The sequence below is a fragment of the Lathamus discolor genome, chromosome 3 (genome assembly GCF_037157495.1).
Source record: "Lathamus discolor isolate bLatDis1 chromosome 3, bLatDis1.hap1, whole genome shotgun sequence".
Taxonomy (NCBI): domain Eukaryota; kingdom Metazoa; phylum Chordata; class Aves; order Psittaciformes; family Psittacidae; genus Lathamus; species Lathamus discolor.
The window spans coordinates 46,351,904-46,496,082 of record NC_088886.1 but is presented as its reverse complement, the minus strand read 5'-3'; the positions used below and the strand labels follow the sequence as shown (position 1 = coordinate 46,496,082).

Below are 144,179 nucleotides of genomic sequence, written 5' to 3'. Positions count from 1 at the left end.
TGGATGGCAGCCCTGTCTGTTCAAGCTGACCAGCAATGGACCTGTTTCTATCCTGGACTGTTGTGGATCCTTTGCAGTAGCCCACAGCCCTCCAGATGCTATTTCCTAATTGACAGCAGGGCCAGATGGGTGGTGGAGTGGCTAATGTAGGTGGGATACACTGTAAGCCCATGCAGAAAGGGGGCAGCAGCACTTGGGGGTGCCAAGTTGAAGGTAAGAAGACCTTGTGTTCCTGGGGACACAGGGAGCATGACCAGGAAAGCTCCTGTGTTGTTGCAGGAAGCCAACCCAGTGGGTTTGGTTTCAGCTCAGGTGTCACCAGGAAAATAATGGAACAGAACCCTCCAGATTTTTCTGGGAAGCCTCCAGCAATCTCTCCTTAAAGATAACACAGATTTGTGTTTAATAGACTTGGCTTTCTAAAGGCAGGCAGGAAAGTAGCTACCATTAACTGGACGAGTGTGATAGGGTAGGAACAGATGGATAATGATAATTGGAGTACATTCCTAGATCAGGGTCCCTCTGGTAATGTTGGTACACTTGGCATTTGCCTCACTAAACTGTTGTGTTGCCTGCCCCAGTGAGATGGGATCCCCCTCTGGGCTTGGAGGAGCTGCTGAAGTGCCTAGGAAGGGCTGAACTCACCAAAAGGGATCTCCGGCACTCACAAGGAAGAGCAGAGAAAGGTAGGAATGTGTACCCCTTTGGTGGACCCAAAGCTCTAGCTGCCCATGTGAGCAGCCCTCCGGCTCTGTGAGCAGGGAGAATGCGTCACCAAAAAGCATCTTGGGAATTGCTTCATCTGACAGAGAGATATGCACAAACATAGATCTGCAAGTGCTGTAGCATCAGGTTAGGCTTAAGAACATAACATTCTTTGCAGACTCAGTAATCTGGCTGTGATTCATTTACCCTATGACTCGGTGCTAGCATCAGAGCTACTGCAATTTCGGGTCTAAGGATATACAATATAAATAAAAGAATAATTGCTATGAAAGTAGCTAATCGGCATCTCAACACTTTGATATATCCACTTACAATCGCATTTTGTGTTACAGCAGATTATGTGGGGTCACTAATGCCACTGTCTGTCTTCCTCTTTGTGCTTTCTGCAATGGACAGAAAAACATGCTACAATCAGAGAGATAGTCTCTGCAAATTACTTGCTAAATTGAAGTCTACTCTGGAAACGAACTTTAAAAGTCAGCTGAACTGTACTGTCAGCATTGCAAAATAGAAAATTATATCGAATTTCAAATCATGGGCAAAGAAAGCAAGCTGGTTTGTTCTGGGGAACAGAACTAAAGCTGCTATATGCTGTAATCATTGATGATCCCTGTCAGGCTTGTCTGTAATCACAATACTTTCCTGGAGGGAAGGACACTTTATTTCTGATGTGGAATATGTTGCAGTGGGCTTTAGTGCTGTCTCGACACATTTATATGATATGTAATTCTTCAGTAATTCCCTTACAAGGATTGCAAAAAGCATGTTACAGATGCTGTCGGTGACAGAAGCACCTAGAAAGAAGACTTCGTTTTCTGCTTCCTAGGTTAAAAGCGGTGCATGATCTTTTCTTTTCTTGAAACAAGATACTGGTTTTCCTAATAAATGGAAGTCCACAATAAGTAAAGCAGTCTGCAGATTCCTGGAAAGGGAAAAAACCCTCAGAAGCTGAACTGAAAACGAATTTTCAGAAGAGAATATACTTCATTTCATCTTGAGCTGGTTCTTATCTTCACCTTGTACTACATTTTTATACAAGATCTGTGTAAAAATCTGTGTTGTATGAAATGAAGGGTTTGGGTTTTTTCAATTGGAGAGGTAAGATTCCAGGTGTGTCCTGAGGTAGCTCCCAAGGGGTTCAATGGGAATGGCACAGGGCCCACAGGAGACTGGCGAGTTGGGCTGTACCTGTTTAGGCAAGGTGTATAAGCAATGGAGTACATTACTGGGTTTAAAGGAGGAACAGCAGAACAGTGCTGCACCTGAAGAGACTTCAGGCCTTTTCCCCTTCAACTCTTCTCTTTCTTGGGTCCAGGGAGGTGGTCCTGTCATAGCTGTGTCCCTGTGCCATGTCAGTCATCTACTGCCTGCTGCTCACTAGGGCACAGGGAGGAAGTGAGCTGTCCTGAGCGAGGACTGATGCTTCCCCTAGGTGCTGGGTACACGTACATTTGTCACACAGTGAAACATGAATAGACCTGTGGGATAATTTGGCTTTATGTAAATATTAGTCAAGATGGCCAAACCGTCTGTTCTCAATGAAGGCAGCAGAACTGCAGTAAGTTACCTCAGCAAGCAAGGCATCTATTTATAAGGAAAAGCAAAGCCCAAACTTTTCAGCATTTTCTTAGATTAACAAAGGCATAACAGCTTTGAAAGATGTGCTCTTTTAATGTAGATGCCCAGTTTTAGACAGCCAAATTATTTTTAGGTGAATAGCATCTCTGGCCGTAGTTTCTGTCACCAGAAAACTGCATAAGTAGTGGAAGCCCTGATTAGCTGGGGGTACTGCCTTCCTTGTGAGAAAGTCAAGCTGAAAACCCAACACCCAAGTCAGATCTAGTGGCAGAACAGGTCCCCTCACACCTCATTCTTAACCTATGAATGCCAAGCAGGGGCTTGCTTGCTCCCTTTCCCTTTTTTCTTTCCCCTCTCTGCAGCAACAGCTTAACTGAAACACCCGCTGTTTTGCACATTCCAATTGCCTCCTTTATAAGATGTGTGTGTATATATATATACAGATATATATATGCAATACAATTCCTGTGCTTACCCACCAAAAATTGGTAAAGCAATGCACTCCTCATTCTTTGGGTTTTGAAAGATGTAAAGTAAAAGGGCAAACCACAAATCCAACCTAGGATATGCAGGAGCACAAATAATCACATCTTGTCAGGCAAATGACTGTTTAAATTATTTTTGCATCTCAACAGATAGGAAGCCACAGCTACCGAAATGTACAGCTCAATAGGTAAAATACGCATCTAGTCTAGAAATAAAGTACATCTATTTCCAGATACCACAAAACACATGTTCATCAAGAAGACCATTAAAAATTTAATTTCTTAAGAACGTCAGCATTAGACTATTGAGAAGATTGAGCACTGGATAATGAAATGCACAGGCAGAAAAGTGCGCTATGTAAAATGTGAGCTACAAGGCAAAGTAATTTCCTTAGGAAAATGCAAATGTCCCAGCAGTCTTGCTGTAGGATAACTAAATTCTATGTTATCTTTGCAGTTCGATATGTAAAGTATGCATTTTTTAAAGGTCACATAATTTATATATTTGTAAACAGTCTGATGCTGCTTTTGCCTGCTTCTTTGGAAAGGTGCTGTAGCACAGGAGTTAATTTGAACACTCGCAATCCAAGGGTGAAGTCCCACTTTTTTATTTCCATTCTGGAAATTTTAGTTGTAGGAGCTGGTCACCAACAGCTTTATCTGCAATGAAATAGGCTCAGAATTTATAATGAAGGTGATTAAGCTAGGCTTACTGAGTCATGCACTGAGCTGCGCCAGGAGGATGGTAACTGGAAGGAAAAGAAATCACACAACCTGATTAATAAATGAGTCAGCCGAGAAAGTAACCACAGAGGTGTCAGCTCAAAGATAGAAGGCTTCCCAAAGCCTGAGTTTGCCCAGGGGGACTGGGCTCCTCGGTATTCCTTTTGAGCTGTAGTTGGACATCAGTACAGTTTCCCCCAGACAGCCCAGTCTGTAGCACAACCAGGCTGCCACTTACCATTTTTCTTCTCTGTGGCAGGCAGTGGTAACCAAGTGATAGGAATGGGAGGGCTCCCCGGCCTCATTCATCACCTGGCTTTGGAGAGCACTTCAGTGAGCATCCTGTATTAAGTTATAAATGTAAATGTTGCCTTTAGCAGGGTCAATGAAATAAAGTTAATGTGATTTTCTGGCAGTCTACCTGTAGATCAGATAGATGGAAAAAGGTGTTTGAGCATAGTATTGATTATATTGATTGCACTTCAGAATTTTCTTGGACGTTTGTTGTCAAAACTTTGTTCCTTGGGGACTCGATCTGCCTGCCACAATTTGTCTTAGCATATTTTTAACACCCGCACTACTTAGCATTCCCTCTATTCCCTCTGTTTTCTTCCCTCTGTTGTCTTCCTTGTGCTTGAACAGAGTTTTGTATTTTTGGAGTTGATATTTCAGCCTTTTTGGAAAGCAGGTGGGGAGGGCTAAGGGGGATCTATAAATAGCATCTTAGTTTGGAGCCAGGAGATTTGGAGTCTGATGTGGCCATCTATGCGTGAAGCAGCGATCAGCTCCACAGAGGGTGTATTACGCTAACCTTAAAGGAACTTCATGGCCAAAACAATGCTGAAGAAAATCAGACTTGCTCCGCAGCTCTCCATGCAAAGTGTTCTTTTTAACTACGTATTAAATTATGGCAGCATCGAACATTGGTCCATGGTAGATGCTGCTTTTCCAGTTCCTGCCCCTGCATCTTCCCTAGGCTGAGGATGATTTTCAACTTAAATATGGCCTTATTATGTGGGATATCAAGAAATTTACTGGCATGGAAACAAATAGTGCTATACAGTACAGAATTATGTGAAGTTCTTACATTCACCTGTATTGTGTCAGATATAAACAAGATTGATGTAAAAGGTGTTGCCAAACTGGGAAGCTGCCCACATCTTTGAACTCTTGTTTAGGATCAGCATCGCACAATAAGCTGACTCTAAAAGAGGCAAAGGAGAAACAGCATAAAATTAAGCCAAAAACAGTGTTTTTGTAACAGGTAATAAAGACGTTAAGTTTGAGGATTTGATAAATATTTTTAATTGCTCATAGTTGTGGTATTTTCAACAGGGTTTTGGGTTTTTTTTCCAGAATAAAATATCCATGAGCTTTTCCCAGCAGTTGAAGATCCCTTGAATGGAACAACTCCTTTGCTGTGAAGGGAAGGCTCAGGAATGCAGAAGACAGAACCTTATTAAAGCTACCACTGTGCCCCAGCCATCCCTAGCGGTGTGCGTGGCTGTGGTGATTTCAGACAATGAATTCCGGTGAGGAAATGGCCGGAGGGGCTGGCAGTTTTTAACTAGAAATTAGAAAGCTAGTAATATGCGTAAACAAAGTTCAACCTGACTATTGCTTTAGTAAAGCAAAGTCCAGGGCTGGTGGTGAGAGTAAAGGACTGGTGAGTCTGTACAGTAACAACATTCCTGTTGTCTAAATTAGCTGGTGGAATATGGTGAGAGCTGCAGACTTTCATACAGGAGAAGATTTATTTTTCTCTGAGTCTCCCTTAGCATGGTAGTCACCAATGCGAAGTTTCCACCTTGTTACACTCATGTTTGTAAGAAGAAAATCAATTGATCATATACTGGATCTGAGTAAATTTAACTTTGCAGAAAACAGTTTTTCTACAAGGTTACATTTGCATCCCAAAACTTACTTGCAGGATTCCATACCTTTCCCCTGGTTATGCCACACGAATGAAAAGCAACAAATGCTGAGTTTATCCCCTTTAATGATCTATCTTTATTTTTATCTTTTCTGTGTCTGTACATAGCGTAGCTTGCCTGGCTCTTACGTACTTAATATGGGAGTACAAGTACTGGTTGTGTCGAAGTGGTTTGTTGCTCTGCTATAACGTTTATTAGTGGCAAAACATACATCCAAAACACGTAGCTATGGTAGAAAATGTATTCCTTGAAGAAATTGTATGTTGCATCTCATCCAATCTGACACATTCTCTTAGGTTAAAAAGGAGAGAGAAAAGTGGGTGTGGGAGGGAGTTCTTCCATTTAGGAGCAACAGATTTACAAAGTGAATATAAATGGGATTTAAAATTGGAGCTGAAGATCCAATGAAAGGAAGTGTGGTTTTTGAAAGTGGAACGACCACTTGTTTCACCTGGAAATCTCAACAGACTCAAGTTTGGTGACATAATCAGGGAGCCACAAAGGTGGTATAAAGCTCATTATTCCCTTTAAAGCCTGTCCTGGATCCTGCCCCTCTGATCCAAAGGACTTGGCTGCATTGTGGCACTCTCACCAAGTCACCCTGCGAGAGGCTGGCTTTTCTGCCAAGGTAAAGCCAGGGCTCTATTTTTAGGCAGCCACCAGAAGGGTTTTTGGGAAGCATATCACAGAGCAGCAATTGTAGGAGCTGGGGAGCTGCCAAACAACCATTTTCTAGCTCTCCTCCCTTAGGCGTATAGGACCTGCATGGACTCATTGTCTGCAGGTGTTTGCCTTAGCAGAGGAAGGCAGAGCTCTGACTTGGACTGCTAGTCATTACATAGCAGAGCTGCTGAATGGCTGCAGTGAATTTAAAATCATTGTACTGTAGTTATCCACCAGTGTACATTACATTTGGAATCAGAGGTCAGGTTTTCTTTCTTTACAAGGGGAAAACATTGTAACTGAACCCTTAATTTTGAGTACGCTAATTCCAAGACATTTGCAGATACTGAGTGGTTTCCTGAGTGGTTCCTCTCTCAAGAGAAATGTCAAATACATTTAATCAGCCACATTTAGAGTTCTACAACATCTGCAAATGAATTATTAACAATCTCAAATGTTCTTGAATGATCCAAAAGTCAGGAATAGCGTGGTTCTTCAGATAATCAGCTCTGATTCAGGGCTTCTGCTTTTCACTTTACATACTAGAAGCTCTGCACCTGCCTGCTGCTACTAACTGAAGTTCCTTGTAGCTTGGATAAACCTCTCTGTATGCACTTAGGTAGCTGAACAAATGTAAGTGCAGGTGGCATCCAGCTGTCTGTATAAATCTATACATCATGTAGTAAATAGCCACCAATCGGTATGCATCTTGGAGGGAGGTGAAGGATGCTCCAGGGAATGTGGACCCCATGTAGCAGTCATCAGTGCACGCAACTGTTATCCACTGAGGACCTCCACTCCCATAATGCTACTTTTGACATGAAGCCGTGGAAGACTGGTCTGGGTAAGTTTTGCCTTTGGGAAACAAGTTTGAGTATCAGTCTTCTTAGTAACAGCAAGAATGGAAGGATAACGCTGTGAAGCAGAGCATGATTCAGGATGCCCAGGTTCCAGCCTCAGCTTGCCCTTTGCCACGTTCAGAAAATCACAGGTGGCTTACACTGAAAAACATCTTATCTTGTAAGGTGCTTCGAGAAATGTTAATGACTGTCACATTATATGCAATGCAGACCCCTTCCATTGTAATGTGGAAATGCCCCTTTAGAAAAAAATAATTGCAGCAGTCTAATTTCTTCAGGTGAGGTAATGTGGTGACATTAATTTCTGAATCAACAAATGTTCTCCTTTACGAGCCCCAGCTGACAAAATGATGGAGCCATCAAGATCAAGATGCAAACAAAACACTCACTGTAGCATGTGAATTAATGAAAAAATAGCAGCCCCAAAATGTTAACTCTTATGGATACCAATACAATGAATTCTGGTGGGTGTAGAAAGAAGAAATCCCTCGGGTCTTGAGGAAGGCGTTCAGCAGCCTGTTACATTCAGACCAAATTTGTGTTAAATCTGCTTGTTGGGGAAGACCTTAAGTATGAGGACACTATGAAGCTTACTGCAGGTTTTAAGAGGAAGATGTGAGCAGAAACATTTTCCTTTGCTGGAAAAAAGCCACTGGTAAACAGAGTACAAACCAGCTGCATCTGGGATGCTGTCAAATGGTGGCACAGTAGAGGAATTAAAATCTGCTCCTTACTTTGCCTGGGTAAAAATTGCAGGGTGGTCACTTTATTCTGCATATAATTATAATAATAAGCTTGATAGTGTATCTGTTGTGGATTATGTATTCTGTGTGCATTATTAACAACATGACTGTTTGTCCCACTATACTCATAAGGAAAACATAAAACACAGACAAATGATAGCAGAAGCGTCTGTGGCTATTAAGAGCAATTAAGCACCACACAGCCTCTCTGCAGGGAGCCGCTCTGGTGTGGTTTAATGGAGCAGATCTCATGTTATAGTGTGCATTTTGATAATGCTGTCTTGCATATTCAGGTATAACTATCTGCTCTACTGCAACAGCTTTGATTACGTAGCAAGAAGCAGCTATACCCACCAAGAGGGTGCTGCCTATTTAATATATGCTGGTTTAATTTAATTTTGAAATTGAGTTTGAGATTCATTTATTAGAAATAAAGAACTTCACAGGGAAATTTGCTGCCCACTTTCTGTAGTTAGGCGAGGAAAAGGTATTGATGTCTCTTTTTAGCTTGAAATCAGCCCAAAACTTCCATGTTGTTCTGTTATACAATGTGGTGGGCACAGAGGTAAGACTGTCCTGTAGTTCCCCAGGCCTTCCTTTTCTCCCTTTTTAAAAATGGGGGCTATGTTTCCCCTTTTCCAGTCAGTGGGAATGTCACCAGACTGCCATGATTTCTCAGATACAATGGACAGTGGCTTAGCTACTTTGTCTGCTAGTTGCCTCAGGACCCGTAGATTCATCTTGTCAGGTCCCATGGATTTGTGCACCTCCAGGTTCCTTAGATGATCCCAAACCTGACCTTCTCCTACAGCAAGTGGTTCTTCATTCTTCCAGTCCCTGCCTTTGTCTTTGTGTGGGCAGTGTGGCTGGAGCTCTTGCTGGTGAAGACTGAGACAAAAAAGCCGCTGACCACCTTAGCCTTCTCCATGTCCCAGGTAACCTGGTCTCCCATTTCCTTCTGGAGAGGACCCACATTTTCCCAATGTACCTATAGAAGCTTTTCTTATTGCTCTTGATGTCTCTGGTTGGATTTAATTCTATTATATAGGAGAACTTTAGCTTTTCTAACCTGATCCCTGGCTGCTCAGATAACTTCTCTGTATTCCTCCCAGGCTACCTGTTCTTGCTTCCACTCTCTGTAAGCTTCCTTCTTGTGTTTGAGTTTTTCCAGGAGCTCCTTGTCCATTGGTGCAGACCTCTGGTGTTTTCGACTGACTTCCTCTTTGCTGGGATGCATCCCTCCTGAGCATGGAGGAGTAGATCCTTGAATATTAACCAGCTTTCTCAGGCCCTTCTTCCTTCTAGGGCTTTATCCCATGGAACTTTACCAAGAAGATCCCTCAAGAGGCCTAAGTCTGCCCTCCTGAAGTCCAGGGTAGCAAGCTTGCTGTATGCCCTCCTCACTGCCCTAAGGATCTTGAATTCCACCACACCATGGTCACTGCAGCCAAGGCTGCTCTTGAGCTTTACGTTCCCCATCAGCTCCTGCTTGTTGGTGAGAACAAGGAAGAATAATAGCAAGCTACATTCACATACCTGCTGTAAAACATTGCTTTGACATAAACAATATTTTACATTAACTTTTGAAAAAAACAGGACCCTTTAAACTGTAAATCCTACTGCCTGATGGTTTTATTTTCCACTTGAAGAGGACAACAAATACACTCAGAGCCAAGTCCCTTAGGAAGGCCCTCACATCTGGGGACTTTTGGTGGCATTAGGGAAATGATGTTGCCACCAGTATTGGCTCATGGGAAAGAAGAGCATCACAGAGCAGTGCAATGACCCATGCCGGGGCTGGCTGGGTTGTGCTGAGAGCCATCTGAGCATAATTTTAGGACAAACCAGAACTGAAGGGTGGCGCTTCAAAGCATATTCATCTCCATTTCCTCAGCACTGTGGTGCGCTGCTGGGAGGAGGTATGGCTGTCTCCCAGCTGCCATAGCAACATGTTGCTCAGCCCTGCATCACTGGGGAGAGGGTGATGCTCCTCCGAGCCTGCAGCTCAGCAGCTCCTGTGAGGGGGACATGGAAAAGCTCCTTTTTAAAACACCACTGTATGTCACCATTGAAAGAAAGGAGGGCAGTAAAAGGGAAAAAAATGCGATTTTAATTTTCACTGTGAAAAAAAACAGTAGGCAAATTTGTATCTGTTTTAGCCATGAGGCATGAGCTTTGGTGTGTAGTTTGACTATCCACCCAGACTTGGGCCAGAGAGCACACGTACATACATGTGCTTTAAGGATACTAATACAAAAAGGAAATGCAAGAGGAGCACATTGAGAACCACCTTGGTATCTTGCTCATGCTTTGAGCTGTCTGAGGCAGGAGAAATGTGCTGTTTCAGGGTCTGTGCAAGAATCAGGGAGAGACTGTTGTCTGCAGTCCTGCTCTAGTCCTGCTAAAGATACTTTAAATTATTTAGTCTTGTATCATGTTATTGTTTAGTAAGTGTTTTGCACAGCATGTTTGTAACCGCTGTTTGCATCCATCGAAACTCGGGGGGGTGTGTATGCGAATAAGGGCAGAAGGAAAGTCTCCTGTAAATTAAGACCTTGGAAAGCAAATATGGAATTGCAAAGCTGTTCACTGAGAACCAAAAACATTCATTTATGTCTCAGTATTCTTTTTTTATTATTATTTTTCCATACTTCTATGTATTACATAATTAACTATTAAATGTTACTGTTTTGTCCAAAAGAAAATTTTCTGGACTATGAGGGTTGAAAGAGCAGTATTAAGATCAAGGAGAATAACAGTATTAGGAATCAAGGTGCTGAAATATGTTATTTGTTTAAAGCGTAGTTTGGTTTTGAATAAAATGCAGTGATTCCAAGTTTGCAGTGTCACAGGCAAGCGCATCTCGAATGACAACAGATTTGTCCTTCGTTAGAGTACATAAGTGAATTTCACTACGGTATCTTTTCAGTATCATGTTAAATGTTTTGACTCATCCAAATAACAGGAAACTGAAGCTCTGACTGAACTCTTCTCGTCTGCAATTGCTCAGGGTTATGGTGACACTGAAGATGAAATCTTATTTATGCAGCCTTTGTACTTCGCTTCATCAGACATTGCCTCACCAAAAATCATCCCCACCTCACTTAGCAGAGATGAGCTGCTGAAGAATACCACAGGGAAAACCACTTTTAAACTATAATCCTGGAAATCCTTATGCCTCAGCTGTCCTAGTGAAAACCATGTCTGACTCACAGAGTTACACAAGCACATTTCCTTCTGTAAAAGAGCCAGAGCTTTTCCAGAACATCCACTGCAGCATCTCAAGAGACATTTCAAGTGTCCAGGTAATGTAGTGAATAATAATGGTTTTTTGTATACTTATTTATAGGTGTAAAATTAATTTAATGGAAATAATATTTCATTGGGAATAATATTTCATTTCATGGGAAATAATAGTTTCATTAGACAAAAAACATGATGTTACCTACAGGGTGAGTTCTCTGCTCGCCTTGCATTGGAGCTTGTCTCTTTCTTTGTGGTGGCCATAATGAGAGATAGCGAAGAACCTGCCTGCAGAGCTTCCCGGGGTTGCTGCTACACACATACAAAGGTTCAATTTTGTATTTATTTGGAGCTTCGTCATAAAGTCTGTCTCAGCTTGACAGATCATCTTCCTCCCAATGCCAGGAGATATTATCAATTATGTGGGTCCAGTTTTCTGGAAAGGTAATGTGGTTACTGCCCTGGTTGACTTCAGCAAGCTTTTCAGGTACACACTGCCCTGAAAGACAATGCCAGTCAGCCTTCTCACAGCCCAGAAAAGCAGACGTGTGCTATCAACTTATTTTATCATAAAATACTAAACTCCAGAAGAGCTGTCTGTAGAAGTAAAAATATATGTTTCCGTTTCAAATTAGTATGACTTCATCAACTGCCACAAAGAAAACACAGCCTATTGTCCAGAAATAATTTATTCATCAACAATAAAACACTGAATAGAAAAAGCCTTGTAAATAAAACTATATATATAATGCTTTATTTTTTTTATTTGATACTCCACAAAAACCACTACAGACAGTAACAAAATAATCCAATTAATCTTAAAAATTTCAAATTATAATTGTCATTCTTCATTTATCATGTTTTATTAACAATGTAAAGGTCATTTGTTTACATATTATAGATTTACTTGATTTCATTAAATTATTTCTTAAAACACTTCAAGCAATTTGTTGGTTGCCTCATCATTTATAACATATAGAAGTATATCAATAAACAATATAACAGCTCTGAGAAAGATATGCAGACTGTTCAATGGTAATTAGTCTACCATTGGTTGTTTAGTGGGAGAGCAGGAATAAATTACAACTGAATTGGGATAGAAGTCAACACATTGCAGAGAAATAAAGTTTGGGGAACAATTACATGTTTTCCATTGCCCGTTTAGTAATGTGATCACTTTCAAGCTCTGATTTCTCCTGGTTTAGATACTCTAACACCTTTGTTAGCATATCCTCATCAAGATACTGCCTGTTTTGGGTGTCATCATTTTCTCCAGCCATGGAAAGCCTTTTGCTGAGTGAAGCCAACTTCGCAGCCTCCTGTGGTCCCAGCTGACTTAGGTGCTCCCTGATGGCCTGGTCCAGCTGGTCATCTTTCTGCAGGTTGCTCTCAGAAGCTGGAACTGGGACTCGTTTCATCTGGTTCATATTGATAACTTCAGGATATTTTGCCAACACCTTTGCCAAGTAATCGGCCAGCTCTTCATCCTTCTCATTCAGTTTCTCGTACTCCAGTTGTTGCCTTTCCAAATCGTTCAACCAGGCAGCCTTAGGAAATGGGTGCCCTTTCAATCTTCTGGGAATGTAAGACAGTCTTGGCAAATCATTTTCTTGATTAAGACGATTTAGGAAGTAGGAGGGATTCTGATTAGCTAAATTGTCAGTTCCCAGAAGACTGACTATATCTTCAACATTGAGGTCTTCAGGTAGATTTTCTGGAATAAGATTAAGAGGTTGCTTAATGTACCCATTTTTAGAGTTTACATTATGTTTAAATATATCTCTCTGTCCTAGATTAGTTTCAGTGATCTCGTCGAGGTCTTCTGGGAATTCTGCTTCCTGCTCAGCTTCCAACCTTTCACTCTGAAGCTGCTTTTTTTCTCCAGATTTCAACATGTCTATTAAATCCTCGGGAGGAATTTGTAAATTCCTTGAGATTTCTATCAGCTGAGCTATAGACTGAGGATCGAGTTGCTTATCCAAAAATGTGGGTGCTCTTTTTTCCTCAAGTTCTCCTCCAGTCCTTAATTTCCTATTCCCAGCACCAGCCATCAGCCTCTTCAGGTAATAATTCATTAGCTTTGAAACATCCTCTGACATTTGATCTTTATTGTCTCTTCTTATTTCATCCTCAAGGAAGTTGAGTTTCCCTGACCTTTTCATTTCATCGTCAATCTCCTCTTCATGTTTATCAATTTCCTCTTTGCTATCTTTTATCTCTTCCTGAGTTTGACTTTCCACTTTTTCTTCTATGGGATTCCAATCTTCCCCTCCAACCACATCTTCATAGGCAATGTTATTCACTTTATATACATCATCTTCATCATCTGTATACAATTTCTGGTCCTCATCCAACCTTTCTTTCTTATGGTTACTAGGTCCTGCCATCTTCCCCAACTCCTGAAACACAGACTCCAATGTAGCAAGGCTTTGGGGTGTGTATTGCTCTTCCACTATTTCATTAGTACGCTTGAAAGGACTGTCTCTTGAGCTGTCTTCATAGTGACCAAGTGGCATTTTGAGATATTTTTGCCATCTCTCAGGCCACTTGTAAGCCTCGTAATCATCAGTTCCTCCAGCTGGAAGATTGCTGTCGGAACTCAGACCATAAAGTTTATTCTCCTTTGGGCCAACTTTCGACTCTTTCTCAGCTTGCCTCAAGGCTTCCAACATTACCTTAACCCATTGGGACTCATCTTCAGTCAAAGAATCCCTTAAATTGTCTGGTAGGTGAACCTGATCTTTGCTTTCTTTCTGTTGCAGGAGGTATGGGATGCTCTGATAAGAGTTGTAATCAGGGCTGCTTTCTCCCTTGTTAGCTTGCTTGCGAAGATCTTCTATGTATTCCAAAGCCTTGATCATATCAGGATTTGGAAACCTTTGTAAGTTTTTCATTACATAGTCTGGATCTTTCTGAAGCAGCTGATGCTGCTGGAAGGAAGCTGCATCAACCCAGCAGATCAGCACAAAGAAAAACGTGAGAGCTTCTCCAAGCTGGAAGGTTTTAGTTTCTGCCATGTTTAAAATGTTTCCTTGAAATAAAGAGGAAGAAGAAGAAAAAAAAAAAAAAAAGAAAAAGAAAAAAGAAGCAGTTAACATATGGAGACAGTCTTAGGAAACTGAGAAGTAAAATAGAAATTGATATTTTAAACTCATTATGAAGAATACCACAAGTGCTGCACATGTTTTTATTAATTATTGAACCCTAATGTAACTTGCACATGGAAGCCATATATTTTGGTGGAAATATGAGCTTTTCTGAGTCTTTTCTATGACTCCTCATTTTACTGGCAACTATCAGTTTCCTATGCTAGAAATTTCTTATCTCTATACTCAATGTACTTTATGAACATTGATTTCCCAGTGGCAGCACCAGAGAATAAAATATAAATCCTATATAGCTCATGAAATGCCGATAGAGGAACCTAGATGTCATTTTGATTATCAAAATGAAGACCTCAAATGGTAAAATCAGTATATCCATATATTTAAATGTCATTTTTAATATTTAAAATATTAAAGCTGCATATAGAAATACTTCATGAGATTATTCCATAGGGTGTGTAGTTTCATGCCAGGGTAATACAGCTGAATGATTTTATACTGCAATAAAATTAATGTAATGAAGTGGAAAACATGGCATATAAAATGACTTGCGAGTTTGTTTCTCTCATTACTGTCTGTGTTATTACTTTTTTGTATAGATCATAAAAAAATATTATTTGGATTATAGTTGAATTTTAGTTACGAGGCTCTGTGGGTGAACAATTTTCCTACAGGTAATGATCCCTTATATGAAGGACACACTATAATTTACCCTAAAGGTACAATATAATTTTACTGAATCCTTTAAAACCCATCTTGGAAATGAGCTCGGGTAGGTAGGTTCTGAGTGGTGATTTCATTCATTCATTGATTTCAGCAGAAATTGAATCAGGTCCCAGGACAGGCAGAAACGTCACCATTGGCAGAAGTGGGTTAAATTCAGTTAGAATAGATCAGTAGAAGCCCAAGTTTAGTCAGTCTGTCCAGCTTAAGTCAGCCAACAGTAAAGTCTGAAACAGAAGTGGGAAAAATATGCTTCTGACTAAGAAGATTACAGCAATGCTACGTATGAGGATAGAGCTGCACAAGCCTATCCTTGCAGGGAGCTTAGCACCCTTCACCCAGTGTAGCGAAACACTGCCATCACTCATTCCCTGGGAGATGCTCAAACACTGATACACCGGGGCTGTGGGACTGATAGTTAGATACTTTTCTGATCCAGTTACATTAATATGGTAGAATGATGAGAAAGAAATGATAAAGACAGAAACCACTTTGATTAATTGACCTATTTTGGTTCCTTTGGTTTTTGGCTTGGTAAAAGCACCTTGCTGAGACGCTGGTGGTTCGGTTTATCATGAAAGAGCTACACGTACCGCTATTTACCCACTGCTGCAAGTAGAATGTGTGTGAATACGCTCATTGCAGCTCACTTGTAGATTTTTCCACTCAGTTTTTGTTCCTAACATAATATGACTTAACTAAAGTTAACTAAATATCCTAACTAAATATGACTAAATAGTTAAAGCAGTACCAGTTCAGACAGCTGCTTTTTGGTTGTGTTTTTTCATTTTTTTTTTCCTGGGCAAGTAACAGCTGTAATAGCAAACAATTTCCCTGAACATTTCTGACTTCAAACCTGGGTACATTTGTGCATTGATTTTACAAAGGCTTAGCTCCAAACAACTGATTAGAAGGTCCCCCCCTCCAGATCCGAGTTTTCCCTGAAACAAAGCCAAGGCATCGCTTCCTTTTCTGTCACAGAAAAGGCAGTAGTCCTATACATGAATTTCTATCTCCCTGAAGAAAGAAAACACTTCACTACTACTTGCAGCAGGTAAATGAAATTAAGACTTTCTTTTCCACCAGAGAGACTGGTTATGAGCAGAGTTAGTTTGACTAGTGTATGAGAAACTGTCCTTTCCAAAGGGTGGGGGAAGGGAGAGTTGTTCCATAATTATCTGTCAGGCACCTCCCACTTACAGACACCAGGAACTCAACCTCCTTCCCTGCACAGAATCATGCATTGTTACAGCCTTTGTAAGAGTCACCAGCATCCCATTAGAATCAAAATGTGCATAGCAGGGCAAAGTTCAGTTTAGTGTTCCACACGAAACTGATGTTGCTCAATGAGACATTTCTGCAGCAGGAATAAAAGGGCATTGGCTCCCCTCTGCATATTTTGGGTGCATTTGTCTCTAAATCAATTTTCACATCTATTTTATTGGTAGATGATACTTGAAAGCCTTGTCAAATGGATCTGGGAATGATTCGTTTTAAAAGCTTTGAGTTCATGTCATAAAACCTTGTCATTAAATATACCGCGTTATCTAGGGTCGGAGGACTCCTCCCCAGTCTTTCAGACTTTAATCCCATTTAAACAAAACAGATAATATTTTTTACTATCCTTAGGATTTATACTAAACATTTTCCTCTGTGCCTCTCAAAGGACAATATATTAAAATGGCTGTTTTGTCTGCAGATGGATGATTGTGAAGCCAGCCTAGACGGGGAGCCTGGTAGCTAATAGCTGTTCTATTAGCACCTAACAAACAGGAAAATCATCTTTTGGTCAACAAATATAGAAGTTGCTATTTACTAGTTAGGCAATCGAGTTCACAATCTGACACGTACAAAGGCAATGCGGACTGGCAGAACTTCCCTCAAAACAGACTGAAAAATAAATCTCCTTTCTGGGATGTTTCCATGGTAGCACTAATTTTTTCTCACGATCCCTCTCAGCAGTCGTCTCCGATGTAAATGCAATGTTTCCAATGGAAAATTAGGATGAAAACTCATAACTTTTCCTACGGATGGTTCCCTACCCTGAGAGTCTAAGGGGGAATCTGATAGCAGTTTTCCATAAGGAAAATAAAGAAGTATATCACACATTCTTCCTTCCACTCACTTTTGCAATAAGTAACAAACACAACTGCAGTAAATTTCCCTTGTTTTTAATGCTATCCAACCCTTTAACATCTGCAAGGGACTCAAAACATGAACAAAAATAGCAATATAGTCAGAAGGGGAAAAAACCCAACTCCCAAGCAGTTCTGAATGTATATACTGCCTGTCTGTGAATGCATACATCTGGAAAGTTGGTCAGATGTGTTTGCATCCAGAGAACCAATTAGTCTGTATTTTGACGTGACTGAAAAGCCTTGTTGGCAAGCTGGCACTCCTGAACACAATCACAAACAGAAACACAATACTTTCTGCCTTTGGCCACGATAGATGGATGATATATTGATGTAGATGTAGATCTAGACAGAGATAAAGACAGAGATACAGATGTAGATAGATATAGATGGATATAGATATATAGATATAGATAGACAGAGATGGGTGTAGATGCAGAATGTATCTCGCACTGTAGGTCTATATTTTGCAGACATATGTTTCATCACCAGCGCCAGCTACAGCCCACCACCTCTCTGCTGTAGCTCGCGTTTTAGCTGAGGCTCTCTCTTTGCCGTGGGTCCCTCCCGGGTGGCAGCCTGCTCCGCGGTGCCCGGCCGCCCCCCGGCGCAGCCCCTACCTGCCAGCGCCGCTCCCGCCGCTCCCGCCGCCGCCGCCGCCGTCGCTTTCAGCACTGGACAGCGCCCGCTTATACTGCCCTCGCCGTCCGTGACGTCAGCCGTGCGCTCACGCTCCGCCGCCCGGGCGGTGGAGCCTCGGCAGGGCCGAGCCGCGCCCGTGGGGAGCCGGTCGTGGCCAGCGGGAGCCTCCCCGCAGCCCCCCACTGCCGTCAAGGGTAGAGAGAACACGGGAAGGGGAGGGAGATAAAGGGGAGATAAAGGGGGGGGATGGGGGTGGGAAGGAAAAAGACGAAGAAAGGGAAAAAAGAGGAAAACAGAAAAAGGAAAAAAAGGGGGGAAAAGAAATAAAAGAAAATAGAAAGTAAGAAAAAGAAAAGGGGGAGAAATAGGGGAGAAGGAAAAAAGATTAAAGATGCAAAGAAAAGGAAAAAAAGAAGAAAAAAAGGAAAAAGGGGGGAAAAGGGAAAAGGAAGGAAGGAAGGAAAAAAGAGAAAAGAGGGAAAGGAAAAATAGGGGGAGAGAAAAAAAGGAGAGAGAAAAAAAAGGAGAGAGAAAAATAATGAAATGAAATGAAATGAAATGAAATGAAATGAAATGAAATGAAATGAAATGAAATGAAATAAATGAAATGAAATGAAATGAGGAAAGGAAAGGAAAGGAAGGAAAGGAAAGGAAGGAAAGGAAAAGAAAGGAAAGGAAAGGAAAAATAGGGGGAGAGAAAAAAAGGAGAGAGAAAAATAATGAAATGAAATGAAATGAAATGAAATGAAATGAAATGAAATAAATGAAATGAAATGAAATGAGGAAAGGAAAGGAAGGAAAGGAAAGGAAGGAAAGGAAAGGAAAGGAAAGGAAAGGAAAGGAAAGGAAAGGGAAAGGGAAAGGGAAAGGGAAAGGGAAAGGGAAAGGGAAAGGGAAAGGGAAAGGGAAAGGGAAAGGGAAAGGGAAAGGGAAAGGGAAAGGGAAAGGAGAAGGAAAGGGAAAGGGAAGGAAAGGAAAGGAAAAGGAAAAGGAAAAGGAAAGGGAAAGGGAAAGGGAAAGGGAAAGGGAAAGGGAAGGAAAGGAAAGGAAAGGAAAAGGAAAAGGGAAAGGAAAGGAAATGGAAAAGGGAAAGGAAAGGAAAGGGAAAGGGAAAGGGAAAGGGAAAGGGAAAGGGAAGGGAAGGGAAGGGAAGGGAAGGGAAGGGAAGGGAAGGGAAGGGAAGGGAAGGAAAGGAAAGGAAAGGAAAGGAAAGGAAAGGAAAGGAAAGGAAAGGAAAGGAAAGGAAAGGAAAGGAAAGGAAAGGAAAGGAAAGGAAAGGAAAGGAAAGGAAAGGAAAGGAAAGGAAAGGAAAGGAAAGGAAAGGAAAGGAAAGGAAAGAAAAAAAAGAAAAGAAAAGAAAAGAAAAGAAAAGAAAAGAAAAGAAAAGAAAAGAAAAGAAAAGAAAAGAAAAGAAAAGAAAAGAAAAGAAAAGAAAAGAAAAGAAAAGAAAAGAAAAGAAAAGAAAAGAAAAGAAAAGAAAAGAAAAGAAAAGAAAAGAAAAAAGAAAGGAGAGGAAAGAAAGAAAAGGAGAATGAAAAAGAGAGAAAGAAAAAAGAAAAAAAGAAAAAAGAGTAGAGGAGGGGGGAAGGGAAAGATTAAGCAGGCAGGCAGAGCACAGTCAGGGCCTTCTGCTTTTCAGCTCCCATAGCCCAGGGGTGTTGAGGAGCACTGGGAGAGAAGTTTATTAAGCTGAGCAACATCTCGGGTTTTAGGTGGTGACCAAGCCAGGGGCAGGTTGACACGCTGGGGCTGTGGGGCAGGAGCAAGGCCAGGGGCACGCAGGGGCTGGGAATGATGGTGAGACAAACCGTGAGGAAGCCCATGCGCTGCAGCAGCACAGTGCACGTGTGCACATGTGTGTATCTGTGTGCATGCCTCGCGCAGCTGGCCTTCCAACAGCTACAGTCAGCATGGCGGTCTGCGATCTTTTTAATCCACTGAATGAGCCATAGGAGCACAGTTCTGGCTTCCTGACAGGGTGCAAAGAATCCACAGCATCCGTGGCCTCTTCGTCAAGCATGGGAGGCCCAGGAGCTCTGGACCAACTGCAGCATTCTGATGAGGGCTATTTGCTTTTGGGATAGGAGGGAGCTAAGGGAGGGAATGACACACCACCACTGTATGTCTGACATAGATGGAAAAACTGAAGGTCAACAAGGAAAGATAAGGCAGAAGGGTTTCTCCTCCCCAGTAGCTCCAGTGCAGAAGCAGCTGGAGAGAGATTACCCATCCATGGCACTGCCTGCAATGCCCTTGCAGTTTTAACTCCTTCCTGAGCATTCCCTATGCAGAAAGGCCAGCGCTTGCACTGATCACTAGGATGAGTAAATACCACCCTTCCATAAATCAGAAAGCATGAAATGTAACACATTGCTTCAGCTGCTGCTCTGGGTTTTAGCTCATTCCTTCTGCTTCCTTTCTATTCCAGAAGGGTTGTTTTACTTTGGCTTTTAAATAAGGGCTCCTTTTCCCACAAAATAAATCTTTTCTGACAATTCTGACCTTTTACAGCACAAAATGCAAAAAACCTAGGATGAATGTACCTTCCAAACCAATAAATGTTGCAAAATTAAATTGTTGTAAGAACAGCAAGGTAGAAATAATTGCAGCCATGAACACAGACAAAAGGACTACCTTTGCTGTGTTTGTTGTAATTTGAATGATCTCCATTGTTGAAATGGAGATTTGGAAGCCTCTTGTTTCATCTTACATAGAGCTGTTTGTTAGTGAAATATAGGACCAGTTTTTGTGTTGAAACTCTTCAGCAGCAGCTGAAGATACCATCCAAAATGCTCCCTTTCATCAGTGGGCCCAGAAAGAAAAGAGACAAAAGAAAGGTTACCTTAGGACCCATGACAGCATCTCTGAAAAAGGGAAACACAAAGGCATCTGCTGCAGTAAGCAGAAAGCAAGGACCAAGTTTCCCCTGAGCAGCTGGTAGCGGTATTGCTGAACACCGCATTCCCCTTCAGCAAGGCTCTGAATGCCCACAAGACATAGAGCTGCAGACATTGTTACTACTAATGCACCTTAGCCCATGGAGAAGACAGTCATCGCGAACAAAGCAAAATGAAAAAAATACAGCAAAACAAACCCAAGAAGAAAAATGTTCAATTCAGATTTTTGGGAATTTTCTCGTGCCCCTGCAGGTATTTCCAACAGACTCGCGTTTTGTACATTCTGCCACCAAAGTCCTAACATTTATCTAGCAAATTCTTTCCAGTGAAATCACCCTGCTGCCCCCCATCCATCTACCCCTGATCATCAGGACCAGTGCCTATCTCAGACAACCCCGATTAATTGGCACATCAGCACGATTCCTTCCTCTGCTCCGTAAATACGCACTTGAGATTTACGGTGTGTGAAGTCAGGCAGACGCTTGGCTTAGGTCTGCCATGGCTATTTTGGGTTCAGTGGATAAGATTTACCGAAGGGTATACACAATTCAGCTGTCAATTTTAGTCCACGTCAAGAAGTGTTGTGTGGACTTTGTGCTTGTGATTGATTGTGTCCACAAAGTCCTATAAGGAAGTACTTAGTGAATGTACTTTTGTTGTATTGAGTGTATGGCATTCTTTTCCTCAGAGTGAGTCATGCAACAGAAAATTTGATCTGTTCTGTCATTAGAGGTTCCATGGCATTTTATGCAAGAGTAAGATCACATCACAGCATCTCTGAATGTTAGGAAATTGCATTAGAAGTAGCTCAATATCAACTGTTTAACCAGAGGAGCTTGGTAATCTTGTTTTTCTGAGCGCATTTTGACCATGCTGCATCTTTTTGTGGATCCTGGGAACAGACCGGCAGTAAGCACAATGGGTTTTGTGAACAGCTTGCCCTGTCACATGCTCTACCTTACATAGCTATGCATCATGAGCAGCTAAAAGTTAAGCTATCAACTCGGTATCTTGCATGTTAACTGAGGAGTAAAGTTTCAAAGACATTTTGTTTCATTTCATTTAAGACAGAGGTCATGGGGTTTGAGGGTGTATTTTGCTGCAGCAGTCAGGGGCAAGAGGACTCCAGCCCACTGTGTTGTGTCATACCCAGCTAGAAGATCATCATCCCTAAAGTTAATGGAAAAGGAAAAGTCAGGACAACTTGACGCCAAGAGGTAGCAAGGTCTGACATAGGGCTTGGTGTTGTTGCCCTTGTGCCCATTCACCAAACAGCACCAGCACTGGTGGGGCCAGTGGCAAGAACCACCACTGTTCATGGACCACAGTCTCCCAATAAGACCTGCCTCCCACCACACATGCCCAGCTCACATGAGAGGGTGAAACAATGATCTCTCTGGTATGACCATCCCGAAGGTAATGCACAGCAGCAGGCAGCACACTTGTGGCTCTTTTCTAAACACCAAAATAGTGTTCAGTTTGTGCAGTTCACTTCAGCTCTAGCTCTCTCCTCCTCTAATTGGTGTCACCAAAGACAAGTACTGCTTAAAGATACAGCGGGGTTGTGTCAATATTGATTATTTCACCCTCCCCTTCCTCTGTTTCCAGTGGCAACTAAAAATAATTTACAATTCACTACAGACATGGCATTTCTTGCAGAGTAAGTGCCATTGTCACATTGAAATTCAGTCCATATCTGACTGGCATATCTGCATTTATTTGGTATATAGTAAGGGGGGGAGAGGTCTTTTCTCAGAAAAAGCTCATCTGGCATCACAGATATAGATGCTTTCAAATTATCCTAGTTTTAAAATACTTGAACTCTGCTTGTGTCCAACATCAGACTTGTTATTTTGTGCTCATTCTGTATGCTTGAAAGAGCAAACGTATTTGTATGCAAATATTTTTGGCCTCCCTAAATTTAGCACATAATAAATGGCTCAAATTTCATTACCAAAGCTGTAAGGCGAGGGAAAAATACAGCATTGTAAGGAAAAGCAAAAGCTTTGCAGTTTGTAACCACAGTCCTTTAAAAGCGTGGATGTCAAGGCAAGCGCCTGGTGCCTGTAGATCACTGGGTTTTATTCCATGCTGCAATGGGATTAAGTAGCCTGACCCACATGCCTCCCTGAAGGTTTACTCCTCACTCCATAGGGACATTTCAAGAACAGCTTTTGCAAAGAACAGAAAATAACCTCAAAATAGATCCTGACTTTTACCCAGCATTTACCTGGTCAGGTTTCAGGCTGCCTGCAAGTAAAAACAACTAGGAAGAGAAACCTTAGGGCAAGACTTGACTGCTGCCTCTGAGACATGGCTTTGCACTGTGGACACACCAACAACTATTTGTTGGTGTTGCTTTTTCAGCAGAAGCCTCCCATGCCCCAGGTGGGAGGTTTCCCCTTATCCACCCTGGGATGTCTGAGATCCAGGCACTCCGTATGTGCGAGGCTTCCTTGATGCTGGAACGAACGGTCCCTCTGCAGGAGCCTGTGCAGGTGCCTGTCCCAAGGAGGTACCATGGCAGCCTTGCTAAGGGCACCTCACAGGCTCTCCCTCCATGCATGCACACCAGCCTGCCCACAGGAGCCATCCTGGCCCAGCTCCTCATCAAGCAGCACAACCGCTTATGGCAAACTAAACCTGGTGGTGGTTTGTAATAGAAAACAGTGCTCTGTGCATACAGCAGTTTGGCCTTCCTGTACCAGGGTTAGGGTCATCCAAGGCTCAGCTGTGTCCTGCCTCCTTGTGAGTCCTATCCCAGGACTATGACATCCCTAAAAGATCCTCTCATGACTGCTGGGGGAGCATGACCTGCTGCCTCACTGTTCCTCCCTGCCCGATGAGCAACACTTACTATAGGATGCTTCAGGCTTGGGATACTTGTGTTCTACCACATCGCACAGACTGCTCATGGCAGGACACAACAGCTCACCTGGGACTAGAGGAAGAAAGAAGCCTCTGCTGGAAGGACGATGTAAAAGCAGAGGATGAATCAACCGGGATGGAGTTTACTGCTATACTTGTTCCAGTGCAGCCTTCAGTTTGAGTACCATGATCAGGAATAGCAAAATACCAACAGAATAAGGAATATACGTCTTCTCATATAACCACCAAAGTATTTTTATCTCCAGGCCTCCCCCACATATGTACTCACATATTTTCTTTCGTGGAGTTTCAAGGCTCTTTACAAGCCTGTGGCATCTGCTTACCAACATTTGGTGTAAAAATATCAATATCTGCTCTGCATAGCTGTTCTGAGAGCTACATTTATCAGCCAGTAAAGATCAAGAGCCTCCTGGGAGCTGGCTGGATCAAACTGTCATGATTTCAGCACTGCTTTGCGTCAGACAGCAGAATTTAAAGTCAAAACACAGATAGTTTAGGGAGGAAGACAATGCGAAGCCCTGAGTCATACCCTGCTGAGGGTGAGGAGAACAGATTAATAGACAGCAAACATGAATGAAACTGAACAGCTCATTTTAGTCATGAGGCTGCTTCTGAAACCCAAAATAGGATTTATTTTTAGTTGTTGAGCATGAAAAGAGGGTTTTGTTTGCACCTTGCCAAGGAGAAGATGAGAAAAAGAGTTTTAATTAGCATGAGGCAGGCTCCCCTTTCCTTGACACCCAGAGGAGCTCAGCAGTGGGAAGCGATCAGGGAAGTTTTGCTGCTCACAAGCAGCTTTAAGGATGCACCACCCACAAGACTTTGCACAACCTGACAACTTTTAGCATCATTCAGACATAGAAGATGCAGCCCATGCTCCTGCCCCAGCCAAACCCCCTTTGCCACAGCTGAGTCAACCCCCCCCCCCCCCCCGATGATTGCTTATAATCAGGTCTTATGTTTTTGAGGAGCTGCACTGCTCCCCATTGCTGGCTCATGGGGGAAGGAAACAAAGCAACCATGGCTTGGCAGCTGGAAGACCTGCACAGGCTCACCTAAAAGCATTGGAGATTACTTAACCATAACCTCCAGCAGCTGTGGCAACAACCAGCAGCAGCAGACAGCAAACCCATTTTGGCTCTGCTTTTCTGAGTGAGTGCTGTCTGCCCATGACAATCTCCTTGGCTGGTGTGAGGATCCTGCCAAGGGGTACTTGGGTCAGCCAAGGTTGACCTTCAGTGATGCGTCTTCATGAGAGAACACAAAGGTCTTACATGGGGGTGAAAAAAAGGTGGCACAGAAGTGATTTGTGCACCCATTGATGTAATTTTTCATTTTAAATAAACAGATAGAAGTGATTTCACAGCTGTGCATAGCTTTAGTTGCATTATTTAGACCTCTGCTAAATCATTTCAGCAAATCTGCTTTGCAGAAACTTCATGATCTTGGGGCTAACCCATCTCTATCCCTTACTTACATTAAGGATTCATTAATTTTCACATTAATCACTCATAAACATGAAAAACCTCAGTGATTTTTGATCTTCCTGTGTCTGGCAGAAAACATGCTGGTTTTTATCTGCTGCCTTGTCTTGCAACACAGCATAGGCTGCAGAGTAGAAAAACTGCCACTCCAAAATTAACAAGTTAACACTCCTGTTCTGACTCTTCTTTCCTTTTTTTTTTTTTGGGGGGGGGGGGTTGGTTTTTTGGTTTGTTTCTTTTGTTTTGTTGTTTTTTTGTTTGTTTTTTTTTTTTGAGAATCCGATCATTTTCAAAGCTTGAGCTGTGTGCTTGCCTTACTTCACATAGGCAAATGTCCTTCTATTCCCAAGTCATAATGGCAACTGCTGCTTCAGCATGCAAGAATCTATCTATGTATCTGATGAAGCTAGGAGGGCAAGAAGCCATGTTCTGTTTCCTGGACCAAAACGTCATCACGTTTTTCTCTTGCGTTGTCTTTGATAGTGCCATTAGTTTCACCAGTGCCATTACAGCCTTTTTGTGGTCATAGGTTTGTCCTTATTTGCTTAGTAAGTATATGCCCGCATAGGTTCCAACCCTGTTGCTACAGTAAGTTATATAGATCTGGGTCAAAACCAAATTTAGCATTTGGTCAGGAATGTGACAAAAGCAGAAAAAAGAGACTCAGTGCGAGGCACAGCACAGAGCCAATGTTATAGAATTTCTTCCTGGAGACAACTTCTCCCACGAAGAGGGCAAACAGATCGATTTGGTAGCTCACATGCACAAGCAGAACCACTTCACGTCATGCCCTTTTTTAAAAATACATAACAATTTTAAACTTAATTCAACACAGACATGAGTGATTTCATCAAAACGAGAGCACAAATTCGTATCATCCCATGTGGTTATAGCTATTAACATTTGCCTCATCAGTATCAAAGCAGAGAGCTTGTATTTTTAGGGCTGAACTGTACTAACTTTGAATTTCAGGCTACACAGACAGGGAGAGTTGGCTGGCTCCAGCGATAGCTTCACTAGTTTAGTGATTATAGGATCAAGGCAAGTCCACAACCTCAGTGAAAAAAGCAGAAGAGATACAGGGGTGATCTTTGCACCAGCTTTGCACCAGTCTCCTGCCTGGCCAGCCTCGCTGCTTCAAGTAGGTGGGCTGCGGTAAGGCATGCCCCATGGCTCATACAGCAGGACCTCCAGCCCAGCCCATTTATCAACTGGCAGAGGCACCCCCTGGACAGTGAGGGTTTAATGCCATCACCCAGCTGTGCAGGAGGCATATTCCTAACAGCAAGAGACAGAGAAATCAGTGTGGTCTGGGAGCAGTGAGCTGCCACCGTGCCTAAATGCACGTGGACAAGACACGATGCTCCATCCAATACAGGATGGGGTGGGAGTCACAGGATGGGTACATGTGGGGACATGGCACAACACATCCATCCACTGAAAAGATTAAGAGCTCTCTTAACACCTCTCATTTCCTTATAACTCAATCCTGTAAAGGTCTCTGGGGTTAGGAAAAAATTCCCAGGCAGGCTGCTTCCTTCCCTAGCAAAAGTTAAAACATAACTGGTGACATTATTTCCCAATCAGACTACAATGACACCTAGTAACACCTCTATAAACTGGGAAGAACACTTGTTTGAACCTCCAAACTGTTTTAGATAGCAGTCTTGCATCTCTCCCAGCTAGCGGAGCCTTGACTGGCAAGTAAAATCCTTACAATCAGGGGAAAATGCTGTGATTTTCCCCTACAGTAAATACTTTGTGTCTGATACACCTTACTGGGAAGCACCTGACAAGGGCTGTGTGCCCTTCCCAGCCCTGAGGCTCCTGCTTGGCATGATGTTTTCCTCCAGACTTGTAGCTCTTAGCTGTGTTTTGAAGCAGTCCTGCTGCTGCACTGCCATTGTGCTGCAGATCAGCACCTCGGATCCATCCCACCAGCAGCAGGTCTGTACACACAGGAAAACAGCACAGCCCAGGAACTGCTCACAGTGCAAGCTGCATCCGCCAAGGAATCAGTGGCCATCTTCCAAAAGAATGACAGGTGTCATCAATATCTACTGCATTTGAAGTGACACTGGATCCCATAGAAGTGTTCCAGTTCACCCAAAATAAATTGTTTGAAATACATGACAAAAGCAACTTATTGCAGCTGTTTAACATCAGGTCACAAATCACTGCAATGAATTACTGCCAGCCTTACCTAGAGCGTGGCTTGCATAGATGTGAGGTCAACTGGGAGTTGTTTGGCTGGTTGTGGTTTTCCACTAGTGTATCTGAAATCTGATTCAAAAGGCCAGACACTACATCTGGCACTGGAGATCTTGTCTGAGGAACTAAATGGATTACTTGTCCATGCAGAGAGGTTTTCACCATCTGTTGCAGATGTGATATTGATGAGGTACTCAATTTTACATGACTGTTTCATTATATTATTGTATACAAAACAAGCAATCAAAACCAAACACAACCCTTCTTGTTTTTAATCAGGAAGTCATGACCATATATGTTTGCTGAAGTGGTATCTTCTCAGCTTCTCCTGAGGTGCTGTTGCCTGTAGCAGCAGATGTATGTTTGCTCCAGACAACATCACGCTGCTGCTTGATGTTCTTTTCAGATGATGGCTGCAGGAGTTGTCCCAAATCAGTGGCTGTTTGTACATGCCTGCATTGGCTGGGGCACAAAGCTCCATTTCTCATTCCTCATCCTTCCTTCTGGAAGGACCTGGCCGTGGCTGGTAGGTACAGATTCGGTCCTGTGTAGCAGTTCAGCCTGATCTCCTGCAGAAGGAATTCCTTTCTCAGTGCTATGCTTTGTGAAGGATGTCAGTTCCAGTCCTGCTGTTTGTTGAACGGAGGTATTCTGTACAGAACAAGAAGAAATGGGAAGGAAGAACTGTAAGTTGTGAGGAGACACAGCAGAAACTCTTAAGCAAAAGAAACAGTTCGGTTGTCAGTGATGTAGCTGCAATACGCGATCCAGCCCAGCCAAGAAGATGTATGCTCCTCGGGAGATCACAGCCAGAGACTCTGAACTGGAAAGGCCAGATGGTGTGGGAGCTGAGGCAGGAATATTGAGTCTCTGTTTCAGCATCTGGGTCGAGGAGGTGGGACCAAAAGGTAAATAGGCTGCTGGACAGTGATACTAAATGTATGAAATGGGACTTAAATACAAGAGAAATCTTAGGGAGAATAAGGTGAAGTGAGAAGCATAACAGAGCAGATCCCAGCACAACTAACCTGCAGGGAAGCAAAAATAAAGCAGAACATGCTCCCAAAAGTAAATCCATACATATAGCTGCAGTTATGGTCCCTGATTTTTACCCACCAACTGCATACATGAATTACAGCCATTTATTTGCCTTAGAAAAACAATAAAACAATAGAATTCCAAGTATATGCTTCAGTTGTAATAAGATCAAATAAATTTGTAAGATTCAGAAATTAAAAGCATACCTAAGTGCTTTGAGCAGCAGGGAGTGTTTGTTGAATGAGAGCCCTTAATCATGATTTTTATTTATTGTTTACAATTCTTAGTTCTAAGTTTTTGTTGTTCTTTCCCACAGCTGCTCAGATAGCCAGGCATCTAATGGCAGTCAGCATCACCCAGAGAGTGTTAACTTGGAAACTAAAAAGAACTGCAGAGGCTTTTCCATGCCAGGGGCATCAGACAAAACAAAACTAAACCTTTCTTTTATAATCATTACAACCAAATCCAACCACTCCTTTTACTAAATAGCAACACTTCAAGAGAAAAGATCCCAAGAAACTAACAATCAAACGATGATTTTCAGTCAAACAGATCATAAACCAAGGCTACAAATTTGATTGGTATACTGACCATCAAAAGTGACATCTACAGATTCCCACAATCCACTGATAAATGGGGTATCTTCCCTTGGATATATCGCCTTTTATCTGAAGACTATTCTGACCTACAGAGTACCTGTTGAATTTATACTTTTCGTAGTGCTGATGTAAGTCCTATATTCATAAAACCACATGAATTTTAATAGTGCTGAGCAAGTCTTGCCTGACATATCAGCTGCATTAGCTCAAAAAGGATGGATCCTCAAACACCATCGAATATACCCACATGTGCATAAACTTATACACATCCCAAAGGGGTTGTTTTATCAGGGTTTTTTCAGACAGAAATGCGATTCAGCTATGTTGTTTTCCAGGTCCCTGAATCCTTGGACACTGCAGACAAAAGTTCTGACATGACCCTGTCTCTCAATGAGGTCTCAAAATACTTGTCGTGTTGTACATCATGCCTCTCCAAAACTTATTTTCAAGTGTCTTGTCAATGTAGAGCTGTCTTGGAAAGTAGTTGTCACTCCTACACATTGCTTTCTGCTTTATTTAGAGACTATCAACAACCTTTAAAAAATATGGAACAGCTGTGATATAAAAACAGATCCAGCTCTAAAATAGCATCCTAGAAAGAATCAGGAGTCCTTGTTTTGCTTGGTTATAGCAAGTCTATCCACTCTATTGTACAGAGAGACCAGGTAGACGTGACTGTAATTAAGAACAAGCGTAGCACTTACATTAGGAGAGAGGGTTTAAATTAACATTTCACAGATGATGGACACTTCCTAACATATGTTTTATCTGCAATAGAACTGTCCTGGGTTCAGCAGCAGCAGTCATTTTTTCCCCTTCTTAGAAGCTAGTGCAATGCTGTGTTTTGATCTTTTGGCCTGGGAACAGTGCTGATAATGCCAATGTTTTCAGTTGCTGCTCGAATGTTTGGTCTGGCCAAGGACCTTCTGAGCCTCGTGCTCTGCCAGGGAGGAGGGGAGGCTGGGAGGAAGCAGAGACAGGACACCTGACCCAAACTGACCAAAGAGGTATTCCATACCACAGCACGTCATGCCCAGGATGTAACTGGGAGTTACCCGGCAGGGCTGGTTCACTGCAGGGTTGGACGAGGTATCGGTCGGTGCTCGGCTGGGGGGAGTGGGGCGAGTTATTGGTCAGCTGGTGTTGAGGTGTTGTATTCTTTCCTCTTGTTATTTCCTTTATCATTATTATTATTGGTGGTTGCAGTAGTGATTTGTGTTATACCTTAGTTACTAAACTGTTCTTATCTCAACCCGTGGGAGTTGCATTCTTTTCGATTCTCCTCTCCGTCCCTCCAGGAGCAGGGGAAGGGCAAGAAGGGGGGGGAGTGAGTGAACGAGGTTTGTGGTTGGGTTTAAACCACGACAAGAACTCTCCATCATATTTTTGTACTATTCTCTACTGTGTCTAACAGACTGAAACCTTGGTTGGAACCAGCAAAATCTACTGTGAATTATTTATATTCCAGTATTGCACATAGATTAAGCCATTATACTAGTCTGTGGGAACATACATCATCTTTTAGTCTCATTTTCTTCTGGTCTGATATGGTTCAGATTAAAGAATAAACCCTGTATGTGTAAATAAGAATGTGTCCCGCTATTCCTTTCACCCTGATTTGCAACACTTTACAACATCCTGCTACAATATAAGTCTTCCTATAGGACCACTTGCAGAGAAGAAAGGAGAAGAGTAGCGCTCATCGCATTTTTCTTACCAACCTCCCCATGACCTTCCCATAGACGTTTTTGTGAGCAGTACAGGACATAAGTCAAAGTCTTGGTGGCCTAGCTGCTGATTAACAGTAACTCAGGGACCATCCTATTAATCTTATGAGAACCAAAGTTATGTAAGATATTTGCCAGTATATTTTATCTCGAGACGTTCTGAATAGCTACCTTCACAGAAAAATTGTATCACAGATACAAGGAACATCTCCTTGATAGATTGTTTGCTATTCTCTCCAGTGCAATTCTGAAATATTTTAAGGAGGTTTACTTATGACCCAGGAAAGGGAAAATAAGTAAATAATAAGAAAAAAGAAAAGATCAGAATCAAAGATTTCGCAGTTGATGCAGCCGGCTGATATTCGTGACCTCCTGCACTATTTTAAAACCTAGATCAAAGGTGCACAAGACAAAGGCAGAAAGACAGTTAACTTGCAGTACTGAAGAGTGAAGCAGAAGTTTCTAAAACTGAAGTGTTCACTTTTATACTGACATATTGGCAGCAGAGCATTAGTCAGCCAGCCAGAGAGTTTTCATCTAATATAGGTATATTAGCATGCAGTGCCTGACTACACTTTGATTTGAAGCAAAGCAAGGCAGGCTCATTCTCTCCAGCAAGTCAGACTGATGCATTCTCCCAAGAATCATGCCTTACAGAAAAATAATAATGAAATATTAATCACTTCCTATTTAGAGCTACAACTGTCACAAATGATGCAGCACTCTCATGTACTACCTCTTGCTGAAAAATTGCATGAGGAATACAGTGAACATTGGCTGCTTCCCTGGCAGAGGCAAAGCTTGGGCTGTACAAGCACAGTGGCCAGGCCATAGCTGCCTGCACGAGCAGGGACAGTGCCTGAACACCACAAGCATGGGTCAGCTCAACCCGCCTGTGGTGGCATCAGGAAACCCACAGCAGCTCACCCATTAACCACTAGCATACTGCTTGTCAATTCAACCCTGTCTTCCTGCACCAGTGTGGCCCATGCTTACAATCAAGAAAATGCTGTCAAAGAGTACCCACAAAGCTTTGTCTAAATACAAGCCCTACAGACTAGGCAGCTCTCCCATTCCTTGCTGGCAATAAACAAACTTCATCAAGAATGCAGTAGAGAAGAGGAAAGCGCAGCAAATGTGTTCGTGTGAGGGTTTATGCTCGGAGCGTGCACACAGCCCTATTGAGAGATCATCTTGAAGGCTCCATGTGAGTCTGGAAGCTGTTCATTTAGGAATCCAGCTCAATGCCCCATGACTTGCAAGGGCTGTCATTCAGCTGAAATAGCAAATAATGAGAAATAATTTCTCTGAATAGCTGATAGACAAACCAGAGCATGAAACTTATTTGCATAAAACAATCATTGTCATTTCACACACGCAAATCTCTGGCAGTCAAAACCTCACAGTAGATCATTCAGGGACTGAAGGCAAGAAATTAAATCAGATGTTTGCAAGAAATAACTCATCCACTTGTATCTGGCATAGCACTGCCTCATTACTGGATATTGTCAATGCTTCAAGCTGTGACCTATTGCCAGAATCCCAGGACATAAAACCCGTGTGACATCTTAAGATACACACTTTGCTATTACATGCTGCTGTAAATGGGCTAGGAAAATCAAATTGTTCATATGGGACAGAAGGGGAAAAGCACTCCCAAACTAGAGGTAATGTTTATCAGACAGAATGAGGTGATCCGGATCACAAGAGGTGCGCTGAATGCCTGTAACTGGGACACTTTTGTTTTCAGTGACTGCCTACTAATCAAATAACTCTCAGTCATATATAGAATCATAGAATCATAGAATGGTTAGGGTTGGAAGGGACCTCAAGATCATCTAGTTCCAACCCCCCTGCCATGGACAGGGACACCTCTCACTAAACCATCCAACACAAGGCTTCATCCAACCTGGCCTTGAACACTGCCAGGGATGGAGCACTCACAACCTCCCTGGGCAACCGATATTTCTTGGACTTCCGCTGATCTTTGTCAATAAACATCTTTTATCTCTTTGTCAATAAACACCTTTTATATTTTTGTCAATAAATATCTTTTCTCTGCGAACAGAGCCCCTTCTCACAATATAACATTTGTTGTATATGCACTTTCCTGGAACTATGTCATTCCATAGCATTTTCTCCCTTTTGATACTACAGAAATTAGTTTTTAGACAGAACAAAAATATTCAATTATTATCTCTGTTACCACCACCAAGAACTTCGAGTCAGAGGAGGAAGCCTTTTCACTAGAGCTGGCTTTAATGAAAACGTACCTAACTTTCAGTTTGAGTAATGGTTGTAAAACAAAACCATGAACAATGCAATTCGGCCATTGCACTGCAACACCACCCAAGTTTATTGGGCTGGAAAACCTTCGAATTCAGCTAGCACAACTAGCAGCTGCTGTCTAATGTTTGAATGAAAAGCACAGAGTTGCTCCCCTTCAGCACCCACCCATGTCCCAGCCAAGGGATTCAGACTGGATGGAGTCTTTGAAGAAACTAAGCAGTGATTGTAGCCTTTCTGCCTGTACATAGCATCTGTGAGTGTAAGGTCCAACAGTCTTGAATACCTACAACCATCATTCCCCAGTTTTCTCCATCTTTGTGGAGAGAAACACTGGGAAGAGTTACTTTTGCTAGGTCTCTGCTAACACTTGACAGTCTACAAGAGGAAGAGCCTAGACAGAAAGCAGGTTCTCCTTTCTAACTACAGCAATATGTTTACCCAGTCACTAAAAATAAAACAAATGAAGTTTTCCACGCACAATGAGCATTTCTGCTGTTTCCAAAGTGAGATGACGACAGAGCTCCAGGTTCTGCTCCTGTTTTTGCTGTCTTGTGGGAGTGCAGCAGCAGTTTGCCATGTTACCATGCTGGCTGTAGAGGTTACATGGGCACCCCGAGATATCTCTAAGTGGGTGGAAAACAGGGCCCTCTGTCACTATTGCACTGTATCTGGAGGCACATCCACCCAGACTCATGGGGTTTCTCTTTCCAGAATTTGTTGCACTTTCCTTGGCATGGGGCCTGGTCCTTGTAAGAGAGAGCCATGCTTTCAGCATAAGGGATGTTTACCACACAGGTCCAAATAGCAAGTCTGAGAGCATGTGGGTTAGTTTGGCCATCTGGGTTAGCAGGGCAACCAAGAGCCTATCTTCCCTGATCTGTCCTGGATTTCCTGCAGGGACTTCAACAGCTCACTTAGCCTCTGTGTTCCCAGTTTCTCTCTGCAGAACAGAGAAGTTTCCCTGCCCACCACAGCAATAAGCATCCAAGAATGGGAGGCCTCTTTAGTATGAAAAATGTCATAAAAGTTTCAATAGGTTTTGAGGTTGGTAGAAAACTCATAGGATAGAAAACTGCTCAAAATAAACCATGGAAAATGTGACAGGTACCCCATACCATGCTTGAAAAGTTTCCTATGGTTTTGTACAGAAGTTAGCTGCAAAAACTTCTGTGTTGTATAGCATCGTGGCATTAAAGTTCATTCTACCTCTGAAGCATAACGAATTTAAAGCGATACAAAATACAGCAGTTTACAGTCTAACTGAAGAACTTCTGATCATCTTCTCTCACGGGCCTTAAGCGACACCATCAAACTCAAATGGTGAGAACAAAATGGCCAGGTTCAGCTACTCAGAGCAGCGGATCTTCTTCTCCTGATGTGCCATACAGTTAAAGGCATCAACACTATAACGAATATTAAGAAATCTGTCACTAGCTGTCATCCGGCTGGAAAGAAAAAACTCCCCAGGGCTCTCTGTTGACAGCACTGGAAAAAACAGCTTCCCCTGGAATCATGTATTAATTAATCCTGGTGAATGCTTCAGCGTGCAGCCCTTCCATTTCAGATGTGGTCGACGGGCTACTTTATGCACTAATTAAGGGATGTTAAAATGAGACCAGCCATTCCTTATCGCCTGTCCCACAGTTTGTGTTTGCAGCTGTGCTCAAGCACAGCCAGAGGTGGCTGAATATTAACCTAGAACAAGTAAAAAAAAAAATAAATCAATAATCTCTAGATTAGTTGTCTTTTATTTCCCCATTCTAGTGACTGGGATTTCATGTGCCATGATTTTATTCACAGTTCACACAGCTGAAGCATCCCTGGACCCAGTGAATATCTGCACTTTCAGATTTTCCCCCTAAATAAAAGAATTCATGGGAAACGGAGAACTTGATCCCTGTGGGCAGGTATAGTTGTGTATCTGCCGAGCAGCAGATCCAGCCTGGTGCTAATGCAGCTCTGTGGATGCTGGATCACATCTGACTTAGGTCCACACCACCTGAGCACAGAGACAGGTCGGGGCAGGTCCAGCATGCTCTCAGGTGCTAATATTCCCCTCACTCATCGCCAGAGTATGTGAACTTTCTCTCCTTCATGGTACTCCTTCCCTGGTGCAGCAGGGAAGGTGTGGAGGGGACAGGACAGTACTTCACATATAGCTGTGGCTTCACAGAAAGTCTAAGCCCCATGTCCCTGGTGTGCTCACATGGGATGGCTGCAGGGGCCCAGAACTGATCCCAATCTGCCCTAGCTCACAGAAGCATCTTACCCCCTGGACCACCCTTCACACTGAAACTCACACACCCCTCAGGATGCGCCTTGTGCTGTTATATTTCAGTATCAAAATAGATTGCAACCTTTCCAATGTGCAGATTCTGCTACTGAGATAAAACCACACAGCTCCTCAGAATCACAAGGCCTTCAGCTACACATGAAATCTGAATCAGAAAGGTACAAAAAATCCCAAGCATTTCCCTGATGGCAACCACATTCATCCACACATATTACTTTGCTATGGCCCACAAAAATCCTGGCTTAAGTTTGTTTCTCTTTAAAGTGTATTGCCACTCTCCTGCATCTTAACTCTATGAAAATCCCCTAGAAACACACATAAGAGAACACAGGAATTTAGACTGTAGCCAAGTCAGAGCCCATGGTGTAAACATGTGCTGCATCCCTGCATGTGTGCGTCCATCAGTGTGGAGCAATGCCAGTGATCTGATCTCCAACCTCAGAGAGTGGGCAAGGAGAAATAAGCAGAGGATACACATTGCCCTCTATCACCATGGCTCATCAGAGAGCTTGGGGCGCTGGTGCTACAGCCCTGTCCCTCCTCAGCCCCAGGAGCAGCACTGAACAACTTCTTCCTCCTCTGGAGCACACAGTGGCCTGCTGGACAATTTTGTACATGAGCACTTATGTTAGGGTTTCCTAGGCTGGTCTCTGCCCAGAAATGAAACTTCAAGCACAGGCACGGGTTTACTTTCTCGTAAGCAACCACCACAACTCGCATGATTAACGCGTGCCAGGAGAGGTACAAAGCTGGGCAAATAATACACACTGTCCCCATTGTGTGACACACTAACTAGCACAGCACAAGATAAATGGGTATTTCCTCTGATAGGTGCCAACAGAAATCATATATCATCAGACAGATCAAATCCATCCATTCTAGTTAAATGCCAAAACAGCCTGTTTGTAAGCTCCATCTCCTTACTGACAGCAGTGAAAGAAAACAGCTCAGATATCAATGGCACAAGTTTCTATTTTTTTGCTGCTGGTGGGTTAAGAAAGCATGTTCAAAACAGCAGTAAATAATCTGCCTAACAATGCAGAAGTATCTGCCTTGGTTTGTGCCTCCGTTACAGTATTAGTCTCCCTTGAGATCTCTCAGTGACATGAAGACTCACATGAAAAGCAGTAGTGCAAAACACCACGCGGCAAACAGTCAGCTTATTTATCACAGGGGCTGCCGTCTGGAGCCAAAAGTCTTAAATGCATCAAGGAGAAAACATCTGGTAAACAAGATCTCCAGCAGTTTCTGTATTTGCCTGATAGGAACACACATAGTACTGCTGAGTAAGGACAAATTAACAAATGCAGGGACTGCATTCAGGTATGTCATAGGAAAGGTTGTGTTCACAGGTTGTCATCTGGATTGATTCTAACGCCTTGCAAGTTTCTGTTAAGGTCACAGAATTAACCCGCTTGCAAACAAGAGAACACCATCTCAACGCTACCAAATACAAAATATTTCTAGCTCAGATAGCTTTCTCAGTGACAGCAGAGATACAGCGATGCTGCTGCACACAGTCATGTGTAGGCAGCAGCTGTTCTCTGCAGTCCACATCCCAGCCTCCTCTCAAGCTACCACAATTGAGGACGAATAGTTACAGAAACTAATTGCTGCTGCTGGAACACTGTGAGAGGGAGAGGTGAAACCCATTGTGTTTCTTGCTCCAGGGGAATTCTTGCCTTTATTACCAGCTAATTTCACAAAGAGAGGCTACTGCAATTTAAAATCCTCTATCGAAGCCTTAACCTCTGTTCTCATGTGAGACTTTTTCCAAGGCTGCAATTGAAAATCTCTGCTCTGTCACTGTTATTAAGCAGCACACTGAACACTAGAAAGCCATCCTTGTGGAAACATGCTGCACAAGACACCACTAAAACCAAGGGCTGGGCTCATCTCCCCCAGCACTCACTGTAGGCTGGAGTTGCAATGGTCTTTCCAAGGTGCTTTCAACAGATGGCAAAACAGCATGGTTGAGCCCACCCAAGGGTATGTTTGAAAGAGATGAAATGAATGACCCATCAGAATTGCTCCTCTTGCTCTGACTGTAGTGAGGTAAACAGCATCCAAAATGATCACATTTGGAAATCATCTCAACCCAGGTGCTGGAACATACTAGTATGGAAGATTTCTGCACCACAGTATCTGCAAAAGGGCAACACCAGGTAAACCCAAACACACCCACCGCACCCCACATTCCTGCTCATTAACTCTTGCTGAATCTCAGGGACCTTTCAAAGAAGATTTAAATTTTGCAGCCCATCAACCTCAGAAATTAATTCAATTTTTAATTAAAAGGAACATATTTGGATTGAAATGGCCTTTAAAATTTCCCTCTTGGACTGGCAAGAGGTGAGAGGTGCAGAACTTCCCTGTCTACCGTTGCTACCAAACTCTGCTCTAAGGCACCCTGTGCAAGAGCAGTGTCAATACATGGGCACAGTCTGCAAACCTAGTAGAAGTTTTAGAAATACTTGAGTTCATATGAAGAAATAGCAGCAGCAGCATGAACCACCATCACCCCAAACCATTTTTAACCACTTCTTACCCCATCTTTACTGAAATTGTGTGATCCTTCCTTTCCAAGAATTGCATATCATGTTATGGAAGAACAACTTCTGGTTAAGAGATCTCCTTTGGTAACTAATGGTAAGATTAAGATGGTCCTTCATTTAACATTAATGATTAAGAAATCAGTACATCCAGTAGCTAAAGATATTCGTTTCTTCATATTCAATTATTATCCACAAAGATGCCTCAGGAGGGCGGTGCTGGGAAAGGGTTAATGATCTTTCACGAGTTGCTAAGCAACAGCATTCTGCTCTTACGGCATGCTTTACCAGCCAGAGCTGTGGCAATGATGCAACTTTTCTGCCTCTGAAAACTAGCTTTCTGAAAACTTTGCAAGAACAGCAAACCCCTAGGCTGCTCACAGACTTACATTTAGCTCCTCATAACTATTAGTTTTCAAATTGCTTTGGTACATTTAATTTTCTGTTCCAAAAACATACAAAGTGTTTTAATATGAATTAAATGATGGAAAAGAGGACTAACTAAAATGCAGCTATAAGACTAAAACCGAACAAAGAAGCCCTAATATTAAGCGGTATTAAATGCCCACTAATAAGTCCCTCCATGAGGCGTTTGAAATACGAGTGAAAGCAAGCTTAAAAGACTGCAGAAATTCATAAGCCAGGTTCAGACTTCAGGGATGATCCTTTCTCTCTCTCAGAGAGGAAGGAGAGCTGCAAGGAGGGTACAATCAACTCCAAAAGGCTGCACTAGAGATACAACCCAAACCACACCAATACCGCATCAATCATTAGGGCTGGTAACTCATAAATCCATCTCAGTTATTTGTGGTTATCTGATGGCACATGTCTCATAAACATCTTAATGAGGAGAAAAGGATGCATCCTATAATGAGCAAAGCCAAACAACAGGTATTAAAATATCCATGGGCTCTGGGGGAATACATTTCCGAGCTTTCATGGTTAATTTTCAGAGACTTGCTTCTGCAAAGACTTTGGGAACATTTAAACTTGCACGTGATTATCAAGATTGTTTTGGACAGAGCACATGTAAATTAAGCGTACACATCAATCCTTGCTCAGCTTCAGTTATTTAGTCTCAGCCAATTTTCATGAAATGCAAAATCATTGTGTTGCCAGCAATTTTGAGCAAAAACTGCTAATCAGATCTTATGGAGCCAGTTTTTGTTTTGTTTCCCCTAATTTTTTAGCTGACTCACATAATGGCTCTACTTATAGCAATAGCCTGGTCTGCATGTTCATTACAGGGGGGATATATAAACTTACTCGGGTAAATGAAGGTCTCAGCCCATGCTCCTGGTTGCTGGCACTGTAGCAGTGCAGTGGGTTAGACACAAACCCAGGAGCACAGGACCAGGAAGGAGCTCTACAGCTTAACAGTGGTTCCAGCCTCCTTTTGGTCACTTCGAATGTTCACCAGAACTTAACAAAATGAAAACTAAACCCAAGTATTCTGGACTAACAGTTGGGTTAGTGAAAGCTGCCAAGTATACGGAGGGGGTCAACAGCTCTCACGCTAGGACAGCTTTTACTTGGGAGCACAGAGGATATCTCCATGAAGCAGGTCTATGAATTTTTCTACGACTTTTTTTGCCTTCTGGCAGGTTATTCCAAGAAGGTTTGAAGGTCTCCTTTGGAACTACTGGAGCTAAGTACAAGGTCAGCATGAAGGAATATTACATATTATGTCACTACATAATTATTACCTTAGGTAAGCAAATCGCAAGAAAAAGGATGGAAACTTACGAATTTGGGGGGTTGGCCAGCCTAAATTTAATGAAAAATAAATGAGCTTCCTTTCAGTCTGATAACGCTCATGCTGGTATTTGTTCCCTGGGATTTGTAAAGAGATTTAATAAGTGAACAATTTTTATCAGAATACTGGGAATTACTGTGTTAAATTAGTTTCCATGTCAGAAGAGAAAAACCTGAATGTCTTAAAGCAGGATGACTTTAATATTGATTAAAAAAAACCAAACAAAACCCCACAAAAACAAAAACCCCAAAGCACATCCCCTCCAAAAACAAAAAAATAAAAACAACAATCCCACAACCAAACCAAACCCCAAAAACCCTTTGAGTGAAAAAAGACAAAAAATCCTTAAATACAAGTGTTTGTTTCAGAAGATACTGTTTTGTAATGAACTGGGTTTGCTTGTAAAAGACCTCAGATCTCTTGCCATGTGTGGATTGATTTATGTGAGGAGAGCCTGAGCAGGCTCAATCCTAAAACCGCATCAGTTTCTGGACTCACAGCTGGACCAGGGAGACTTGTGGGATGCGGTCAACGTGAGTGCTAGGAAATCTGATAGACAAGACTATCTTGTAGGGAGCTGGCAGCACTTCTGGAAGCAGAACCAGCAGCTAAATAGGAAGAATGCAAAGAAACAGTCAGAAAGAAACCTGGGCAGGGAAGCTGACAGGCTGCCAAGCAGGCAGGGTGGAGGCATTCCAGGTGGCTGATAGCCTTCTGCACAGATGCACAAGCACAAAGGCGTGGAAACTATGGCTAAGCACAGTGGAGATACCTAGGTCAAGGACCTTGCTTGACTGTACACTTGAACTTGGTACTTGACTTAGAAGACTGGCAGTATTTAAGATCCAGACCTGAGTTCTGCTCTGGAAGCAAGCCCAGTGACAAAACAGAATTACAGCTCTAGCTCATTTGTGAACCCCTGTGAAATCCTTGTATTTGTGGCTCGGTCCTTTTCCAGTGATGACCTACTGGTCAAAGAAAACCTGGAAGATTTTCAGCCAAGATTTCAAATACACTTGGTATGTCTCTATTTCAAAGTAGTTTGCGGTGTTTTGGAGGGAGCAACAAACTCTCATGCCTTCAAGTGCCTCTTTCCACATCTAAAGGCAGATAAAAAAATCAACTGCCCAAGAATCCGTTCAGACTCTTTCAAAGAGTTTTTAGCAATAGGAATGGACAGTGAGTGACTCAGTGGCCGAGGAGAGGAAATGAGTCACGAAGCAGCATCTCTGTTAGTGAGCTGGATTGTCCTACACTGAGCCAGGGCCTCTGAATGCCTAAGTGATTGGATTATATTTCTGCTGTATTTTCTGAAAGGAGGCAATAAGCTAAAGCTGGAACGGGGAGCTCCGCATGCCACCCTTGGAAAGGCAGGGCTCCAGCATGCTGCCAGGACTACTCTTTAGCGCAGGGGTAAATAGCCTGACTCAGCCACCCAATTTCTCGAAACTATAGAAAACAGAGCTGGAATGAGCCTCTCTCTCCTGCACAGTATTAATTTAAATGATTAATTAATATAATCTAAATTATTTCTTTGGGACCTGGAAAAGTATGCAAAGCTGACAACAGCACGCATTTACTGAGAACAGTAACTTAGTCTTTCTGTGCCCAGTTAACCTACCTGGATTCCTCCTAGCCTCATTACCTATGCTTCACAGTTAATCCTGTGTTTTAGCACCCAGCTCAGATGTGGCTTAGCTCACGTGTCCACAGAACCCAAAAAAAACCTCATTCCACTGGGGGAGATGGCTCAGAATACATCAAACTCTCCTTGTGCTGTTGCTTCCAGTCAACTTTGACTGAAAACTTTCCCCAGGAGGGACTGGAATAACCTGTTACCTGCCAGCTTAGCTTAGTTTAAAGGATGACTCTTATACATAAAGAAAACTGGTAACTTAAAGCGACTTTTTGTTTTTTAAAATTGCTCATTTTTCAGAGTTCTAAATTCTCCTGACCTTGTAATTTGCTACTATACTTATAAATCCACATATAGCTGCATTTGATATTTGAGTATAGTCAGGCTCCATTTAGCCAGGGAAACGCCATTACATGGAAGGAAGCCATCTGTTCTGAAACAATCAGTTTGACCTTGTTTTCCCGTAGGCCGGGATCTAAGAGAAAGGCACATCTTTGTCTCTATGAGGAGACAAAGTGCCATGCTCTCGAAATGCAGAACAGCTTCACAGGGACACTCAGAATCCCTGCTGCAATGCACGGAAGGATAATGCTCATGACAGGAAGATCAGACTGCCAGGGAAGCAGACGCAACAGGTATTTTATCTTTATGAGCATCGACTCAAGCCGTGACTCATTCTGAGGATGCCTACTACCCAGTTCTGAGAAGAAGGCAGTAGTGAGTAACTGTACCAAAGTCAGAACTGCTTCTGCCTTTGGTACTGTACATGTGAGAACAGCTTGTAGCTGATGCATTGGAGTCATCTGATGTGTTAGCTTACACTGGACATAGAGCCCTTTGTAAATCACATGGTGCCAAATCAAGGATGGAAGCTGGAAGAGAAACTTATTCCTGACCTTAGAAGAAAACAGGCATGGGAGAACAGGCATCTCTTTAAAACTTTAAGCTTTATAAATTTAAATTTGGAAGCTGTTATTTTTCTTATAGAAGAATCAAAGAGCAGAAATATCACAATTCAGAATGTAAGTGCTCTGTCAATAATTAATAATGACACATTTATTGTAATAAAGCTATGGCATTACAGAAATGCCCTGATACTTATGCCATATAAGATATGGACTGCAGCCCTCGAGACACAGCAGGTTTGAGAAGTCTGCAATGAGCTCTCCTGAGCACAAATCAAGAGGTCAGAAGTGAGGGAAGAAATACGATTATTTGACCAGCAGCCAGTTGTGCTTTTCCTACCCCACAACTCTGTGATAGCTAATGAGCACCAAGGCAGGCGAGCAGACAGGCTTGTGCTATGATGAGAGAGCCTGAGGGAGGGATACCCACCCTTCAGTGTCACAGGGCTTGTACTTATCCTGCAACACTGACCTGAGATCACAATTTATATCTGTACCCACTGGACAGTTTCTTGTTACTGTTGACCTGGGCTGGTGAACGTTTCCAGGGCCCATCATTCAGTTGCAGATGGTTTTGGTCCCTTGTGTTAATCTTTCTCCAATTATTATCTTTCCAGACAAACTCACTTTTTTTTTGCTGTGTACAGAGAGCAAGAGATTTAATGGCTGGCTGAATCAGTTATTTAAAAAAACAACAAACCCAACAAAACAAACTATGCTGGCTTTGCAATTAGGAGAAAAAATGTGGCTGGAGAATAGGGAAAACTTGTTTTGAAATCTGCCAGCCCTTCCCACTGAGGATGCCTCCAGCTGCAGAAACATCAGAGCAAAGGCCATCAGCTGTCTTCATCCACATAGCCAGGACTCCAGGAGAGGGAGATCAGAGGCTCCCAGGTGATCAGGATTACATCCAGACTTAGGCTTTGGTGTCCCCGAAGATTTCTTGTTGCTGATTGCTTCTCAAGTCCTTTTTAATACACCTCATGTGGCCAATTTCTCTGGGTGGCTTTTAATAACCTCTTCAGGCTTTATTGCTTTCTTGCTTTCACATCTTTCTGGAAATCCTTTTCTTTTTAATATGTTTGCCCACACAACATGTCTGATTTCTCAGGGAACAATAACTCTTCAGTAGGATCCTTTCTAATGAGCAACTGAAAAAAAAACATCTTTTGTAGAGTCAACATTTGACATGAGGCCTCAGAAACAGTGTTTTTTTAAAATGCTTTCCTCCTTTTGATTTGGCTCATACATTGCAAGCTCCTGCTTGATTTCCTCCATTTTCCATATTTCTCAACTTTTCGATAGCAACTTTGTTCTGAAAGATGACTTTTACTATTGCATGCTATACAAAATATGCTACGTCTACAAACAACACAATTTGCTTTCCTGATACATTTTCTACTGCTAGTATAAATAACCACCCTAAACTGGTATTCAAACTGGGCTCTATCTATGTCCCAGACTCAGTGGCTCATGACACTGAGTCTTACAATATCTGGAGTAATTAGTAAAACTGGGTATACCCATAATGTTTTCGATTTATGAGAATCACAGCTTTCAATATAGAAGTTTCTCCAAGCCTTAAAATTAATAGGAATTATTTTTGAACATAGGAATCTCCAAGGTTCAGAAGGCAGAAGTTAAAAACGAAGAGCTCCAGGAAGGATGTACCAAAGGACCAAAGTTACAAGCCAGGCATCCTTGGGCATCCTTTTCCTCAGGCTGTGATTCGGCGGGGAAGACAGACACTTGGTTCATGATCTCTGATTGTTTGGGACAGGGTATATGCAGAACCTCCCACTGTCACCATCTGTAAATCGAGCTCTTCTGATCATACCTTTCATGGGTTTGCAAAGACAACACTATTCACTACAGCATGGCGATGATCTGAAAAACTGGATATAACCCATTCACTGACAATTTCTTCAGTGCTTCTGCTCTAAATCCATATTCTAAGATCAAATTTTTCCCTCCCATGTCCCCTGATAGATATCAGGTCACCCTGGTGAAAAGGGCACAGCATTACTGGTTTTCCCGTACTGTTCTCATGCTTCAGTCCTGGTTTGTTTCCAATCTCTCCATGGCTGGTCTCCTGTGCTGTGTGATAACCCAGGCTCACCCATCATCTCTCATTTACTTACAGACAGCACAGAAACCTTAAAAACCCCAAACTCACCACACTGACACATCAGCTGTCACAGTCCCAGTACCTACAACTTACTTAGGTTCATCTCTGGTCCTCTTGAGAAAGAGCCAGTCCAGCCATCCCTGACCTCCTCAGCAGGGACTGGCTGCTTTCTCCACCAATGCCGGTTTTTCAGAGAAGCCTTTCCAGCATTCCTTTGGCCTTCATTTAATTCTGCTGCTCATCAGAAGAGCTACAGCTCAGCTGCTTAGTTAGCCCACCTCTCTCCCCATCCTTCTGGTTCTTGTTTCCCAGCTCAGGACAGTCAGCCAACACGTTGCTGGCATCACAGATTTCAACCCATTTCAATGAAACGCTGCTCCCCCGTAAGATTTCACATATCTTCTCTGCTGGTCCTTTGCTGTCTCCCCTAAACATCTGAATAGCCAGCCCGCTCTCCTGCCCCACCAGGAGCCATGTACCTGCTCAGGGAGCAAGGCCAACTCTTCTGAAAGGGTCCAGACTGGCCATCACAGGTGCAGACTGAGAAATGGGCTCTGGAAATTGTCTCATTACAGAAATGGCAAATCATCAGCTATTGCATTTCTAGGACAACTTTGTCTTCCACAGTGATACTATCTGGTTTCATCTACCAATATTTATTTCCATCTATCAAGAATACCACAGCCCACTGAATAACTGAATTTTACTGTGGTAAGAAGCTTTAGAATTTGGGGCCAATGTGCGTATGAAGAAGTTGATACAATCAGTTAAGCTTTTCTACCAATCAGTTAAAGAAGATAAATATGCAGTAAATTGGCCACTAGTGCTAAAGGAAGAAAAACATATTCCATTCTCAACATATTATTTAAAAGTTTACTCTTTCAATGTCTGCACCTAATTAGCTTCTGCCCACACATCAGTGGGGCATCATAAATCCATGAAAACAATGCCCAAAGACAGAAAGGTTCTTCAGATTCAAATGTTTTCATAATGTGTTTTTTCCCCTCATTATTCCTCTGTCAGCCAGAATAACAACTTCCTACTCACATGGCTTAGGTAATTAAATGTTTGCAGGCAATACCACTCCCCTAATGGTCCCAGCACTACAGCTGTGTAGGTGAAGCTGAATCTGACATTTTGTCAAAGCTGAGTGGCATGCTTCTGTTCCAAGGCAGCTTCAACTCATCACTTAGGGGGTGGGATTGCTCTGGGAATAAAACTGCCCATCTTATTCTACCGCTGGGTAAAAGGCAGCAGCTCTTGTCTAGGACACTTAAACAACCTACAAAAGGAGGATTTGAGCAGTGAATAATTCACCATGTAGGAATTTATCCAGTTTGGACCTTGTCTGAAATAACAGTCCTACTCATCCAAAGAAGAATTTTATGAACTTTCTGGTCATCGTGTATTGGCAACTGAAGTTTGAAGCTCATCACAACAAGGATGAGTGCAATTTATCCTGCCAAGATACTGATTCAGCACTAGCTCAAAATGATGGAGTCATCCCCAGGAGCTAGCTGTTTATAAGCAGAACCATCAGTGAACAAACCTGGGCAAATCTGCTTCCTTTAAGAATATATGACTGGAACAGGTTGCCCAAAGAAGTGACAAATGCTCCATCCCTGGCAGTGTTCAAGGTGAGGTCAGACACAGCTTTGGGCAGCATGGCCTAGGGTGAGGCGTCCCTGCCTATGGCAGGGGGGTTGGAACTAGATGATCTTAAGGTCCTTTCCGACCCTAGCTATTCAATGACTTCAGGCTATGAGATACGCCAGATCTCCAGCCTTCCAGTAAAATCCATGTCTTGCCCTATCAAGGGCATTTGCTTCTCAAAGAAATCTCTTCTAGAAAACACACCCAATGGTTGAAGTAGTTGCAGCAAGTGAGGTGTAGCTGACGGTCAGAGCTATATTACGTAAGCTTTGCATGAAACTGTTAAATCATGTATATGCTTGACTGACACAGATGACTATCCGAAAGCTATTTACAGTGGTATCAATAAATCAGTGAGATCGTTGTCCTGCTCCCTCCCTTCCCAATACCTGGATAGATCCAGGTAAGTCAACTGTGTCTCCATAATGAAAACAGAAATTTAATTATTCACAAGCATCCCCCTTGAGCCTTCTCTGGGCTTTTTGTGAATGATTAACAGAGCAGCTGCTCCAGACAGCGCTCTCAGTCCTCGCTTGCTGGCCTGTTAAAAGCAGTGACTCATCAGCACATGACGTCAAACCCTCCTCTCCTCTGAAATGGCAGGAAGGAGGTTTCATTAAAAAGATAAAAAAAGGTATCAACATAACAGCCTGAACTTCCTCCCAAACACACGGGGTTTGGCCAGGGGTCATCTCTGCCTCAGGAGTTACACCATGCACGTTGCACCGACAGCTCCTTCAAAGGGTAAACTTTCCTGGTGAATACTGGAAACACAAAACCAGGTACCTCCTCAGGCAAGCTGGTTTATTAGATACGGACTCAAAATCAAAACAAACCCCCAGCGTTAGGCCTGTTGGAAAGTCCTTCTCGTGCATCTCACAGAAGCGCTGCCCCACTCAGTGGAGCTTGGCAGGGCAGTGAGCACACATTGTAGCTCTCTCTATGCGCAGAGAAGAGTGGGAGTACTTTCACAAGATGTTTACACAACACGGAGTAGTTGTTAAGCAGTCTTGAAACTGCCCAAACAATACTTCCCAGTGACACCCGATAAGGGTGCCCAAACAGACATGCAAAGAAGCAGCCATCAAGTCCAGTGCTGCCAAATTCAAGACCCTTCCCGTGCCTCCGTGCCTTGCTAAGGTTAAGCGGAAACGTGCAGACACGAAAAAAATATGTGAACGCAGCCATGATTCCCTGTCCTTGTCAGAAACGTGGGCCCGGTGCCATGAAAGATAGAAGCAGAAGAAGTAATCTAGAAAGGGGCTGTTTCTGTGTAGTTAAAATTCAGACTTTTAATCCAGACGGCAAGTCCTTCTGTCGCATGGATAACAGCATTTTACCCAGAAACGGTGCAAAGCAATGGAGAGGAGAACAAGCCGAGTGATCTGAGTTCCTCTCTTACATGGGATTAAATACTAGCGTCTGTGATGTTTCACTTTCTCTGCTAGCTTTAGGCTGCAAAGCCAAGCCTCAGCCTCCTCGGAGCCCAGCTCCCGCAGCAGCGCATCCCAGGCTGCAGCCTCTTGTTCTTGAGCTGCAAAGGGCCACAGCAGGGGACAGGAGATATATTTAGCTCCATGTTCCCGGCTGCCTGGAGGGCAGCATCGCTTACAGCCTGCGACTGACTTCCCCCAGCACCGTGCTGGAAGCAGAAATACTGCTGTTAGCTCAATCTCTTCAGCAAAGGCAGTCAATTAAGAAGTAAAGTGGAGGTTTGGAAAGAGAGCATGGAAGCGTGGGGCACATCCACACACACGGGCTTTGTGCCAGAGCTGGAAAATGCTGCTTTCTTACGGCTGCGCTCCCACCTGCACTGCTTCCCCTGGTACTTGTTCAGGCCACAGATGCGCTGTGAAAGCCCAAGGATGACTGAAATGACTGATCAAACATATGTGACAGAAAAGGTGCAGAAAAAATAGTGTAACACACAAGCCTCTGCCTGACATACTTTCAAATAAAAATAGATTTTATAAATCAACATAATCTTGATGTCATTTTGCTGAAATTAGTTCATTGTCTGACCCTTTGGCTCTCTCAGTATTCTCAGCCTTGACTCTGTTTGACTGCTTGGTTTTCAGTGGGGTCCCTGTCTATCAGCAGGCTAAATCAGAAATTGTTTTCTCAGATATGCAGCAAATGGAAAGTTCACAGCAAAAATGGCCCCTGGGTATCTGAGTTAGCTCTGGACAACAGAGCACTCTAAAATGGGAGTGAAAATACTCTTACTGCTTATCTTTCTAGAATCACTTAGCAATGCAGTACCAATAGACTTGAATTTTGCACTTGCTTCATAATCTCAAGTTTAAATCCTAAATAGAATTTCAGTTTGAAAAAGTGTCTAGCTACCATCTTACCTAGTGGTAGTAATGCACTATGTAAAACATCACTGTATTGCAGATTTCATCTGAGCTAAATTGAGCACTGTAATTACTTAAGAAGGAGAAATGAAGAATATAATACCAGAAATGTGGTCATTCCTCAGACAAAGCTTCCTAAAAGACTTTGCACTCTTGGCAGAAACAGACACAGAAAGAAGAAGAAAGGGAAAGGTTGCAGAAGTGCTGGCAGAAGGAGCTGAGGACTGAGCAGAACACAGCCCCTGGGCTCCACTGCTCTGTCTTCCCTGGTTGTAAAAGCGCTTTCCTTCCCTCTGGGGAAAGTCAGTTAAAAGTGAGTAGAGAAAGGAAGAGATGTGAAATGAAGGGGAGTTAATGGGAGCGCTGGAGGCAGGAGAGGCTGCCCTCACTCCCGCCACTAGCTGGCACTGAGGACCTAATGCTCTCGGCAGCCACCCCTTCCTAAGAGATGCCTTGCTGCCCCGACCTGTGCAAAGGGGAAGAAGCATCATGCCACAACCCTGGAGGACCTCCCTCCTTCTCCTGGCCAGCATCACCTTGGAGCAGAAAGGGAGCACATTCACTCCTGTTTATGTGTGTCGCACTGTTACTGCTTGGCCACACATATACAGCCTTCTGCTGCTGCAGAAAGTTATAAGTTTAAAACAACGACAAAAATACTCTCAACAACCACATATTTGCCATCAGTACCTTCTTACAAGCAAATAAGGTCCATGTATCTCATTAAGGAACTGAAGGAAATCAGAGGCTGTCCTCTCTCACTAAGCACCCCTTTGCTTTTCTGTTATTTTTTCCTTTTACTGGAGTAATCCCCAAATATTTAGGGTCTCAGATTTTTTTTCCATTCTTTAGGAAAGAACTGGATGCTTCAATGTGGCTATAATATTTAGGAAACCTTATTAGCACAGGATGCATAGACTGCTTTGTTTGTTAGTGTATGGCAAGACAAGTCAACCAACAGCAAACCCCTGCGTGTACCAGTCCACTATTCCTGATGTCTCAAAGGATTTAATCTCCCATTTCTTCCGGAAGCCAGCGCAGAGGCTTGGGACACTGATCAGGCGCTTACTTGCTGCATGGACTAACCCGACCACCACCAGCCTGAGAGATCCGCTGTGAATGCAGTGAAACACTAACCATTTAGAATAAAAGCGTTTTTAGTTGATACGTTTTTTCTAGGCTGAGTCTTAGGTGTAGCACAGCCATGTTGCATTGAGCTAGGTCTGAGCTCCAGCCCAGCCCTCACTACCCCCGCAAAAGCAAGTTAGACCAAAGGCTTATGCACTTCCTAGCTCTCCCCAGCAGGATGCTCTGTGGGACCCTGCAGTGTAGAAGGGCAGCACAGGGACAAACGACAAGCACAAAGGACAGCCGACTTCTGCCCCAGCCTGCCAGGCAGCAACCCAGCCTGCACTGTGTTGTGAGGTCAGAAAAGGCACAGTAATGTGAGCACAGAACCTCTCCTTCCCCTACGCAGGCATCAGGCTGAGCCCTGGCCCCTGCCAGTAGGTACAGCTGTGTCCAGCTGTGCCCACTTCAGCACAGCTGAAGCACATCACTGACTGCTACAGCCCTCCTGACCCAGCAGCCCAGCAGAGAAGCCAGGCAAGGCTCAAGTCATCCCTTTTGTAATGCCTCCCTTCCCTGTTTGAGTTGGCTTCAGAACATACCCATCTTTTAAGTTTCCCCTCCCCTCAGAAGAGCCCTGCCTGACAGAGGCAAGACTTCCATCTGGAAAGCAACCTGCTGCTTTCCAGATGGAAAACAATGTGCACGAACCTCCCACAACAGCCATCACCTGTTCAAATTAAAGCAAACTTTATTTCTCATTAATTGTATATTAAAGCATGCAACAGTGAAGAGAACTCCCCTTTTCTACACCTAAACAGAAATAGCTGTTTTCCCAGTGCTGAGCAGGCAAGGCAAGGGGAGCAATTTAAACCTCAAAAAAACACAGGCAGCCCTGTTAAAGCAGTCTGAGCTTTCTTGCATGCTTGCAATAAAGGACACCCCAAAGTACTTTCTGAATCCAGGTCTCATGCACAGTTGTTACGAACAGTTACAGAGTGTAAGAAAATAGGAGAAAAAGAAAACGATTGTGCTTCTGTTTTTCATCAATTTACCTGCTATTTCAATTTTCTGATCAACTCCAATGAGCCACAACAGAATATGGTTCACATAACAGAGTAAAGGGTAAAACCACCCAGTACCCCCACTCTACTGAAGGCACAGCTGTCCTTGTACTTCATTACTCCCTAAGCACTACCTGGGAGTTAGACAGCAAAACAGAGAACCCCTTATAAGGCTGCTGCAAAGAAAAATGTAATCAACGTATTTCTATATCTGTCCTTGATATCACAAGCAGTACTAGGCTTGTGTCACAGTAAAGGAGCTGGCATCAGGAAGAGAATTTCAACTGAGGGAAACAGTCAGGGCAGACTGTCCAAGAACATTTTGGGGTCTCCAAAACAGGCTGATTTAAAGAAGTTAGAAAAACATCACTCAGATCCTGCCTGGGTCTGAAGGATGCACAGGATTTCTTGATGTTCTAGTCCTTCCACTCTTATGCCAGGCTCAAACATAAATGCAAGAGTATAGATTATGACATAACATTTTTGACATACAAATTATTTTCATCATCACTCAGAACTGTCATGTTAAATGTTGCTGTTTCCTCATATTAACCCAGCCAAAATGAATCAATGTTTTGTTACCGTATTTTAAAATAATTTATGATATTTCATTGCCCTCTGCAGTACCTTTTTTTGCCAGAACATTCCTATCATTGCCAACACAACGCTGTGTCAGTCCTTGCCAAACAAGAACTGATTACCCAAGCCAGCTTTTCCTCTGAGAACAAGGACCACCTTGTCACTGACAAGACACCAGAAAAAACCCTCGTTTGCCCCAATTGCAGCTGTCAGCTTCCAAACCCAGCCAGCTCTTTGCTCTTTTCCCCAGAATACCCCTTTCTTGCCACATTGTCAGATTGTTCTTTCAGAGGTGTAACCCAGGGTAATATCCACCTAGGACCATGTCCCAAGCCCTCTCGAGAAATAAAATAGAACATAATCTTTCACCTGATCTGTGAAGATGATACTCCTCTGTGATGCATCATTGTTGGCTTGGCTCAGCTGAGGCTGACTCCTCACTGTTAGATTCCAGGAGGACCCTGACTTGTGATCACCACACAGCAGAGAGACTCACAGAGCTGCTGGCAGTTTATTCATGCACGATCCTGATCTGCAGAGCAACCGAGATCCACAGCAAGTGGATGTAATGAATTTGTCACCCTGTGCCACTAGGGATTCTACATTCAGCATTGTTTTTTACAACAGATGCAGAAAGCTCACCTTTGCAGGAAAAACCCATCAGCACTCTATTCTCCATTGCAGATTGTGATGTGTATGGTAGATGTTGGGTTTGGAGCAGGAAGCTTCGAAAGAGAGCGGAATTCTCAGTGGGAATTTTAAAAGGAGGTGGCAGAAGGGTAAAGTAAACTTTAAGGTACCTTCTAGATGTTCCCCCAACCAAGTTTCCTTTCAGCTTAGGAAAGCAGGAATCCTACTGCACTAAAACACAGGGGTAATTGGATTTTTCCATACGGATATATACACAGAAATGTTCGCTACCTCATGTATGTGGACTGTCTTTAAAACATACAACTACAACCAAAGGCAAAAATCCCAGTTAAACTGCTAACTATTCCTCAGCTTACTGTGGCTCTCCAGCCACAAGTTTGGTTCCAGTGTGTCCTTTCCACAAAAGTCAGCCAAATTTTGTAGTGTTCTGGGAAAGTGGAATGCAAATAAGATGCTATTTATTTCTAGATGGGCAAAGGATTAGCTTTGAACTATCTTATAACATTCTTTGTATGAAAACATGTGGTAACAAGAGCTGTAAAATAAGTAAATAAAAAGACAAGGTTAAGAGGACTAGACAATAGGACTTGAAACAACAGTAATTTATTATAATGTATATTATTGGTCTTCTTTGGGGTTCGCTGAACAGTAATTTTAAGAATAGCTTCTTCCTTTCACTTAGCCTGGGTCTCATTAGTCATGTTCCAAGGCTACAGGTTTCCATGACAGCAAACATTAAGTCTCTTGCAGCAGTTATTTCTGCCGTAAGCACTAAGCTTTCACTACTGTACTTCAACCTAGATCTGCTTGCTTCATGAAATCCCTGAAAAATACTAATAGACATTTAAATCATCAGCTACATCTTACCTGTGCTATGGATCTCGCTAAGGAACATGCACGCTATTGCATTCAGTGGGAATGTCGTCAAATTCCCCAGAAGGATGCTTTTACCTGGTCTGAGCTCACAAGTTCTTGGCAGCCGTCTACAGCAAACATACAGTGATGTAAGACAATGATGCAGACTCCATGCTCATGGAGGCATCAAATAAAATCCCACCATAGGGCTTAAGTGCAGAACTAAACCTTTGGGTTTAGTCATTTTATGCAGGGCAAGAGCAATGTCTCTCCTCACAGAGGAGCCGTGCTAACAGAAATGTTTTCCAACACGTTTTCAGTGCAGCAGAATGTCATGGAGAGGCACAGAGAGGTTTTTCTCTCTGTGAACTGTACTGAGCCTTGTTATTTTGTTGATTGAACATCTCTAGGTATCTTTGAAATTCTCACTCACACTGTTAAACTCCTCTGAACCTTCCTTATAAAACCAACCCCTCCTGACCCCTAATGTATTGTTACTGCATGCTGTATTACTCCAACACACACAGTGCTAAGCAGAGGGTAAAAAAGGTGTTATCTATTGAAAGGACTGTAAATTAAAAGGGGGAAAATAAAAGAGTAATTCATCCTTTCATGAGTACAACATTATCTCAGCATTACATTCAGACACAGAACCATACCTATAGTTTACACTAAGTTTCCCATCTGGGTTTCTGAAAGCACAGAACTTTATAAAACACAGGTTTTTATGTAGGAGCAGCTAGAAGGAGGTGTTGAAGATTCACTTCCAGTGGCTTTTTGTTAAACAAAGGCTCATAGGAGGTAACCTGAATGTCAATTTTCTTATAGTTATTCGTAAGAGTTGACACCACAGTCAGAAATGCATCATGAAAAAAGAAACAAATGTTAAGAATTCATGCATCCTCTGAGATCCCATCACTCCTGCCTCTCACTCATAATAATTTGTCATAGTTCTACTATTCCTTTTGACATTATTACACTTATTTTTATCCCAATCAGTGTCTGTCTCTCACTTTTTAATTGTCATGATATGCTCAAAGATGTCAAAACTCACGAGCTGCAAATAGTTGTATGACAGAGAACCAGCCCTGTCACAACAGGTAAGCATCAACATCACAGTAAGAATCCTTCAGGCAGAGATGCTAATAAGAAAACCAAGCAGTTTTTTGTTAGATACAGATGGCAAAAGCAAGGAAGGGAATCTAGGTTAGCAACATGACTATGATTAATGATTATTTTAGTAAATGCAATTTTGCAAACTAGGATGTACGTGCTTGAAGCTCATCAACAAGGTGAGAATTTAGATAACCACAGAAGAGGTTAGTGAGATTGGGAAAACCACTAAGGAACCTGCTTTCTAAAACTTTCTTGATAATAATTTCATAAAGTAGTCTCACAAAACTTTACATTGAACATTGCCTAGAAGAGTCAGGCAAGTTGGAAAGAGAAACATCAACAGCAAGCACAACTGAAATGGGCAATGCTTCAGAGAGATTTGTAAATATATACAAAGATATATGCATCACCGGCTTTAAAAAAATCAAAGAACTAAAATATCAGGAGAGACCTTAAGTCTTCTGATGACTTATACTTTTCAGTGCACTACTCTATGCAGAGTCCCATTGACAGCAATGGAATTCCGCAAAGATGGAGGCACAGGCATTTTGACACAGTGACCTAAAGGCAACCTGACAATAACTGGGTTTCATCTGGGCTTTGTCCCTTTGGAGAAGAGTTGGGTTGAGCTGAATGCCATTGTAACGCCACTTAGGTGAGCGTCCCCTTTCTCACTGAAGGTTGTAAGAAGTATAAATCCAAATTCTCTGTTTCAAACCAATCTGTTCTATATCATAGGTATACCATACATACACGCTGACACTCGCAAAAGTCACATTAACACCCACCTACCTACTTTTTGTAGCCCATCTGTAGGTAAAAGCAACAGGAATCTGTAGATGTTTCTTAGACCACAGATATAATCAAGCAGTTCTTTAGAGTACCTAACACGTACTTCCGTCCAACCTTGTCGCACAAAGGCAGTTGGCACAACAGGTGCAGCATATCCCAATGACCTTTTGCATAAGGGCAAGGAAGCTATACTAATTCCTTCACACTTCTCAAGCTGACATTGGATACATCAGTTTGACAATGCTATGTATTTTAGATGCTATATCGACATGGCTGGCATAAGTACCCCTAGCTGATGTATTTTTTTTTTTCCATAAGGAATTTTTAATTTAAAATGAGAGAGAAAGAAGTCCTACAGCTCTTCTTTAAATGACTGAAGAAAAAAGCTTAAGATATCTCTATTCATACCAAGAAATCTTCTTTTTGGAAGTCCTATTTTTATATACTCCAGAATTTAAGCAAGAATTGTAAGAGTCAGAAAATCACAGCGTGGTTCCAAAAAGGAGTAAAAGCAAATGAAACTACAGATGATTTCACTGAATAAAAGACACTTTTAAAAATAAAGAGCGGAAAGAGTCTCTGCATGTTCTAAAGTGGCTCCTTAATCAATTAAATGCTACTTTAAAAAAACCTTCATTTCAAGTCATGAGAAAATAATATACAACTCATACAATTTCATTAATTTACTATTAAATTGAAAGTCTTCAGAGCTATTGAAAGCCCTTCAGCAATTTCATCATTTTTTCGATGCTGAAAGTATGCCTTTGACATCAATACAGAGAAAACAGATGGATAAAGTAATTATAATAAGAGCAGCATGATGCTATGAACCAGCTTGTAACAGGCTTACTAACGGGCTAGATAACAGGCAGAAAAGTGCGTTGACAATTAACAAAGTTGTCATGCTGTGTCAAAGTGCTCCCACCCTCCAAAAAAACCACCCCAAACCTCTCTACAGGAAGATACAGACAGACTGGGAAGGAAGGAGCAATGAAAGAGCAGGAGTAAGAATGAAGGACATTTAAAGATCAGAAAAATCCCTGAAGGAAAATACCAACTGTACATCCCAGAAATCAAAGAAAATCTATGTCGAAGGGAAATGCAAACCTATGCAATCAATGAAACCCAAAGACTAATTTCTTCTCTTCTGGATATCTCCTGCTGTCAAGCTGCACGCTTCCAAAGGTTACAGCCTTTGTTCGGGTTCAGGGAACCTAGGAAGGGGACAGGAAAATGAGGAGAGAGACAAAAAGAGGCCACCCGCATGCAGCAGCAAAAAGGGTTCATTAAACCTGGGAGAAGCCCACCTTGAGTCAGAACAGTCTTTCAGACCAGAGGTGTGGAGTGCATGCTAGTAGCAGTTGGAGCAGTCTTATTAGCAGACTAGAGCAGAAAATAGAAGGAAGATAGTGAAAGAAAGGGGCTTGGTCCAAAGAGAAGCACATTTCTTCCTAAACTAGGTGGTTTAATCTTTTCAAGACACACTTGTGAAGTCAAGGCCCACAACAATTTAGCTTTTGGAAAAAAGTTATTATTAGAGCAGAATAATCATTACATTCAAAAAAATGGACATTTGTACAAAAGTAGAGTCATACGGTCAGCAGTGGACTAAAACCAGTAAAAATACTTCTTCAAAGTACCATCAAAGTAACATTTTATGATGACAAAACCAGTAGCAAAAAGGCATGGTACAAAACAAGTGTTTAGTCCACCAAGGAGAAGAGAAACTACAGGAAGGGTAATAACAATTCTGAGAAACTCATATGCACAGTAAGGCAAGTACAGAATTGTTGAACCCTGTGCTACATTAGCTGACCTTCATCTTCACAATTATACAAACAAACCCCTTTAGTTATTGCTTTTGGTATTTCTCTGAGGCTCTGGCACATTGGGAAGCAATTTTAGGGAGTACAGTTTACAGGTGCATACAGCTGTTCTCTCTCCAGGTAGCTGTAACATTAAAATGCAGGCTTGTTCATGTACTCTTCCACTGTCTGGGGAAAGAAAAAAAGAAGAGTCAATTGATGGAGCATTATGGAACAGTAAAGTAACCTCTCAAATCAAACCTTCTTTCCTCTTTACAGACAGTGTAGTTTTGCATGGAATTAGATCAGATTAATTAAAATGTGGAAATAATTCTGTTTTAAAAACATTTTACAGCATATTAGAATCTGATCTTGAAATCATGACATATCACAGTTGTGGCGAAACTCATCATGTATAGGTCTTTCTACTTAGCTGGCTTAGTTTCATATGCTAATGCCAGACCACTGTGAAAAACTGCTCCCTTCAGTATTACAATGGATCCTTCACTACCTAGGAAGAAATGAAGTAAATCCATCACATTCAAGTACTTTTGCCATTCCTGGCTCAGCGGTATATTACAAGAGAATCCTGCAGAGGTCTGAATAAAGGTTACATATACCTGTGTCCTGCAGAAAATCTACCCAGGTGTTTCTGAATGAAAGCGGAGTTTGCCAGCACTTACTCTTTCCAGTTTTAAATGTTAATAGTAGGTCATCTGTTTCCAATATATTAGCAAAACATATTTTTCTGCATTTAGATATACGTATGTATACATACAATATAATTGTAGATTATGTTCTTATATTATATAAATACCCTAGATATATCTTAAACAATTTCTTAATATAATACCCAAGAAACCTTAGCAGTTAAACTGCAAGAGAGCAACAGCAGTATATAAAGAGCCTCCCAGTAATTCCGCAAGATGCAAGAGGGTTGAATTGAAAGCTTATGTAACTGCTATCTTAACTGCATTGTTGTACCTATTGAAACTGAACACAAGTCACACTTAGGTAATTATCAGAGGTGCTTAGCCATATTTTGAGCTCCTGTCAAACACAGAAGATATAAGAAGATGAGGTATTTGTCTTTTGCCTTCCTCAGGCTTACCTCCTGCAACATGTCAGAGTCTTCTATGGCTTTCACTGCAGACCTCTTTGAAGTTTCTTGTACTTCTCCACCAATTATAAACTCATCAAGAATAAAATAAGCCTTCTCAAAATTAAAGATAATATCCAGCTCACACACCTGCCAGAACAAAAGAACACCCCACATTTAAATCACTTTTGCAGCATTAGAAGCACTACTGGGCCAAAAGTTGCTAAGATGATCAAACTTGTTCAACACATACACTCTTCTGGCAGTTAGGAGGATGAAGAATACTTCTTATTATGTAATATTGCAGCTTCTACCCATAATTCTCTTCATACAAATAGCCTAGACTTACAGGAAAGATATTCCACTTGTTTTTTTATCTAATACACTACATTCATACCGGTTTTCAGAGAACAAAGCTGACTTCCTAGCCTACTAACCTTACAGTAGGTCTCATATAGCACTTGTAATATGGGTTACATATGTTCATGCACAGTTTCACAGAGCAAGACAAATTCCCTGTCCTAGTGGCCTTGCATCACCAACTGCTTTCTTGTTTTGAGGCGGTACAAACACAAGTCATGGCACAGTGATTTAAATAAGAGATGAATTAAGGTAGTGGGGACTATTTCAAGAATATCCATAGAAAAGATGGGTCTCTTGCAGTCTTTAAAGACTTATTTAACCTTCTTCAGATTTTCTTTAAGAAAAACACCCACTTCTTCTTGTTTATATCCTTCGCTGTTACACAATATTATGAAACAAACAAAACCAGCATACCTGAAGATGTCAGGAAAGAGAACTAAAGCACTGTCACACAGGACCGAAATAATTTTCCTCAAGTTTCCCCTCAAATTCTATTCCAAGACAAGCTTACAAAGCATGAAGATTAACTAGGGGAAGGTGGTGGTGGAAAAACAATCTTCTGATAGTTTTAGCACTATTTTATGAAATATTCTACTAATGAGTTCACTCTGGATTGAAAGAGACTACAGGGCAAACAGTGCAGATAGAAACACAAACTAAAACAGCTTCAGACAACTGTTTGTTCATCAGACTGCCAGGAATGCAGTTCATAAGGGAAAGTGAAACCTACATTTCCAAAGTATCTGTCCAGAAGCTCTACGTATCGGTGAACGACCTCTAGTGTCAGGAGTTCATTGTCCTGGTCTTCTATTGCACAACAGAAGTACAAACTAGCATACCTAAGGAAACAAAGGCAAAAATGTGAGAGTGAACAGCTGGATCCTCAGTGCTCTGTTCTGTCTCTTATAAGTCACATAAATGACAGTTAGTGTCAATCTGGTCTCTCAAATAACACATTTTTATTCTTGTGGTGTCCCAGAGAACACTTAAAAAGATAATTTAAAGGAATTATTAATTTAGTTAGAAGAACAAACTCCACTCTTGGCAAAGTGGGATGCCTCCAACGCTGGTCTTAATAAACCTCACAGTAAATCAGTACTACTCACCTGCTGCAACAGCACCACAGTAAGCAGAGTTAATTAAATTGTAGAATGTTACTGGTCTTTATTAACAAAAATGAAAGCAAAAATAAAGGTGGAAGGCTACTGGCCATCAAATGACTGACAGTATTTTACATAAGGTATGAAACTGCTTAAACCAAAAAATCTTCATGACTAACCGGGCAGCAAAACTTTCTGTTTAAATCAACCCAAGATGGGAGTAGTGATCTACACCAAGTCTTTGGTGCTGTGGCTGGAGGCTCAGTCTGTCACATCATCTAGTCAGATGTTTACATCCGTCACAGCAGGGAACTCTAATTTTTGCTAAATGGGAGATGCTGCTTAATTTGTAGCGTGTTACACCTTAAGGCTACTGTTGTTTGCTACAAGAATTAACAGTCAGTGAACACTGAGCATCCTGTAGCTGGGGACCAGTGATTTGTTTGGAAAAGGAAAAGGGAATTAACACCTTCCAGAGCAACAACTATTTCAAAGACAAAATATGACACAATGTTGACATTGCCTCAGAACAGTTCCTGCAACCACCCAAAGAGTCTGAAAAAGCCCAGCACATGTCTCAGCAGGCTGCCTTGGGGAATTGGGAGCAGTGAAGCCTAAAGCCTCCTAACAAAATTTCAATCACCAATATTAAGTTATTCCCCTTTTTCTCTTTTGACAGATTGTGTGAGTAGTCTGCACCCACAATTTACACTGCTAATTTATCCAGGGACACTGTGCTGTTACACACAGTTACATTGCTGATGGCAGGCTCCTATTAGCTTAGCACTTAGTGTTTTGTATGCTGTTTTTCTTAAAGTGAGCCTTTATTTTCCCTGTTCTAGCGCATGTTATTTATATGAATAGTAATTATATGTTCTCATAAAATTACTCACACCTTTTGTAAACAAGCTTGAGGTCTTTCCAGTCAACAAAACTACTTGTTTTTTGATTGCGAGACAAAATAATCTGAACAATTTCTCGAATGATCTTTTTCTTCTCTTTATCAGGTAGCGTCGTGTACCATTTCTGAAGCCTTAACTTCCCCTGCCGACTGAACAGCAGTATAAAGTGTATCTAGAGTAAACAAAGCAACACGGTTAACGCTGGGGCCATGGCCAGAGAAGAACATTCCACTGCCTGACACTGAAATCTGTGAGATCCCAGTGAAGGCACCTCCAGCCCTGGTGTGGTGTTTGGACGCGCCATCAGTGAGGTCTGCGGGAGGCTGGGCAGAGGAGCAGAGATCCCTCTCCTGTTTCTTACCCTGGCAGCTCTCTCCTCCCTGTGAGAACTCTCCCCTCAGCATCCCTTTGGGATTCTCTCCCACCCGTCCTCCCTTACCTTGTGCAAACATCTGCTTTGCTTCCTATTCTGCCACTTCCTTGGGGAACAGGAGGAACATCACCACTTTGCAGTAGTGAGAAAGAAGGGTCCCCACCCCTCCACCAGCAAGATTAGATACCTTAGTGAAGGGAATAAAGACTTATATTCCACAGTGCTAGGGAGATCAAGGATGCAGTGTGGCACAAGACTAGACATATGAACACTTGGATAGTAATCATAATCACTTACAATTCTGGTATTGTACTATTTCAGGTCACAAACAAAGCAGCACATTCATAGAAGAGGCCTATATGAAGCAGAAGAAACCAACTACTTTGGAAAGATAGCTTGACAAGTTTTACTGAAGAAATTACCACAATACAAATACTTTAATTAGCAGATTAAAATAACTGACCATACTAAGTCTTTAAGCAGTATGATAAATCATCTACCCACAGCATGAAAATGGCTTTAAGAACACAAGAAATCTTTGAGGATGACATCGTGACATCCATCTCAACAGGACACCTTCCGTTGAACGGAAGAAAACCCCACAACCTAGTAGGGATAGATATGCTTCTAATGGCTGCAGACACCGTGAACTGCCCTGCTCTGGACAGGCATCCCCATCATTTTTTCACCAGTAGCAACGTTTGGAGAGGCCATGGACTTGGAGGATGTCCAACTTCAATCACAGACATGCTCATGACAACAGGCACACTGCCAGTTGCCCATGCAGAGACAAGGCTACCCCTGATGCTGGGAGGATCAAAAGAAGAGACATGCCTTCCTCACCCCCAATCCTTGCAAATGCCCAGCAGAAGAGCTGGCAGGTCCCTGGCCACATCCCCATTAACCTAGCCTTACCTTCCTTATAGCTTTTCAATATACACACTACTCTCTTCTCCCTCTTGTTTTCTATTCCATCTTATTCCTGTACCTGTATTTCCCTGTCACTCCATCTCTCCAGCAAGGATCAAAGTTAATGTTCACAATTACTATTAAGATCATAATGCAGACTTCCGTAAAGACAGAATCATTCCAGGCTCTGTTGAAGTCCAAGCAGAGAAATACATCAGAGAAGCTTCTTTGTAAAAGAAAGAAAGGAGGGGAAGAAAAAAATGCTACTGGCTCTTAAATAAAGCTTTAATTCATAATTCAGAGCAATTCTCTAGCTATTACATCTCAGACTTACTAAGTAATCCAGAGATAAGAATTCTGACTATATTGAGAAAGACTTCAAAGGTGGATCATTCTGGGGAAAAGTGGACTGTTTTATTCATGTGCCTGTGGCAGGATCTGCTGCTGGAAATACAGCTCTTGCCATCATTAGTCTAGTGTGCTTGATAAAATTACAAGGATTTTGTTTTGAGTCCTGTAATACTCTCCAGATGAGCTTGCTAAATAGAAACAATTATGATGCTGGCAGTACACGTAGCCTGATTACAGTGAAGATCAAAGCACCATGTTCTTGCCTTTCTCTGTTCATATAACCAGCTGGGTTTTGACATGGTAATGTTCCAGCTGTCAGATACCCTATCCCATCAGATGAAGGGACAGTACTTACTGTACATACACTTGTCCACTAAGACAAGCTGGATGAACGGAAGAGTTATTTTCTTGCTGCACAGCACATTAGCTCCAAAGCCTTTGTAAAGATAAGTGCATTTCGAAAAGCAGCGTAGGTTCTGCAGATAAGAGCAGCAGCTCAGCAGGTGTCCATTTAAAAGCAATCAGGCAGGCACAGGTAACAGCTATCTGATAAACAAATTCCTAAAAATATGGTGAATCAGACAGGAGAGGATGATCAGATTTGATTGAAAATGCAGGGAATTAGTCAATGAGTCCCTATCAAAAGCTGACAGCATGTTCAGCACAAGAAGATTGTGCTGTTTGACACATCCTCAGAAATATATTTGCCTGCAGTACTTCTATACGAAAGATGAAAGGGTGCTCTAGCTTAGGTTCAGCCATTGGACCCAAAAGACCTTAAATCTGAGTGCCTGCAAGTAGTATATGTATCTCTGGGAAAACAACCGTATGCCTCTAAAAGGTCAAATACCCACAAGCCAGAGAATCACTGTGAATATGACCACCATTTTCTGCTGATTAGCTTACTTCAGGATGTTATACTTCACCCATACGAAACTGAAATGCTTTCCTTTTGAAACTGCTTTGAAAACTCCACTGTTTCTTATGAAGATGCCATTGCTGTTTCACCACCACTTTCACGAGCAGAGGCAACATTCCTTGCAATCAAATAATATCCACTAATGCTCTTAAACACATCAAGATTCATATACAAGCTTAAAAAAATCCCATCTTTTAGATCCCCCACCCCACACTGTTTCATATGCAGAATGCAACTGCATAACTCATAGGGCAATTTTACTATTATCGAAATATATACAGCTAGAAAACAGATAAAAGCCTCTATTATAGTTCATTTCTAATTTTACAGTCTGCAGCAAAATAGTGTACCCTCAAGCCTAGGTATGTATTACTGCCCAGTTGAGAGCTTCTGTAGCAAAACAACATATTAGAAAATTACAGATACTTAAAAAATATTGTGGGTTCATTTTCCCTCTTTTGACTTTTCTTCCTTTTACTGATTTCTAAAGTCCATTCAATCTGGGGAACTCTCTAGAAAGTAAAGAATATTACCTTCTCAAGAGGTTAAATGGCTTAATTCCTGTGAGTGGTAAGCATCCAATTGCTACATATGTTGTTTCATTCAGTACAGCCACACTGATACGATAGAACACGATACTCACTCTCATAGCTCTGTTCACTACAGCTCACTGGAAAAATTTTGATGCATCAATAAACCTGGAAACACTGAAGTGCTGCACAAACACAAATCTAACAGCTCATCTGTTCCTTGCTCCTTGACTGTGAAAACATATTTGCTTTTCTATATTGCTAATGACAAGATTGATGTTGACTAAGGAATTTTGGGTTGGTTTTCGGTGGCCAAAATACAGAGGTGATTATCCCAAAACATTTTACTTATCTTTAAAAAGTCTAATTCCAGAGGCAAACAAAGGCTAATTACTTGCCTTAAGCAAAATACCTTTGAAGCAGGGTGCTTGGTTTTCTTTCCTACCATTCTAGGGTGCTGGCTGTGACTAACAATCACCAGATCCATGGCCCATGCCAGAGGGAATTTTTAGGTCCAAGCCTGAGTGGGTCGGGATGAGAAGTGCAGTTCCTATGAAAAGCATCATCTGTCTTCACATGCAGAGTCTGTGGAGACAAGCTTTGGTCTAGGAGCTGAGTGTGATTTTATTAGCTTGTTTCACTAAAGCAGACCCAACCACCCACAGCACTGTGCAAACTGATCTCCATAAACATCTGCAAGTAGCCTAAATGACTGCATTTTATACTTGTAGGCCACTGTTTTATAGTTGGAAAAATAGGGATTTTTAAAAACCAAGCATTTAAACCAGATTTCTCAACCTGAACTCTATCCCCTTATCATGTATCTCTGCATCAATTACAGCTGTAAAGTATACAACAGGTTGGGAAGTTATGGGGCCTTTTGCTTTATACAGGTAAACAAAACCGTACCAGGATAACAAACAATACCTTCAGTTTCAGGGCTACAAAACATCCAGTGGTAGACTTGGACATGAAATAATTTAACAGTAAATTGAACAGACATTGAAAATGTAAAATAGAGAAGGTTTCCATGTTCATAAACAGCAAATGTAAGAGAAATAAGCAAAACTAACACACTGTGATGTTTTTTTCCCTCACCTTCCTTGGGAGACCTCTCCTTCCTTTTGCTAATGAGCTGTCATGATCCAATAAGCAGCTCACCCAAGCTTGTCTCCTGGACTGTAACCTGCCAAGACTGGAGGTCCCCTTCAGTGCAGCCTTACCCAGTATTCAGTCATTTCACACCCACGCTGATCAGACACTTCACAGCTGGTTCACTGTTTTCAAACTCAGACCATTTGTTGCTTTTACAGATGTTTTAAACTTAACGTAATCTGTACTGCAATGTTTAGCACAACTGTCTAAAGGGCTCCAGACTATATATTCTATTACATACAGAACAAACCACCTGTAAGGATATCAAATTAAGACAACTACACAGTAAAACAAAGCAGCTTTCCTTACTCCCAGTTTCTCCAGTTTACTGTCCAGTGACATAAACCTGTAAAAGTTGGCATGTTTATCCCTGCAAGGTGAACTCCAGGGGTGAATGCAGAGAAGCTCTACATCACCCCACTTTGAGAACTTGTGCTAGAAATGCTCTTCCTCCTCCCATACTTCAACCTGCACTAACATTTACTGACTGGTTTCAAACCTGTTCTGTGGCATCTGGCTGCTCCAGGTGCTTTTGTGGGAGAGGACAGGGAAATAGGAAGTCTCCAAGGAGCCTAAGCGGAGGGAAGGCAGAAGAGGAGATGGCAGCTGGAAGACCTAAAAGCAAACATCCTTCTCTTCCTTGGGTGCTTGGTTTGGGCATGGATTTGTTCAGCTAGGTAGCTCTCTCAGTTCAGCAACACTGGGCTTAGACTCTGACTCAGCTGTAACCTTTCCGAATTCAGTTAAAAGCCCTCCCAAAACAAAGCCACCTTTATAAAACAGAAAGATTCCTGAAACTCACAAGCTAACTAAGATCTGCAAATTAGGAATAACTATTCCAAAGCAGACAGCTTGGCAGAACCTGGAAACTCTTCCATTTTCCTTAGAAACTTCCAGTTTAAGCCTGCTGCTGCCAGTAGGGCAACAGGTAACATACGACATGCTAATAAAGAAAAACTCATAGACCACATAAAAAGGAAAGTGGGATGAATAAAGCCACACCTTTGGCTGCTGACATGGCAATGGCTGCTGACAGGGGCCTGGGGAAAACCAGACTGACTGGCTGTACCTGGTGGAGAGGAAGCAACTTTTTAATCATCAAGTTCTCTTATTCTGACCCTCTTGAAGTCTGCTTGACCTTCTCGCACCGTTTCAGCCTGAGTTCATATTCTGTTTATTATTTTTCATTCTTTTCTCCAATATGAACAAATATTTCCCAACATATTTCTGTCCAGAAATTTTTCATTAGTTTTTATTTTCCCATCACATCTGAAAATGAACAAATACTACTTTCACTAAACTGTTTCTTTGAAAAAGTACGAGCATCCAAAGTATTCCAGCCATTTGCTGATTTGCGGGTTTTTTTCCTCTGAAACATTCAGAGAATAAAAAATTCCTTTTAGTTTTCTATTAGTTTGATTTTTTTTTTTTTTTTTTTGAGGGGGGGGAGGAATAACTACTCTATTTTTTCCCTGAAAAAATAAATAGCTACACTATGAACACACAGATAGTTTGGAATGCCAGGCCCTTAGGATTGGACAAACACACTCAACGGACAGCTACTGCATTAACAATGCAGCCACATCAGGAAGAGAGAGAGTAAGAGCACATTGAAGTATAGGTATTTTGGTATTCTGCTGCTGCCCCAAGTGCCCGTCTGGCTACTGACCTTTCATACACACACGTGAGGCTTTAAAAGTAATGATGCAAAATCCAAACCAGGCTACTTCCTTACTTGTTTACTCTGCTACTAAAAACTTTTATTCACAGCAGTGCAGAAGCTGACAGATGTTTGCTAAATACTGTAGAATCTCTGCTTTAAAACACTTATTTAGTCAGCATAACAGAAGCAAATAAGAAAAAAGAAAGTAAGTGAAAAAACAGTAACACAAAAATACCATAGTAGCGTATTGCTGCCTAACTGGCACAGGATTCTCTTTCGCTTAATCTCCATTAGGAAAATTTCTGAACAATTTCCCCTAAACAATACATCCAAAGTCCATGCAATAAAAGCTGTGCCGGATCATTACAGGCACACATGACTACAGTTACACATTGATTTCATGCTTTTCATGATGCAGAAATCACCCTTTTCTTATTGCTTAAGATTTTAAATTGACCAGCATACTAATAGAGGATATTTACAGTATTGATCCAAACAACAACCTCATTGATAGCCTCACTTGAGTTAAATAAAACTCTAATCAAAAGAGTATAGCTGAGCCAAAACCATCTTGATGGTCCCCACTTCTGATTCCTAAGGATCAGAAAACAAAGCTCAAGAAAGCTGTAAGTGCACCACAAGCTCCCTCCAGCTCTGCTCCTGTTTATCGCTGCCTCCAGCAGATCTACTCCTCCCACCCTTGGCTCGTTTCTCATAAACGGGCAGCATTCCTTCAACAACATCCTCCTTACAGTACAGGCATGTTTGCGCCTTCTCCTCTCAGGCTGCTGGATGTCCCACTAACAGCAAAGCCTAGTTTCCAGCCCCTCTCGAGAGAGGAGAGACAGCACAGCTTTGCAGTACACCTCCTAAGATGCAGATGCAGGCAATGACATCCTGGTTTTACAGAGGGTAATTATCTCAGTTTTCATAAATCACTGCTTTTTTATTCCTGCATGTGGAATTTCTCTTGTTTCTAGCCAATAAGCAAGAACAGATCCAGGCAGAAGGTTTGCATAAAACCTGTCTCAAACCCTGCACTTTAAGAGCAGGCCAGCGACCACACCATAGCTGTGTGAACCAGAGAGATGGCACTCACACCTTCAGTCTCAGCTCCAGGGACAGACAGTTGCAGGGATGCTAGCTGGCTGACCTTACAGAAAGCAGCACAATTTGAAGACACTCAGTACAATTATTAACTGGGTGATCACATCCCTTCTGTCTCCTGGGCTGGGCTCTCAGAGTTGTTTTTATTTGTTTACACATTTTTGGGAGGCAGTGGAAATCTTCACTAGGCTACTATAAGCAGGAGGAGACAAGGGGAGAGGCTGAACAACCTGCAGAGAGATACCCCTCATTTGCTATAGCCCCAGTGCACTTTACAGTCACAAGAAGCCATTTTCCCAGTCTGTTCCTTGAACACCTGATGAAGAAACAGAGCTAAAATCTAGCCCAATGGACTCTGACTCAAGGTGCGGCCTCTTTCAGTTTCATTTCCAGTTTATCTCATCAGCAAAGCCCTGCTCTGTGAAGGTCCTGCAGTGCCCTTCCCTTGCCTCTGAGCTTCCAAGGAGCAGAGTTAAAAAGCCCTGCTCTGGGATAGGGTGGGTACATCAGAAGGTGAGGAGTTTCCAGGTGCCTCAGCCAGCTGACAGATAGTGCTTCAGCCTGGGGATGCCCGTGCCTGGTGCAGCAGGAACACTGCAGGTCTGCAGCAGCCTCACACTCATCCCTCTAGTTGCCAGCAAAGATGCCCACAGAAAACCTGAGCTCCAGAAGGACCAGAGATTCACGTGAGTTAGGATCTCATTTGTGAATGACTCTGAAGAGCACAGAGTAGTTTTTTAGAAATGCTGAAGCATTTCCTTTAGTCATTTTCAACAGAGAAATTCTCTATTTTCCCTTTTAAAATGTCATTTTTTCATTAAGGTAAAAAACCATCATGGCTTTAATAATCTAAGCATAAAAGTAGCAACCATTGTTTACAGAAGGAAAGGCCAAAGCACATTATCTGACAAAATGCTTTATGCTGGCCCAAAATTCAGCCTCTTGGATGAAAAAGTGGAGCAAAAAATAATTCTGCCATTCATTCATCCAGCTCTTTTCATGACAGCCTTCCCCATCCCCATCTCCTGAGCCTGGTGGCTGTTGAGCTGCGAGTGTTTCATAGAATGGGTTGGGTTGGAAGGGACCTTGAAGCTCATCTGGTTCCAATCCCCCTGCCACAGGCAGGGGCACCTTCCACTAGAGCAGGTTGCTCCAAGCCCTGTCCAGCCTGGCCTTGAGCACTGCCAGGGATGAGGCAGCCACAGCTTCTCTGAGAAGCCTGTTCCAATGTCTCACCACCCCATGGCTTTTCTAGAGCTCAGAGCAGACAGACACTTACCCAACACTTCACATGTTCTCCTTCCAGCATACAGCATTCTGAGACATAGCATATTTATACAGTTCATAACATAGCAAATTTTTCCATTTTCTTCAAACAAAAAATCATTCAGTTTCTCATTCCTTGGTGGTTTGTGTCTATCACACACCTCAGGAGACTAAGCAGAGGGTGTTGACCCCACAGGAATTCCCGCACTGGTTAATGAGCCATGAAGAACTCAAGTGTCTGAGCAAAAATACCTTCAAGCTCCAATGTCAGGCAGCAAGGCAAGGACAGGCATTTACTGGCTGGTGAAGAGGGATTTTAATGCCCTGCATTCTCATCTGAATAGAGGATAGCAGATGGACATCCTACACAAATTCAGCCAGTCAGAGAAGAAAAAGAGACTGGTGCATACAATAGCTGGGGTTACACCCGCGATATCAGGAAACATAAACCCAGGACATACTAGGCCAGAAAGACATGCCTGGCCAGAAAGGCATGTCAAGCTTGCCTTCAAACACACAAACGTAAAGTTTACTTTCCCATCCTACCCCAGTGACTGCACGCTATATTCCTACTCACAAATGAAACACCATTTGTACATGACTGGATCTTGCAACTCTAAACTGCAACATCTGCAAAAATGCAAAGGGCTGCTCAAGAAAGCATACACCCAAAGCAGCCAAGTAAACGCAGATGACAGCCTGTAGGAATAGGACAGTAGGGAAATGAATGGGCAGGGATGGTAATTAGTAGCTGTGTATGAGATACAGAAAGAATTCTTTTTACAGGAGCAGCATGGTTTTAATTTAGGCATCACTGGAAACACTACAACTGGCTCATATAAATGCTTGATGTACTGCCAAAGCATAAATCTTGTACTTCAGGGAGGAGCAGCTCTACCTGTCCTCCCTGAACCATCAGTTTCTTCACTACTTTCATCATTTTGTCCCTTTGCTGCTCTTGCACATAACTGGTGCTTTCAGAAGGCAGAAGGTCTATGGGATGGTTTATAAAGCATGGCACTCTGAAATGATGAAAGATACAGAAAAGCAGCAAGCATTTTACATGGTCCACAGACTTGGCAGCATTATTTTTGTCTCCTCATAGCCACAGCTGCCCATTAACACTCCGGCTGTCTTCCTGCATTTGCTTACCCCACATACCATGGCTTTCTCCAAAGGCCTCCAGGCACTCCACGTCCTAGTAATAACTCCTGTCTCTGAGACATGCCTACAATTTCCTTATTTGCAAGTGAAAATAAATTAAAAGATCATCTAAGCAAAGAATCAGCAGATGATCCATTATAACATTTCTTTCGCTTTCTGGAAATGAGCTTATTACCCAGAGACAGTGAAGTGTGCATCACAATTACTGCATAGCCAGCCAGTCCAGAGTGCTCTCTAGTGTTAACAGTGACAGTCTGTAATGAGCGAGTACTAGAGAGAGAACATATAAAACTGGAAGAGGACTACATCAACATTCAGAGATAAAGAACCCTAGAAAACATTTTTCCTGGCAAATCCCATAAAATACTACTCAAAAGCCCAACCGAATGACAGAGTAACTGAATATCAGATTATGGATCACCCTCTGAGCAGTACTCTGAACTGAGGAGCTTCCAGAAGGGCACAGCATGTGTAACATGGCAAGTGTAAAATCATTCTGGTAGTCCTGTCTCCAGGAATCACAGGTTTAAAGACTCATGGCCAGAAACCAGATCCAGACAACGCACTTGTGGACCCATCCTCTATGAACTTCCTTAACTATTAGGCCACCTATGACACCCTTTTGTTTTCTTTACATTTAGTGCCTAAAAATTTAACAGGATGTACCCTAATACTTCCTGTAGCAACCATTCTTGCTGGTGTTCACGACTTCATGCATTTCTATTTCTTCCCCTGTAGTCATCTCTTCCTAAGCTTAAAAGTCTATCTACTCAGGACCCATTCCATTACCATTATCTATTCACACACTAACAATTCACTGCAAGACAAATTAACAAAGAAATACCACAGGGACTTTTTTCCCCCAGTGTAGAACACTGCCTCAAACAACAAGAATCATTTATTTGCAACTTTTTCTCCTTCCCTCATCTGTTCTAATCTGCTGCCCTTCTTGTCTTTCAGAGGTAAATGCCTAGAAGCAAGGTTCGTCTTTGCTAGGTCAATACACAGCTACATCACAGAGTGGAAAAAAACAGTCATTCTTCAAACTGTGGACAGTAAATTCTGTGCAGCAGCACTGAAAACACCTTTTGCAGACCTGTGTCTGTTTTAACAATTAAGGTCACTGAGACTGTTGGTGAGGTCAACATTCAGAATAGCTGAAAGTCCACTGCCAAACACCAGCCAGGTGTCAGCAGCTTCAATAGTATTTCCACTTCTAGGCCAGCGACTGGTATCGAATGCCTTGCTAAACGGAAACAGTGCTTGCCAACTCCTTTTCTAGTCAGGCCAAGTCCATTTTTAGAGCCCCTGTGCTCCATGGGATTCTTTGATCTTTGTCCAGGATTTCAGATCATGCCCACAAGTACTAATTTTTCTCATTGTGCTGATGAGCAGCACAGAATGGAGGGAAGGAGGACCTTTACCATGCAGGCACCAGTCCTGCACTCAAAGTTATGCAAGCAGAGCCATGGACTGTCATGAAAGTAATACTGATAACACTGAGGTGGCAGTAGGATCGAAGTGTCGCAACACTTACAGGCACGAGAGACTACAGTAACACGTATCCTTGGAGAAACTAATCATTTTCTCCTCTGTGCTCTCTCTCTGCTCTTCGACTCTGTTGAGACAGCAGTTCTTCAGGACACGTTTCTCTACTGCACGCATATATGCCAGGGAGCAGAATTTAGTCTCTTTACCATAAAGGTCTTTGTTTAAGCATGTTACAAAAGTAGCAGCCAGGCAGAAAAGCTGACTTTCTCAGCCGGATGTGAAGTTAGCTTTGCTAAACGGACTCTTTCCTGAAACTTCCCTGGAAATCTGCAACAGAGAAAACAATTGAAACAACCTTCCTGCTAAGACACCATACCATTTGCACACAAGTACCTTTCACTCAGACTTCAAAACATAGAAAAAAGGTGGTAAGCACAACTACGTCATTCCAAACTGGAGGAACTGATCTACAGAGAGTTTAAATGACCTGTTGAAAGTTCTTCACTAGTGAGCCTGAATAAGGCTTATTCTTGGTTTGTAATCCAGTAACCCTAATTTCTTGACACGTAGCCCAGTGTAACAAGCTCTTCATGGAGATTGGATGACAGACAGAAGAATTTTAAGCAAAACAGCAGCCTGACAAAAGCACCCTTTCATCAGCACTGGCTCTACAACAGAAGGGGGTAAGGCTGGCAGCACTAGTTAATGGAATAACACCAGCAAGGGTTTGTATTATGACCTCAGAAAAGGACAAAAAAATAATTAATTGTAAGAATGCACACTCACCTTATAAAATTATAAAAATCAATAGAGCAGACAGTCTCCAAATTGTCCATAAGCAGCAGTATTGTAAGCAGCGCTCCCCTGGGACCGCCGTGAGTGCTTTGAAAACTGGCATTTGCGAAGTGCATGCATCAGGGAGAGTTCTGAGATCAGCTTCCCTGAAATCAGCTCCCATATTTACTGACCTTCAAGAGCAAAATAGGAGCTCCAGTTGTTTACATAAGCTTTACCTGAGGGAAGTGGGTATGTAGGGCTGTCTCGGGGTGTAACCAGAAAGCTTATATCTACATAGAGACTTAGGGTGTGTGGAGACTGTGTTGCCATCTGTAAATTCATTACTGTGCATACATATTTGCAAACGTAATGACAGGTACACCTTTCTAAATACACTAAACTAACACATATTTAGCATTCTGGCTAAACTACTGAAAAGAAACAACTTAGTTCTGCCTTTGAGGATAGAAACAACGAAACTTGGCCTCCGATGAAGGAGTTGAGAGACTTACGTTCTGCCAGTAACTGGTGTTTCAGATGTACACAGCAGACAAACTGTACAAAACAGCAGCTCCGGGCACACTTGCAGAACCTGCCCCAAGTCCGAATTACCAAGCAGCAAGATGCTTTCTCGGTTAAGAGGCACTGCTGACCATCTCACTGCTTGAGAGCCCGCAGTCCTCCTTGGGGAAAATCTAGCCATTATTATGAGGATATTGGTCAACACGCTTAACAAAAGAGAATAACCACGGCAACCTTTACTGATCCCAGCAAACCACCACCAAGCACAGCACTGGAGTGCCAAAAGGCCTTCTTCCCAAGAGCCTGCTTGCCAGCCCTTCAACCTGAAGGGCTGCTGCCCCTTTCCAAACTGAAACAAGCTGCTGCTGCCACCTCTGGCCCACCACGGAGCTGGGTTGCACACGTACACTGGCTGCCAATAGACAACGTACAAGGAAGAGAACCAGACCCATATGCTGTCTCACAGACGCATTAACTGATGGAAAAGCAGAACTAAATTCCTAGGACCCCCATGAGACCAGGCAGCTGAGCTGGAGGCAAGGCTGCCGCCCAAGCTTTCCAGTTACCCTGCACCAGGGAATACACGTGGGGGAAAAGCTCTTCCCAGTGCTCCCGTTACAAGAAACCCCACTGCCCAGCACTGCTCCGCTTTGGCCCCAGAGCCAGCCAGCAGACACAGATCCCTATGAAACCACATTCGATCCTTCTCCAGGCACTGGAGCCGACTTGAACCTCAGCTCCTCAAGTTACAGGAAGACTTTATAAAGCCTCTCTGTAACAGCCTTGTTTTCCTGGTTGGCTATGAAAGGCTGTCAGCATGACCCCAGCTCACCCCAACGGTCACAAGGCAACAAGAAAAAGAATATAACTTCCATTTCCTCAAAACAGGTGCTAACCTTGTTCAAGCCTGCTCGGAGATGGCATTTCTGCTGCTCGGAGCAGCCGGCACAGCCCTCGCAAGCAGGCTGGCATGCACCTTCCGAAGAACACCTTTTACCTCTACTTTAAGCCAACTCGGATTATTCCAGCGGAATGATTATTGACCAAAACCCAAGTTTCTTTCTTCCAAACACAAGGGAGCCGCTGCCGCACCATTCCGGGACCTGCCCTCTCCGCAGGTACACCAGGACGGGGCAGCCGGGTAGCAGAGCGGCTCCACGTTCGAACCCACCTCCGCGGGGACTTTGCTTTCTCGGGCAGCGAGCAAACATTTCTGTTTGCTTTCGGCTCTCGGGAAAGCAACGTCCAGGCCGGCCCCGCCGAGGGTCCCCAGTCGGCCAAGCGCCGGGTCTCGGCTCCGGGTGGAGCAACCCGGTCCCCGCGGGTCTGAGGGGCTCGGGGGCAGCTCCCGTCCGCCCTGCTTCCAGCCCGCCCCGCCGAGGAAGCACAGAGAAAGAGCCCGTCTAGGGGGGCTGCGCCGCCGGCCCGGCCGCGGCACCAGCGGCGCAGGGCAGCCCCGGCCCACTTACCATGGCGTGGCGGCGGCGGGCTCGGAGCCGGCCCTGCCGGGCTGGCTGCCGGCCGCCTCCTTCCTGCCCTCCTCCCTCCCCTCCCCGCCCCGCGCCGCGCCAGGTGAGGCCCCGGCCGCATCGCGCCTTCCCACAATGCCGCGAACGGGCACACCGACGGGCAGGGACTCCCCGCGGGCACCGCCGTCGGGGGGTGAGAGGGGCCCCGGCGGCGTCGGGCTGTCCCCGGGACAGCTCCTCACAGGCCGGCCTTTGCGGGAAGCGAGGGTGCCGGTGACAGGCAGGGCTGCAGAGACCGCGTCCCCGCACATGGGCTGACCCAGACCCCGGGCAGGTGTTACCCACGCAAAAGGTGCCTTTCTCGCCACAGTGAAACGAAAACGCAGTTCATGTCTTCCATCGGCTCTGGTTGCTCCCCTTCCAAGCATTCATACCCTAGACACTGTGGTAGAGCAACCAGCATGATTGCTCTGCAGCCCATCACCATCAAAATGAAACTCAAATAGTTGAAATATCTTAAATGGCTAGGCTTTGCTAACCTGTGTCTTTTGACAGAGCTGAAGGAGAGAGCAAAACAAGAGCAGCTCTGCTGGTAGATCAGCAAACCCCTGTAACCTCTGGCAGGGATTTGCTGATAAGCAGCTCTTGCCGAAAAATGAGCAATATCCACAGACTCAGCACGTGAATCTAAAGCTCTAAATCCGGGCCTAAGTCTTCTCAAGCTGTTACCGGGAGCCTGATCCAGATGCAAAACACCACATGAGCATAACATGAGAAGACTTAGGATGTTTAAGTCCCATGTTTGTAGTCTAAGGAAGATACATTCCGCAGTGCATAGCATGCGTCTAGCCCCAAGCGTGGTGTGTCTGGATATAGGATGTGGTTCCCATTTGCTCTGCGCAGATTGGTGCCCTGCTCTTCTGTGATGCACATGAGTCATCAGCGAGAAAGGGAAATCCAAAGGAGCTCAGGGACTCCAGGGGACACTGTGGTGCCAATGATTGGCACCAGCAGAACCCCTCTTCAGCCTCTGGCTTCAGCAAGTGGAAAAGGTCCCTTGGTCAAAGCCAATTGTTTGTGCACAGTTGAAAGGGCAGCTGGGCTGAAATCCACTCCCAGTTAGAAATGCTTGTTTACAGGAGCAGAGAACATGTGCAGGGTGTGCTCCTTTAACAGTGTGAAGGTAACTTACACATTTCCTTAAGCATGCATGATGACCCTATTCCTCTCTGCCCTCCATAAGCTTCGATTTATAGAGTCACAGAATGGTTTGGGTTGGAAGGGACCTCAAAGATCATTTAGTTCTAACCTTCCACTAGAACAGGCTGCTCAAAGCCCCGTCCAACCTGGCCTTGGACACTGCCAGGGATGGGGCAGCCACAACTTCTCTGGGCAACCTGCGCCACTGTCTTACCACCCTCACGGTGAAGAATTTGGTCTAGATAGACATGCTAGCAGTTCACAGTGCTTGCTCAGTTCTGTTTTCTGTAAGTTCCAGCCCTATCCTGTCAAGCAGCACAACACATGCGCCAGCTGCTAAGTGCTCTGGTTTCACTTCTGAAGTGCACAACACAAGAAGTACAAGTCCCTGCTGCCTACAGATCTCACCCATACTTCACCTGCTCATTTCTCTCTGGCCTGTCACTTCCTCAGTACATATCCTGGGCCCATAAAACAGCACTATCTACAGACCACATCAAGATGGTGCAGCATACACTGCACCATGCTGCCAGACAGCACTGGCATCGCTGGTTTTTCCTGAGTGCTATCTTGCCTTCAGTAAACCTGTCAAATACATGCTTACTGCTATCAGCATCTGTTAAAGTAGACCAAAACCTTCCCCTAGATTCTCTGAAAGATAGCTGAACCAGTAAACAGGCCACACCAAGTGCCACAGTACCCATGGTGCCTTCGCAGCAGGTAAACATCTAGTAAACATCTAGCTTCCACACGACCACGGCCATGCTCCTGTCTCTTGCAGCCCTCTGCTCTGCCCGTTGCGGCCTATGCAGAACAAAGAGCTTGCTTTGCACTTAAGCCCCAAATGTTCCTCACTGTTGGTAAATGGGCAGTGTCTACAGATCTCACTGCACGACTGGGGAAGCCACGTCTCTGTGAATGCTTGGAACTGGATTTGCCTAAAATGCAAGATTGTGGGCATCATAGTGCAGTTGTACTACAGATGTGGGGCATCAACACTTTCATCTCCAAAATTAACACGAAATTAAGGGATGAACACTCTCCTCACCCCTTCCCACAACCCCCGCCCCCCCAGGTTCCATGAAAACACCTCTGTTCAGCCTACATTTTACCTATGTAATTTACTTTGGTGATGGCCAGTAACTTTTTGCTTAACAACGGCTTCCCTGTAACCTTACTTTTCTATGCAAAGTAATTAGGCCCATTAACCTAAGAGAAATAGCCTGCTGCTTTTGTTTTTTGGCAACTACATCAGAAAAAAAGCAGCAGCAGCAGCAAACACATCATGCATACAGTGCACATCAGCAGCAGTGGCCAATGTCAACTCACTATGGCCAGTCTTGCAGGTTAGCAGACAGAATTTTGCTGCCCTACAGAAACAAGGCTGCAGATACAGGAACATGCCTAAATTAGATGCTTTCCTGCATGGAAAGCCAGGCTACACTCAATCACTGGCCAACTAGAGCAGTAAGGAGCTGGAATTCTCCCCTCCCTGTCTCTCATTCACTAGCACTGACTGCCTGCATAATGTTACGATAAAGAAGATAGCTCAGACTCCCCAGGTAGGAACTACTGATGGTTATCAGTGTCACACAACAACGGGAGCAGGGGGAGGCAGCTGCGGCACACAGGTTAGCTGGTGGGGTGATCTTATGCCAGAAAAATGTCGTGTCTTTCCCTTAGGTCCAGTTAATTGGAACACAAAAGCTTGCAAAGAAAGGCAAATTTATATAGCTGACTCAAATGGGCTGCAAAAAGGCTTTAAGACCCTTCTCATAAGGCTTCTGTCCCTGCCCGGAGGAAAATGCTCATACTCCTTTCATGAGGGTCCTTTGAAAAGGTTTTCAAGTGAAGCAAGCAGCTTTTTTGTGCAACTATGTATTGCATCCTCTTTGCTTATATTGCATTCTTCTAGCAGCCTGTTGCATTCAGAAGTTATAAAATGTTCACAAGAGTTACAGTGAGCCTTGTGTACCTAAAGCTGCTGTAAGAGCTTCTCTATCTCCTAGGTGTAGGTTTCAGTGAGTTTGGACATGATTTACTTGAAAGGAAGTAATTGTTAGAATGCCAGATGCCTAAAACTGCAACGACCTTTGTCTTAGGCCCTCCTAACCTCTGAAAGCTTTGTGGACTGCAGAAGCTAATACTGGGACATATAAGTAAAACTATACATTCACTAATGATTTGCAATTGACTGGGAAGTTATATTCATGTATGTTTCCAGGAAAACAAACAAATCCTGACAGCACCAATTAAGAGACACAAACCACTGTCTAAAGAACAGCAGGGAGAGAACTGAATATAAGGTTCTCACCTCCTCTCAAAAAACTGCCAAAATCCCTTTGAAAAAGACCTTTTTACTGCAGAAAGAAGCCTTTTTACGGACTCTACCACAGTAAATGAAGCAGATCACTGGCCATTTACACTGATTCTAGCAACACGTCTCAGTGTCTTTTCTCAGCACCTAAACTGAACTGCTGCCAGGCACCCAGAGCCATAGACTACTGCAGTAGGCAGCCCTGTGTGGAACCAGGAGTTCAGGCTGATGCACACTCCACTTGGTGACTCTACAGGAGACCTGCTGTGCAGGTTTTTTTCCACTTGGTATTAGATCCGTAGGGGAAAGAGAAAACTTTAAAAGCCCAATCTAAATTCAGCTGCAGGAGGTAGCTTTTAATTGCACTTCGGATCAATAGAGAAGCAATCTAACACTTGTTCTTGGTTACCAGACAGGAGTTTGTACTTTTCCAGACAATTTTGCCTTGCTTTACAAATGTTCCTTTTTCCTTATTTGCTCACACAATCTGGATTCTCCATAATTTAAGTGTAGAAAAAAGCATTCATATCACTGGAGAACACAGCTAATTATCTATCTGTGCCACAGATTTTGGTACCTTATCAGCAGCAACAGCATGTTCAGGAAGTAATCCCAGCAGTTTAAAGTACTAGAAAAGTGTTAAAAAATAGCAGTCGCAAGCCCTTATAGCCTGTACCCAACTGATAAGTGTACAAAAGTAAAGGGTAGCATTTTATTTCGTTTCCCAGCTGCATAAAACTAATAGCAGGCCAAAAGGTAGACAGACATTAATAAAGCTCCATCCAGAATTCTCTGTCAAGAGAAAATGTGTTACTGTAGCCCTCTTGTGTTCAGCTGGATTATCAACTATTCAATCCAGTGTCCTTTCTCAGAACCCTTTAAATAAAGGCTCTGCATACTTTAACTACACTGCCATTCAGTTTGTTGCCCTCTGCACCTTCCCTTAGTTTCTTTGATGCTTTTCCTCTTTCCATCCTGGCTGTAAAATCTAAGCATATTCAAAGACTATGCTTCTGAATCAGCAGAGTGCTCAGTTGGTATATTCACACCATACATTGTTTTGGAGTATGAGGACTGAAACATCCCTCATTGCCTGTAAGCATGCTTATACTCCTAGCATTCCTTCTCCATAAATGGACTGTCGTGAACACAATTTACAGTCTTGTTTCCCTCCTTTAGATGCCTATGAGATGAAGTTTTAAAGTAAGTGCCCCACAGACACCATTTAGACATGTGCAATGTTTCTTTACCCCTACAGAGATGATCCCGACATTCTCCAAAACCTGTAAGTACTATCAAGAGTCCTTTTGATCCCCAGTCCTTCCCTACCAATCACCTGGGACACTGCACAGTCAGGGTGGTAAGAGGTAGTGGCTTTCCCAGTATTAGCTTCCAACCTGAAAAGGCTACACTAAACAGAAAAGCAAGATATGGCTGCATTGCTATGGGTGTTTAATGGATGGAGTCTTGTAAATGAAATGAGGTAACGGCCTAAAAGGCACTCACCTTCCACACCTGCTGTCTCAGTCATCCTTAATTCAGCTTCCTCTTACAGACCACAAAGGAGGCTCAGGCAAGCATTTCAGTTGTGCTTCAAGAGCTGGCATCACCTGTTTCAAGGAGCTGAAGTCCAACAAGGACATAGTGCTGCAGAGGAAACCTGAAGAAGGAGCCATAAACTAAGAAAGAAAGAAGGAGAAACGAATGAGAATAGAGGAAAGACACAGCACAGTACTAGAACAGAAAAACAGCTATGGCTTAGCAACACCAACATCAAGAAGTATTAGCAAGCAGTGCTCATTCTTGATCAACACCACCAGGGTACACTTCAGCTCATTAGAACTTAAAAGAGTGTTGACAGGTACAAGCATATTTGAGAGCAGCTGGAGCCATAAGCAAAACAGGCTTCAGAAAGAAAAAAAACAATATAGAAAATGAGAGTAATGGCATCTTCTTTATTTGACAGCTATAAAGGTAAAGCTAGGAGCAAATTAAACCCTATTCTGTGCCTTTCCTTGTGAACAAGGTATAGGAGGCAAAAGCATGAACCTCTAACATTTGCTATTGCAAGTCAGTTTCCTGAAGAACTGTGTAATATAAAGCATTTCAGAGGAAAAATGGAAAAATATAAAAATACGTAAAACATATAGAAATACAGATGGGGATTCCTACAGTCAACCTGTATTTCCACATAAATTTACCTTAGGTTGAACTGAATAAATGCTAAGAGATACGTAAACCTCTGGGTGCCTCACAGAAAGCATGATTCATAGTGCACCAGGGTCTTTGTAAACGAAATTGACAGGACTTAGGAATTTAGTTATAACAGTTAGATACAAGGCAATTCATCTCTTTGTGACAAAAGACAATTTGTGAATGAAGATACCAAAAGTTCTGAAGACAATCCCACCTAAATTAGCATAACACATTGACAGTAAGTCAAAGAATATGGTTCAACTTCCCTGTGTGAGAGCAGGTTATATGGTAAAACTGGTAAGCGACCTTGGATATGCAAGTGAGCTGGAGGGCAATTAGCAACAGCAAGTCTGAGCTGCCTGTATGTTGGGGTGGAAAAGGTTTATGCTATAGAAGCAGAAAGCGAAGTTTCTAATTACTCCATATATTTCAGTTTACTATTTGGTAAAATATTTAATTTTATGGAAAATAAATTGTATAGTTTTTATTACTGATATTTTGATACTTTCTTCCATTGCAAAGTGATAAAACCAGTAACAACTCTCTTTGAATCTGTTCAACTATTAGCTTGTACTTATTAAAAGAATTTAGTAGACCACACATAGCTGCCTAGAGACCATGCTCTTACTTCCTCCAAAGGGGCAAAAAACTTTGTGGGATCATTTGGTAGCAGCCCCTGAAGAGACTGTTGAGAGTGCTTGCCGTATAACTGCTAGAGAAGCACAGAAAGACTTCAAATGCCATGTTACAACTCCCTGAAACATGGCTGGTCATGACAAAAAGTCAACACCACACCAAAACCCCCCTCATCGCTAAGACCTGCCACACAGCTATCTGAAATCTAAGTTTGCGACATAAGGAACGCGAGAAGTGATCAGCTATGCATTCTCATTTAGAAACCCAACACGCATATTTCAGTGCTTCCACTACAAGGACACCCACCATTCACAGTTCTCAACCATTTTCAACTTTAACAATCTAGAGTTTATATGCCTTATTTGAAACATTCTGTAAGATGGTCTACACAGACATCTAAACAGGCTTTTCTGACTACACATCAGTAACAGTTTCATTGACTTCTGTCAGTTTTTATGGAAAGTAGAAAACAAGGTATTTTGCCTTAGAAAAGAAGTGTAAGCTGATCAAAATGAAATGCGTCTTGTTAAAAATGGTAAAATTACAGTACTATATAGCATGCAGGCTACTCAGCCAGCCTTCAGACATGGAAGGAGTTTGTGAAACCCTTTCAGATTCCTTCTATTGCTCCTGAATTCCCAAGGGAGCAGTGAGCTACACTACATTAACTGGCCAACATGCAGACATTCCAAGTGTTTCAAAGCCAGCCAGTGCTGTATTTGAACCTGTTAAAGCTGTGTGTAACTGAGGAATAAGGATGCTTCCCAGCTTGTTCCCATCCTTGCTCTGTGAGAAAGGATCATGAGACAAGTGTAACTACCTCCTGTGGCTGCAGCTTATATCCTCTGTATATATCACATTGTAGAGTCTGATTATCCCATCCAGTACAAATTAGTATTTCTGCAATACTGCAGGTCCAAAGGATCTCAGGGAAGGGGTTGATCCTCTGATACTTTATGTTGTAAGAACCTTTGCAGACCTCTGAAGAGGAACCAGATGAACCAGAGAAAGGGTCTATATGGGTTGGCAAGTAGGATACAGGATAGGGTTATAAATCCCTAGCTGGGACCACACCGCAGTTGTTTGTCTGTCAGCTCACTGGTTCATTCTGGGCCTTTAACCCCACTGCTGCAGCTCATTCAGCTCCAAATACAACACATATGACAAGCTTTCCCCTCCAATCTAGAATTCGGACACGGGCTATGTAAAGGAGGAGCCAGAGCATACAGTGGGGGTTGTGCATTCACAGAATGGAAGAAAAGATGGATCATTCAAATAGACTAAGTGAATATCAAGAAATATTTTATTATACATGTAATCAAAGTTTAAAAAACAGACAAGAAGGAGCAAGGGACAGGTTCATCTAGCATCTCTTAACTACGCAGGGTACAGAAATACAACTAGTAAAGGATTAGCACATATGAGTACCCTTTGCTCCCCTTTCCCTGCCCCAGTGAAGGAGGTTATACAAGCAGGATTAGAAATGCTTCAGATCAAGCCTTCTCAGTAATTGCACACTACAGCTGATGTTCAGATTCAGGAGAGCATGTGTCCCTTCAAGATAGTTGTTTATAAACAAAACATTATCTCTTTAGTGGTTTGTAAGCATTACTCATCCAACACCAAGAGTATATACCTAAATGACTAATGATTTAGCAGCCATAATTGTCTTGTTATATCTAAAATGATGCTATCTTTAAGTATATCAATTATAGAAAATAGATTCCTTAGGTTTAACAATATGTAGTAGAGAATATATTATCTAGAGGCAAAAACGTAATGCAGAGAAGTAGAGGAAGTATTCACAGGGAAGAGGGGAGCTGCAGGCTAAGCAGGGGGCACGTTGACTAATCGTAACTAAAAATGCTGAAGCTCAGGAGTGCTAGCTGCAAAGGAGTTACACCTCGGTATCATTGGTGTAAGTTTCAGAACATCTAGTTTGAAAAAACTGCTATTCCTCCCACATCTACATCAATCTCCCAACTCTTGATCCTAGATCCTCCTTACCTACTACAGTAGAATCTTAAACAGTTCTAGCAATGTAATTCATGTTCTGTCTTACACACTGTGAGGAAGGCTTCTATTTTCTTCCAGAGCCAGATATTAAGAAGTCTGAAAGTGAATGCAGAGCATTATCAAGGCTTATTCACCCAGCCTCCTTTCTAATTTACAAGGGTGAAGGCCTTCAGTGCAGAAAGCTGCAACTTCTTTTCCAGTATAAGCTGATTTTCTCTCAATAGCTTAGAAATAAGCCTTCACAAAGACTAAGCTATACAGCATGTAGCAAGGCATGAGACAAATCAGCATGACAAGTTTCCAATCCCAAACTGATGGCAAGTTTTGGGATGCCCACAAAAGAGGGATTTATTTATTCTTCGGTGGCCCAATAAGCCTAGAAAATTAAAAGACTCTTTGCCAAACTTCCAGAGAAGGCCCATCAAAAATCAGACAAAACCAGATTCAAAATAACAGTAACATATTCTAGATTCTAATGCCCTTTGGAGACTATCAGCTTTTTGGCTTAAAATGAAAGTGAATCATGACATATTAACAATACCATGATCTTCATCTATTTCAGCCTACAGCATGGTCCAGTGCAGGTTATTAGTGTCAAGTTACACACCTAGGACTTGAATTCACCAACACACATAGCACCACTTGATTGTTGCTGTAAATAAGGACAATCTAACCTTTAAGTCCTCTGCCGGAAAGAGCCTATTACCTTTGACAGTTGTGCAACACCACGTATTCCAGGCCAGCTTACCTACCCACAGTTTTTGTCCTCACACATATGCTTCTGTCTTTAGAAAAATCTAAACAGCTCCAAGCTTAAAACTGTGACATATTACCCCAGCTTCAGAAGCGTCAAAGTAAATTCTTGCAGTTTTCAAATGTAGGAAACTCACACAGCTGACACACTAATTTATTGACAATATCTCAATAATTATTTTCTGTATGTGCCAACTGCAGTCACAAAACCTTCCCAGTTCTTCTTTATACTTCTCTGCTTTCAAACAGGAAACAATCAATAAGTATTTTGGGATCAACGCACTTAAGTGCAGGGGGAAAAAAAAGCAGTTGTTCTGTACCTCAGTAATTATTGCTCTGTATTTATCCATTTTAAGCAATATCAAGGTAGCATCTGAATTTATGCCACACTTCAGCAGAGACAGGTTCCCTATCATTAAAGAAACATCAGCCTTTCCATGGGAAAAAAAGTCTCTAAAATTTAGCTGGCCATATTTCCTTAGCCGTTATATCTGACAAGGCAGATTTGCTTAACTTCCCATTCTAACACCATTATAGAGTTGTCAAATTATACAGCTCATACCTACAGCCTGTCTTTAGAGTAGAGTAGCTGGGCTGCATGTTTTCGTAAGAATGAGAGAAGTTTATTAGCTATGCTAAAACACTACCTAAAGAGCCTAGAATTGTTCAAAGCCTCACCAGCTACCTAAATAGAACAGCTGACCCACAAAAGTGATTTCACTAGTAAATGAACTTGAAGACAAACACTACAAGAAAGCCAATAAAGGAAATCTTGTGTGATCAAAGGTTCTCCAACTGTCTCATCTGAAAGAAGTTACGTGCCACTTTGAAGTTTTCCTCCTTCCATAAGAATAACCATCATACCTTTTCGAGGCAGTTTAGACAGTGACTGCTCAAATGTATTTCCACAGAACTGCTTTTTGGAAGAGAGAATAAGTTATTTTACTATTTGCACAAACTGCATTTACTACACTCGTTTTACTCAGATAATGGTTTAGCTACAAGGTATCTGTACAAGATTTATCAGCAGAGATAGCACACTGTTAACACTATGTATGTAAACTGAGAAACAACAGGTCCTTTCATCAAGGGGTCATATTGCCAGTAGCCATTTTAAGTTAGTCCAAGAGGCTGCAAAACTGAACTTCCGCACCAAGGAGACTCCTGGTGAGCCCAACAGAAAAGCCGTGCTCTACAAAGGTGACTGTCCATCCTGGAACAGCAGCAGGGAAGAATCAAGCGGCCGGTGTTTGCGGTAATAATTGTAAGAACAATTCCATCCGTTCGGTGCATATTGCTGTACATAAGGTGCATAAACCTGTCATGTATGAGATCAGCGCGAAGAGAAGCCAGTTGCAAGGCTGCAACCAACTACTGGCGTCATGTCCCAGATCTGGAAGAAAATATTGTAGAGAATTACGCAGCATTATTGTAAGACCCAAGAGGTGTTTCTGTAACAGGCACAAAACCAAACATAGATACCTCCCTGGAGACAAAGTAGCAAATACTTGAGTTACACCAGCCTTACAAACCTAAAGTCAAACTTCAGGCTCAAGAGACCCCTGTAGCAGTTCTCCATAGGTGTGTTTTAAAAAGTGCTATGAGTTTGTTACAAAAAGGCTTACACAAAACCAGCATAGACTGGAACAGTCTCAGTTCTGACATGCATAGTGGATGTACAGCTGAAGCACATCAAGATTCTACACTTAGCCTGATTTTCATGTCCCTGTTTCATAACCAGGGCTTTTAGTTGCAATGGTCCAAGAAGCCAGGGAGCTCGGAGTTAAGGAAGTCTGCTTCATCCCGTCTGTGCCTTTAAGGCTGCTGGCCCATTCTCCTACTGCTTTGGTTGTCCAGAGGACACTCCAGCTCTGACAGCTAAACTCCATAAAGTGGAGTCACTTTAGGTGACTTTGTCACTCAGCTGCAGGAAGAACAGCCTGCAACAAATAGGATTCTTGCTGACCTTGTTTTAAACTCTGTAGCAACAGTTGTCAGAAAGAAAAAAGTATATACAAACATTAGTCCTCTATTAAGTATCTCTCATAAATGCAGGAAAGAGGTACATGAATACCTTCACAATCCGGTCGCTCCCACAAGTCACCATTAGCCCTCTGGAGATATCCATGGACATGTGTGAAATGTTGTGTTTTCCTTCATGAAAGGTTGCCAAGGAAGTACGGCTGCATGAGAACAATTCAAATGAAAGCCAGCTGTCAGACGAAGCTTGATGGCATCGTTATAGCAGTGCAAAATAAACTCACAAGAAAATAAACTTGCCCAAGGACTAACAAATCAGTCCTGAGAACTGCAGTGCCGTGTTAAAAGGGACAGAATTAAATTAGCAAGTCATACTATGGCACTGCTTGTGTAGTTATACAGGTGTGACATTTCCTAGTCTTCTGCAACCTGTTAATAGTACCAGGGCAGAAGTGGGACAGCACATTAGTAAATAATTCTACTCTTGGTTATTAAGTCAAGCTCAGCTACATTTTTCCTCTGGCTATAGCGAGTCAACCACGAAACCAACCCCCAACCCAACAATCACCACCATAACAAAAAAAAACCAAACACCCCTAAAATTGGCATCTGGGTACTTTGGTCCTTCAGCACACCACATGTCCAAGGAGATGACAAGACCGTGAAGTGCTGTTCTTATCAAGATAAAAAACAGTTTAATGAGACAGCAAACAATGTTTAACCCCATTTGCTTGCATGGGAAAAATAATGTTGGGCTGTGAAGAATATCCCCATAGAAGCAATTTTCAGCAAGTGTTCAGTAAGTGTACATGAACTAATCCATGTGCCATCAATAGCATATAGCTAAACAGAAATCTTGAGACAAATGTTTCAGCTCTAGATCTGAGCTCATGGAAAATAAGAAATAGAGTAGATGAAAAAGTTGTAATACCACATCTAATCCAAATTAGTCTGCAGTGCCAGCTGAGGGATCTCTGCTATTGTAGTGCTTTGAGTGCCCAAGGAAAAGGTGGCCTAGCAGCAGAGGGTCAACAGTCACACAGTCTAGCATTGTGCGTGGATATGGAGCAAGCACAAGCATTTCTATACCTCAGCAGTATTACTTTATTTTATTATTCTTTAATACTCACTCTTCATCCTTGATTGACTCAAAACAGGAATCACAGACACGGACCTGGAACTCAAATCCCATGATTGGGTAACTTGACCGTTTGCTACTGCACTTGCCACACACTGCTTGCCCACATTTTCTGCAATGATGCTTCATGGAGGAAGAAGAAAACAAACAAATCACTATTACTGTGTCGTTTACCAAGCACTCACTGAATAAAACCAACACAGCTTCTGGTTTGCAACCTGTTAGGAAGCAACCTGTTAGGAAGTCTTCTGTTATGTCAAAGACCAAGGACTCTAGAGTCTTGTACAATCTTCCTGGCCATTAATGGGTTTACCTCCATATTGTCCCTGAACATCCTCTCCTCTTTTTGCAAGCTCCTTCTGGGAGCAGGATTAAAAAAGGGGTTGAACAAGCAACCAAGAAAATAATAGTCTAAGGAAGTCAGAAATAGATAAGTGCCTTGGTGCCTGTCCAGTACCTCCAAAAAGAAAGCTATCTGCAAAACTTTTACATTCTAGACTGTAAGAACAGGGCCATCACTGCTTCACTGAACTTAGTACCCTACAATGTTAGGCTGCAACTCGCTCAGTTATGGGGCATTGTGTGCTGCTTTACACAACGCTTGAGGATTAGCTGTCCACAGTTCCAGCGCATAGAAATATTCAGAGAAATCCAACAAAGTGCTGACAACACAGCCTGCTTTGCCCCATGACGGAAGTTTGACGTATAATTTCCATAGAATCTGGAAATTTCTTAGCATGCCTAGAAGCTGTGACCTCTCAATAAACTCTCACTTCAAAGCAGCAAAAATACCAACAGTTTAAAAGATCTAACAGCTTTAGTAGTTTTCCGCTTGCATTTACCTTAAGTGCTGAAATACAGCTGAGCACTCAAAACAGCAATCTCACCTGTCTCAACCCTAATGTCTTTGTGTCCCACATTTGCTTTATATTCCAGAAGAAAGGTTGTTCACATTTCTGGCAGGAATCACTTTCTAGCCACTGAGGAGCCTACAAAAGAGCAAGAGATATAAGCAATCAGGATTATTTTTCCTTATACAGCCTTCACACAGCCAAAGAAGTCTGTTTTAAGAACACAAAGTAAAGTTTTATTTGGAAAGATGCCCTGTCTCAGCTCTGGACATTACAACAACAGATTGCCTAAGGTATAGTACATAGGAAGCTTAGTACAAAAGCCAGGACTCCAAATCCAAGACTACAATTATCTGTTACCTACATACCTCCTATACTTTTTAAGCCTACAGCAGTGTGTTATGTTACTGCCTTAGTAAGAAACCTAATTTAAACACTTAAGTTATTAAATTCACTGCAGGCATTCAAAGATTGCTGCTCTGGTTGACTAGATGATCTTTAAGGGCTAGCGTAATCCAAACTGTAGAGGATACGAGGCAGTCATCCTCTCAAAGAGGCAGGGTCCAGAAGTAAATTCTGGAAGTAAACATATTTTGTTTCCCTAGGATGGCAGTTTGAAATAATTAAGAACTCATATGCATTTTCCTTCCTGCTCACACCTTCATTAAGCATCGCTTCTCCCACCAACATATTATTCCTGCCATAAATGGACTAGGCCAAATAAAAATACTTATGAGCTTTCACACATTTTAACACTCTCAGATACTTTAACTGAGCACCCTTGTAAGGAATAGGAAGAGAGGCACAACACTTTTTGTATACAGACTTGAATTAGAACATGTATATTCTATAAATCCTTATACATCTGATGGGTTTCAGGGAGACTCCCCTGACAGGAGGAAAGCTGGAACAACAAAGCTTTTCTCCTGAATTCACTTAAATCCATTGTTGATAGTAATAAAACAATAGTATTGTCAGACATATCACCATGAATATTTATTAATACCAGATGTCCATTTCCTACATCTTCAACCTTGACTGCATCCCTTTCCTTCCTCCACACTAGTGGAAAATACTGTAAAGGGTAGTAACAAGTCTAGCATGGGGGGTGGGGAGCAGAGCAGAGGAAATGAATCACCTTTCCCCCAAGTGAGATGTTCCATATTGCTTCTTTCAGTTACTTACAATAAGAGTTTTCACTTAATAGCATTTTTGAGAAGACAATCCACTTTCTGGCTCCCTCTAACAGAAAAACAGGATGTCTTCCTGATCTTTTCATCTTAATTTCAGCATAAAATAGGAGGTAAAAACCTGCCAACATTACTACCAGCGTACAGTTGGAACTGATTGAGATCATAGTAACACTGCCAGCAGAGTTACTATTCCTTCTAATCAAAACAGGTCTGTCTTCCAGTCTCATGTGCATATTTGAAGATGCCCTATAACACAACTCACTAGCTAGTGTTTCTGAGGAATTACGTTCATCATTCTTCAAACATTTAGTTTCTTTGCTTTCGGATTGGGCTTGATTATGTTTTTCCAATGAGTTCTGAGATATCATGGCTGTTTTAAGCTAACTGTATTATTTCACTTGTATTAAAACTGTCTATTATTTACAAGATCCCTTAATTATTGTGGGCAGATCCAAAAGAGATATAGGCACATCTTGTTTTCCCAGTTGTATTGTAAGTCAACTCTTTACAATTATAAAGTTTCATAGTATCACAGAAGCTTTGAAGAGAGGTCATGCTGAAAATGTTAGGAGCTTCACATACAGCATCCAGTATGTTTCAGGTGAAAAAGAAAATAGTTCTTAACCATGACACTTGCATTTAAGGAATAGCAATAGAGCTGAGCCTTAAATACTGCTTTATGGAAGCAACCAAAACTAACTCCTATAATTACAGTTTAACCAAAAATAGTAGTAATATATGTATTTTCAGCTTCTATGATGGATATGAATTGACACAAAAAGAATCTGCATGCCAGGCTCAGTTGCTGTGTACTAAGGTCTTTAAAAAAATGCTGTGTGGGGACTGAATATCTACATTCTGAAGTGCCTGGACAGACACTAGAACCAGCAGTTTTTAGTGATATGATTCAGCCTTAAAGTTTCAGGTAATGTAAGAAAACCAGCCTGCAGAACTGACTAAGAAAAGCCACATCAGCCTCTGAAAAAGAGGGGGAGGCTGAACAGAAAATTAAGTAAAAAGAAAGTAGAAAGAAATCTTTGACGTTGGTTATGATCTTACCTCTTCTCGGCTGATATCCATGTTCCAAACAGCAATTCCCCCATCAGCTGAACAAGATACCAGCTGTCGTGTCAGCTGTATGTAACAGATAGCCTGCACCTTGTCACTGCAAACAAAGTAGACACTATTTACCCACAGGTATTTAAACAAAGCTTAGTTTCCCAGCGAATCCTGATTTATTCTTTTAAAGCTACCTAAGAAGCCAAAAATTATTTCCAAACACTTTGGTAAGTCTACTAAGTAGAGCTGTGAAGATGGGTGAAGAGACGCTGTCACCTGAGCACTGCCCTCAGGACATTGCCTAGAACAGCATTTTTACAGGCTTGACCGGAATACCAGAGGTACAGTTCCACGTTAACATTTGCTGGCAGCAAGCACTGACAGTGAGCTGAGTGTCAACTGCCTCAGAGCTGAGTGTCAACTGCCTCAGAGCATGCACGCAAATACTCTTCTGTGTTGGCAAGGAAAGCCAGTTATCAAAACAGAGACAACTGGAAAAATAATAAGAAATATTTGTTTCAAGATAGAGCTAGGAAGCAGATGGAGCTTCCACTTTTGCTAACAAATCACAGTAAGTCTGTAGCTGCAAAGCAAAGCATGCATTCACCAGTAAGACGATTTAATCCTAAATAAAGGCATGGCAAAATAACAGTCTGCCCTAAGATGCTAAACAAAGGATCTCAACAGTATTAGACTGCTTTGCAACATCCAAGTTGAATTAAAAAAGCCATTCTGCTACTCAGAAGAACTTACTTTCCCATTCAGTATGATGTTTGATGCTAAGTGGGATGTTTGAAGAGAAACTAACAGTGTTACAAGTCTTCACCAGGACATATGATGCAGCAGTAACAGCAGTATAAAGTCCTCCAGTCACTGACTTCGGTTACTTTTTTGTAACCAGTACTCTACTAACTATTTCTTTAGCCATAAAACTAAATCCTCAAGATTTAACAAGAGGGCTAGGGCTAAGGCTATCAGTCTTGATCAAAGGTGGATGGAGACATCTATGAAATTAGACAAGAGGAGAATGCACTATACAAATACATCTTTAAACATAAACAAGATCTCTACTACTACTGCATTTCTAAAGTAAAATATATCTTCGGTGGTGAACTGCAGTCAGATGAAATTAAGGCCCTAGATTTAAAAAATGGCAGCTAGTGTTGTGTCTCTGTAAAAAAACAAAGACTTGATTAAACACAACTAACTACTTTATCCATAGAATAGTGGAGATGTAACATACTTTCCTGAAGTCAAGAGACCACCCCTATGATTTAGCCAATCACTGTATCACCTCACGGAGAGAGGATAACTGGGAACAGGAAAATACTGAAGTTTATTCTACATGGGTGCATCAACACACATATACATAGATTCTAGCCCCAACTTCACAGGCAACTCAGTGAAGTATTTACAACACAGAAGCATGCAGCTTTTACATAAAATCCAAACAAAATGATTTAGGAGTTTTATCCACCTTTTTCCTATAACCTACTTTTATGTTACGTTCCTGTTAATCATGGTTTAAAAGTATCTAACATGAGCAAAAATAAAGATTTATCAGTAATACTATCCTAGTACTGACTTTCTTCCCCCTCAGAGTTCTGCAAGAAGTTATTTTCTCTCTTATTCACAAAGATTCATATATTTTGACATGCTATTTACTCTTCCGGGGACTCTGTGCTCATTATGGAACATGTAGGAAAAATAAGACCCCATTACATACTGATGGCCCTGAAGCAGCAGTGTTCGTCCCTTCCTTCCACCAATATCCCACATGATAATGCTGTGATCAGAGGCACCTGAGAAGAGCAGTCGTTGAGCTGGATCCCACCACAGGGAAGTAATACTTCCTAGGAAAGAGCATTCTGCAGTTAGATCTAAGGGAGTCACTCCTCAACACAGTGATGCTCTTCTGGGTCATTAAAGTGAAACCTGAAACAGTCCCTTACTACAGCAACAGAGGTTGAAAGCTCTAAGGCAAACAACATCATGCAACAGCAATATACAATCCTCCTTGAGAGGCAAAGAGCATTTAACAACAAAACAAAACATTCCTAAGAAGAAAGTTTGATTCAAATCGCAAGTCAGAAAGTTTGAGTTACTTTCTTTCTGCCCCTTGTATTTAGGTAGTTGGTTTTAACAGCTGGCAGGCTAATGTGATCTTTGGAAGGTAAAAAGTATTAAAACTTGCCAAGTAGAAACTAGTATCTACTACACAATAAGATGCTTGGTCAGCAGTTTCGGAACAGCATGCAGTGTTCACAGCTAAACCAACTCTGTTACATAACTATTTACAACCTTAAAAGTTGTAATAGCTGGAATAAGAAACTGACAGTTTCACAGCTGTTAGCAAATCTGGCCACAACGTATATTATAAAACTAGATCTCAGAAGGCCCAACCTGGCTGCGCAGCTCATTGTTCAGACAGTCATCTTACAGTAGCAGTCTTATACTGAACCCATGGATACCGTAATGTAGGCAGGAGACTAAAGAAGTAATTCCGTTACTCATACCACCTATAGTTTTGAAGTTGCAAGAACATTTTATTCCCTTCCAGACATCCTTCCCTTTAAAGCATCATTTGATTTTTTTGTTTGTTTGGTTGGTGGGGTTTTTTTTTCATAAAAAAACTTGTTAGTCTGAAAGCATGATGAATGGTAGCTTACAGCCCAAATCAGTCCCTTCCAGGTCTCTGGAGCAAAAGATTATTCTTGCACCCTTTAGGACTAGACTTTTTCAGACTGATCCATCTGGGAATAGCTGTGTTAGAGCACAGTGGGCATCTGCAGCATAAAAGGTAGTTACCCACTGAAGGGCAAGCTCTAAAAACATTTAAACTGCAAAGCACACACTGCTTGATTATGAAGTCACAGTAAGGCAAGAGCTAGAAAGGAAATAAAATGAAGTCAGACTTGAGGTCTGGCAAACAAAGCTGCACTCAGAGAAGAAACAGATGCCATTTAAGTTTAGAGTTACCAGGCCTTGAGAGTATTACTCAAATACTGTGGAGGAAAAAAAGTAGCTACTATTACACCCATTGAAGAAAAACCTGTTTCTGCCCCTCCGATTTAATAATCTTTTATACTAAATCAATTCGTGTTTTGAGGATCACAATCTCCATACAGATGGGAACTTACATATAAGCCAAAGTTGTCTGCTACGTGGACAGCACTGCTGGAGCTGGAGCTTAGAAGCAGTAGACAGAATACGCACTATATGCAGTGCCGTGTCAAGACATACTCCTTTCAGACTTAAGGAGTTGCACTTGAGCAGACTAGTGCAAAAGCATACAGAGGTAAAGGGCCAAGAGAAATATTTTGCTCTTAATGAAGTTATCTGAAATTCTGGCTTAAAGCAGAAGAGGCATTTAGCATTTGAAAATCTTGACTTGTCTCCTGCATTCAAAACCAGCATGATAATTCTACAGTCATCTGTAAGTCAGGAGCCTATTCGGCTTTAACAAAGTCTGCTCTATACTTACAGCTATTAAACAAGGCAGCCTTTTCCAGTGGATCAGACTCATGATCCTGAGTAATTCACCCATACTCAAATGCAAACTAGTCAGCTGATTTGAAAGTTGCCAGTACCACATGGGAAGAGGCATTAAGTCTTGTTTATTTCTCTCAGTATATTATTAAATTGTACATTTGTCTGTGATTTGCATTCTTGCCTTACTCATTACATCAGACAGTGACTCCGTATCATGTTACAGACCATTTAGTTCTTCATTTGATATAAGGACTTCAGCTATACTACATGGGATGAGACATCTGTCTTTCACTAGACAGTTCTGATTCTAAAAGGCTCTCTAGATTTCTTGCATATAGCTTAGTTTCAGCTAAATGTAGGAAACTAAACTAGAGCCTCGTAAAGAGTCATCAGAACAGCAAAGTCTGTATTGAGCAGAATTAAGTGGCTTTTTAGAAGCTAGACTGGGACTTGCTAGGTATTATTATAGTACTAGAAGGTCTCCAGGAAAAAAAAAAAAAAACAACCAAGAAAACCCTACATTCTCATCCCTCCTTTTCAACGGTAGGGAGAATAAAGTTTTTAAAGGTGGCCATCTAGTGGATAACTCGTGTTTAATTGAATGCATATGTTTATTTTTCATCTATGATAAAAATACCCACCAGTATTTACATATTTGCAAATATGTAAATACATCAGTATTTACATTATTTACAAGGCTAAGATTAACCCTCACAAGAACATGACTGTTCTTAAAGAAGTCGCATGTAAGCCCTGAACAGCTTCTGATAACTACTACCCTGCACTAGTTGCTTACCCAAAGTCTGTCCTTACAAGGCAGACATCAAACTTCATAATCCTAATTTACAAAGGGGTACTATAATCTGGGTCAAGTGGAATTAAAAGGAAGAGTTACTCTACCTTCATGCCCTTTGAGCGTTGTGATAACTGAGCATGTATTCTGCTCAAGCTTCAGGAGAGTGATCTGTCCAGAATAATCACCAACGAATGCATGTCGAGTTTCATGATCATATCTGAACACCCGTCAAGGAGAAGCCCCATTTGAGTTTATGAGTATTTTACGGAACTGAAACAGATAGCACAGTTGTCCGCTACAGAGTTTAAACAAATTGGAAAAAAACATTTTAATGTGCCACATAAATATTTACATAACTACCTGTCCTGAGTTCAGCTGTAACAGTTATTTTTCTTCTTAGTAGCTGGTGCAGTGCTGTGTTTTCAACTTTAGTCTGAGAACACACTTGTTTTAGTTGTTGCTAAGTAATGCTTACCCTGATCAAGGACTTTTCAGTCTCTCATGCTCTGCCACTGAGGAGGGGCACTACTTCTAAACAGGATGGAGACCATAACAGTTAAAACTTGTTCATTCCTCTCTTCTCCTCACACTTCCCTACATGTGCATGTAAAACAGCATGGAAAATAAGCAAGTAAAAGTTTTAGAAAGCCACTGGAGAAGCCATGAGGTAATTCATCCCCTTGTTTAAGTCAGGACAAGAAGATTTAGACCATTTCTAGCAGCTATTTACAGAACACACTCATGGTCTACGAGCAATGCAGAATTCCTCAGGCTGCTTCTTGTAGTGCAGAGCTACTCACTGAGCACCTCACTGGACATTGGGTGGCATTCAGTCTTACCCAATGCTACTACCTGCTCCTATAGACTCTTTTAAGTTTTCTGGCATGTTATACTAGTTGATGCCCTCAGGATAAGAAAACTAAGATACAATGACATTGACCCTCTACAGCTAGTTTACTTCACTACAGCTAGTTTACCTCACAGTAGAAGTATACTCCAAATGTTCTAGCTACTGAGAAGGTGAGACCATGTAATTTCTTGTTCCGTTTTCTGCACTTTCAAGCTTACTAATGCAGGTCCTTGAGCACAATATCAAAGACTGAAATGAATTTCAGAAAGAGTTCTGTTACTTAACAGTGACATAAAAGCAACACCACACCCTAACATGTAATCTATTAAAAAGGTGGCATACTGGGCTATCTTATACTTCATAACAGTTTTCTGATATTCAGGTTTTGCAACTATATAACTACCGCCTCCAGAAACTAAAGCACAGCAAGCTGTATGGATTTAAATAATTTGCCACCTTTACAAGACTTTTGATATTCAGGATATATGCAAGAGCTATGAAAAACCCAAACAGCTGATACCACATAACCCAAGAGTTATGTATAATCTCACATGTCCTTCTGGCGCCACACAAAAACCACAAGCAGCAGCTAGCAAGTAGCCTACTCTACACAACAGAAAAGACTAAACTTTAAAAAGTCAATGTACCAAAAAGCCCATCACCATAAGAGATAAAACAGAAGTTTTGACATCTGATGAGATTCTGAAATCTCTTAAGCCTTCAGAATCTTGAGGTAACTATTCACTTTCAACAAATCCACTAAGTCTGTGACCATGTGATCCTTTCTTCATCTTGGAAGTTCAGGCAAGCATTATCCCCACTAATCCAGCAAAGAATAAGCACTCTGCTGTGGTTTTCAGAAGTTTACACATAGGATCATTAATAACTCCTAAGGAAACTCCTGATAGGGAGGCCAGCAGCTACTACACACACCAGAAACCTAGTTCTTTCAAACATAAGTCCAAAGGCAGGATAAATTACAATGCATTTTCAAATGTCACAGTCTTCAGCGGAAATTTATTTTTATCTTAATAGAAAAGGTCATATTCTTTCCTCCATTTTCATAATACACAGTTCCATTATTTGCGATAGTATTAGCTATAGAACCCACTGAATTCAAATAGTGAGACTCAGAGGCACCAGACTGTTCTGTGAGCTATTCTCCTAACACATATACCAATATTAACACCGCTCTGTGCTGCATGCAGCTGAGGTGAGGTGTACATGAAATATTTTGTGGGACACTTCGTCAAAGGACAGCAAAAAAGAGGAACAATGCAACAACACAAACCTGTCAGTCAGCTCTTCAGTCAGTATGGCAGGGTCTGCACAGATGTGAAACCACAGAAGGCTAGAGCTGCTGCTGGCAACCAAGCAGTTAGCTTTCCTTTTAGTTTCTTCACACTACACAGGTATATAACAATTCTAGAGAGGTCTTTATTTTTAAAAGAGATGTAGTTCAGCTTGAATCATGCCACTTCTGCATTGCTGCATTAATCTTCATACACCAACCAGTCCCTCCAGTTACTATCCAGCCACATCTAAACTGCTACTATTAACAAGTGCTAAAAATAGTTTTAGCATTTATTTAATTCATGCTTATGAGTTTTGCTTATGAGTTTTTAACTCATATGACATATGAACTACATTTTAAGCTACTGGGTTTGTAAGTCTTTTATGCAGCACAAAGAATAGCTTGAAGTACTTGCAACTGAATAGACAACTGGAGTTCTTAAACTACAAATGTTGCAGTTAAAAGCAATCTGTAGGAAAGGAAACTGCACGTAGACAAATCGCTACGAGTAATGAATAAAGTTTCAAAGTACCCCAGAGCTTAAAAATGGAAAAGATTAATATGAGCAAACACAGAAAAATTAAAGCAAAGGATTTTCATGATGTCTTATGCTCTTGAAGGACTCAAATGCAAACTAGCATCTGTTGAACAAAGCAACTTGCCTAGGAAGTATACAGGCCAGACTACAGATAGTTAAAAGCCACTGCCACAAGATGCTACAGACAAACATTTCAAAATTAGGAACCAGTATATACTGTGATTTCTGTAACTCAAGGTCACAACATCCCCTTCCTACTAACAACAGCTAATAGAAATAAAGGTATTAAACATCTAATTAGGTTTGCAGACATGTAAGATACTTTGGTCTAGCCTTTTATATGAAAAGGAGGGAACCAATTGAGCTAAAGGAACAAAATATTCTCCTGTTTCAGGGTCACAATAATTTTTCAAAGGATATTGTAGACATGAAGCCCAAGAGGTGAAATAATGCCTTCCCAACATACTTCCACTCCTGGTGCACATCCAGCTGATACACTTGTCATGACCGGTGCTGATAACCCACTCTGATGCCAAGCAAAAAGTAATAGCAGACACTCGATTCTGATGAGCTGTGGAAAAAAAAAAAGGATTCTGGCCAGTTTTTCCTAAAACTCAAGGTGATGTGTTCTTATGTTCTAATTCAGAGAGACATAGGTTGAAGACGATATCTAAGCAATGCCCCAGGGAGATGCTTTTACAGTTATGTTATACTTGCCTCTAAGCCAAATTAAAAGGTTAGCATTGTTCTGTTTGGTAGTTGCCTTCTGAATAGCTTAAGTGAACCAAACATGTCAGTCAGCTAATTTAAGTCTTTCTCCCACAAAAACAGAAACTGAGTTCAGCCCAGATACCCAAGATGCTCTGGTTAAGGAGCCGGCAAATCTTCAGCTTCCTCTAGTTAGACCAGGACTTCTGGGGAGTACTGTAACACATCTAAAAAACCTTAATTGCTTTCTTTAAGTGCCTGACCCCAGGGGAGTTATGCTCAGATCCATGCTTTTAAGCACCTGAAAGTGTATCTAGTCCATGTCATTCAAACTGCTACTTGTGATAGTAACCAAATCCCACCCAACTCTGTTTAGAAAGCTGCCACTAAGCAAGAAGCTATAAGCATTAGAAAGAAGCCCCCCAGCCCCCAAGATGCAAGCAGTTTCCTTGACTGAGATGTCAAGTCATCTTCCTTAGGATAAAGGGGTTTTTTGTTGCTTTAAGAACAAGGTCTTTTTCTCCTAACCAAGAACATTGCTTCTATCAGTGACAGGGAGTCATAAGACAAACTGCGCTTTGTTTTGCTACATAATCTGCAGTCTTCAAGAGTCTCCATCAAGCCTTTCACATGAATATTCCAATTTTAACCAGCAATTGAGTTTTGTATTTCTTTAAAGGATGTGCAGACAAATGCTGAAATTAGCATCTCCATAAATACTAGAAGAACAATCCCTATTCCCAATGTACCAGAATAATTAGGAGAGCAATAGGGATAAAAAAAAACTAAGATGACAGAGAAGGCAAGGACTCTTTATCTTCACCTACAAGTAACCAAGCTCAATGAATATGGAAAGTGAGGATGAAAATTGCAAACACCAATATCCACCTTTAGTAAGCGCTTACCCTAACATTCATGCAACAGAGCTACAGTTGAAGAGCCAAAGATTAACTCACTAGTTCTGGCTCCTTACACTCACAGACTAATGATGTACTGAACTTAATGACTGCAACTCAGACTCAGCTGACAGAGGATTACTCAATAACACAACATTTTTCTTATGGCAGTTATCCCAACTAAGTGACATCTAGAAGGTCAGTCAGACTTAAAGCATATTTGGACTTGATTAATCTGTGATGATGTCGTATTTCTCCAAGCATTTTAGATGCCTTCTCTTCACGCAAATCTGAGTGTAAACAGTGGTTAAGAGTTTACCTGGATAAGTCTTCACAAAGTTCATCTTATTAAAGTCTTCTGAAATATGAAATTCCTAAAAGCAAAGTGGAACCATTAGAAAAGATACCATAGTAACATAAGCAATATTGATACCCCAAAAAAGAACAGTAACCTCAAAGGCCAGAATTTGCATAGCAAATATCATACATATCTCAGTAAAAACTAGCAGTTTCTGAGGCTGAAGCATAGCACACTGAGACACCAACTGTAAATTGCAGTAATTAGTGAACTTAATTTTCAATAAGGAGCATCCTTTCAGCATCAAGCATATTTCAGTATCTAGTTTGCTGAAGGAAGAATACAGGAAGACATAAGATCTCATTTGGCCCCAGCAGGAACAAACAAAACTGTACATAGTAGTATTTCTGATTTAAGTATCTGAGACTTCATAATGAACAGATTTAAGTGCGAGTATTTTCTATTTGATCCATTACTGAAATTTTACAAGTCTCAGCTACAATTTCAAGTAGTTGTCACTAGAATCGCTATTCTCTGTAGTTCTGTGTAGGCAATTCACACCTACTTATCAGCAGAATCACTATTTATGACACTCATGCAGTACCCTGGGTCCTTCCTTATAAGACAATTATGATTTTGATCTTATTTTCACCATTAAAGCATCTGAGAGTCACAAGATTCCCCTCCTTTGCCAAGGAAAGAGGGGAAGAATACAGACCCACATTCTATTTTGCCATATGTATCTGCTCTCCAGGAGAGTGAAAGCAATTACAGTGATGGTATAAAAAGGCAGAATAATTCCCAGAAAGAAGCCAGCCCTGCCTCTTGTCATTCTAGAGGTAGTGTTGAAATTTCCATATCACAAAAAGATCTGCAGCAAGAGCATCCAGAGAAATGTGCATGGTGAGGTACAAGCAGATCCATACTTCTGTCCAGATGCAAGGTAGCTACAGTTCACAACCACTGTTAGTGCACTACCATGGCACTCTGCCCAGCTGAATGTACCCCTCAAAATAATTCCTTGATGAAGTACAATTGTTTGGGTCCACTGCTACACTAATGGCTCAATGACTTCTTGAGGGTAGCTGGCTCATATCTAGCCAGAAGGACCTCTGCTAATCTGCAGTCCTCCCATGTATGTCTCAGGCGAACTGTCAAGAAGTTCAGCCATTTAGTAGTAGATGCATTCCAAAAACAAAGGAAAAAAAAACGAATTATCAGCTGCCAGCAACACTAGGTGCTCACAATCTAAGCAATTCTAATCTACATACTGAAGAAAAGTCATAGCAACTTACCATGATAGCCCCATTATCCTGGCCTACAAATATTCTTCTGCTGTCATGATGATAAGTCATGGCTGAACATGGTGCTGTCAAAAAAGGCAAAGACATAACAGTTACTGAAACAGAGGCATTAAGATACAGATGACTTATGACTTTTTTCACTCAAGACAAAAGCTGATTAAAATTAAATAGCTTGATTGAAATTAGTCTACATAGATAGCGTCCCTTGGTAAGACAGTGAAGCTGAGGGAAGGAACACTATTACAGTAGCTCAGATACATCATTAGGAAGCATACGCAACATGATTTCCTGACCCAGGATGCAACTGAGTACAAGAAGTTTTACACAGTCTGAAAGCTTAGTTAGCAACCACAGCATGTGCAGCTGGTTACACTTAAGAACTTGAACTCACTAAAATTATCTCAAGAGGATCCCTAAGTTGTATACAACAATAATCTGTTCTTTACATTTGAGGACTGTATCACTAGAGAGAGATAAAGTGCTAGAGACAAATAGGCAATTGCATGTCAACTTCATACGGAATCATGTCTCAACATCCGCAACATTAAGGAGACTTATGTTTTTGAGATTACACACAATCTTTTAGCAGAAAGCCTCTAAAGACCTACTTCCTTTCTTGAAATTAAGAGCTAAAATAGATGTGAAAAGCAATGACAACAAAAATACAATAAAGGGTCTTAATGAAATTTTGCACAAAAATTTCACTGAAATATGTCTTCATTTAACTTGCAAATTACAAGGATGAGAAAGATACAGTGTTCTAAAGCAACACCTTGTTCCCCCAGGACCCTCAGAAAATGTGGCCCTGAAGGTGTTTGTAGAAATTTAAAGACAGCACAGTCTGGAACATACTGGAACCATTACAGTGGTCATACTGCATAAGGACAAGTCCATCCCTTGGAACTACCTACATGCACACGCTGTTTTGCATAAACCTTTGTAGGTTTCTATATACAATCTGAAGAGTTTTAGAAAACTAAGAAATGGAGCAACTGCTGTAATTGAGACCAACTATTAGGAAAAAAAAAGAAAAGATTAGACTTCACATTTTTAACCTAGATGGTAGGCTACTGAGCCTGCAGCTAAGGCAGCACAGAATACCATGAAGTCCAATTCTTTGGTTTTCATTGAACATTTGTATGGAAATTACTTCAGGAACTGTCATTCCAAAGACTATCTTTTGTGTTACGATATTTTGTTTTGCCATTGTATTTCTTCTTTTTATACGTGATATTTGTCCAGGTAGCAACTAGACATTAAAGAAGTTACAGCAAAGCACTCAGGCTGCCTGATGTTCCAAAACCAAGAAAGCACACTGACATTCAAGATTTACTCAACACTGAAGCTGCTGTTCAGTGTTGTTCTCTTAATAATCTAAATGTAGAGGGGGAAAGGGGGGCTAAGAAAGAAGATTGATTCTTTCAACCTTGGAAAGCACAGAATATTCTTATGCCTGAACTTTAAAGCTAGTCATTTGAAAAGGTCACTTATTCAGCAGAAGAATTATTTGCCAACATTTGAGACATCTACAACTGCAGATCCACACAGTGATTCATGTGGTGAAGGATCCGGTTCTGACAGAATGCTGCTTTAGATCTCACCCACCATGCAGCTAGTTTCAAACTATAGTCTGAGCCAGAGTTGCTGCAAAGTTCCCAATTTCAAGATCATCCAGCAAATCCAACACTTGGAGAAATGGGAAGGAGGTATTCCCACACAAAGCACAGGTACAAAACCCATGCCATGCTTGGCCACCACTTACCATCTCCAGCATTGTACTTACATGACATGGTGTGATAGATACTGGGCCAGTATTGTCCACTGTCTCTCTTCAGCCATACTCGTATTGTTCTGTTGGAAAAGAGCAGGGAAAAGACAGTTTTAACTAAGTGCATCATCCCTTGCATCTGAAACAGTTAACCAGTTTACTTACATATCAGCTCAAATCCTTCCAGCTTTTGTGCAACTCAAACATAATCATTAGAGGAACAATATAACAGAATAACAGTACTCCAATAGTACTTTAACATAACAAGAATAATAGTACTAAGAATAGCCACCTTTGGATTCTGAAGAATCTTCTCCAAAACTATTTATATATGGACTTTTAGCAAGTATAGAATGGAAATACTATTTCATCTCACCACAGAAACTGCTACACATTGTACCCTTTTAATTCCTTCTCCTTGGCTCTGGCTGATTTAAGTCACATTCAAGTTGAAGGAACTTTACAGCTTTGGCAGAACAAACCGCAACTTGTTTTAGAGCAGATGAAGTGTTTGATATGTTTAAATAAAAAAAAAAAAAAAGGGGGGGGGGGGAAATAATTCTATTGCGGGAGTCTGAACTTTTGAATTTTTACAGCTTCTCTGTGCAACTCATCCTTCAGCAAGCCAGATACTAAATATTATTAGAGAAGCACCTCATCCTCCAGACCAGCACATTACTGACATCTCCAGCCCCAAATATTGACTTATGGATGCATAGGGGACATCATATCTAGTTCAGTGTTATTTCCTCTTAGCCATGCCTCTACTCTCTCATGTACGAATGCAAAGGAAAAGCAACTTTAGCAGCACCTCTATGCTGCACTGCTCCTCTGGCCTAAATATGAACAGGTTTGATTAGCCAGTCACAAGGGAATTGAAAGAAATTGGCAAGATGATATGACAGCATGCCAGTGTTCTTTATAACACTGTTTTAGGTTTGTAGTTTTCTAGAATCAGACTTGGAAGGAAAAACGGCCTTGAGAACATTCGGCATTATACCACTCTCATGACTGTCTAATCCTGGGAGGAGGGATATAAGACAGTCAGCAAGGAAGTGGAAGGTTATTGTCAATTAAAAACACTCCTACAATAGGCACATCTGAAGGGAATCTACATCAAGAAGTTAAGAGCACACATGTACACAGTATTATTTTAAGTCTACTTGAAATTTCCTCTCCAGACTATTGTTTGCCTTCTTGATACTGTTTAAATCCAACTTCCTCATTCCTAAATGGAAACCTAAATGATCTGTAAATATGTGTACCTGGAAACAGTGCCAAGAGAGTTCATTGAGATGACTTGCTCTATTTACTTTTGGCTAAAAAAAGGAACCAACCCAACCAGGGGACAGATTTGCCAAACATCATATGGGACTGCCAGTAAGTTTAACAAATAAAGCACAGGAAGGAACTGGTATCCTGCACCAGGACTAGCACTTCTGAGGCTGAATATATAAAGGTAGCATTCTAATTTTGTAATCCATTTAAGGGCTTTTCTTTAAAAGACCACTCAAAAATAAAGCAAACAGCCACCCTTAATGTACTACTTTCCTTTTCTAAAAGTTGAAATCAATACAGCTGAGTACACACTGCCTCAAAACAATGATTTTCAGCTTTTGAATCAAGACACTGTTCCACCAGTTCAGTGGCAAATGCATATCACTCCGGTCCATAAGATATTCTGCATTAGAGAAAAAGCTATCACTTTCTTTTTACAGCAATCTGCACCCTGCCCCATCCTCAATAAGGTAACACTTCAGGAGAGCAGTTGCTATTATCTTGGTAACATGAGAAAAAACAATGCTTCCGAGACATTTTTATGATGCAAATGACAGTGACTTGGTTTAGCACCTATGCACTTTAATGGCTTTTTAATCTGCTTTTTAAATCAGCTCCATCATATTCAAACTCTTCAGAACATCTCAGATAGTAGTTTCCAAACTCACTAACTCAACTCTTTCACTTCTAGCTAAAATCATGCAATTACTTTTAATATAAAAATACTAGGTGTTATCATAGTGACTGAGATCACGCACTGCTGATATTCATGAGGTAGACTTTGTTTCCTCTCAGTATTCTGGTAGATTATACTAAACTAGGAATTAACATCAAGGAAGCAAGGATTTGGTTTTTCTAAGCAAATTATTTCCTGGGAGTATAATCTGTGCACTGATCATCAGTAACACAGCCCCTCACTTAAATTGAGAGCCTAAGCAAACAGCTGCAAGAGTTAGCAAAATTGACTTCTGAAAGCTTCTTATTTTGGTTTAAGTAAGATTTAGACTTCACTAGTCTCATGTTTGCAAAGATAAGTTGTCAAGACAGCTTTATATCTAATTATACAAAGCTCTGACTGAGCAAAATTGTAAGAGATTGTTTTTACAGCAGTCAGCAAATAACCTGTGCCAAAATACCACTTCTCAATTCTCTCCCAGACACCGGTTTTGGTGCATCAACTTTTGTTAGGACAAATTAATTTGTACCAGTTCTAGGTCCAAGGACTAGAAAAGTCCTCCAGTAATACTGCTTCCACAGTCTCCTTCTACCATTATTTTTTGGGTTTTTTATTATGAGAACTACTACATCAATCCTAGAAACTCCAGCACTCCTCTCAGAACTTTATTTAACAAAGAGGCCTATGCTCAGCACCTGAGAAGAGCTGGCTACCACACTTACTTTTCCTTAAGCTTTCCCTATTAAGGGCCTGGAAAAAACACAGGTTGGTTTGACAGCAGTCTCAGTAAGGATGTGAAAATGCTGAAACTCCTTAAGGAGCACCCAGAGATAGATACATACTTTTAAAATTACAGTAGGCTCAGATATCTGCGAGTGCCAGGAGGAAGTAAAACAAGATTAAAAAAGACCTCCAAATTTCCCTAGCATCTGAGTATTAAAACAGCTGGAAAGCACATGTGTTTATAAAAGAGTAATTCAAAGGGTTTTTTTCACTTGTTTGGGGTTTTTTTTCAGTAACATGAAGAAAGGCACAAAAAGACATCTTTAAGCAATAATAAGTGTGGCCTTAGCAATTCCTAAAGATTCCCATTGTTCTCAATAGCTGTTTCTTGTATAGAGGAAGCACCCAACAGTGCTGGTGATAAAATCTGAGGTTTGAGAACTGAGAAAATCCTTTAGCGTTCCAACAGTATTTGTGCTTGTGCCACACAAGCTGCTCTCTAAAATCCAAATGCATGTATGTCAGGGAGAAAGAAGCGATGAAAGGTTAGCACGCAAACCCAGACTTGTTACAACCCAGCACTGTTGCAAGTACTACACAGATACACTAGCCCTGCTCCAAGAATTGCATCTTCCCAACACCTTCAAACCACTAACCATTGCTTTCCTACCTGAAAGTAATCACAATTGTTTTCCTAGCAAGAAAACAGAAGACTGCATTTTTCTGGTAGTCAAAATGAAGCAGAAGTATTTACATTGCTATTGACCATGTTCCCAAAACAGCACTAGGAAACTGGTTTAACCAGAATGCAATGCAATCTCAAAGACTCACAGTTGATGGTTTTATTTCATTTCTGCTCACAAAAACATTAGTTTTGACCAGTATTTAAGTTCCATAACAGAAAAAAACCCCAACCAAACTTAATACCACAACTTAAGAAGTAGTTCCAATGCAATAGCAGCTGCTAATGGTCACAGAACACCAGCATGCAGATGTACTAGTGACTCTAGAGATCCCGTTAACCTGCAGCATACACAATACCTTCACCTTGCATTTAGGGTCTTATACACTAGTTTATAAGCCCTCAGTATCCCCAACTACAGCTGGGAAACACCAATCTTGCCTTAGGTATTTGTTTGCTGAGAACAAGGATGATAAGGCCAAGTCTAGAGATTTGGCAGTATCACATCTGTGCAGCCCACACTGGCCTATATCAGCTCTGAGAAAACACAAGCCAGCCTTGAGCAGACAGATCCAACTCACAGCTGGTACCTGAGCCTCTGCCCACACTGAGGTACACACTGCAACAATTCCAAACATTGTCTGTGAGCCAAGGTCAGACACAGAGGGACACAGAGCGAATTATCCTTTCTGGGTAAGTTCTAAGAAAGCTTCACTGATGGCAAGTATCCTGCCAAAAATCAGATTTGGAAAACTAGTAATTTAACCCCTGCAAGTATAGTCTTGCTACCGTTTTCAGCATCAAAACTTTAAAAAGAAGAGCTAGGTTTTTATTTGTATTCGCAAATCTACAGTGGCATCTTTTGTACTCTCAAAAAAACCCCAACCAACCAAACAGAAAACAAACAAGCAAAACCACCACCAACAGCAAAAACTGTTACTTCTCATTCTAGAAAATACAATTTAAACTAGAAAGAACTACGACTCCTCTAATGAGAGGATAATCTACCACACTGCTGGGAAACGTTTGTGCACCAGTATTTTCCTCACTACTTAACTTGTAAACACATTCCTCTGACTGGCTATTATGAAATACTTGACAGCCTTAGCTGTATTAAGATTTAATCAAACATGCTTTTGCACTACTCTCTCCGTGTACACAGCAGTACTTTCACATCTTCAACTCTGTACTATGCTTGCTGCTAGCAGCATCATCACTTATGCAGTATTAACACCTACACACCCTGTTTATAGTAAACAAACAGAAGAGCAGTAAGTTTGATAACATGCTAAACTGTAGGTGAAGTGTATGTGAGTAAGCTTTGATGTACTGTAGGAGGTATCCCATATTAAGAGATACTACAGTGCAATGGTTTCTGAAAGCTTAAAGGTCTAAGTAAACTCCCATAGTAAGGCAGCCTACAAGAATTTAACCCTGAGTCCAAATCTTCTCTTAGAAATATATATACATCAAACGTGGGTAATGGCCTCTGCCCTCCTTGCACAAGTCTGTATCTGACCTGCCCAGATAACGATGCTGCTGCATCCCTGGCTCTTACCAACACAGTCTAAGCATGCAGGCTGCTAACCTTCAGCATTAGACCTTTAAGTCTGAAGGCTACTGTCTGCTACAGGCAAGCCTCTGCAAACCTGCACCACGAATTTCTGTTTAACTCAGATACCCACTCCTAAAAACTGCTATTTCCTCTTCTCCCCGCCAGGAAGCACATCAAAACAAGGTTAAGATTCAACCCATAGTTGCACCCTAAAGGCCAACTTCATCCTGCACATGACTAAGATACCAGAACAATCTCATGCAAGAGCAGAATGAAAAGGAAGCTGCTCAGTCCCATCCAAAACCTGTTATCCAACATGTACTACAGAAAGTCATTTCCACAGGAAGGGAAGAGACTAACCCAAGTCCAACTTTCAATCAAAGCCAGAAAACACAGCTAACACATCCAAGCGTAAATGCTTGCTGTAAGCAAGGTACAATTACTGCCATGGTTCAACAAGCAGCAGTATGTATTACTGCTCAAGGGGTCAAGATGCTGAATGCTTCCAGAATCCACAGCTCCATCATTCTGGAAGCCTGGGAAAGGAGACTATGATATCTGTTACATGCTAGAATTTGATGGTACAACCACAACACTAAACACGCTTAAGAGCACTTCTTTAATGACCTATTAAGATAAGCACCCAATGTGATAGCTGAAAAAAGCATTTTTCAGGAATAGGAGCCTGACTCCAAGTGCCTCAGAAAAATATTTTCAAATAATTTTTAAACAGAAGGAAAACCTTGCCTTCAGTTACTCCAAACTTACAGCATTTGTACTTCAGACTTTTAGACTTCAGTAATGAGCTTTTACTCCTGTCCCGATAACCAATAGCTCATCTAAGCATTAAGTGTGCTAATCTTCAGGGGAAATAAAAAAGGGAGTGGGATCCACTTAGCCACTTTAAAGAACTAATTATTAAGTCTTCCCCTTCCAAATTCAACTACTTTTACTGCCTGCTTTCTAAAAAGCTCAACTGGCACTTGAAAACAATTCTTAGCATGCTAGTGAAAAACACATTCTTACCACCTCTCCACAGAAAGCAAGGCTAGACTAGAGCGTTCTGATTTCTCAGAAGTCCTGATAACCAGCGCCAGTCATTGCATACTCCTTTCAAACCCTGCCACAGTTACAGGCGAGGAGCTCTAAAGAAGAATCTCCTACCCCTCTTCATATTTAAAAGTCACTTTCCACATAGCGTGGTGGAAATTCCAGCTCTCACCACTACACTGCAGACCCCTCATCTCCCTCCTAGCCAACAATCTTGTGCTACTTGCTTCCTCATTTCCACTTTCATTTCATCTGAATAACTGCTTAATGCCATTACCAGCTTTCGTGACAGATGTTTCACATGCCGTATGAGCCAAGAATCAAGGATGGGGATTACAACCTGAACACCTTTTCCCTTCCTTTCCAGAAACCGCTGCTCTCAGCAGCTCATCACCACCTCTCCCCTCAGATCTGCCAACTCACTCTCTCAACGGTTTCAGCCAGGCTTGAGACCTTCAGGCTGAGCCACCAGAATGGGCTTGTTCTGAAGCAGCTTGGGGAGCTCCAAAGTCGCCTGCAAGTGACTGAGCCAACACAGCTGAAGGCAGAGGAAAACATAGCCCTACACTTTCGGTTCTACTCATTACCGCTGCAGACCCCTTCCACACACACAAACGAGTTGTACTTTTCCATGTACTTCGCAGGGCTGGAAGAGAAGTACGACGGCTTTTTCCCATCCGCAGGGGAACGTTCCCAGCCCTGCTCCCGCCCGCAGACTCCCTCCGAGAGCAGGAAGCCGGGTGACGATATTTTCCTCCCTCGAACTGCCACCTCGGTTATTTCCTTACGGCTCCAGGCAAAGAGTCATGGCCGCATGCCTCCTGGCAAAGTTGGAGCCTACGAAGTGAATTTCACCCCATATCCAGCGCTGCGCCTCCCCAGCTCAGCTGGCTCCCGCTGGCTGCCACCTCCCGCTGGGACCGCACAGCCGCTGCGCCCCGGCTCCGGAGCTGCGGGATGGGGGGCCCAGCCCCGCACGGAGCGGGAACCGCCGGGTGAGAGGGGAGGACCGGAGGGGACCCGACCCTCCGCCGAGGGCCCGCGCCCGCCCTGCCGGCCTGTCCCGACCAGCGCCCCGGCCTAGCCCCCTCGGACCCCCGCGGGGCATCGGGCCGTCACGGCGCCGAGAGGTGCCCCGGCGAGCCGGCCCGCGGCCCCTGCTCACCTGTCCTCGCTGGCCGTGATAACCCCGTCCTCCTTGGGGATGAGGAGCGCGGCGCTCACCACGTCCTGGTGCCCCTCGACCTTGCTGAGGAGGACGGGCCGGCTGCTCTGAGGCCGCGAGTGGATCTCCGCCGCCATGTTGCCGCGGGGCCGGCCCGGCGCCCATCAGCTGACGGCGCGGGGAAGCCCGCCGGCCGCCGTAACGTTGCGTGTAGCGGCGCGCCCGCAGCGCCGAGGTGCCCCGTGTAGCGGCGCAGCCCGGCCGCGCGCTGACGCCACCTCCGGCGCGGCGCGGGGCGGGGCGGCGGCAGCCGTATTATCGGTAGTAGAAGAGCCACGCGGGCCGTATGTCGCAGAAGAGCGGGAGAACTGGATCTCTGTGGGGCTGTGGCTTCCCAAGCAGGAGAAGGTGGTCGTGGGCTCTAACACTGTTCCTACGGCTGGACCCGTGGGGCTGGCTGTGCTGCCCCGTACACAAACCACACTGCTGTTAAATACAGCTATTGCCACCAGCCTAGAGCCCAAGGAGCCACCTCACTGCCCAGCCTGGCCTGGGGTCTCAATAAGGACACAAAGAAAAGAGTATTCCCCCTGGACTAATCAACAGAGGGATACGGACTGAGGAAGGACGTGTAGTCACAGGAAGTATATTAGCTAGTTTCTTTATGTCTTTTAAACTAGAAGCAACTGTAAGCCTTCACTGTTTGAGTTGTTAGGCAGCTGGCTACCGTCTTAGCATCTAATGCATGCGAATATTGTCCACACAGTTGGTTAACCAACAGCAAAATCCCTCCCCTCGGTGCTAGTGCCGTGACAATGGCAGTGGTGGTGCTCACACCTTCGAGTCCAGTCCTGATCCAAAGCTCCTGCTTGTCAGGACGGGCCTGGGGCTGGTGTAAAGGATACTCAGATCGGTCAGGACCCTCCTCTGGGAGCAGGGATGTAGTTTCTGATCCCAGGTCTAGCAAATACATAAATATTTGAACAGCGGTGTGTCTAGGCATAACCAACACACATGAGCTTACGTGAAAATCCAAAGCTGTTTGTGCTCAGGGCATCCCAGACAGTACCGTACCCAATGAGATAAGGCACAAGAAGAGGTGAGGACAAACCTCCCTGACCCAGTGGTGGGGATCCTATCATCTGATGAGCCATCACAGACCATGCCACATGCCTGCAGCAACCGAGGCTGAATAAGGCTTCTCCAGACTTCTGGATGTGCGCAGCAGACAGCAATTATCTCCCCCTTACCAACCAGTCCAAAAAGAGGAATTTTACCTATCTTACTGAGTTTCCCAACTTCTTCCTAGACACCAAATGAAACAGATTCAGGACGAATGGGTCCAGGTTGAAGTTTTTAAAATACTTGTGATTAAATGCACTTTGCTTTCAGCTTTTCCCCATTTCCCAATCTCTCCTCATGCCAGTGTCATGGTGCTTTTCTTTCTCTGATGGTCGCTCTTTTAATCCAGTTCCTACATTTATAACCTGCTTTTTCTCTGTATTTCTTTTCCTTCCTCAGCCCATTTTTTTTTCAATCACCCTGTTTGCACCACCATCACGACCAAGCCAAGCAGCAAGTCAGTCCAGCCCTGCACTACCTCACATCTCCCATGGCTCTGAAGAGGCGCAGCTCTAAGATGAAGTGGCAAGATAACAGTCCATGTAACAAGGGACTATGTTTACTTCTTCCAGGATCGTCCAAGCGTTCACCCAGGGTTTCAGAAGGAAAGGTCAGAGAAGGACGTGCGGAGGAAACAGCTCTTCCCAAAACCAGTATCTCTACGCAGAGCTACCCCCAGAGCCCAGCCCCGAGCCTCAGAGGGATGCAGGTGACTGAATCCCCTTTGAATCTAGTGGGGTTAAACATCAATCTTTAGAGCCGCCCATCTGCAGATCTACAGCCCTTATACTTGCTGCACGCTAGAGGGAGCTTTAGGGTTTCTCTCAGTGCCTTACTGCTCTACCTGCTCCAGAGGTGAGGTCCCGCCGACAGCAGAGCTGCTCGTTCAGCCGGCTGCACCCGGCAGTGCTGCCTGCACACGAGCACCAGGAGCGCCTGCCATCATTTACCAGTTCTTCGTGCCACCTTTACCAGAAGCTCCACGGGTAAGCCCAACAGTTTATTAGGTAACGGGTTGGTCTACAACGCTGTGAGAATCTGGCCTGAACCCCACTGGCAAGGGGGGACCTGCTGTGTGGCAGCCACCCAGACTCAGTCACCAAGGACATAACTATTACTCCAGGTCTGGTCCAACAAATCGGTCCAGTACAGACAACAGGCAGGAACTACGTAGGTGAGATAGATGGCACCGCTGGATCAAAAAGTCCTTCAAGCACAGTGTTTCAGGCCTGGACCATGCTTGCTGTGCAAGGTTTCCCCAGGCTTCCAAACAGCAACACGGTGTTCAACCCAGTCAACATACTTATGATCAGAACTAATAATTCTCTCCTAATCCAATCAGACACCAAAAGGCACTTCGTTGCCTAATGCTTGTTTGGATTTTTCTCCCCCTCAGATTCATACATCCCTACTGCTCTGATTTATAAACCTGAGCTGCTTAACTCATGCAGATTGTCAGAAGTGAGGTTCTGGCTCTGCCTGAAGAAGAGAGGGGAAGGCAGCACTCTCCCCATGCAGAGACTTCACAGCGGGGATGCTGCATGAACATGCAGCTATAGAGCAGCACATCCACAGAGAATTGTTTTCAACAACAGCTATTTGAAGACTTTATTTGATGACTAGTAGTTAAGAGCTTTTTTTTTTAGTCGTCTTCTTTTTCTAAGCCTTCCTTTCTTCTCATGTAAGATATTCCCTTCGGCCTCATCATCTGGTACTCATCATCCTGCTGGCCTTGACTTGGGCTTATGGCGGAAATGCATTTTGGCTCAGAGGTATATCATATCCTTCTACCAGCTCTTCCATCTCTTTCTGAGCTCCTCTGCAGGAACAGGGAATATGAAAATACCTTGCTTTCCACCTCCACAATCACAATCTGGATGCTCCTTGCTAAATACTTTCTCCTTCTCCCTGTCTCCAGCTTGCCTCCTATTGCCTCTTGTACAGTCACAAAACACAGTACTGGCATTTCTTCACACACACACCCACCCCCCACCGCAACACACACACACTTCCTGTGCTTCCAGCTCATGCCATAGACATGGCACAATGGTCAGTCTAGCTCTAAGGCATATTGTTCCAAGTAAATAAGACCATAGCCACATGGCACCTTACAGTGGAGTGGCAAGATTCCCATTTGTGTTCACAACACCTGGATCACATCAGCTCTTCTACATCAGAAATCCAGCACAAGCTGTTCTTTTGTTAATAAAAGTCATGCCCTGAGAAGACCACATTTGTACTGCTCTTTACCAGTGATGGCCCTCACTTCTGCTGAGGAAAATGAAGCAGCACATTTCATCACCTTTGCCTTCAGCAGAAATACACCTTGTCCAACATACCATCCACACTGGCCTTAGTTGTGAGGAAGAGGAGAAGACTTTACCTTGCAGCCTTCCTCTTTAAACCAGGCATAATTAGCACAGTGTCAGCTATCAGGCATCCTTGAAAACAAGATGGAAAGGTAAAGGAACTCCCCAGAACTGACTGCTCCTCTCTTCCTTCACATGCCCCATCACACCAGAGACCAACAAGGGCCACTGGGAAGGGCACTGCTGCCCAGCACTTCAGTGTGCAGGAGCAGGGACAGCAAGCAGACAATGGCCTTTGAGCAGATTCTGGCCATTGGCACCCTGCTGCAGGGCTTCTTGCTCAAGCTGCCTGCCTTGGGACGGCGAACCCCTGGAGGAGGAAGAGGCCCTCCCAAAATAACTGGGAAAGCAGCCACTTCACCTGGGAAGAGTGGGAGCTGCAGGAACAGCTCAGAACGTTGCCCTCCCCTCCTAGGCAGGCTCTGTAGGGAAACAGAGGTGCTGATCAGGCTCCACAGCTCTGGGTTAAGTAAAGAGCCTGTTATCAAAAAGGTGAGATGTATGTGTGTGTTCAGGTGAGGTGCAGCCTCATGTGGCCCAGGACCACAGTGATGGCCACTCCTGTCACCCTGCAGAAGTCCTGATAAGACACAGTGACAGGAAACATGGAAGCTCCTTTTGAAATACTGCCACGCGGAGATGCCAGCAAAGCAGGAATTTCACCCTGTACGTGACCCTGGTTCTTAGAGGACACCCTTTAAGAGCTCCAACATAAGAAATAAACCAGAAAAAGATATTTAAATTACATCCCCTCAATTTTATATATACACACATATATATATATATACACATTGTATGTACATACATACAAAGAGGAGCATTGGGGGTGGCACCCCTTCCCAAAGGGACATGTGCTGCCCCTGCTCCACCAGAAGCCCCATGATGCTTGCTGAGGACAGCAGCCAGGCAGAGGAAAGGGCATTTTGCAAGAATGGCCATGGGTCAGTGTTTCCCATAGGCATGCATCTATCAGCCCATGGCATCAGCCATGTTGAACAAGCCTATAGCACCGGTGTCCTCACCTCAACCATTTCAAGTAGGTAGAAGAGCCCAGGCTGGTGATACAGCAAAAGATTATAGCACTACCTTCCCCACTCTCAGCCATCTGTTCAGATCCCAAATCAGCCAGCACAAATTAGTCTGGAAGTGAAACAAATGCTGCCTGTGAACCACGGAGACATGCCCAGCCCTTTGGTCTAGGGCAGGGTGGCTCACAGCCATTATAATTAACTGATAGCCAGAGGCTCCAGGTGCTCACTGCCCCAAAGGAAAAAGCATCCGATTCACTCCCCCTATTGCACAAACACCCTTCAGGAGCTGGTTCACTTAATTACAGGGAACTTGGTGCATTAGGAGCGCAGATCCAGTATTCAAGGGAGGTGCCATAAGCTTAGCCCAGGGAAGGCTCAGGGCTAATAATGTGTTGGAGGTACATTGGAATGGAGATGTCAGCACCATGTTAATACACACATATTACATGCAATCCAGACAGGGTCCAGTCTTCCTGACTAGAAGAGCTATTACCACCATGGCTTTGAAAGCAAAAATTGCATCCCTGTCAATTTCAGGATGATCTAAAGGACAGAGAGCACTGAAAGCAGAGCAGCACTGAGATGGCTTTGTTACTGTGAGTTAGCAGTATCCACTCAACAGGACTTCATGTCCCTGCAGCACACAGAGCATCATTAGCCAAGGGCTCACAGAAAATTGTCATCTGGTAAGTGAATGGTGCCTACTTTGCCACAGCAGCAAGCCTAGCAAACTGAGAGGAAGGACAGCTGCAGTCTGAAGCCAGCTTCAGCACCAGCCTCCTGCATCATCCTCTGCAGCTTCTACCTTCATGTTCCCCTACTGACTTAGGTAGGGGCTTGTCTCCTCCTGGGTGTCACATCCAGCACATGAGACTATCACAGCCTCCTGGCATCACAGTAATAATGAGAATCATTCGTGTTAGACAGGTTTCAACCACTACAGGTAGTAGTAGCATTACTAATACATGCAGCTGAAATTGATGGGGCTAAGCTAAAGGGCTTTCTCTTTGAAGCACAAGGGAGTCTTCAGAACCTTGCTTACAAAGAGGTATTTGAATTTCTTTCTCTTTTTCATCTTTATTAACCCACTCTGCTGCTGGGAGGCAATGCAGCCATGTCTTTAAAGCAGAGGCTGCTGTCAGGAAAGGGCTGCCAGCAGGGAATTCAGTGTGATGCCAAGGGATGAAAGCAGTTATCCGTTCACAAAGGCTGAGGGTCTGTCCCCTCCCTACTCTCCCCATTCTGTCCAGCAAACAAGATTCTTAAACTACAAAGTGTTAATGAAATGTGGAAGTTGTGAAAGAAAAGCAGCCTTTTTAGAGTTCTCTGAAGTTACGAAAACAAAGTTGAGACACAGTTTAGCAGATTAATAGCCTGCTATTTTTGCTGTTAATTACTTCATGAATAACCACTTCATTACAAATCTGGCTCAGGAAACATAGGGTGAGTTTTACTAAACTCTGCCTCCCTGCTTAGTCTCCAGGCTAAAGCAATTGTAACCACAGGCATTTTCCATAATCATTCCCTGTCCAGGGCTTCAGTCTCATATTACTTAAGAGTTAACAGTCTCCCTGGGCTTTCCACCTCAGAAAAGCATATAAAGGATGTGTTACCTCCACTTTTAAAGATGGAGAAACAGAGATATACCTACAGAAAACAGCCAGCAACAGCAGATAGAGAATGAGATCAATTTGAGCTGCAGTTCTATACAGTTATGTTCCTGCTTGAAATTATCAATCCATCATTAAGTTACAAACTTCACACACTCGGCCTCACTATTTCTGTTCCTCCTTGAGGACAATTCCTCCTCAGCCCTCCTCCTGCCCTCAAGCAGCATGCAGGGCTGCCTGTGTCACATTGCTCAGAGGCCCAAAACCACACTGGCTTTTCGATGAAGACAGAAGTTGAACTGCAAAGCAGCTGGGAGTAAAGAGGAACAGATCAAAGCAGAACCAAGCAGCATGAGTATTCACCTTAGGCTTGATACTCCTAGAGACAACAGAAAAAATGAAAACCCAAACCCAGACAACTTTTGCAGATTTCAGGCAGATTCCCCAAAGCCTTTCAAAAGCAGCTAATAGACTTCTACCATAAGGGTTAATAAGACTAGAGTAGGCACAGACCTACCACTAAAACATCACACTGAACTCTAGTTATGCTGTTGAGCAGGACTGGAAATTTGATATGAATCAACTAGCAGGCTGAAGAACACAGACAGTGTTTTTACAGCATTACTAAAAAGGAAGATTTTAGCAGCTAACCTAACCCTCTCCTTCCCAGGCTCTTATTTCAGTTCCCTTCATCCTGACCTCCTTTACATAGTTTATAAGCAAGCCATCAGCATTTTACTTCAAGCCTACTTTTGTTAAACTTCTTTTTCCCCAGCATTGAAAAAGAGAAAAATACTGCATAAGAATGTCAGAGCTGTAAAACTTTTCCTGAGTGGTGACATATTTCACCCGCATCCTGCAGAACCTTGAAGTTCCCAAGTAGCTGCTACATGTGACATTCCCCACCAGTTTGCTCACAGCTCAGCTTGGGCAGGTTGTCCTAGCCCCATCAGGCTGAATAAGCCTGTTCACATTTGCCAAGCCATGCTCTTCGTTGTCCAGCTTTAGTCTGGATGGGAAAAGGAAACAGCCACAGTTACTCGTTGTTCGGTGCTCTGAACAATTATCTTATTTTGCAAATTATTTCAGGACCAACAGAAATTATTTACAGAGAAACTGTGCTAAGGAGAGTCTGAAGACTTATGTCATTGCTTTTTTTTCTTGCCTAACTCTTACTGCACAAAGCACACACTGCTGCTGTGTGCAAGCCCTTTGGGAGCTCAGTTTGAATTCCAAGCCCTTACTATTTGGATTCTTACCACAAACATCAAGTAGAAGCAACTGGAAAATTAATTCTCATATTGTAAGCTTATTTTTACATAAAAATAGCAATGCTGTTTCTCTGAAATACGATCCCACACTGCTCTAGAGCTCTAAGAAGGCAACTTGCACCTCAGTAGTCACTTCTCACATGGATTATGCCTTCTGAAGTCAGCTCAGGTCCTAGCTATATAGTTTCTGGGAGCCAACATTCCTCTATTTTTGCAGGAGAAACTATACCTAAGCTAGATATACAAGACAAACCAACACAAGTTTCACTGTAATTGTACAAAACTCAGTGGCAATTCTGTTATTCCTTTTACTCTTTCCCTCTGTGAGATGCAACAAATTGAAGGCAAGCCTGACTGGGCAAGGCTAGCCAGCAAAGCTTTCCTGCTCAGCACCAGCATCTTTAGTTACATCAGTCACAGACATAAATGTGTGGGGATTTTTTGTGGTCCCCTGCCCCCCCAGCATGGCTCAATTTCTCTTCAAGACAGGAAGAGATCATGCTGGTTTCTCCATTCACCTCTCCAGAGAGCAGAAGTCCTAGCCCTGTTTGTGCAGCTCCACAGGAAAGCATGCAGCAGGAGCATTTCCCTCTCAGCTTATGAGGATTTGGTGGCAGGCAGCTAATACATCCCATAAAAGACAACTAGACAGATTTATTCTTCTCAATGTTCACAGTAATCAGCTGAAACAGGAAGAAAGGCCAGCAGTTAGAGCCAGACATTCTTCCTGTAGAGCTGCTTTGTTACTCCCCTCCCCCTACCAAGTTAGTATCCGTGTATTTATCTGTGACAATACATTGTGAGATTGCATCCCGGGTTATGACTGGCCATCCATGACAGATCAGATGTTTTCTGCTGGAAGCATGTTTGTTTCATCCTGTATTCTTACCTGATGAAGAGGCTCAATGCTCATTCATCCTCCAGCTTATGCAGTAGACTCCTATTTACACCAGGGTTAAGTCTGCCAAACAGAGCAGGACCACAGACCACATCAGCCAGCCTCCTCTCACTGTCAATGTGCCCTTAAGAGAGCAGCTGTTAGCAAAGATTTACCTTCCCCATCCACATCCCTCTGCTGCCACAGGAGCAATACAACATGCTTGCAAACAGAGAATCATCTGTGATAAGACAAGAGATTTACTGCTTATCTTTTGAAGGGTTTTGTACTCAGGAGAGTCCTATAAGGGGCTGAGGACACGCAAATGTGCATGCAACTTACATACAGCAAGCAGGAAGAAACACCCCAAAGGCATATTGAGATGTACTCGCACTGAAGTTTTAGCAGTAACTTTGGCATAGCAAGTAAGGCTTACTCTTCAGATACTGCATCTATGGATAATACACCAGCAGCAGAATACCTTTTCTGCTGAAGTCAATAAGCACCAGGCAGCAAAAAAACCACAAAATAATCAAGCTCCCCCCCAACCCCCGCCACCCAGAGTCTCAAACCCACCCTTCTTTCACCTTCTTTAGAAGGAAGTCTCAAACAAATACTTCACAGGGCTCTGGACCCAAATACCCAGCAGCACAAGCATGATCCACAACATTGGCAGTTCATAATGCAGTTTTATTTTTCCTTTGTACAAAAACAAATATAAAATTTAAATCCAATAGAAAGTGTATACTAGCAATGACAAGTTTACATTACAATAAAACAGGACAATGCGATGTGTACTGAACACCACATTAGTTTTAAAACTCTCAGTGATACATGCACTATATAAAAATCGCTAGAACTTTTAATCTATTTCTACCAAGAATATCCAGTACCAAGACACTCAAGAACCAAAAGTAATCTTGATAGGCAGTATCTACAAAATTAGACCTTTTCCACACACAAGAAGAAACCAACATTAATAGAAATGTTTATCATTCTTTGTTAAAATCCTCTCACAAAAGCCATACATAAAATTCTTAGTAGATACAGAAAAAGCTCAAAAGCTTGTTAGCATAGGTAACCATTCAGTAGTTTAGAGAATCTTTTAGACATTTTGAAGAGATACTGTAGTTTTCCACCTGTATTTTCCCCCACAAAGCCACAACTACGTCGACTCCCATTTCAAAACCTAGTCAGTGGTTAAAACTAGCTCTTGAGTGAAGTCAAAGAGTAGTGTACAAAATATTTAACAGAACACGGGTGTGTCACATGAATGTTTACTTCTTGAAGAAAGTCTTCTCCACATTCAGGGTTTGTTTATTTGTCCCATAAACAAGATTGTACCTGAGGGATGAAATGAAAACAAGGATTACCATAGTCTGTAGACACAGTTAAACTTTTCCATGAAAGCATAAAGCCTACAGAGCACAGCTAAGCCATCTTGTCACAGTCTTGTCTAGCCTCCCTCAAGTCTGCAAGCCCAGGGAAGCACATGTTTGGATAAGTGACCAGCTTGTATTTCTAGAGACACAGCTCTGTTGATGCTCTGTGGAACCTTGGGATGAGGATTGCTGCCAGGAGCCTGCTCTTCCCCTGGTGCTGGCAGCTGCATCTTGTTCCCTACTAACTCACACATATACCATCCAAATATCACTGTAAGAAGTAGATGGGTTATTCAAACTAACTGGGACAACTCTGAGTTGTATTCTCAATAATCTAATATTAAAGGTATAAAAATATACTTGTAGGACTTTTTAAAGCAATAGTAATTCAATAGCTTCAGACTTCTTTTGTCTCTATTGCATGCTGATATTCAACTTCTAAGCAAAAAAAATACATACAAATGCTGCTTACCTGTAGGATTATGCCGGATGAAAAATACAAACGGCCTGTCTACTATGAACCAGGGAGGGGATGACCTGGCTATTAAAATTGCAGCTTGAAAGGAAGATAAGGTTTAAAGTTAGACAAAGCAAAGTACCATAACACATTATATACTCTACCAAATTGAAGTTTCCTAGTGCATACTATAAGCTTGTACAGGTAAAGATAAATGCTTAAAACCTACCAATGTGGACATTTAAACCACCACAGGTCACATGTTATTCTTTCAGGAACCATTCTAAAAAGACACTTTGCAAGACCCACAGAAGCTGAAAGTCTTGGGTTGTCACCCAAAGTATGTAGTAGCTTGGTCCTCTTGAACATCTGGATTACCAGAACATTACACTGGTGGCCAAAGCATTAGCTATTAGGAGATACTTCTCTAGAAGTAAGCCTGTTTGTATGTCTTAGAGGATACCAGTGGTCTGAACAATACTAGCAAATTGGGATTTTCCTGAGAAATTGCATAACATACATCAACTGATCTGATGACAAAGCACATTCCTGCAGTGGTCTCAAAGTGGGCTATCTTGCTTAGTGCTATAGCCGTATACAGTTTTCCTTGAGTCTGACAACTAACAATACAGATGCTTACTTGTTGCTGCAGAAGCTTTGGTTCCATCTTCACTAACTTCAATTTTCGTCTTTTGCAGAACATTAGATACATGAAGACCTTCTGCTCCTGAAAATCCCAAGGAGAACAGCATCTTCAGTAAAACTAACTGCAAGAGTGCTGAAGTAACTTCTAGCTAGTAGCTATGCTGGCATAGCTCAGAATAATAAAAGCTGCTACAATCCTGCTGAAATCCCAAAGTTGCAATAAAGAACACTACTGGTAATATCTTTGGATACAGTCACTAAGTAATTACAAATAATAAGGAATAAGCTAACTCATTTACTGGGTTTTCTTAGATCATGGTTTAAGTTACAAGTGTTCACTTGCATTTTTAGTTTTAATTAGGCAAGTGACTGAAAAAAATATGCTGTCTGAATTTAAGTTACACTCCCATTTATCTCTGTGTCAGGACCAGAAAAAAAAAGCACTTAGACATCTTGTTTTCAGTGAAACACAGGATTTTATTTTCAAATTACACCAGCACAAAGCAGGCTTTTCTGCTAGATCTCTCTATAGAAGCTGAATTGGGAGTTTAACAGGAGCAGAGAACAGAAATAAAATGACATTTTAAGAGCCATGAGTTCAAAAATGTCTACACCTCGTTTACAGCTCTAGGTTGGTCCAGTGTCTTAAACCAGAAATGTAGTCCCTGGGCTTTCCTACAGCTCACGTCATTGAACTTCAGGGAAAAGCTAAATATTGCAGCTGAAATATTTGTTACAGTCTAAGGTATGGTATTCTTAGAAGTCCTGCCACAGACTTTAGACAGTGCTTGAGACCCTCAGGTTGTAATACCAAATCTTAAGAAGGTGACCAACATGATTTACTGTTGTAAATCATTTCAGGATTTAGAGGGGAAAAGAGCCATTGCAGCATTCAATAGGAGCAAGCAGCCATGCTTGGCTGGCTACAAAACAGAACTTGCTCCAATGTCCTGATAACATTTATCCAAACCAGACAACTGCACTGTTAAAAGAGACCCTTACTCAGTTCCAGAAACTATAAATAAGGACCACCATGAATAAAAAGCCCCATCAAACAAAGCAGGAAACCCACCCACCACCACCCTAAAAAAAACCCAACAACCAACCAACCCAAACTTACTTGTTATTTTTGCAAAGTTTGCCTTTGACTGGTCAAACATATCTGTAATACCAAGTGCTTTCAGAGGGTCCTTTAAGTCTGTTTCTGCTACTGCTGTAAATCTAGTTGGAACAAGCGAAAAAGAATGCATCAGTATTATGTAAGAAAGCTGTCTTAAAAACTGTTTCTCCTGTACCAGAAGAGATACATGTATAAATGACCCCCAAAACACTTAATGAAGAAGAAATTGATCATATTAGTACTTACTTAGGTAAAATAACCTGCACTCTTTTTGCTACCATGGTTGTCATCCAGCTTCCTATTGTTTTGGTGCTGATGTGGGGAATGATAGCAGAGAGTGGCGTTGTACTTTCAGTAGGCAAGGCAATCAACATGCTTATCATTTCACCATGATACGGCAGTTCAATGATGTTGTACCATAGCTCATTCGGAGTACTTGTAGTGCCTGAAAAATTAAGGAAAGCTAATGAGCCATAATTCTTCCAGACTTAAATCTCTGTTTTACCTTTAGACACCTACTGCTTTAAGAGTCTGTTGGAAAGTTTTGCCCACATCTTAAAACTGACTAAAAAGTCAATGACTGCCTGCTCTCCTGCTAGACAGCCCTTCAAAAGGGGTCATGGGCTCTGTACAGATCCTGTTTTTTTTTGTCAAACTAGCATGACACCATGAAGCAAATACTCACTTGAGTTTGATAGGTGTCCTGGTTACTGTTTCCCAGACAAACCCCATCAGCCCAAAGTGTCAAGCCAGTCATGTTAGATATACGCAGGTCTGTGAATCAGTTGGATTTTAGCTGTACCAGAACCAACTGAGCACTGAGAAACAAAAGGCAATAAAAACCAGCAGACTATGCTTCCGAACTAAAGAACTTGTAGACAAGCTCTTTTTTCCTCCAGGAGTTATTGGAGGAGCTCCTGTTTGAAGTAGTCTGTTGCATTTACTTCATATTCTTACTTAATAAGGATCTCTTTAGGAAGCAGCTTTAAGTCCTTCAAGGTAGTGGAGAGCAGCCACTTTGAGGTAGTGCAGGAGGCCAATTAGATGAGAAAGAGTGAGGTAGCAGTGCCTCTGAGTTACAGCAAGTGCCAGTAAGACTGTTTTTGAGCAGCCCTCTTCTTCCAAGTTCCCTTTGGTTACAGTGAAATTTCTGGCATGTGACTGGGAAGCAGAAGTTTTTTTATAGGAGTTTCAAGTGATAACTTGTCAGTTTAACTACATACAGGTTTCTGGGAAAGTTTTTGGATAGCAATAAGATCTTATTATCTTTCCCATTTCTTCATCTAAGTCTGCACTTGTCAGCCCAAGCTGAAAATTGACATCTTCATTAGAAATTTAATCTTGTTGCCAGGGCCATGTAACCTGCCTTGACTGAGCTCATATTGCTAGAAAACTGACAATACTGCACTTATTTTGCAGGAATTGTGTCAAGCTTGGCAGTCTGATCATTTCCTGAGGGCCTGACAGTGGCTTTCAGACTGAGGCCTACAGATTGAAACAGTGGCTAAGTCATCTACAGGACAGTGACAAAAGGTAAACTGTCCAACAGTGAGGTACCACTTTCCTTGTCTGCTATGTGCTACTATCATGACTATTGAGGCATATCAAAACAGAAGGGGGGTTCATCTTCACAGTCAACTGATAGAATTTAAGATGCTTAAGAAATTTAAACTTTTAAAGATCCCTTTGCAAGCATAGAGAAGACAGAAGCCCCACATTCAGATATCCAGAGATATTGCCAAGTTAGGGCTCATTTTTGATTGGGTATTTCTCTTGTACCTTTCTTGCTTAAATAGATTTTCTAGCTTAACATAAACCAACATAAGGTATTTTTTCCACCAGCATCAGAAACAAAAGCCTTTAAGATAGCCTTGTTAAAGCTCATCTTTAGTTACAAACTTCTTTCAAACTCCAGAGGTAAGTAGAATATACTTCCCTACCTCACCCAACTCACACTTTCAGCAGTTATCTGAAAGTATTACATCACACCTGCTCTAAATACATGGATCTGGGACAAAGTTACAGCTGTTTAACACAAATACTAGTATTAGTTGATCACTACTGACAATAAAACTAGACATTTACAAGCACAGTGGGTCTTGGTTTTTTGAGTTTTAGTAAACTGTATTCTCAGGCCTGTTTCTCAGATTGTATTGAACATACATAGAAGCGAGTTCCAGGCAGCACTGCTCTCTTCTTGGAAGGACAAACCAGAAGTTTTTAATCAGAGCTTCAATCTCACTTTGACTGATAAAATCCCCATAGGGCTGCAACACTGATGCTCTGAAGTACACTGCCAGTCACAAAGCTGCCTATGTCAGCTCTGAGAGTCTCTGATGAAAGTCTGGCTGAACCTGCTGAACTTCTTTTCACTTGTGACTCAATTTGAATTTGAGGAGCAGCCTCACACCTTGAGATATAGCCAACATACTAACCCTCTGCTCCTCTGGGTCTCACAGGACTGGGGACTATGCAAGCCCCATTTCTTTATTATACAGTAAAATATAGATTGATTCTATGCAAGACAGATTGATTCTATTCTATCATACACAGCCCAGCACCAGATAAACTTCAGGGTTCTGGTTTTGTTGGCAGTTTTCCTGCATTCTCAGTTCTTACAAAAATAAAGATTTCTCCTTACTGCAAAGCTTGAGTAACACGCAAAGTTCTTGGTTTGGGTACTTCAAGTTTTCCTTTCTAAAGGAAACAGGATAAGGTAAGCACTTTGACAGAGTATTGAACCTTAAGCAACTGTTAAATACCTTGCACAGCAAGCTCATCCATACCTCAGCTGCATGAGATACTTCTGTAACCCAAAGCCTCCTACATAAGCTCGATTAAGCAAATACTATTAAACACCACATGTACAGCAAACTCTAGTTTCAGTTTCAAGGAAATAAAAGCAAATTTTATGAACAGTGGTAGTTACTGAGCTCACCACAGCGGAAGATAGATAGTTGGGACAGCATAGGAACTTGGTAGGTCTTCCCATCAGCTCCATAAAATGGACGTTTCTTTGTATTTTCAGGTCGAAATCGTGATTTCCATAAGCCTTTGAAATACACAGCATTTACCAGAACCAGTCTGGTCAAACCGCCATCAATATCATCTGGAGCTACAACCTGATCGATCATACCTATAAAGAAGTGAAGGAAGCTTGAGTATTTGCTGTCATAACACTGGCCAACTGTTCATTAAGAACCTGAAGCACATATTACTTTAGGCCTCTTGATCTGTGAGTCTGCCAGCTCTTCATGGGGAAATACACCTGAGGTCATAAAGCCAACAGTATTCTTTGTCATAAAGTAAACCTTTGGGATAATTAGCCAACATATCTTGCTAATTGATAGACTGACATTATGACTAACAGAGCCTTACCCTTTCAAGCATGTGAACAGATCTAAAACTATGTTACAGTGGTACCACTTTCAGCTGAAGCACTTTCCCATTCACATACTGCTAGCAACATTGCTATGCAAAACTGGTTGACATGGTTAAGAAAGAATTTGACAGCTGTATTTCACAAATACCACATCCAATGTTAACACATTCCTTGCATCCAGGAGGCACTGGTTTTAACCAAGATACACCAAGCATGTAGTTTGCCTAGACTATGAATATGTTGCAATACATGATTTCTGCCTTTAGCACATGTCAGCTTAACAACTAGATGCCAAGAGGCATGAACCATGAGGAGATTTGTCAAGGCAGGATTAAAGACCCTCCACTAAACACGATTCCCAAGAACATGGTCATACCTTGCAAGAGTTTAGGGCAGTAAGAACAAAAGGTGAACTGCTCTACAGCTTTCCAACAGTCTGATTTACTGAGTCAAATGGAAAGAGTCTTTTATGTTTGAGAATGCATAGCTCTGAGATAACTGAGCTTGGATTTCTCAATAGTCATATAATGGCAGAGAACAGTAGAAGCTCCCTGATCCCACAGGCGGATGGACATACACACAGGCTATACACATGCCTTAAGTCCACCAGACAGGTACACCTGCTGGGGCTGTAAGACTGCAGATTCTTGGCCCACGAGCTCTAGAACATCACACTAATACCAGCATAGTTTTCAGCTGCAAGGCAGAGCTTTTCCTATCGCCCCTCTCTTTCCCAGTATTTTCATCCAAATCTGATAGGTCTCAAATACCACCCTGCCATGCACAAAAAGCACTCACCAATACTCACCCCTTGTTTCATTTTTCACCCACTGGTTGATGGAATCACATGCTGCACTTGGGTCCTCAAAGTCCACACTGTTGACACTGCACTGAAACACCTCTTTGTTCCTTGTAACAAAAGGCACTTCCATTTTAAAGCCATTCTTTGCAAACACTGCATTAGCAATTGTAACAATGTCTTTATTCTTTTTTGAGACTATGAGCCTGTTTATCTTCTTTAACGCTTTACCAACGCCTAGTTGGAAAGAACAGCAAGTTTAATTTAGAATAAGATGATGAACAAACAATTACTGCATATGCAACTATCAATGACATGAAAAGTCAGACATCAAGTACTGGACTAGACAAGGATACCAAAGCAGGCATTCTAAGAGGCCTTCCAAACACCCATTTCTGATCTCTCATCTGAAAGGCTACTGTTTCCCAGCAAAAACATGACCTTCACTGCAATGCCTGCTGCCCTTCTAGCTAGCTGTCTGCTCAAAATGCTACAGAAAGTGCTGGGGATAGTATTGAGGTTCAAGTCTTAGTGTGGAGCTACTAACCATGCTCCTCCACAAAGCAGACTATTCCGAAGTGTATTTCTTATCATTTAAGCCCAGGTTACCTGCCAGTTCTGCGACAGTGAGAAAGTCAAGACCTCACCTGCCACCAGCCTGCAGGTGTCCTTGAACCTTGGAGTGCAAAGCAAAAGTTGTTTTCTCACCGTCTTTCCTTCCCATTTATTGGAGAATAAAGGAAGCTGTCAAGATTTCTATGGCAATGTTCAGGTCCTTGTTTCCTTAAAGACCAGGTGCTGGCCTAAATCAACTACAAGCAGGAGTCAACCCCTTAATAGGAGCTTGCCTTTAAAGAAAAAGGAAAGCAGTAGGTTCCAGTGCTTACAGTCAAGATACTTAGGAGCTGAAAGCAGCTTGTATCATCAAGTGTTTGCTAGCTCCTTCACTGTACATAAGAGAATGCATATGGCAGCACAGAAGAGCTGCTATGTTCACCATACCCAGTTCTCCCTGTTATGTCTTATGAATCAGTGCTTGTCTACACAGGCAAGCTACTGCTAGGCAAGCAAATTCATGTTCAGCCATAATATTGAACAGGATTCTCGGGTGGCTGTTTTCACAGCAGTTATTAATGGGCTCCCTCTGCTTCCCAAAACAGTTTAGGGGGAAACATTTCCAGACTGCTTCCTTATGTAGACAAACTTGATATTAGGGATATGAAGGGAATAAATTAGTTCAGAGTTATTCTAGTAGCTGCATGTAAGAAAAAGCCTCAGATGGCTTTGCTGTTTCATGTATTATGAATGCTTAAGCAGTATCATTTGTATGAATTTCTACATGTTCACTCTCCAATATTACGGGTAAATTCTTTCGGAGAACATACCATAACAGAGGTTCTCAAACTGTATTCTGTGGACCACAGGTGGTCCACGGAGCACTTGCTGGTGGTCTGGGGAGAGCTGGTTGGTCTCATGATGCTGGCTCTCCTCTTTGCTTCCAGCTGCTAAATCGCATTAAAAGACAGCTAAAGATAAATTAAATACTTTCCAACTCCTAACTTTCCAAAAAAGCAGTTGCTGTACTTGCCAAAAGACTGCAAGGCAATCATGAAAAAGAGCAAAGGAGATTTGTGCAGAGATAGGTAGCAATCCCAATAACAAATTCCTGTAATAAGGTACTGGCTACCTTCTGAGGAGTTTGAGAACCTCTGTATCTCACAGCTAGGACTGGGAAGCCTGCAGGCCAAATAAAACTACTTGATATAATGCTTCAGAATTTTTGCAAGGTTTTTATTTCAAGCATTCAGATGTTCCCAAAGTTGATTATCCCGTGAAGAGATTTCAATCTACAGCATTTAGATCTTAAGCTGAGAAATCATTTTGCTGTGTTTTAAAACCAGAACCAAAACAGCAAAGCAAATGAAGACAGGACAACATGTTATATGACAATACTGCTCAAGACTTAAATGTGCACTTACCTCTTGGAGGGTTTTCTATTCCTGGAAGTAAGGCAGCATGCTGGCACTAAGATGTTAAGTCTTGCTGGCAAACACTCACAAGATACTCAGCATGCAAAGTAAAGCAGCAAGAACCTTCAGCCTACACCCTCTCAAGGGGCAGACATTGGCAGATGAATATAAACACAGATGCATGCAGTACCAGGCACAGAGACAAGCAGAAACAGCTGTTGCAAGAAGAGGGCACTACAAGGGCTGCAGATTCAGGGAGACTGACAGCAGAAACACAAATGAACACAACTGAAGAGCATCAGAGTGAAACTATTAATTGAATAGTTAGAGTTTGCCTTGCTTTCCATGTGGTGACAGGAAGTATTCTCTTGCCCTGTTATTTATGAGTAGCACATTAAAGGCTGTTTAGTACAGCCTGCAATGGGGTACTGAAGCCTTCCTGCATACTTCTGTCGCTGGACTGCCATTCACACTGTTCTGGAAAAATCAATTTAGCAAGTATGAAGGCTATTCTAGGCAGAGCCCTGGAGTCATTAACAAAGCTGCTTATAAGCCAGTTCAAGTATATGTACATGTCCATACTCATCAGTTAACTTCAAGCATGTCCAGTTTGTGCTTTGGTAAACAGAGTTAACTGGTACATGATGCTATCTACCACACTTCCAAAGCCACCTCAAAAGAGCATGAGGACTCTGACAAACCACAGCCAAAACCACCTTAGGAATCACTGACCATTTACGCTGTATCTCATCATAGTTGTCAGCTGCTTCTTTGTCTTGCCATCAGCACCCAGCTGCAACACCCCCAGGACTGATGCAATGCCATGAGGAGAAACAACAACATTGTCCTGAGGCTTAGCTTTCACTATCTGGTTGAAGACCTGGATTCCAACATCAGAGCTAAGTTCCTCCAGAGGATAAAAACTGAACTGGGAACATACAGATGTTAAAGTCCCAAGAGCAAAGAGAAGTGGGAAGTGCCAGTTCATGATTTCTGGATGGGGGTACCTGCAAGAGAACAGGAGGGGAAAGTTAAATCAGCTTTCACAAGCACAGTATTTTCATTTTCAGCTTAAATTCTTATTTACCTGAAGAGCAAGCAAGTCTTGCACATGCTCTGGGAATCACCCCTGTGTTTTACTGCTAGCAGTATTTTAGGTCTAGGGGTTTTCAGAAGCAGGAGATAACCATAAAATAGCCAGATATCATTGAGTGACCATATAATAGGCCAAAAGCTGCCAAGCTGTGGTACTACCTTCGACCACACACAAGTTCCATTAGTTTTGTCTTTCAGTTAAATGGAGTCTTAGCATTCTATTTTAGCTGCCCTTTAGGATAAATTAGTGCTAAGCAGCCTTGTGGTCCTTATCCACAAATGTGATACACAGTACATTTTACAGATCATTTTCTACAGTGAAGAGAAGCATGTATACATATGCAAAGAGACCTTCTGTTTGGGAATTTACACCACCTAGAACAATAAGAGTTTGCTACATAACTAGCATTTTCCATGATAGGAATATAGAGGAAAACTTTTTAGGATATTAAAATGCAAGGTTAAGTTTGGATTTTAGCCTGTGCTTTTCCATTTAAAAAATTCAGCAGCTAACAAGTACAGAAGGAATTTCACATTTGAAATGGGCCAGCCTTCATCTGCAGATTAGCACCTAACAGAATGCAGTTTCGTTACACCCATGACCTCCTAGGAAAGGAGGCACAAGCAGCAGCAGTTTGTTCAGGACCTCTCAGCAACTGATTAGAGAGAACCAAGCCCAAATCTTAAACATTGATTACTGTTACTATTAGGCTGTATTTCCTCCTCATGGAAGTTTATTCAATCCCCTTTCTGATAGAGCAAACAGGTAGCTGGAGGAATAGTTATGCAATAATCTATTTCATCAAATTAGGTACCCTGCTCACCTTTGAGAGGTTTGATCACAACATTTTTGTTTTAAGACAAAACAGTTGCAGCTCTAGAGCCCCGACTTCCATTTTCAGCCCAACAAGAAGTCTGTTCCCCACCAAGATGACTCTCGTGCTCCAAGAGCACAGTTAGCCATTAGTCTCGAACATGCTGAGGGTCTAGCTAGTTCCCGCTCACCAAAGGCTAGGTGAGGCTGCAGAAAGCGTATAACTGATTAAAACACCATGTGTGACCACATGCAAAGCCCAAAAATAGGAGCCTCCACCCCTTGCACCCTCTGCTCAGTACTGCACACTTGCTCTTCTGGCTCCTGCAGCTCCAAGCTGGCAGCCACAGCACCAGGGCAGGGAGGGTGTTTTGGCTTGGGTGTTCTTCACATCAAGCTCCCACTCCCACAGAAGGGCGTATGGCACCAGGGAGCTCTGCCACTGCACAACCTACCTACGCCACGAGCTCAAGCCATGCTGCAGCACCCCATCGCCAGAAACCAGCTGGTGTTTGTACAGATTCCTTTAACCGTCTTTTAATAGCATGTACTTTCACTGTGCTAAAACACTTGGAAGTAACAAATACAGCACTTCCACTTTCTTCTACAACCATTTCAGGGCATAGACTCAGCTTCGGCAATATTTGCCACTGCAGCACAGAAAAATCAAGTGTTGAATATGAAGTGACACAGGAGGCAAGACATCTTTCTCCTCCCAACCCAAGTGTTAGTATTGCTGTGACCAGAAGAACTTGGATTGATTTCAGTTATGCAAGTGAAAATGCTGCCCTACAAGGCAGGTTAACAGCTCACCCACTAATTAAGTCTTTCCCATCAACCTGCTAATCTGCCAAGCAGTTTTGGAGTAACTAAACTCACTTCACAATTCCTTGCAAAGGAGCTCCACACCAGCCATCAGCTGGCACTACGCAAGCTCAGTCTGAAAACTTGGCTGGATTTGGCTGGCTGCAGCTGAGACCTCCAGGATTGAAAACCCAAACACCATGTGATGTTTGGGTACAACCCTGAAGAAGGTTATACAAGTCACTTCCTAGATTTGCCCTGCACCCCACACTATTGGCTACAGCAGGAAGCAGTCATGGGAGGACCAGTAGCCTGGCAGGGAAAGTGAACTTGTATTTCTAGTAAAAATGTTGCAGAGTATTCTTTAAGGAGCGTTCTTTGACAGTAGCACAAACCACCCCAAATCTTTAGGTGGAAAGGCTCCCCTCATTCCCCAGCTCTACTCTGATGGCAATGCTCTCTTGCAGGAGGCACGTATGGCTTGCCACTCCAAGAAAAGCTGTTTAAGGGCTTTCTTTGGCAGCCATCTCTTCTCCCTACCCAGAGACCCAAGGACCAGTTTAAACAGTTTACTAATCCCAATATTAATTTGACTTTTACATTTACTTAGTAGCCTAGGGGGGAAAAAAAAATAAATCTACAAAAAAAAAAAAAACCAACACAACCCCACAACTGCTAGACATTCTCAGTATCTACAAGCAACCAAACAGTTAACACTGGTGCAATACATCATGTGCCATGTAGCGATGGAGACCACAGATGATGACAGGCAACTGCAGTCCCAGAGCACACAATTTGAGCTGTGATTTGCAAACCCTGCTTTTGATTGAGGCAGCTCCACCTGGTGCAGATAGCAAACCAGAAGAGACTGGACTATTTCAAGTGCATCTACCTTTGACACATTACATGGCTAGAAGTATATTATGAGGGCAAGGACAGGAGTTACACTTGTATGAAACCAAATAAAACTTTTTCATTGTCATTTGTGTACTGCACTTGCCCAAGCCTAATTGAAGTCAGACTTTTCTCTTCTTTGCCTTTACCACAATATATTGCAAGTCACAAGCTTCGCACTTCACTGGTGACAGCTACCAATAACCTTGCATTTTCCCCATGACATGTGTGAAGCCTTGTCCAAACCACCCAACTCTGCTCCCAAGGCCACTGCTGCAGGGTTTTGGGTTTGCTTTTTTTGTTTCAGGCCAACACTATTACCTTCTGCACCCGATTTCCTCAGAGGTCTCCACACTGGCACAACCTCTCCCTCCTACTATGCCCTCAGGAAGGCTGGTCTTCATTTTGGAGTACTATCTCTAGCAGATGCCCACTCAGTAAGTGAAAAAGTTTTAATCTTTTCTTGTGCTCAGAGCATTATTCAGCATTAGTTAGAGCAGCCACTTCTTGGCCCTGCTATGCCCACTGGATAGCTTGACCAGCTAACTGAGGAGCTAATTTAATCTTTGAGCTGAAGTGGCATTCATGTTATTAATGCTTCCGGCATGGATTTCAGTATATTCAACCTCTATGCAGTTCAGTAACAAGACATGCATTTGCATATCCTGAAAGAAACAGCTTAAGTACAGTGCAAGGAATAAAAAAAAATCCAAAAGGATGTAGGATGTGTAGGATGGAAAACAGCTGACCTGCTACACAGAATACCAACAAGCTTTCAACAAGCTTTCATAATGCTGAAGCTAAAAACTTAGAGATAGTTAAATTTGAATCTAATGCTTCAGAAAGCCTAACAAAAATAAAAGCTAGGCACTTCTTTGCCGATGACCTTTATATTTTTATAAGCTAACTGAGAGGGAGGAAGGTATATAGGCAAATTCATTTACATAAGTGTGGGCTTTTGAAAGCTGATGGACTAAAAATCCCTCTTCAAGGTAGGCTGCCCACTTAGATTGTGAACTTACAGGAAGGACATCTCACAACTTAAAACTTCTAAATAGACAATGGAAACACTGTCACTGACCCAGAGAAATGCAGCTAGAGAATAATAAGTGACAAAACCCCCAAATGCAATTTCTTAGGCAAATCCAGTTCTTAACCCTAAAGTTTCTGAACAAAACAGATGTGTCATGCACTCAGCTGTATGAGGGATACCTTGCCCATGGCAAGCATAAAACAACTCCATTACTCCCCCTGCTTCACTGAACAGCACCATTCCAAGTCCTGAACACCATGCTAAATTAGTAGTTACTACCTATACCTAGCTGCAGAGCCTAGTTTAAGCAGCTGAAAGAGTCCTGTCAGGTACAGAGCTCTGGGGAAGGTAGGAGGGAAACACCATAGTGTGTCCTATTTACACTGGTAGCTTTGTGTCGTTCCATGACAGATGATGAAATGTCTTCAGGCTACCAATCTCCGGATGACCTCAGCCTCTAGCGAGTGTTGCAAACACCAACCTTCACACATACTAGGCAGTGTACTCAATTCTCACTAGGCTCAGCTATTCACATCACCCACATGATGCATAGTTCAAGTTTTTGGCTGAAGTTATCATGGAACTGTTTATGTCAGAGAGGACACAATGCTTTCAGCCTGAAGTTATAGAATGCTTGGTACAAAAGCAAAGTTACATTAACACAGACGGTTTGATCTAGGTCTAGAAAGGCATTTGGTGGAGCAGGGAGAAGTTACATCTTCAGCCCCAGGCACAAAAAGCAGCTGAGCAGGGAGATTCTCTTAGAGGAAGGCACTAGCTTAAGAAAGACTCAATTTTAAGAGAGCCAGACCAAGCTGCTGCCCCCTTCTCAAGGGTTAGAGAAGGAAGTTTGGTTCAAGATCAGAGTCAAAACTCATGACCTGAAAAAAATTACCCAGATTTAAAGTGCAAGTTGGAGAAAAGACCTGTCCCAGACAGCCTGAAGAACACTTTGGAGTTAATTGAGAAAGAATGTGACCTGTACATAGATTTTTAACTATTTTTACCAACTACATTAAGTACTGTAAGTACCCCATGAGACACCTCTACATGTTTATTTTGAAGCCCAACTTCAACAGCTATAAGGTATAAGCACATTCTTGTGGCTGCAAGATGTATTCAACAGTTTCTTTGAAGATATATGAAGCATAGGGAAGTTTAGATACCAGACTTCACTTTTGTGTAACAAAAACAGCAGCAAGCATAGCTAAACAGAGTAAAACCAAAAAAGAGTCCTGCAGCATTGCTGGTCTTGCTGTATTGAGCCCAAAACACTCGAAGCCCTTGAGTCCACATGGCAGGCACTGGGCAGCTTTTGTGCCCAGAGAAACATGTCCTGGAACAAACAATGGGGGACTTCTCCAAGTTTGAGATGTTGATATTTCCTTGTCAGTGCCATCTGTGCTACTAATTTAAAAGTCTTATTGCAACTGACATGTGAGCTCAAAGAAAGCAGCTTCACTTCAGGCATTTAACTAACTCTTTCCAGCAGGACTGAATAAATAAATACTCAACCAAACTTGTTAGCAGTCATTTATGGAGCTGGCTGAGCACACTGCAATTGTTTCTCCAAAGCATTGAGACCACTCTGATTGCAATTGGAAGGTCACATGCTGGGTCTTGTTTTTCAGATGATGATGCACACTTGGCAGCATATTAAAATGCTCAAGCCTCTTGGTAGGCTTCTCTTCTCCCATCACAGGTGTTCACAACTCCCCTTCTGTCTAAGCTTCTTATATCCTAAAGCCTCCAGCTTCAGCTTTCCTACCATGCTGCTTGGGCCTCTGCTACATCTGAACATGCTTTCAGGTTCAGATCAGCAGGATCCATGATCTGAATGCAACAAAGTTCAGAAGTGGTTTCTTCTACAACAGAAATAAGAGATGTTTCTTCTTCCTCTAGGTTTTCTGGTATGTCCTGAATGTTGGCTCTTCCCTTCTAACAACTCTTTCCAGTGCTTCCTACTTTAAAGTAAGGAAAAAAAACCCAGACATCCCCATAGATACAATAAAAGCCACATTTTATCAACGTGTCAAGTCACATTTAAAGTATCTAACACAACAAAACAGACTTATTACTCAATACCTGGAAGGTTTAGTACATGCAGAGCATTACTAAGAAAGGATGATTGCTAGCTTTTAAACAGCTCAGTACTTAACATTGCTCAGAAGAGGAGCAAGTTACTGTCAACATGAGATAAACAACTTGCACACAGAGATAAGCTGGAAGGTTATTTTAAAAACCTTTTGTATCTTAAGATATTGGTCTGACTTCAGGCAATACAGCCAATGCTGCACACAACCACAAGAAGCTTGGTACTGGTTCTGTGCTTTCTTCTCCGTTTTAATTCTCTCTGCTATTTCTAATTCTCTCAGTTCATTAGTGCATTTGTGTTTGTTTCAAGATGGACTGTCTCCATCTGGAACACCTCCTTTTCAGCTGTGTCCAACCAGCCTCCCTTGCCAAGGGGGAATTTCCCAGCAGAGCATCAGCTTCAAAAACTGGCTGGCCCCAATAGGAACCATCTCTTTATCCAAGTGCAGCTCCCACACGAGCCAATCGAGTTTAGGGCTTCTTTATGAAGAGTCCTGACCACAGCTTCATGGGAGTTTCCATTTAGCATGAAGGAGAGACAGACAAGCTCCATTTAAAGCTTTCTGTAGCCTCACAACTAGTGTCTCCAGTTCATAAGCCAGACCAATTCTCTCACATATCTTCTGCAATATTAGATGGTGGTTCATTGCAGTCCACTTCATGAAACAAAACTGGCCTCTGACATTGACCAGAGACAGCTTTTGATTTCACCACTTACTTATAACTATACTACAACTATGAGTTTCAATAAGGTACTTATATATCCTTTCCTTTTAATTCCATCTCTCATTTATACAGAAAGACAACTTTAGCTCTGCTTCATGAAACAAATACAGTTTGCTGGTATCACAGAGGGCACAGAATATTCTGCAACTTTATAGTTCCACTACCATTTTCAAGTTTTAGTTGTATTCTTTCATTATGGTAAGCTCAACAACTATTGTTAAAGTTTCTATGTGTTATTTACTCTTGTATTTAAAGCAGATTTTCCACAATCTTCTCTAAGATCTGTTATCAAGTCTTACAGTATCAGAAGATTAAAGAGAATTATGTTTTTAATTTACAGGTGTCCCTTTAATAAAGAAATGGTTTTGTTGATCTTAAGTTCTTTATGCAATGTAGTTACTTTAACATAATGAAGAAACAGCATGGGACAGTCAGCCCATCATGACTAATGCTGCAGAACCAGTTTCCCCAAAAGATGCAACACAGTAGTGTTTCACAACATGACAGTCAGGCTATACCCTCTTGCTCTGGATTCACCCCAGTAGAGGGAATGATGGTTCAAGAATTAAAGCATTTGCCTAAAACATAACAGCAGGTCCACAAACCAGACTCCTATTTCAAGATTTTGTGGAAAAGCCTCCTGGAACCACAATTCCCACATTTACTGTACAATACTCACTATGCAAGTACAGGCTCATTAAGAGCCAAAGGCAAACCTACAGGATTGCCAGCTCTTATTAGTAAGGTACAGGGTATTAACTCTTTGGTAATGAGCCGCATTTACAGAGTAGTAGCACATGGTGCTGGACTAACAATGGCTGGTGTTTTATCAGGTACCTCACCACCACCACCTTTACCTCAACCCCAACTTCTGCTATAGTATTTGACCTTTCCTTCCTTAAAGGATATTAAAGGGAAACCCAGTAACCTTATTCATTTCTACATGTTGAAGAACTTTCCTGATAACCAGACTCGCACCTCTACACCCCTGCAAAGCAAACTGCAATTTGCTACTTCCCTCCCCAGGTACATTTTAGTCTGCAGGCCGGCAACACATGCCCCATCTCCTGCACACAGAAGGCTGAAAGAGTAGAAAAAGCCTAGCGGAGATGGTTTCATGGCCACTTTGAGACTGCATGCAGAGCTGTGCTTGAAGCAGACTGAATGTTGTGAACTTCCAAGTATACATCCTTCTTCAGAAGGGTTACGAAATTAATATCTGAAACACTCTGACATGGAGAACCACCACGCAAAGAAAAAAAATTATGCAAAAAAGTAACTGAAGCTGTAAAACACAGGAGATTCCTCAAACTAATAGCGAAATGTTCAACAGAGCTTTGACAAGGCATGCAACTTGCTGTAGAGTGGAAGACAGATGACTGCCTTCAGATTCTACACCTTTTAGGTTTAGTTTAGTCTACAAAAGAGGTACTTGTATTTCCTATTAAAAACACCCTATGAAGCTCTGATCCCATCATTCCACACTGTATGGTTCAGTCTGTGCTTACAGCACAACTGAAAACAGGGATGTCTATGTAGCAATAATATTTTTATACTCCTGGGAAACTAAGGGATGGCAGGATGCACCAGCCACATGCATGCTTTGGTTAGGGATGCCAAACTGCAGGCTCTCAGTCTTCCAAGTGGCCTTTAAGAAACTCCACCTGAAATTATTAAGTTTTACTTATTCTTCCTCCTACAAAAGGTAGGGCTTTTGTAATAACAGTGTTGGCGGTTCTATAAAGTTACCCAGTTGTATTTGATGCACTCTTTCCTCCATAGAATTATACTGGAATAAATCCCATGTTCTCTGACCATAGTAAGAATTTGTAGTTACTCAAACTCACTGATCCAAGACCTGAAACTTACAAGCTATGTAAGTTAGTTAACTTACAAGTATCTAAGGAATACTACCACCTGACAAAATACTTGGTTAGAGCAATGTTCTTGATCTCTCCCATCTACTTCACTTGCGGTTGGAGATCTGCAGAGTGATAGGTGACTAGCCTTTCATTTATTAATCATACTGTACAACATTAATAATCAACCGCTTCCTATCTGTGAGTCTAGAAATGCTATTCTAATCTATATAACAAATGTAACTCTTGAAGCGCAATGTAGCCAAGGATTAAAGTTATTAACATTTAAGATGAAAAAAGCATATGGATTTTCTGTCTCCAGAACAGCATCACCATAACAGACTTAAGTTCACAGAACCATTAGATACTAGTTTTCTAGTGGCTTTTTCTCAACCATTTCAGAACTAGCCCAAAAATAACCCAAAAGGATAGGGATATTTACATTTTTCTTTACAGCATATAGACATTTACGTATATTCATCTTCCCCCTACCCCCAGCTTTAGAAGCAGAACCAGCCAACCCCAAAATCATGAGAAATCACAGATTCTTTTAAGGATCCAGGAACCACAATAACCACAGGAACTAAGCATTGTGCTGGGAAACCTAACTGGATACTCAGATACCTTCTCAATCATTTGTAAGAAGACTTATATTATCCAGTTAATAAGAGAATTAGCAGCTCTTTAGAAGACCTGTATTTAAGAAAACATGCACTTTTCATTAATCTGAGCTCATTTCCAATTAATCCCACTGGTTTTACTACAAGTTTCTGAAAAGGCAAGACCTAAATTTCCATAGAAAAAAGGGACAACTGAGTATGAACTGTGCACAAGAATCCTGGAAGAGCAGGTCATGACCTGATATATTAGGCCATCTGATTCAGTTCAGATTGAAAGTTTGCAGGCTGCAACAGATGAGAAGCTGCTGCACAGTCCATCACTTTCTGTAATGCAGATGAACCTCAGCAGAGGAAGTAAGCAATTAGCTTGGAAAGCAGCCTCTTAAGCTGAGTTGCCAGAGCAGCTGGAGGACTCAAGCTTCCTTCACTGCTGAGAAAGCTACATGAACTACTCCTTATGGAGGAGGAAGATATATAGCATAATGGAGACATACAGCTACCAAACCCACCAACCTCTAAATAAGATTTCTCATATCGCTTAAGGGTGTAAAGTAAGAAGATAACAGAATGAAAGAGAAAAAGCTAGATGTATGTTCAGTTCTCCTCTTGTTTTTTTACCTGCAACCTATCTGAGCCAATGCCAGAGACTCCCTGTCTGGAGACATCCAAAACCCACCTGGACATGCTCCTGTGTAACCTGCTCTAAGTGACTCTACCTTGGCAGGGGGTTGGATTAGATGATCTTCAGAGGTCCCTTCCAACCCTTACAATTCTGTAATAACAACTGTAGGTTATGGTCTGTTGACAACTAACATTTTTCACAAGCAAACAGTTTTTACCTGCATGCTGAGGCCACTACATATACACAGCCTTGAGCAGGGCTCTTCAGTTCAGAACTTGCTGGTAATCAGTCTTGATGCCTTCCATAATTGCTGTCATACTCCAAGATACTAAAAAGAACTTCAGGTCACTGTTTCTAAAGCCCAGGAAGAGAACAGGAGGCTTCCTGAAATAGATGGTTTACATCACATTGCCAAGTATGGTCAGGAAGATTCAGATTCCCACCATGGGAAAAATCAATCCACAGATGAATACACTTTCATACTTAAACTGCTTTGCAGCATATTTAACAGACCTCAGCACCAGACATCTCCCCATTTTAGCCTGGAAATATAAGCAGAAGCATCTGTCTGGCTGTTACAGGTGAACACCAGACCACAGGCAAGATATAGCAGCTGCCAAGACTCTGTGTCTTGTGTGTGTTTCCACAGGCACTACTTAAGAAGAGGTACTAAAGGATAAATAATGCATTTCAGTTAGCACTCAAGTGTTCAAGGCCACGACAAACAACTCAAGTATGGCTCATCCTAGCGTTACCACTGAATTTTCCCTTCCTCTTCCTGTCCATGATCACTGCCTCCAACTTCAGCAGTTGTTTGACACAACAACAGATCTGTGTTTGCAGAAGTATTCATGTAGTTGAATAATGAACTCTATTCTAGTACCAAGGACAAGGCAGGCAAAAGCAGGGCACTGGAAAGCTTTTTTCCATAACATGCCAGCCTTAACATTTGTGTAGCTACAGCTGTAGGATGCTACCACCTTTATTTGCGTCTCTTTCTCATCTCCTCCAACCGCATCATTTTAACCATCACAGAGGAGACACACCTGAACATACTCATGGTTGCACATATTTAGCTCTCATTCTCACACACAAGCTATATAAAAAAATAAAATAATGCATCTTTTTATGTTTTCATAGTTCTTTAATTTACACTCTTAATCTCTAAATTCACATGTAGGTGATTGGCTACCTGCTCTCCAAAGCTAAAAAGAGGAAATTCTTTACCTCACTTGGCTTATTCAAGAGTTGTTTATGGTTAGTATAGGTGCACTGAATTACATGGTACTTTTTACAGGCTAGTACTTTGCTGTAAATCATGATTTCTAAATTATGTCACAGGAAATTGGGAAGATGCCCGGAGGCACACAGAGATGACTGCACCCAGCAACACTTCATGATTAGTGATGATTAATCCATCTTTTCCTTGTCTTCCCATGTATAAAACCTTTGACCTTAAAGAACAGTAGAATCCAGTTAACAGACCAACTAACTGGAAGTGCTTTGATGATTACACTGGATTTTCCCCCAGTTAATATTACAAAATCATGCTCTCTCATGCATGCTTGTGATTAAGCAATCCAAGTAGTCCAGAAAACCGTAACTCTAAGCTTCCAAGAAAAAACTTCAGCTTTTTCAAGTATGAACACTGCAGTTGCCTAGCAAGAATCAAAAGCCTCAAATAGCTGCATGAGCCAGGTAGATACTGAGCCCACCACCAGTCTCTAGCCAGAGCTCCCTTTGAACAAAGTGTTCCCTTACTGTAGATGCACATAATTTATACATTTTAATTCCTAACAATAAGGTGAGGTGGTTATTTTTATATATTTATATGCATACACACAGTCTTCAATCTAGTCTAAAAATGCCAACTGCAGGCTAACTGGGCTCACTGCTTGACACTTTCCTGCCTAACAGTATGCTGTTACAAAGCTTTAGAACTGGAACACATTTCTGGCTGTGCAACTTAGAGACCCACACTAAAAGTCTCTGCATGCCACTAAGACATGCTATTCTCTTGGTTGTCAATGACAACACCAAACAGAAGCTTCAACACTCGTGTATACACCTTGAGACAAAATCCCATTGCAGATTGCTTCATTTTCTTTTTTGTACGAACATGAGTGTATATCACCTCCCACATGAGGTACATAGAGCTATATATAGACAGTTGTCTACAGTGATGGCCACATCATCATCCAAAGCAGAGGTTTTATAACATCCTGATGTCTAGGTAGCAGATGCAAGGGTAATGTCTGCACAAGCAGCTTTTCGGCATCTTAAAAGATCTAACGAAGTCTGCTGACAGACTGTCTGACATACAACTTGTCCATAATTGTAAGGAAGCTGTGGACTAGCATTCATTACTCAAAGTTCACTGCTGTGCCAAACAGCTGCTATTCTCACAGGTATAATCACACCTCATAAAATGCTAAGATTCCAAGCTAGCACATCTTATACATATTTTATTCAGTCTACTTAATCATTCTGCCTTTTCATTTGTGTTGGTCTTCACCTCATGCTTTAAGGACTCATCCGATTGCTCCTCAGGCACACAGCTGCTTTTCACTTTGCTCATGGATTTCTGCAGCTTCTTCCCTTTTCCAAAGCTACATGACGGCAGCTTACAGCTACATGTGTTTTGTGGATAGTCCCTACAAAACCACATTTCTAATGAATTCCTGTGGAGAGCAGGGGGTAAGATGTTACTAAATACTCACATAAGAGAAAGTGAAAGGAGAGGTCATTTTTCAGTGCAGTTAAAAAAAAAAAAGAAAGAAAGAAAAAAAAATCAGTCTACCGGGTTTCTCTTTCCGGAAGTTGCCCAAGAATGCAATTAAAACCACAAAGCCAAACCACGCTTCGGAATATTCTGCAGGCACGAGGAAGGGGGAGAGAAGTAAATCACACTGAGGCCTCTAATGCTGCAGCAGATATGCCCAAATTTGAAGGGAAATCTGACATCTTAACAGCTATTTGCTAGCACAATGGTATTTCCAAAGGACTTATTTCTCTGTGAAGATCCTCCTGTGTTGCACAACATTAAGCCAAGGTACTGAGCACCATTGTAACCAGAAGACAAAAGACTCTCTCCTGAAGTGAGATACTTTGCATTTCCCAGTCCTTCCAGAACTCATTACATGAAGCATACTACCGCATTATTCGAAAGAGAGCCAAGATAAAGAGTTTCAGCTAACCAGCTCTCTGCCTCAACACACAATTTCATGTCACCACATTATCCGAATCCTCTTTCAGTAATAGAATATATACACCCTTTCCTCCCTGAACTGCAATGGAGGTGAACACTTGTATTTCTCCATCACTAGATATGCAAAGGAAATCTCGGTTACCAGCTGAATTAGGAATTGTTGGTGGCTTTTTAAGTACACGGGAAGCAAGCTCTCCCTCACAGAGGACGGGAGACACTAGCGAAATGAGCAACTTCCAGTTTTCAAGCTTTTACGATGAAGCCGATGCTCGGGAAGTGCCACCTCTCGCATCCGTGGCTGGGGAGCGGGCTCCCACGCTGGCGCAGGGATGCAGCGCCGGGCTCACCGCATGGAGCCCACGGCAGAGGGGCGCAGGCGCTCCCGCCCGGAGCCGGGCCGGCCCTGGCAAAGCGCAAGGCTACCAGCCTAGAAACTCTCCTCTTGGGGGGGGGGAAAAAGCCTCCTTGCTTCCGAAACAGCAGGGAAAAGCAGCGGCTCCCCACGCCAGCGGCGCCCGCTCACGCCACAGCGCCACGCACCCGGCGCTGGGAAACTTGTGGGAGCAGGTAACAGCCGAAGCGCCCTGAAGAGCCCGCGGGCACCCGGGACAACGCGGCCGGATCGACCATTAACGGCCAGCAGCCTCTCGGGCGTCAACAGGGAAACTTTGCTGCGTGCCCCCTGCCCCGCGCAACGCCCGATGCCCCTCCTTCACCGGGCGCCGGACGCCTGCTCCGGGCCCTCCGGCCCGCCCTCCGCAGCACTGCCCAGGGGCCGGCCGGCCCTGACTCACCTCCGTGCCCCACAGCCTGCGCCTGGTCCCGGTCCCGCCGCGGCCCCGCTGCACTGCACCGCGCCGCTCGGCCGGAGCGCGGCGGCGCCCGGCGTTTATAGGGCCCGCGGCCCGCCCCGCCCCGCCCGCCCGCCCGCCCCTCCGCCGAGCCCCGCGGCGGCCCGCCTCGGGGCAGAGCTGCCCGCGGCCGCCGCAGCCGAGCGGGGAGGCGGGGAGAGCCGCGGCGGGAAGCCCTGGCCCGGCCTGCCCGCGGGCTGCCAGGCTGCGAGCGGGCGGCGCGGCGCACCCCATGCAGCCTGTGGCACTGTAGGGCCCATCGTGAGGGCACGGCGGGCTGCGGCCCGCAGCCCCCGGCCTGCCACCTCGCCTGTGCCCCTGCCCCAGTCCCCCCAGCGTGCCTCCAGAGCCACACCGGCTGCTCTCACCCCTCTTCTGGGGCGCAGGGAGGGGAGACGGGGAGGAGGAGGCAGACGTGTGTGCACAGGGGAAGCCTCAGCCTGGCAGCACCGCCGCTGGAGCAGGGATAGTGAGGGGATGGATCACTAAGGCCCCCAACACCTGGCAGTGGTGTGGTGCGAGATTGAAGGATTCTGGCTGAAGGCACACCTCCTCTCACCACCTTGCATGTTCCCCATGGCTGGGACTGCTGCACCCGTGTCCTCTAGCAACAAGGGTGAGGGAACGCGCCAGTGGCCTAGGACCTTGATCCCTCATATGATGCTGGGGCTTTACTCTTCACAAACTGTGTAAGGGAGGCTGCGAGGGAGGCAAGCTGCCACTCCAGTGTAACAGCATGGGCACAGTCACGGCAGCGTGACAGGACAGAAATGTAATCCTGGGAAAACACATGTGAATGTTAACACTGACTGACAGCCCCCGACTCCTCAGCTGACGAAGCGCGAGAGGGAATTTCCACTGTTCGTACCAAAACGGTGCTGCTGACAAGCCCAGAGAAGCAAGCAGTGTGTTGGTCCGGCAGAGGACAACACTGCTTTGCTAAGTCATCCTTTCCTGGCTTCCAAAAAATTTCTCATGCGTGGCACAGTCCAGCTTTGAAGGAACAGGACAAGTACACAACAAACCACGTTTCTCCCCTCAGGAGTTTGGAGTGTTCTGGATAAAAAGCCCCAACCCATCTCCTGGCAAGAGCTGGAGGAGCAGTGGTGGCGGCTGCTTTGGTTTTTAAGGTGGAGAGCCTTGTGTCCATTGAGGTGGGCTCTCTATGGAGACTCCCTGTGCCCGGGCAAAATCAGGATGCTGGCAGGCAGGATGAGGGAGGTGGCACAGCACGGCAGTGTGTGGAGGCAGAGAGCTCAGCCTCAGCCAGGGCAAGGGGAAGTTGGCTGAGACCAGGTGCTGGCACCAGCAGGCTGGGCTGTCGAGGAGTGGTGTCTTCATGGGCAGTGCCAGCTGGGGTGGATGTTTCTCAGGCTGTCTACTAGCCATTTACTAACTAGCTCAATTTTGCTGTTTTAGTTTAAAATTGTCTCCTTTTCCCCTAACCTAAATGCCTCATATCACCGTTCCTACAAACACAGATCCATTTCTGAGTTGAGAATGAGACAAATTAACAACAAAACTCCCACCTTTTGCATGGCTTTTAATATTAGCAGGGACAACCCTTGAGTATCCATTTTCTCTCATGGATTAAGACAGAAAGCTATGCAAACCACGCCAGAGCTCCTGCCCAACTGCTTAACACTATGAAAACCACACGGAATAATTTTACTGAGTGGTTTTAGGAGCCTTTGGTACAATCTAGCTTATGGAGAGGAGGCAGAAGAGGCAGTCAGCTGCACACAGATCTTGGGGTTAGAATCCTGGCTCTAGTTTGCAATGCTGAAGACCTAAGCCAACAGCCAAGCCTCCCAAATGCCCTCATGTTGGATCTGAAAAGTTTGCAGATGCAAACTTTGTAGTCTGTCTTCAGCAGAAACAGGGCAGAGATAAGTGAAGCTACCTTCCAAACAAATTACCATAAAATGGTCTCAGTATTGATTACACTCAGTTTGAACTACACAGTTTTAATTCAGTGAAACAAGCTGAAGAGTTGCAGCCAGAAGGCAGTGCTGTTCCTCACCTTTCTTGTTGCCATGTAGCCCATGGCTGCTTCAGTTTCTAGCTGTGGGCCACCACCTCTCGCCCAGGCAAGAAATCACTGTTTCTTCTTGTTAGCAAATGGTTTAAGCAGTCAAATTTTTGGCTATTAAAACAGTCAACTAGTCACACTTCAGAACGTATGAAGTCAGAACGCTTAACACATGTTAAGCACTTAGCATCAGCAAAGGACTCATTTGCAGAAATACAAGCATCAGGTAAAAAAAGTCAAGGGGAGTTTGGTTTGAGGCTGCATGAGATTGGCCAACCCAACCTGACAGCTGCCAAAAGGAGAGTGCGCCTTTTTCCCAAACCTCTCTGAGATGAGGGTCTCAGACCCTTACTGGCTTCTGCTGCTTGTCAGGCCCCTGTGAGACCCGTCTTATCTTGGCAGGGAAAAAACACAACGCAGAACTTTTTTTCTGAATTTATCTATGAAGGAGCCTTATGAGGGGCTTGATGAATACTAGAGCCCCTGGAACAACAAAGAGGCCAAGTCCACAGCAGCCAGGAGCAAGACCGGCTTAAACTGCTGGAGAAACTTAGCCACAGGAGGCGTTGCAAGATCTGGCGTAGATCCCTTCAGGTGAGTGCATGTGGGATGCACTTGCTTGCTACTGGAATTAATTTCATGGATAAGTACCTATGCACAGAGATGAAAGATGTGTACATGAAAGCAAAATTCATTGACACGCTGCACGTGCTGTGGGGCTATACTTAAAAGCACAGAGGTTCTTCTGATGGTATCTCACCTTAGAAAGGGCAGATTTCAAACTGTGCACCAAGTTGCTAATGAGGATACAGGACTAAGGCGGAGGCTCTTAATGAAAACTACCACCTTTTTAGGCCAAACACCTTACTGTAACATTTTTCAAGCAGTTCAGATTGGAAATCCTATATGAAAGTAAAAGAAACTTCACAGTTACCATACATGTTTTATAAAGCTAAAGTAAAAAAATATGGTAAAGGTGATAAGCCTATAAAATTTATTGTTTTATGTATGCTTTTGACAGGTTGCCAAGAGAATGGTGCTGTATATGAAGAGTGGAAGAAATTACATTTTCTTTGCTTTTGGATTGTTACAAAATTTTCAGTGCTTTACAAGCCCCCAAATGGTTTTTATAACCCCTTCAGGGGTTGAAACATATTGACTGAGAAATACTGATTTATATAGCAAACTCCACTCTCTTCTCATTGCTGGCAAAATTACTGCTTTGTATATGTATATGTACACAGTGGCTGAATGTAAATAACGGTCCAACAAATAATGAGGTCTGAGGCAAAATCTACCACCTGGTGGTACATTAATTCGGATGAAACGTCTCTAAATTTACACTTGTGTAAATAAGATAAATATTTGGCCCTAAATCTTTTAGGTGAGCTCTGGAGAGAGGATTAAAAAATTTGTACTGTGTTTCACCCTGCAAACACAGCAGATTACTGACTGCTTTCATTGGTATCTGAAATGCTTTGCCTGTAATGAGTAGGCATCTGGAGTAAATAGTCTGTCCAGTTTTAATTTCTGGAAGACCACTATATTCATTCATGTTCTCTATAGTCTAAAGGGTATAAAACAATTCTTACTGAACAGTGGCTTCCCAAAGTACATTGAAATCCAGCGGTGTACCATAAAGAGTTCATATCCCTTGGGTGACTAAACCCATGCTTTTGCTTTTGCCCATGGGTCCTGTACAATCAGGCTGGTGGTGTGGCTCACTGGATGACTGGCCACTGCTGCAACCTGGGTACAAAATACTCCAGCACACTACTGGGGAGGAGGTAGCACTTTGTTCATCCTGTACCTCATGGATTATGTGGTCAGTTAGAACATGAGTAGTATGATTTCAACTCCACCAAAGGCAGGAGGAGAGTTAGTGGTGCTCCCAGGAGAGGTCTCTATCCAGCCTGTCTGATGCTTTTCTGGAGAAAGAGAGGGTTTTCAACTCTGATTTTGGCACCTTCCTACTTTACATTAAAGAATGAAAATGCATTTGATCAGCAGAAGGAAA

The 144,179-nt window shown here is 42.5% G+C and overlaps 4 protein-coding genes across 8 annotated transcripts; all 4 read right to left on the bottom strand.

The window, feature by feature from the left end:
- Nucleotides 1–11,807: 11,807 nt before the first annotated feature.
- SCG2 (secretogranin II) lies at nucleotides 11,808–27,305 on the bottom strand. 2 transcript variants are annotated; one of them, XM_065675007.1, is made up of 2 exons: nucleotides 27,033–27,305; nucleotides 11,808–13,986 (listed from the first exon to the last, which is right to left on the bottom strand). In XM_065675007.1, the coding sequence occupies exon 2, from the start codon at nucleotides 13,970–13,972 to the stop codon at nucleotides 12,095–12,097; it is 1,878 nt and encodes a 625-aa protein (XP_065531079.1). In that variant the 5' UTR covers nucleotides 13,973–13,986; nucleotides 27,033–27,305; the 3' UTR covers nucleotides 11,808–12,094. The 2 variants fall into 2 exon arrangements, with proteins under 2 accessions (XP_065531079.1, XP_065531078.1); XM_065675006.1 differs by lacking the exon at nucleotides 27,033–27,305 and adding an exon at nucleotides 17,538–17,609.
- A 28,302-nt stretch (nucleotides 27,306–55,607) lies between these two features.
- Nucleotides 55,608–73,142, bottom strand: AP1S3 (adaptor related protein complex 1 subunit sigma 3). Of its 2 annotated transcripts, none has more exons than XM_065675014.1 (5): nucleotides 73,064–73,142; nucleotides 59,361–59,539; nucleotides 58,096–58,204; nucleotides 57,015–57,152; nucleotides 55,608–56,092 (listed from the first exon to the last, which is right to left on the bottom strand). In XM_065675014.1, the coding sequence occupies exons 1-5, from the start codon at nucleotides 73,064–73,066 to the stop codon at nucleotides 56,057–56,059; spliced, it is 465 nt and encodes a 154-aa protein (XP_065531086.1). In that variant the 5' UTR covers nucleotides 73,067–73,142; the 3' UTR covers nucleotides 55,608–56,056. The 2 variants fall into 2 exon arrangements, with proteins under 2 accessions (XP_065531086.1, XP_065531087.1); XM_065675015.1 differs by lacking the exon at nucleotides 73,064–73,142 and adding an exon at nucleotides 60,241–60,529.
- A 7,555-nt stretch (nucleotides 73,143–80,697) lies between these two features.
- Nucleotides 80,698–107,741, bottom strand: WDFY1 (WD repeat and FYVE domain containing 1). Its single transcript, XM_065675013.1, has 12 exons — nucleotides 107,476–107,741; nucleotides 100,362–100,429; nucleotides 98,570–98,643; nucleotides 97,296–97,350; nucleotides 95,793–95,943; nucleotides 92,795–92,907; nucleotides 90,129–90,255; nucleotides 88,403–88,508; nucleotides 86,187–86,288; nucleotides 85,292–85,422; nucleotides 84,256–84,364; nucleotides 80,698–83,574 (listed from the first exon to the last, which is right to left on the bottom strand). The coding sequence occupies exons 1-12, from the start codon at nucleotides 107,610–107,612 to the stop codon at nucleotides 83,515–83,517; spliced, it is 1,233 nt and encodes a 410-aa protein (XP_065531085.1). The 5' UTR covers nucleotides 107,613–107,741; the 3' UTR covers nucleotides 80,698–83,514.
- Nucleotides 107,742–116,424: 8,683 nt separating this feature from the next.
- SERPINE2 (serpin family E member 2) lies at nucleotides 116,425–140,167 on the bottom strand. Of its 3 annotated transcripts, none has more exons than XM_065675011.1 (10): nucleotides 140,074–140,167; nucleotides 126,243–126,517; nucleotides 124,926–125,045; nucleotides 123,550–123,777; nucleotides 122,298–122,495; nucleotides 119,606–119,804; nucleotides 119,360–119,460; nucleotides 118,235–118,321; nucleotides 117,610–117,693; nucleotides 116,425–117,099 (listed from the first exon to the last, which is right to left on the bottom strand). In XM_065675011.1, the coding sequence occupies exons 2-10, from the start codon at nucleotides 126,496–126,498 to the stop codon at nucleotides 117,062–117,064; spliced, it is 1,311 nt and encodes a 436-aa protein (XP_065531083.1). In that variant the 5' UTR covers nucleotides 126,499–126,517; nucleotides 140,074–140,167; the 3' UTR covers nucleotides 116,425–117,061. The 3 variants fall into 3 exon arrangements, with proteins under 3 accessions (XP_065531083.1, XP_065531081.1, XP_065531082.1); XM_065675009.1 differs by having other exon boundaries at nucleotides 124,926–125,042; nucleotides 140,074–140,153; XM_065675010.1 differs by lacking the exon at nucleotides 124,926–125,045 and having other exon boundaries at nucleotides 140,074–140,153.
- Nucleotides 140,168–144,179: the final 4,012 nt, after the last annotated feature.

What these genes read in the sequence shown, in the direction of transcription:
- AP1S3 (XM_065675015.1), bottom strand. Translation starts at nt 60,303, where the DNA reads ATGGATGTCACGATGTCATCCTCAAAGATTTCTTGTGTTCTTAAAGCC. An exon ending in TGGACAGATACTTTGGAAAT is followed by an intron (nt 57,153 to 58,095) that starts GTAGGTTTCACT and finishes TTGTTCTGGCAG; the next exon opens with GTGTGTGAGCTGGATATTAT. An exon ending in ACTCTGACATGTTGCAGGAG is followed by an intron (nt 56,093 to 57,014) that starts GTAAGCCTGAGG and finishes TTCTTTCCCCAG; the next exon opens with ACAGTGGAAGAGTACATGAA.
- WDFY1 (XM_065675013.1), bottom strand. Translation starts at nt 107,612, where the DNA reads ATGGCGGCGGAGATCCACTCGCGGCCTCAGAGCAGCCGGCCCGTCCTC. An exon ending in TATCTATCACACCATGTCAT is followed by an intron (nt 98,644 to 100,361) that starts GTAAGTACAATG and finishes CTTTTTTGACAG; the next exon opens with CACCATGTTCAGCCATGACT. An exon ending in AACGCTCAAAGGGCATGAAG is followed by an intron (nt 90,256 to 92,794) that starts GTAGAGTAACTC and finishes GCTCTTTCCTAG; the next exon opens with GAAGTATTACTTCCCTGTGG.
- SERPINE2 (XM_065675011.1), bottom strand. Translation starts at nt 126,498, where the DNA reads ATGAACTGGCACTTCCCACTTCTCTTTGCTCTTGGGACTTTAACATCT. An exon ending in GTGCAGGTTATTTTACCTAA is followed by an intron (nt 119,461 to 119,605) that starts GTAAGTACTAAT and finishes TGTTCCAACTAG; the next exon opens with ATTTACAGCAGTAGCAGAAA. An exon ending in CAAAGCTTCTGCAGCAACAA is followed by an intron (nt 117,694 to 118,234) that starts GTAAGCATCTGT and finishes CTTCCTTTCAAG; the next exon opens with CTGCAATTTTAATAGCCAGG.
- SCG2 (XM_065675007.1), bottom strand. Translation starts at nt 13,972, where the DNA reads ATGGCAGAAACTAAAACCTTCCAGCTTGGAGAAGCTCTCACGTTTTTC.